This window comes from Malania oleifera, chromosome 13 (assembly GCF_029873635.1).
Source record: "Malania oleifera isolate guangnan ecotype guangnan chromosome 13, ASM2987363v1, whole genome shotgun sequence".
In the NCBI taxonomy this organism is placed as follows: domain Eukaryota; kingdom Viridiplantae; phylum Streptophyta; class Magnoliopsida; order Santalales; family Ximeniaceae; genus Malania; species Malania oleifera.
The window spans coordinates 43,371,199-43,515,377 of record NC_080429.1 but is presented as its reverse complement, the minus strand read 5'-3'; the positions used below and the strand labels follow the sequence as shown (position 1 = coordinate 43,515,377).

The window sequence follows — 144,179 nt, the reverse complement described above, 5'->3', positions numbered from 1 at the left end:
AATATCTTATATTCAAAAGGAAACTCATTTGGACAAGTTTTAATCTTCATTAGAATTAATATATTTCATATAATTTTGACCAAGAATGATTTGAGTCATTAAAACACTTTTTGACAAGGAAAAACAAAGTAATCGTCACTGCCGTAGTGCAGTCTTGAGTCCTAAACACCTTACGGTATTTTATGCATAACTTTTTCTAGAAAAGTCCAAAAGGGATGATCTTGGTGTCCCTGGAAAGCTAAGAAAAAAATACACAACTTTAATTTTGGTAACTTTTTCTAATTCAGGGACATCGTCGACGAAATTGAGATTTCGTTGACGAATTCTAGGCAGAAGCGCCCCAACGGGTGGAAAACGGCTAGTTTGCCAAATAAAGTATTTTTTTCTTCCCCCCAACGGCTAGTTAACGAATCCTAAGGTTCTTGGGCTATAAATACAAGCTTTTAGACTTGTATTAACATGGTTTTGAGCATTGTTGATCATATTTGTGAAAAATATCATTTTATCCAAAAGCTAAGCACTTTGCACTTTGCATTTTAGTTATTCTTCACAAGTGCTCAATCCTCTCTTGCTCACTTATCTTGTAAGATTCATTCCTTGAGAGAATAGAGTGAGGATTTGGTTGTGTTTCATATTGGCTCATTTAAGGAGCATTAAATTGTATTTCCAATCTCTTGTAAGGTTCTTTGTGAACCATTGTTGTAAGGTTCTTTGTGAAACGAAGCGAAGGCTCTTAGTGAGTGCGGTAGGGGTTTGTTCCCAAGTGTAGGGATTTGTTCTCGAGTTGTAAGGCTTCTCCGTCGGTGAAGGAGTATCTTTAGTGGATTTTGGAATCCTTGGCTTGGTGCTAAGGCGTGGACGTAGGCTTGGTGTCGAACCACGTAAAAATACCGATGTTGTTCTTTCTCTCCCTTACACTCTTTGTTTTATATCTTGTGCATGATTTATATTTATATTGTAATATAATTTCTTGTATCTTTCCAAGAGTTTTTATTTTGTAGAAAAATATGTATTCCGCAAAAAGAGTCTATTCACCCCCCCTCTAGACTATATACTCCGGGCTGGGACTCCCAACAGGTACTATTGAGCCATTCGTTTATTGCTTAAGTTTTTGACGTCAAACTTTGAGTTTATAAAACTCAACTTTCCTTATTTTGCTGGATTTCCTTTGACAACTAGTCTTTACTCTTGTATTTTCTAGCCTAAAGGTGATATTAAGTGGGGAGATATAAACTTAGATCTTGTAGCTTACTTAAGACATAAAGGTTAAGCCACCCTTAGAGACCGACTTTTTCTATGGACTCCTATTCAAGCTACATTCCTATTGGAAACATGAAGACAGGATAAGAATGTGATGATTGTCTTAGCTAGCCATGTAAAAAAAAATGAAAAATAAAGAAAAATCTGAGCAGGAGAAAAAAAAATAAAAAAATATACACCTGCTCTGAGAAAATATTAAAAGGTCAAGCTGAGGACAGACACTACGAGTCTGCACGTATAAAGGATCTTCTAACTAATGCATTTGCTGAATTCACGCAAGTCTAGGAATAAGTTCATCTAGGTTGGTTTTGATTAAATGTGGCAAGTGAGTGAGAAGATGCTAGGGTGAAGGACCTGACACCTCAATAAGGGCTGGATCCCTTTCCTATAAGACTAGTCCACTCTACACTTCTAACGTTACTTCTTTAAATATGTGGGACGTTTGATCATGACACTTTTCCTCATATATAAGAGTGAACCCATTTTCTTGAGTGTATTGTGAGGGAATAAATTAGTGAGACTGAGTCAAGATGACCGTTTTGTAGGTGCCTCCAAGCATTCTAAGGGAGACAAATCATATACTGTACACATGCCTTGTGAAGTGGCCTATTCATACTTGGATTTACATGCTAATATTAACTTTGAATTATAATCATGGGTTAATCCTCTGTGAGTAGCATCTTAAAATGGATGTGTTATGTTGAGTTTTGCATGATTAAAATGCTGCGGAGTGTGTGTATAATGGAGTTGTGTATGAAGGAATCTGTATGTAATTAAGTTATATCTTTGTATGTGAAATTGTATGATTGTGTTGCATGCGTTTCCATTTTTTTAAACTGGTGTTTGTGGGCATCACCCTGAAAACCATCACGAGATTAGAAGTCGTCCACTAGGATCAACCTAGGGGTTTAAAACCTTGTTGCATATAGTAAATGCAACCATGTTTCCCGAGAAAGAGGATGTAGGTAGGATTTGGTAGTTTTCTTAGATTTTGCTTTGCTCAAGGACAAGCAAAGTATAAGTTAGGGGTTATGATGAGCAAGGGATCACCCAACGAATAGACGAGTTCCAAGGAGGGAGGCAAGAACCATGCTTTCAGAGAAGTGGCTAAAATACATGATTTTCGACTGTTGACCTTATAAGTCATATCTTGTTTTAATCATGACAAATACTTTGGTATTTAATGTTTGCCAAGTTTGTGTGTAAGATCCATTGGTAGTATCATATAGTGCACACAACTTTGAAGAAAATGAAGACCCAACATATTTATTTGTTATAACTTATATTTCCTTCAATTTGGGTTTGTAACATTAATTTGCTATCGGTCTGTAATAATTAATGTATGTCATGCATGGTAGGGACTATAAGGTCAAGACCATAGATGGATCATAGGGATTCGATCGACCGATGCCGAATTTTTGGGAAAAATTTAAAAACTCAAAGACCTTGGTCTGACCATAGGTCCCAAATTATCTCATGAAAAGTCCCCTATAACTTAAAAATAAGAATTATGTGAGAAAGGGTGACTTTAAATAGAAATCTGGACTTGAATGCACAATTTTAGTGTGTTCGGTTGACCAAACCTGAACACACTAAGAACCTTCGGTCGACCGAACCTCCCCAGGGTAAAAAAGTTAACCACTTGGTCGACTGACGTCAAAATGAACGTCAATGCCCTTGTCGACTGAACTGACACGTAGAAAATCCCAACGCCCTAGTCGACCGAACCTTTAGTAAAAAATTGACCTGGTCGACTGAACACCCAAGTTAGGTCAACCGAACTCAATCCGGTCGACCGAACCTTGGAGGTTCTGAAATCACCTCAAGCTTGGTCGACCATCTTCTCAGTTCAAATTCATCCTGGTCAACCAAACTGAGTACCCCGGTCGACCGAACCTTAAAAATGGTCAACCGACCCTCTCGGGTTGCTCAGATTTTACCAAGATTAAATTGGGTTATTTTTAATTAAACTGACTTAATCTTTTACCAAAATACCTATCATGTCCCCCACGACTATAATTCTTCCCAACTCTATAAATACATCTTCATTTGCAAAATTAATATAAGATTAGGGATTTGATTAGCGAAAATTTCCTCTAAAATTTTCTATGCCCTATTTCTTCATACAAACCCTATACACTTACATATTACCATTCCTTTGAGAAATCAAGCTTTGTGAGTGTGTATGCATTGTTCTATTTTGCTAGGATACTCTCATTTTATTCATTGTTGTTCATTTTCATATTGAGATTAAAGCAAAGGTTTTTCCCCCAATTTTATTTAATAAATATTTGTTTGGGGAAAATCTTATAGCTAAGTGAGTCTTTGCATTGTTATTGTAAGATTCATTGGGCTTGCATTTTTGTGCGTGTAAAAATATTTTTTACAAGTTCATATTTGAATATCTCTTTGTGCTGTGATATTGAGAAAATAATTTTTTGAGATATCCTAAATTTCTTTTGGTACAAATATTTGAAATCCTAAAGAATGATTGAGATTTATCATTACATAGTTTCAAGGATTAGCTTGTTGACACACTCTTGTGCTTGATTTGAGATAATCATTATATTGAGTGTTGATTGCACACATATAGCACTGAGCTTAAAGTTCTTACATCATTGGTTTGCATTGATTATTGCTTGTGTGTATTGGTACATATCTACTTATGTAGAAGCATTTTATTTGTATGCCAAATTTGAGCTAATTGATTGTATTCCAAGCGTGGGCTTGAAGAGGAAGACTTGTCCTAGTAAAAGTCCCAGATTGGCTTCAATCCAGTTAAGAAATCTAGGTGCACCATCCTGGTAAGGTGTAATTGTAGGTTGAAATCAGCCCTGTTAATTGACTTGGTTATAAACGGTGCCGCTCCACCTGTTAAGTGAGCCATAGTGGGAACCCTCTTGCTCGTGAGCTCGAGGCGGGAACATAGGTAGTATTGGCTGAACCCCAATATCATATCGTGCATGTACTTTATGTTTCCGCAATTTATTTTCTACACTTTTATTTTCAGCACATGTATGTTGTATGTCTGATTCATTATATGTTGTACATGTGTTGATTGGGTTTACGATTATATAGACAAACCCTAGGTTGTGGTTATACTGCTGCTAGAATTTAGTTGAACCTAGGCATAAATTTTTAAATACCCAATTCACCCCCCCTCTTGGGAATACACCAATTCTAACATAGACCCTCATTTACCTTTGTTTCTCATTTAATTATGTATTTACCCAGAGTTATCATTGTTTAGAGTTATGCAAGGTTTGTTTGTCTTTTCAGAAAAAAAAAAAAAAAAAACAAGTTAAACCATGTAGTTAGGCATTACAAGAAGCCAATGAGGATTTGGAGGATTCAAAACTTGAATTCAAATGTTCAGCTAAGCTTCAGAAGCTTCAAATCATAAATAGACAAGAAGATGATGTTCAACCATATGGCGTGACCAACAAACCACAGGGGCAACTTAGTCTTCCACTACAAACTCCAAGGTTCAGACTGAGATCAGAATGCTGCAAGGTTCGACCAAGTGCACGACCAAGTGACACCCTGGAGCGATCACGTCGAGATACTAAGACAGAACAAAAATTCAAAAATACCGAGAGTCTCGATGAAGTGTTTGACCAAGAGACCTTTTGGGGCTACTATGTTGAGATACTGAGATTTCTTAAAGATCGAGATACTGAAAATCTCAACCATAAGCTCAACCATCAAGACCTTGGGGCACGACAAAGTCAAAGACATTGAATATTAGAATCTCTTACTTCCCACGAGTCTCGACTAAGGCGCACATAAGAATGTCAAAGGAGCGTTTTGGTCGACAACGACAATCTGTTATGCGAGATTTGCTGCAAACTTTCCTAATTTGTAAAACAAAGCTTGTAAACCCTAGAGCCTATAAGTATTCGCTACGAGCACAAGCTTTGGGTTCCTCTTTGGCCTCTTTTAGGTTAGTGACAGATCTAGGAAGTCATTGAGAGTCCAGTTAGAGTAGGAGTAGAGTAGTTTCAGTTCGTGTATGGAGTGTTTGATGGCCTATGACAACCAGTGGCGTTCATACAACAACCATGTATATTAGGATCTCCTTTTATACTTCTAGCATTAGTGATAGACGTTTGGAATGTTAAAGGGATGATTTTTTTACTCATTCTTCATTTACCACTTTCCATTTACTTGTTGTGTATTTGATGAAAGATTGCAGATAAGGATAAGTACTGCTACGTATCAGTTAGAGGGAAATTGTCAGCTACGAAACCACGGAGGCGTTTGTTATCGTTGAGACAGGGTATACTCTGGTTCCTGACCGTACTTCGGACGGTTGGTGCACTATTGCTACCCCATGCCCTCGATTGCCCCTCTTTCGCTTTGGCCCGTTTGGGTTAGTACTTCTATGGAAGTCTAGATGAGTGTAATTAGAAGCATGGCATCCAACATTTGATTCGGACCACAGTATTACTTTGTAGGAGTCGGGTAACTTAGAAATTTACTTGCTTTCCAGTAATTTAGATTTTTTTGCTTTCAATTACATGCTTTCCAGTAGTTGTTAGAGAATCACCATTGCAAAATACCATCTTTCACTTCTTTTTCATAACAAGGCTTTAGTAAACTAAATTGGAAGTGGTTTAATAACCGTGCTTTAAGTCTCCGTGGATTAATACCCATCTTACCCACTTTCTACTTATCTTGGGATAGTTAGGTTTTATAAATATTATTTTTTGTAGTTAAGGACCCAAGCCTTTGCGAGCTTACCAATTGGCAATCAAGCTTTAATAAAGATGAAAACTGAACATTTAATAAGGAAGGAGTTGAAAATTTTTTATGGTCATACTGGCCTAACTGGGCTTTTCAATCTTATTTTGATGATAACAATATGAAGGATGCTTTAACATGTTGTGTTGAGTGATTTGATTCAGGTAAAAGGACACTCACGGTTGATAAGCTGAAGTTCAATGTCAATCTAGTGGAAGCTCCTTAGAAAATTGAAGTCAATGAAGAACAAATGAAGAGGTTAAAGGCCAAACAATTCTTAAAGTCAAAAGTGAATCTCGAAAGGTTGAAGGAGGTTGAAGAACTTAGTGTTTTAGGAAAACCATGATTAGAAGGATTATTGTAAGTACTTCAAAGCCACATACTATCTAGATACATGTGAAGCTCTTATAAATTAAAACAAACTAAGAAACACTTTTTTGAAAGACCTTAAAATATGTCTTTGATTAAAAGGTCTCAAAGGAAGAAAGTTTTCAAAATAAAAAAGGAAAATACTGAGAGCCAGGTGACTGCCCTATATAGTCAGGTGACTACCACAATTTAAAAAAATAAATAATTTAGGAGGCAGTAGGGTTCCAGGCGACTGCCTGAGCACTGACAAGCGCCTGGGTGGTCAAGTCAGACGACTGCCAACCTTCTGGGTTTTCAAATTTGTTCTTTGGAAAAATTTTGAATTTCAAAATTAATTCAATAATTTAATTAAATGAGTAAATTGTTCCTTGGAAAAATTTTGAATTTCAAATTTAATTCAATAATTTAATTAAATGAGGAAATTGCTCTTTGGAAAAATTTTGAATTTCAAAATTAATTCAATAATTTAAGTAAATGAGGAAATTGTTCTTTGTAAAAATTTTGAATTTCAAAATTAATTCAATAATTTAATGCTACCTAATTAAATGAGGAAATTGTTAATTCAATAATTTAACGCTACCTAATTAAATGAGGAAATTGTTCTTTGGAAAAAATTTGAATTTCAAAATTAATTTAATAATTTAATGCTACCTAATTAAATGAGGAAATTGTTCTTTAGAAAAATCTATAAATACCTCCTTTGGGCAATGAAAAAAAAAAAATAGATAAGCAAGATAAGCCTAAGAGATCAAACAATCAATACGTTGAAATTCTTCCTGCGCTGAAATTCTCCTTAAGTTCCTTTGCTCACATCATTTTGCTAGAGAAAAACTCTACTTTTTTGGTGGATTGAAAAATCAAAAGCTTGGTTCCAAGATGCACTCAATTCTTTTTAAAGAACCATCGGTGACTTCTAAAACTTTAAAGTTTCTCATGTTCTATTTAGCTTTGGAGTTTTGAAATATAATTTAGAGCTCAATTTGTACAACCTGCTCTGAATTTTGAGAGTATTTTTTGTACGTAGATCTACTTCTATCTTCTTGTACTTTGAACGATTCAAAGGTTTGTTGGATCGTTGGACCAAGTATAGGTTGGTGCTTGGAGAGGTTTCTCTTCCTAAAAAAAAGGGTAAATTGTGTAAGATTTTTGTTCCACCCGGAAACAAGATATAGTAAATTCCTTGGGTGGTTGACTTAAGGTGAGGACATAGGCTACGTATAAGCCGAACCTCATAAAAGTGGTGGTGTCACTCTCTTATCCTTACTCTCTTTTAATTTCAGCAACAATATACCCTGCATAGATGTTTAATACTTTTAATTATAAAGCAAACACATATTAGAAATTAAGTAAACCCAAAAACTAATTTGTTCTTAGGCTTGCGGAAACTGAAAGGGAGTACGTTGGTTAATAGATTTTTACGGAAACCGAAAGGAAGTACGTCAATTGGTTAACATCCAAAAACTTATTAGTTGAAGGTTTAATTAATTTCTGATATTGAAAAAGTGTTTGAATGTTGTTGTAATATTCAAATTCAAAAGACAACAATAGGAGTTGTATATTCATATACAGGGACTCTAAAGATTCAAATTGATTTTTGTTCGGTGGTTGTTGTGTTTGAATAGTAAGTTAATTGATTGTATTAGTTGATTGTGGATTAATTAGAAAATAAGAATTTGTGTGGATTGCCTCATTAACAAAAATACAAGTAATCCTTAAGAGATTGTGAAAAGGGACAAGGGTTCTAAAAAAGAATCAAAGAAATTTTAAATAACCCAATCCACCCCCTCTCTTGGGACTACACCTTAGGTTTTAGTTGGTATCAGAGCTCGGTTATAGAAAAACCTAACAAGTAGCTATATAAAGATCCAAATGGCACAAATAGGAGTAGCTCCCTTTGGTGAGGGTCAATCCTCAATTAGGCCACCCATCTTTTGTGGATTAAATTACACCTTTTGGAAGCAACGAGTGAGAATCTACCTTCAAACAATGGACTTGAAGGCATGGAATGTTGTCACAAATGAAAATTTAATCCCTACTAAGCTTGTTAATGGAAAAGAAGTACCTAAAGAAGATAAAAAAACTAAATGATTCAGATTATAAAATGTTGCAAATTAACTCAAGTGCAATAAACGCCTTATACTGTGCACTTGATGCAAATGAATTTAATAGAGTAATGGCGTGTAAAATAGCCAAAGAGACTTGGCCAAAAATTGAAACTTGATTTCCTAAAAATCAAAGGACCCGGACTCCATTTTTCCTAAAACGCCTGGAATTCGATGAAAATGCATCGGAACTCGGTAGAGACACCAGGACTCAATAAAGATACCGGGGCTCGGTAAAAAACAAAACAAGACTTAGTAGAGATGTCAGGACTCGGTAAAGACGACGAGACTCAGTAAAAATACCGGGACTCAGTAAAAACGAAATGGGACTCAGTAAAAATCCCGGGACTCACTAAACACATACCGAGACTTAGTAAAAACATTGAGACTCAGTAAAGACATCGGGGCTCATTGAAAACATACGAAGACTCGGTCGGTTTCTCGAAAGGGTCCTCCAATTTCCAGGGCACAAGGTCAACTTTCATTGTGATGGATCTTCTTGGGGAGGTCTGGTTAAAATTGGGGTATCAACAGAAGTTATTGAAGAAACCATGGTGAAGAACATCAAAAGAGATGCTACTATTGCTGATGTAACACATTCCTCTAATTTGAGTTCAATTGTGTTTTTTCTTGAATGTTCATGGTTGCCATCATTCCCTTTCTTGAGTTCATCTGTAGTAAAGTGAAATTGGAATTCAATTTTGTTTTATTTTTATTAAAATTTTATTGAATTTGAATGCCAATTTGAGTTTAGATTTGTTTGATTTGCGCTAAATTTTTCCTTCAGTTTGAAGAATGCAAGCAATTTCTCATTTCAATTTGGGTAATTTATTTATGTTCTTGTATTGTTTATAATTTTTAATTTTTTTTATAAAAAATATACATATTTAGATTTTTATCAAACAAGTTAACACTTGTCAATGTTAAGGGGTTCGATCAAGTTCTAAATTGGTTCATAAAATTCAAAAGCTAATTTAGTGTTTAGAGCTATATGCTTAATTTTGTCAAACACTCCCTAAGTTAGGGATAATCTCTTAGTTCATTGAAGGCGATTTAAACACCAAAAAACATAACTAAACCCCTAATCGTAGCCCAAACTCTAATTTTGCCATTAACGGTCTAGGAGAGATTGGGGATTCTCAATTGGTTGCTCTCAAACCCTTTTTATCCACAATACATCAATTTGCCCATTTTTTGTTAAAAAAATAAACTCTCAAGAAAATTGGGTGTCAACACTATAAATGCCCATTCTAATGGTAAGACATTGTAAGATTGCAATGTGTGAGGTTTAACACTTACTTTTAATGAATTTCATCTTATGGATGGTGTACTTAATTGTAATGCAGATGGTTTCACCTATACGACCATGGAATGGGATCGTTGCTTTGTGATATTGGATAGGATTGCTGAAGTACTCATGAAATCCTATGAGAGAGAAAAATGCATGGCCTATTCACACCAAATTGCATTGAACAACTAGACTTAACGTTGATTGAATTTCAATTCATACCAAGAACCCTTCTCTTGGTTATAATTCAAAAATCCACTGAAAATTAATATTTTGGCTACCTCATTTAAAGGATAGTGCATGCTTGTTTAACTTACAAAAAGATTTTTTATGGTTCATAGAGACTTAATGTCTCACCAATACTTTCGTGGGTCACACTTTATCTTTCTAAGTCTGGTTCATAGCCCCAAAACTAATAAATACGATACATCACATTTTGATCGATTAATCTATACATTCTTAAGTCTTTTGAAATAATAAGGGATTGTTGTTATTTTGTGTGAAGGTATTTCAAAAGCCTTTTTGTTGTTCTTGGTAGTTTGTCCCACATAATTGGTTATTTAATAAGTTTTGAAGCTCCTTATATATATGGGAGCAGTTTGTGGGGTCTTGTGAACAAATGTACCTAGACTAGGGTCTTATGAACAAATGCACCTAGACTAGGGCTTGTGAATAAACATACCTAGACTCTCCTATGCAAACACTAGGTGTGGTGTTACCCATCCATTTCGAGGGAGCTTGGCACAAAAACATTTAACTAGGTGCATTGTATGTGTATATGGCACACAAGGGAACCCCAACATAGGCCCAATTCCAACTCAATTTTGTTATTTTTCCCATTAGCCTTTCTCTTCTCTTTTAAAATCCAATATTTTGGTCACTTAGTTTTCTTTCTTATCATCATTTATTGGTTGACTAAATTTTAATAATTGCCATTTTTTGTTTGTGGTCAGTCTCCAAGCTAGACAACCCCTTTATGATTTATTTTTATTGTTTGCAATCTTTTTTCACAATTGAGAATTCATTTGCTTTTTGCCTTTTGTGTTATCATTGTTTGTTTTTAGGAAAAATATTCTTCAACATTTCGCAAGCATATTTTCCTCTTTTTGCTACATTGTTGTGTTATCTTTTCTCGTGAATAGCTTATCATCATTTTTCGGGGGTTAGTTGAGCCACACGATTCTTGTCTCACGATTGGTGAGTGCATGCCATTGGAAAAGTTATTATATCTTGCTAGTGGACCCCAACAAGTCTTCTACACTGTATTGGAGGTGGGAAGTTTATTCTAAGGGTAGTAAAGTACCCATCTCAATCGATAAGTTTTCTTGGTCTATTTTCTATATCTTAATTTCAAATTTACTTTTTTATAACAAGAAATTGCTATGAAGTTAAACTCTTCAATATATTGTGCAATTGAATTATAAAGGACAGTATAGTAATGATTACCTTTTCTTAAGTTATCGATGCACCAAAAGATGCTTCTAGAAAACTTTTTTCCTTTATTTTTTTTTTTTTTTTGAAGATGTAAATATTGTAGATTTTTCTTGATTTTATATACTCTTTTATTTTCTTTATTTCTTATTCTTTATTGCTTTTGGCACTGACAAAATCAACTAGAAATTGGAACCTCTTCAAATTTTACTTACTATTTGATGAAAAATTTGGCTTCAGTAAGTGACATAGGAGTATTTATTGGATCTGAATGACCTCTAACTAAAGGTTATGCCTAAAAAATTTCAAAAAATTTAGTGAACTAATCAAACATTAGATCCTTTAGTGGCAACTTTCAATTTTCTTAAAATTTATTTGACTGCGGTAAATGAAAAATTCAAATATCTCTTTTCCAATTTTATTCTTATTAAAAATGAAAATAACAAAAACCCAATGCCCAAGTGGTTACAATTTTAAAATAAAATTTATTTTTGTCTAATTATATCACATTGTTCTTAATTATTAATTAAATATATGAAAAAAATATATTGTTTATCTTAATTTAAAAGCTTTGATTAATGTAATTACATGTTAGTTTTTGCTAAATTGTTATGCTCTTGACGTTTGAGAAGGACAGAATAGAAAAACAACACATTCATATATTAGATACTAAACATTTATGATTTAGTATTTAGATTAAATAACCTATTCATGTTAAATTCATATATGATTTACAAAATTAAACTTGAATTTTTTGTTCAATGCTTAGGACTTAATTTTGCCATATATCTTTTAATAAGGTTATTGTAATTTTTTGAAAAGAAATTGTTTAATATTGCTCAGTTGTTATTCAATGTATAAAAATAAAATAAATTGACTTTATCAAATGTTCCAAACTTTTAATTATGGAGGGGATTATTTGAATATTAATGATAGACAATGAAATGAGCTTCCATTTATTTTCAAAATTTACCTAAGTAATTAAATGTGAAACAAAATTTTGATAAAAAGTAGTAATTCTAAAGTGATTAAAAAATGCGTGTTTGATGGGGTTAATTTTGTGATCTATGCTCACTATGTATGCATATATGTGTGTAATATATATGTTTATGTATACATATTATATTTATTCTAAAATATTCAAGTAAAATATGTGAAATCTAATTTGTGCTTAAAATGTTGCATTTTAACTTGTCCATTGCATAGTGCAGACCTTTTGTTATTACCAAAAAAATTCATAAAAAGAGTAATAATGAGATTATTTATAACCCTATTAAGCAATCATATTATTTAACTTATAAATGACTTGATTGTTGGCTAATTAAACGAGCAACTTTTGAGCTTCACAAGTCAAAAATATGATCTAACATAAGCTTAACTTTTTTAGTTTTTGAGGTTTAAATTTAAACTCGGGTTTGATTAATTTATCCTAGTGAATGAGTACAAATGCATTGCTGTTGAATCATGTATTGAGTAGCTTGCTAATAAATGGACTCATTTGCAACTTTATTTGAGATTGTTATGCGAGAGTAGCTTGAGTGTGATTAGGGGTCAGGACCTCTGGTAGCTCCGTTGATAATATCGTAAAGATTTTATAACAATTTCGTTAATGTACTTATATTATCAAACCACATAAGTTGTCATGTTTTTTATTTTTCTTATGCCTTTTCTTTCAATTTATTACATGTGCGTGTCCTTCACCATATTTATAATATATTTTATCTAAACTCCGTGTGACAATCAATATTTATATTTATACTAAAAATTGAGTCTGGTAGATAATAGCTTGACACGTGTCCCTTTTTATGGTTTTTTATTTTTCCCTTGTTGATGTGTATCCCTTTTTTTAATGATTTTTTAAATAAAAATCTTTATGTAATTAAAGTTGAGGGTGGTGCATTCAGATTCTCATGACTTGCTACAAGTTATTCTTTTTGTTTTTTTAATGATTTCTCCTTTTTATATTTTTATAAAATTCCTAACGCATTCTGACTTGCGACGAGTCCCTTTTTTCAAAAAATGGTTTCACTTTTTTTTCATTTTTTTTTTTTAAATTTTGATGTAGATGTCATTCTTAGGCTTTTCAATAAAGCCCAACAAATCTTAGCAATACCATGTTTGGGTATGTACCTTTCATTCATTGTTTTCTTTTACTTTTATTTTTTTAGGGCAAAAGACACTAACCTCCTTGAGGTTTGATAAAAAGATAGAGACCTCCCCTATGGTTTCATAAATATCATAAATCTCTTTTGAGGTTTCTATTGACTTTTTGAATCCAATCCCTATTTTAATAATGACAAACCACAACATGTCACTTGTGTACCTAGTGCATGAACAGGTTGATGTATCTGTAAGCACAAGTGACGGATGTAAAATGGAAATCATTAATACACTTAAAGCTCACCCCAATCGACGTATTCCATGGAGTACTGAAGGAGCAGAAGACTTGAAGACTTTATTTATCTTTTGGGTTGTAATATTTATTTAGGTTTAATTGTGCATGCATGTCTCATGATTTGTATTGAAGCTCTCACAAAAATGGCCAAGACCTTATATTGACCTTAGGGGACCAACACATTCATCAAAAACCTTTCTCATAAAAATTAAAATCATACAAAGGTTTTGAAATATTTTTAGGGTCATAAAAAAGGTTAAACTTAAGAATCTCAATGACCTCGGTCGACCGACCCTTTCTAGTTAAAATTGCCCTAATCGACTGGCCTAGTGATTTATAAAGCCACGGCTGACCGACCATCTTTAGGCACGAAAGCCCCAGCCAAACGACTTTTATATTTGGCCTGTTTAAAAAGACTCGGTTGACCGACCATCTTCTCTTTTGAAACACCCAACCAACTAACTTTGGTACTTGGCGCAGATACTTTAAAGAGCAGCCGATCAACCTCAATGAACTAAATTGTCACAGTCGACCGACTTAATGAACCGGCAAATTGGCTCTTGAGGTGTAGCACCTCGAACCCAGTAGGGCCCGGAGTGCTAATATTTCATAAATAACCCTATAAAATTCTGAAACCAAAACATCAACATCCATAATTAATTTAAACATACAACCAACCGAAGCAAAATATACTTTTACAACCATACATACCAAAGTACTAATTCTCAACTAGTTATACTAAAATTTCCCAAAACATTATGCAACCCAGAATGTTCAAAAACACTAAGCATAACAAAATAGTATCCTACCAAGCCCACTCTCGGCTAAATCATCTAAGTCCTGTCCCAAAACATTATGCAACCCAGAATGATCAAAAAACACTAAGCATAACAAAATAGTATCCTACCAAGCCCACTCTCGGCTAAATCATCTAAGTCCCGCCCCGGAGCTCTTAGACTCAATTTCCTGTAGGTCCTAAAAAATTAATATATTTACTGGGGTGAGATACTTCTCAGTAAGGTAGAATAAATTATTATCAGTGTGTGGCTAGCATGAGTTTCAGTCAAATTAGACCCATTCTTTAATTTACTTTAGTTGACAAATGTAGCATTTGTATCATATAACTCACGCCTATACATTTGAAAATACACATTTCTTTCATAATATAAAACAGTTCAATAACTAACCACCATTACATAAATTCACATATATGCGTAAAAGAAACTCCCTTTTGCACATACAACATCATCATGTATAAACTCCCACGATCGGGTTGTGCGATCCGAAGACTGGACCTAGCCCTAACTGGCCCACCATCAAGCTAACTCAAACCTTATGTTTGCAAGTCCGATTTGTCTACCCAGCCTGGTCAAGACTCCAGGGGGGGTACACAACCCTTCCGTGGCCAAATCGACTTTTCATTACCAATACTTCTATCCAAAACAGTGTGGTTGCACTATCTACGGTAGCGTGCTCTCATCACATCTGATCGTTAGGGTTCTTAAACCATATAATGTAATTTAAGTAATTAAAACTATTATATAACTCATTTCGTAATTCAGTATAAAACTTGTCGTATCAAAACCCGACATACAATCGTCATAACAATCTCGGCATTCAGCCGTCGTTTCACAATTTTCACCACATTTCCAGTATTTCCATCAATTAGTACAAATCACATTTTAACTGTATATTACCAAAATACTCAGATTCAATTGTGTCATAAAATATAGATAAATCTCATGCCACACGATTTTTGACTAATAAATCATAATATACTGAACTACCTGGGAAAAATATGTTTTCGTTGAAAAACTAGGTCTGACCATCTTCATAATTTAATTTAACTCAAAATACCGATTTTATATGAAAAGAAGATGATCAACCCTATTCACTTTAGTTTTTCCCCAAATACTAATAATAATCAAAATCATAAATTTCATATGCCTGAATCATTCAGAAAATCCTATACAACGTATAGGAATCCATATACTCAATTTTAATCGGCTCAAATTCAATAAAAAAAAACTAACATAATTTATTCCCCTTACCTATTCCTGAAAAATCGTCTAAAAAGATTGGGAACGAACCCTAGCTTTCACAATCCTACCATAGGAAAACAAGCCATAAATCCGAGAAGAAAGCTACTACAAGCCAAAAGGGAGAGAGAGATAATCGGAGGTCGTGTCGAAGTCCCAGGAAGCCCTAGGAGAGAGAGAGAGACGCATAGGAGAGAGAGAGGGAGAGGGAGAGAGAGAGAGAGAGAGAGAGAGACGGAGCCCTGATTTTAAAGAGAGGGAGAATATTGAGATGAAATAAAAGAAAAACATAAGATTCTAACTTATAAGCCCCTGCCCTGTAGAAAATCGTCGACGATTTTCATGCGCTTTACAAAACCATCAACGGTTTGGCTAATAACTGCTTTCGGTAGTTTTTACCGTCGATGGTTTGGTGTCAAACCAAACCCCTTCCATTCTTTCCTTGCTTTTCCTTCTCTTTTATTTATTTTATTTTCTTTTTTTTTTTCTTGGTTCGAGTTCGTACATCCTCCCCTCTTATAAAAATTTCATCTTCGAAATTTGTTAACTCATACTTATCATCACTCTTGGAATTACCAATTCGATCACTCGACTCTAGGAAAAGCCGTAGCCACCCATATGGCAGCCTCGTCCCAAATTTATTAATTACCCTCACTTATGGCGGAAGAATACCATGGTTACAATAACGGTCCTTGGGAGATTACAAGTAGATCAACAAAATTCTCTCGATACCACTCAAAACACTAAACCCAAATCTATGGATTACAAACATTCAAGCTTAACTGGACTACCTGCACAAAACACAGCATATATACAATCAAATTCTTACGTGAACCAGCATACCTACTTACCTAGTGTTGGTTCTCGCTGAATAGCTACAGGTACTTCCAATGTATTTCCTCTTCCAACTCCCATGAAGCTTCTTCCATTGCGTGGTTATGCCAGAGCACCTTTACTATTGGAATCTTTACAGTACGAAGTTCTTGTTCCTTCCGATCTAAAATCTGAATTGGTATCTCCTCATAGGATAAGGTATCTTAGATTTCCAAGAATTCTTAGCTTAACACGTGCGAAGGGTTTGGGATGTACTTTCTCAACATCGATACATGAAAGACGTTGTGAATCCTAGACAAAGCTAGGGGTAATGCTATCTTATAAACAATCGGACCAACCTTCTCCAATATCTCGAATGGCTTGATGTACCTAGGGCTTAGCTTACCCTTCTTTCAAAACCTCATAACTCCCTTCATCAGAGCAATCCTCAGAAATATCCTATCTCCTATCCCAAACTCCAAGTCTCATCGGCAAATATCAGCATAACTTTTCTGCCGACTCTGATCTATTTTTATTCTATCCCTGACTAATTTGATCTTCTCGAGAGTCTGCTGAATAAGCTCCGATCCCAAAATCTGCCGCTCACCAACCTCATCCCAATACAGCGGAGATCGGCACCTTCGATCATACAAAGCTTCATATGGTGTCATTCTTATACTAGTTTGATAGCTGTTATTATAGGCGAACTCCACAAGTAGAAAAAATTGAATCCAACTACCGCCGAAATCTCACACGCACGCTCGCAACATATCCTCTAATATCTTAATCGTTCTCTTTGATTGTCCATCAGTTTATGGGTGAAATGTGGTAGTAAAATTCAATTGAGATCCTAAGGCCTTCTGTAAACTCCTCCAAAACTGGAAGGTGAATAGTGTATCTCGATCAGATACAATGAATACCAGGATGCCATGAAGTCGGACTATCTCCTACACATATAGCTCTACCAGCCTATTTATGAAGTAAGTGACTTTAGTAGGAACAAAGTATGCAGTCTTAGTCAGACGATACACTATTACTCATATAGCATTTTGTCCATGTAACACTGAAGGAAACCCCATTACAAAGTCCATAGAGATATGCTCCCACTTCCACTCAGGAATACAAAGTGGTTGCAATGGTCCCGCTAGCCTCTAATGCCCTGCTTTCACTTGTTGGCATGTCAAACACTGTTCCATGAACCGGGCAATTTCTCTCTTCATATTGTTCCACCAGAAGAATTCTTGCAGATCCCTATACATCTTTGTGCTCCCAAGATGTATTGTGTAGAGAGAGCGATAAACCTCCTCCAGAATTATCATTTTAATCTTTGCATCCTTAGGTACACACAGTCGTGTGTAAAACCTCAAAACTCCATCATCTGAGATATTGAAACCTGCTTCTAAACTACTCTGTACTTTCTCCACGATTTTCATCAACTTTGCATCTTTCATCTGAGTGGCTTTAATTCTTTCCTACAGTGTTGGTTGAACAATTAGACTAGCAATGAACCCTTGATGGCTACCTTCCACAAATTCCACGTCAAACCTTTCTAGATCCATCCCGATATGTTGTTGAGATACTACTGCTGAGACTGACACCACGAACATACACTAGGCCTGATGAACCCCTTATCCAACAACTCCTGTAATTACTCCTTTAATTCTTTCAACTCTACTAGAGCCATTTTGTACGGAGCCTTAGAGATTGACGTTGTTCCCAGAGACAGATCAATTGCAAACTCCACCTCACGCTTGGGAGGTAATCTTGGCAAATCCTCCGTAAATACGTCAGGAAACTCCTTTACTATTGGAATATCCTCCAGCTTAATTTCCCCCTCCGATGTTTCCTTTACCCAAGTTAGGTACCCCTGACACCCATTCAAGAGTAACCTTTTAGTCTGTGTGGCTAACAGTAATGATGGTGAGGCACGCACACGCGATCCCATAAATCTAAACTCTTGCTCCCCTGGAGGTCTAAACAACACCTCTTTCTTGTAGTAGTCAATACTGGCATAACCAAAAGCTAGCCAGTCCATTCCCAGAATCACCTCAAATCCGTGCATGTCATGAACTACAAGATTAGCAGGCAACTTCTTCCCCTGAATACTGATCGAAAAATTTTTAAGTATCCTCTTACACATTACTACGGTCCCTGTTAGTGTAGCCACTCATAAATCAACACCTAGTGGCTAAGCACCTATCTCGCACAATTTAACGAACTCCCGAGCCATGAATGAATGTGTCGCCCCTGAATCAAACAACACAGTAGCTTTATGTGACAAAAATAAAATAGTACCTATCACCACGATGCTAGTGTCCTCTGCATCTCTCGGCGTAAGCGAATACACCCGCGCCTGGGCAATGTTCCTCTGGTGACCACCTCGGTGAGCCTGATCATGTCCCCGAAACTGGTTAGGTGTGGGCGCATCACCAAGCAGCACCCGACAGTATCGTGCCATGTGGCTGGGTCTGCCACAACGGAAACAGCTAGCTACTCTACCTCAACATTCACCCCAATGCCTCTAATGACACCTAGGGCAACGAGGGCGAAATGGATTCCCCTAATGGGCTCGGTGTCCCAGCTCCTGTCGCTGGCCCGCAAAATTACCAGGCCTCCTCCATGTACTCCAACTAGTGCTAATCTGAAACCCATAAGGCAGGAGTCTCTTCCTCGGGTTCGCTACCCCCTCGCAGTCTTGTATACTGGCCTCCACTACCATGGCTTTGTCCACCAACTCAAAGAAACTCTAGGCCTGTAACACCACCATATGCGCACATATTCCCTGCCCCAAACCTCTCTCAAACCTCCGGGCCTTCTTCGGCTCATCTGGGATCATGTACGGGGTGAAGCGAGATAGCACCACAAACATGGTCACGTACTGCTATATGGTCAAGTGCCCCTATGTCAGATTTAAGAACTCCTCAGCCTTAGTTTCCCTAGTGGAAGCAGGGAAATACCTGTCAAAGAAGATCTCCTTTAATCGGCACCTAGTAGTAACAGCAGGTCCAAGCCTCTGATCCTCCACCAGCTTCACTGCTCTCCACCACTGCTTAGCATCTCCAATTAACTTGAAAGTAGTGTACGCACCCTTTGTTCATCGGGGCAACATAGAACAACCAGAAGTTCCTCAATTTCCTAGACCTAATCCTCAGCCGCGATCAGGTCCACTTCTCCTGCAAATGTCGGCAGATGCATACAGGTGAACTTCTTGATTGTGTAGCACCAATCTACTTGTGGGTGATTCTGTCCTCTGTGGTCCCGCCGAATTTCCTTCCTAACTTGTCGAGCTAAACCTCGCAACACCATTAAGGTATCTACATCCTCCTCGTTGGAAATATCCACATTATTATTGCCTCCGGTGTCCACGCCCTTATCCCTGGGATCCATCCTAAAAACAAGACAAAAATATAGTTTCTTATAATCCTATTGCTAGAGCACGATCAAAACAACTACTTAGCTAAAACGGTAAAATTCCCCCACACACTTCAAACCATTTGACTTTCAGACTCCCAATCCAAGGTTCGGCCTCGCTACTCTGAAACAAAACGATTTTTCTGAGACCATCGCCTCAGGAAAACCACAAAATACCGTCAAGGGAATTCTGCCTCTAGGCTACCAGACAAAACCCCAACCTCTCAAGTACTCTAATTCACCATCCACTCTATACCTTACCTACTTTACTGTACCCAAGTCACCACTTCCCACTCTTATCACCACTCATTCCTATACTCTGGTAGTATAAACCCTCTAGAGTCTGCAGAACCTAACAACCTAGGCTCTGATACCATAACTGTAACGCCTCGAACCCAATGGGGCTCGGAGCGCTAATATTTCATAAATAACCCTATAAAACTCTGATACCACAGTATCAACATCCATAATTAATTAAACATACAACCAACCGAAGCAAAATATACTTTTATAACCATACATACCAGAGTACTAATTCTCAACTAGTCATACTAAAATTTCCCAAAATATTATTGTTGACTTTTTGAGTCTGGTCCCTATTTTGATTATGACAAACAACAAGCATCTCATTTGTGCATTGAGAGTGAACAGGTTTATATTTCGGGAAGCACAAGTAACAAATACCTAATGGAAGTCGTAAGAGTGCCTAAACGAGCAGACCCCGGCGTATTCCATGGTATATTCGAGGAGCAAAAACGTGAAGACTTGTTTAATTTTTTTGGTTGTAATAGTAATTAGGAATTAATTGTGCATGCATTACATATGATTTAATTGAAGCTCAAATATGACCTTATATTGACCATAGGACCTCCAAGTAACATGAAAAACCTTTTTCATAGAATTTCTAACTTATACAAATGTTTTTAAATGGTTTTGATGTTAAAAGAAGGAAAAAACTAATTTTTACAAAGGGGTCAGTTGATCGACTAGCCGACTGAACAGTATAAATTATTATTTTTCTCAATCCATAACTTCTTATCTTAAGTGTTCAACATCAAAGTTATGGAATTTTTTCTTAACTTTTTCTTGATACTAACAACGTCTAATTTGGAGTCATACAAAAAACGTTATGGCCAAAACACTGAAAGGTGTACGTAGCAGAAAAATTCCCTTTATGTTTCTTCCATCTCATTGATGGGCATTTTTCTCAATTCATAACTTCTTATCTTAAAAAGTGTTCAACATAAAATTGTAGAATTTATCTTAGCTTTCTGCTGATACTAAGAATGTCAAATTTGGAGTTTTATAGTAAAAGTTATGTTTAAAAAACTGAAGGGTGTTCGCACAGAAAGCGTCTCAACAGGCAAAAACAGCTAGTTTTTCAAAATATTATATTATATCTTCCCCAATACCCATAAAATGGCTAGTTTTGGTTTTAACATATAAATATCAACCCCAAGCACTTGTAAAAGGTGGAAAAAACCTCTTGGCAGTATACTTGCTTATTATTTGTTTCTCCCTCATTTTTTATACCCCTTTGTGCTTTAAATTTCATATTTCTCCTACTATTTCATTTTGAAAATTCTTCTTGGGAGAAAATCTTGTGGATTATTGAAGAAAGCTTAGAGCACATATCAACTTATATATTTTTTCTTCAAAGGCTTCTTTTTTCTTGAGATAATTTTGTTTTGGAGAAAAATATTTTGGGGGTTTTGTTTTAAAAAGACTTGAGCATATATATAAATATATATATATATATATATATATATATATATATTCAAGTTTATATATATATATATATATATTGCTTGATAGCCTTTGTATAATTTTCAAAGTTTAAATTTCTCCCATACTCCTTTTATTTGAAAATTTATTTTTTAGGCGAAAACCTTTTAAGGGTTTATTGGAGGGCTTAAGCTATTATTCACTTTCATAATATATAACTTGAAAGCCTCCATATTATTTTGAAAATCAAAGTTCATATTTCTCCTACTTTTCTTAAATATCTTTTTGAAGAAAAATATTATTGGGCCTTTATTTGAAAAGGGTCAAGCTCATATCATCATTCATATATATATAACTTGAAAGCCTTATTTTTGAAGGTCAATCATTTGGGAAAGAAATATCTTCTTTCTCCTATTCTTTTATTTGAAAAATATTTTTTTGGAGAAATTCTTTGGGGTATTCAAGTAAGCTTTGAGCATGTACTAATTGATATACATTTCGCTTGATAAGCTTCTTGAGAAAAGGATAGAGCACATATTATGTAATAACCCGAACTCAAAAAAATAAAAGAAAATAAATAAAAGGTAAAATGGGGGAAAATAAAAGAAAGGGTAAAAGAAATTTAAAAAGGGTATCAAGCAGGGACTCGTCGACAAATTTGTTCTCCTCGTCGACGAATATCCTTTTGGGTTTCATCGACAAGTACACGTGTCTCGTCAATGAGGAATTACCGAGAGCAGGGAAAATTCAGGTTTTAAACGACTCGTCGATGAACATTTTGACCTCGTTGACAAATGTTCTTCTTGGCTTCGTCAACAAACCCACGTGTCTTGTCGACGAAGGCCTAGTTATAAATAGGCCTTGGATCTTCTTTTCCTCGAATTTCTCTCTCCTCCCTCATTTTCTCTCTCTGGGTTTCATTTTCCCTACTGATTTTCTTCGAATCTAGCCCAGATTTAGCCCAATTCAACGATCGGAAATTACCACGAGATTCTTGGGAATATTCTTTGCAATATAGGCAAAGCAGATTTTTAGTTTTGCGTACTTGGGTACCACTCCAAATTCAGGGTAAGTAAGGTATTTTAATATTAAATTAAGTATTGGGAGTGTGCGAACCTAGGAGATGATAAATGTTAAATATCCTAGGGTTAAACTAATTAAGTTAGGATTTTTGGAATACAGGGTCTCGTTTCCTATTCGATTTTAGGCAGAATCCCGAGGAGCAGGTGAGGGAAAATGTTATAGCAGCTTTTTATTAATTTTAAATCGGCTAAATTAAAGTATGCAAATTTATATATTTATGTGAAATTTTATGAATGGTTTAGGCATTTGAAAAATAATGACTTTGATTATGTTTTATATTTGGGAAAAACCGTGTGGTTTGAAAATAACTTTCATAATTAAGTGGTTGCAGGTATTGTGGGATTATGATTTATTGTTTGGTTGTGGTTACTGTTTGGGCTGCAAATTCTGCTTGGTTGAAAATATCGATCGGTTGTTAATACTGTCTGATTGTGTATACTATGATAAATGCATTGATGTGCTTGAATGATTGGTTTTGTTATTGATATGTACTGTGGTTCATGTAAATTGTGATATAGCGTTGGCAGTGGTATGAGGAGGTCGTTATATCGTACGTGATATAAATCATCATATAACGTTGGCAGTGGTATGAGGAGGTCGTTATATGGGCATTTATATTAAGGGGGTAAAAAATTGGCAGTGGAATGAGGAGTTTGTTTTACCGATTTACTATAAAAGGAATTTGTTGACCTTATAGGTCACGCCCGGTTTGATAATGACAAATACTCCTGTATTTATTAAATATCTAGTTCATGTGCAGGTTCATATTAGCATATCATCAAATGGCACGCGAAAGCTCAAAGCTTAAAGACAATCTCATGCTCTTAATTGTAATAGTTTTTAGTGAAATTTGTCTGTAATAATAATTAGAGTATTCGGTTTGTAATAAGCACACACATCACATGCATGATTTATTTTGTAAGCTCAAACCAAATGTAATCAAAAATGACCTCAGAAAGACCTTAGGGTATTCCCTTCGGTCGACCGAAGTCAACCGACATTGGACTTTTTCGATGTCTTCAAATTGGACCCCAAGTGCCCCTAGGAACTCACACTTTCACATATATTTGTTAGGCACTTGAATAGGGCTTGTTTGCTTCAATACGGGACCAAAATGCACACACGATGCACTTTCTGTCGACCAGCCAAGCCAGTTCATTTTGGCCTGGTCGACCGAGACACCCTGGGTCAAAGTTTGACCATCCGGTCGACCAACAAAGGTAGTTCAAAAGGCTCTGATCAACCGAAACTCCCTTGGGTCAAAGTTTGACCACCCGGTCAACCAGCAAAAGCAGTTCAAAAGGCCCTGGTCGACCGAAACTCCCTAGGGTCAAAAGTTTGACCAACTGGTCGACCAAAACTAGTAGTTCAAAAAGCCCCGGTCGACCGAAACCCTCCTGGGTCAACAGTTGACCATCTGGTCGACCGAGAACATTTGTTCTCCAACTACCTGGTCGACCGAAGGGTCCTCAGGAGAATTCCTAGTGGTTTGGTCAACCGAACCAGGCAGTTCAAAATGCCCTAGTCGACCAAAACTCGAAAAATTAGGAAATCGCCCTCTCCTGGTCGACCAAGACCTCAGTTCAATATTCCCCTGGTCAACTGGACCATTTGAAACTTGGTCGACCGAAACATTTCTGGTCAACTGGACCTCTCGGATTGCACCTAATTTTTTATCGTAGTTAAAATCTTAAAACGGGGTTAAAATGTTTTAAACGTCATTAAACTTTTCTAACAATCCCTAATAGGTCCCCAACGGTCAAAAACTTTGGTATGTCTATATATACTCTTTCATTTGGTGGATTAAGCATTGATTAGCAAAAAGATTAAGAAAATCTCTCTCAAGCAAAAATACTTTCTTTTGATTCTCATTTGCTCATACTCTTCCAAACACACTCTAGCTTACATTCAATACTCGTAAAATCATTTGTAAGTATTCTTGAGTGCTTAGATAGGAAGGTTTACTCTCTCTTGGTTGTGAGATTGATATATTTTTATTGAGAGCTGAACCAAAAGGATTCTTAGGGTACTTAGCCAATAAGTTCATCCTAAGAAGACTTTACTAGGTCTTCTGAGATTGCATATTTGTTGCAATATCTTAAGAAGCCCATTTTTGCTTTTGGTTGCAAACTATTTTCAAAATCATTTACAAATATCTATTGCTCTTTATTTTGAAAACCATTTGAGGAGATATTTGTGTTTGAGGTGAAACATCTTTGTTGCAATATTTATTCACTCAAATATTTTTGCTAAAAACAAAGATCCTATATATTTTGCAATCCAAGCATATACACACTTCCATGATTGAGATATTCTATTGATTGATATTCTTAAGGCTTGTTTGATATTCTGTGTGAACACATTTGATTGAAATACCTTGAGATACATAGATTGCTTGTTTGACACTCTCACGTACTTACTACACTGATAGAAAACATAGTTGAGAGTTGAAATATTTAGACCACACAGAGCTTACATTTTAAATTATCTGTGGTGTTTGTGTTTGTGCGCATTTATGGTACAAATCTGCTTTACGTGAAAGCACCCATATATTGTACCGTTTGATTGTATATCTGAGAGATTCCAAGCGTGGCCTGAGGGGGCGGTAATCCAGCCCGGTAAGGATTGGTAAAGGTTGAGGTCAACCCTATGGTAATTTGACCTGGTTTGTATAGGTGCCGCTCCACCCGTTTAAGTGAGCAAGTTATTGTGATAATCCTTGTGCTGGTTAGCTAAGGCGGGGACGTAAGTAGTTGGCCGAACCTCGATAACATATCTGCATGTCATCCTTTCTTTACTGCTTTCTGGTACTTGTGTGATTGTTTAAACTGCTTTATTTAAGTTCTGTTATATTTACATTATTTGCACTAGATTGACCATAGGCTTGTGAACATACTACTGTTACGAGGAATACCTAGGAGATAAATTTTAAAAATACCAATTCACCCCTCCTCTTGGGATCACGGTAAAGCTAACCGAATTGTGTGTGTGTGAATTAGTAACATGTGTGGCTGAGAAACTTGTAAAGTAATCTATGTGGTTGATAGTCCTGTGTGGACGGTATTCTTGTGTGGTTGATAGTCCTGTGTGAACGGTATACCTATGTGGTTGATAGTCCTATGTGGACTGCATTTCTTGTGTGGTTATGGACCCTATGTGGGCGTGAGTGAAGAATGTTTGTACCCTGTGTGGATGGGTTGTGATGATTGTGTATACGTGAATCTTTGTGAAATGATGGCATTGGAAGCGTGTAACTATAATTATGTAAGTATTTATGGTAAAGTAGAATTCCCCACCCGAGGGCTTGTTAAGAAATGCGAGTGCATTGGTAATTTTCTATTGGTACCAAAGTAGAGGGAAGCTACTTGTATGGGTGGGGAAGCTTCCTTATTCTCAGAGACTTTACCTGGATATATAACCCGAGGACTTACTGAGTAAAGTGAGTGCCCTGGTATTAGGACTAGAGTAAAGGGAAGTTACTTGTATGGGTGGGAAATCTTCCCTATTCTCGAAAATTATCAATAAAAATAATTATGAATGTGTGTATGATATCAGACGTCGATGTTGTTATTAATAATGTGGTTTCTCAGCTTCTGTGATATTAAAAAATAGATGAATATTTTTGTATGTATTAAAGTCTCTGCCACACACTGTTTATACCTTTTTCTTCCTTACTAACAGGTGTCTCACCCCAGCGATGTATTAATCTTTTCAGGTCGTTCAGGTGATCGAGCTTAGAAAGCTCCGGGGCGGGGTTTAGTTTTTTGAGTGCTTAAAGGACTAGATATATGTTATGTGTTATGTTTAATTTCTTTCCAAGACATATAATATGGAGAATTTGGTTACATTACTTTTTAGGTTTGTATATATGTTTATAGTACTATGGTATTCTATTTGAGGTTGTTTAATTAGTTTTGCTGGGTGAATGGTATCAGAGACGTGCGATTGGTCTCATAACACCCTAGGCCCCACTTGGCGGGTTCGAGGCGTTACATGTTCAATTTAATATATTTTGTTGGCCTTACAAGGCTTAAAATCTTGTTTTGATGATAACAAATCAGAGGAACTTAACATATTTGGTTAAGTGATGATATTTTAGGAACTCTAAAGTGACAAAGTTCAAAAAGTTCAAAAATAAATATCAATCACTAAGTGTTTAAAGTCATACTATATTTACAAAGTGATCAAGTGGAAGCTCAAGGAGAGTCAAGATAGTCAAAGCAAATATAGCTCAAAAATAATCAAATTTAGGGAAAAAGAAAGGAGATTCATGAAAACTTCAAAGACCAAAAGAGTTTTTAAATTTTTAGGAAGTTTCATGTAAGTACTTCAACTCTAAATATCATTTTGAATAAGATGAAGCTCTTTAGGGGTTATCATGGACTTAGAGACTTTGTTTTAAAACCCAGAAAAATATTTTTACAAGTAATCAATGCAATAGAGCAAAGTGTTTTTGAAAACTGAACTAAAAATCATAAATTATAACTGTCCAAGCGACTGAAGTATAAGTTCAGGAGCCTGAAGAATTTCCTTAAGTGATTGAAGATTAAGTACAGGCGCCTGAAGATTTTTCTGAAAGAATTCTGAAGAGGCAGTGTAGCCTCAGGCGACTGAAGTTGACCTCAGGCGCCTGACCCTGTTTTCAACAAAAAAAATAAAACAATGGGATGAAGCCTCAGGAGACTAAACCTGTAGTTCAAGCGACTGAACTTTGGCAACGACCATATTTTTTAAAATGTTTTGATTTCAAATTCAAATTACTTGCGCCCACATCTTTCTAAAAACTTGGGGGACACTCCAAGTAATCTTGGGTAGCAAGAATTTGACTCTTACTAGGCCCATAAATACATGGTTTATGAAATCAAATAATACCAAGAATTCAAAATCATCTCTCAAAGCTCTATTGCTCTCAAAGCTAACTTGCTTACTGAATTGCTACAAATTTATCGAGATATTTTGAGATTCTGACTTCTTCTCTGAGCAAAACTTCTGCGTTTTTTAATCTTATCAAGAGAAGAATACGGGTGATATAATTCTTGAGCTTCATACTTCATTCATTTGATATTTTGATTGAAGTATATTAGTGCTTGAAATTGTACTAACCAGCTCTATCTGAGAGCAATCTTTGTACACACATATTTGTTCTTCTTCTTGTAGATTTTGACGGTTCAAGGTTGTTTGGATCGTTGGACCAAGCGTGGGGTTTCCCTTGGAGAGGGGGTTCTACCCTTAAAGAGGCTTGTAACGGTTTGTTATGCTCGAAAAGGAATGATATAGTGGAAACCTTAGGTGGTATTGGCCTAAGGCGAGGACATAGGCTGGGGATAAGCCGAACCTCAAAAATATCAATCTCACTCTTAACCCTTCTCTTTATTTTCTGCATATAAAAATTGTGTGGAGTATATTCAAAGTGCAGGAAGTCAAAACCGAGATTGAGAAGACTTTTGACTTAAGAAAGTACGTTGATCTTTGCGCAAACCTTAAAGGGAGTACATTGATCATTTGTGGAAATCTTAATTAAAAGACAGCAAACAAATTTCATTCTTAATAGGGCTTGAATCAAATTCACTGGGCTACAAACAAACTCCACCTTGAGTTCTTGCTAAAGCTGAAAATTTCAAAAGTGCTATGTCTCATATCTAATTGAGAATATTGTGGTTGATTGGTTTAATGTTTGTTTGATTACTATGACTGAATAATTGGATTGTGTTGATATCTAAGTTGTGATTGAATTAACTAAGTATTAAAAGTTAGATAAATCATGTGTGATTGCTAAATTAATAAAAGGTTGTGGATTTGTAAAAAGAACTAAAAGAAAATTTTGATTACCCAATTCACCCCCCCCCCCTCTTGAGAATACACCTTCCTTTTTCATATTTTGCTTGGAAGTCTTCTAGTTTTTGAAAGTGTTTAAAAAGGTGATTTTAAAAAGAAATCATTTTCCATACCCTCACGTTTTATTGAAAAATATTTTTGAGAGAAAAATCATAACTCTATTGAGCTTCATTTTTAAAATCATTTGAGAGTGCATATTAGAGCTTTCATTGTGTACATCTCTGCTTATCTAAGAAACATTCTCTTTGTATGCAAATTTTTATTATTGTTGCATTCCCGGCGTGTGGTTGAAAGAAGATTGCACTGGCCTATAACGTGCACCGGATTAGTTCAGACCCGGTTAGGAGAACTAGGAGTATCGTCCTATAAGGTGTAGTTATAGGTTGTGGCTTAGCCCCAAAATTTGAGCAGGGGTTTACCTCGCCCCGTAAGGAGAGGTTGTAACGGTGTCGCTCCACCCGGTAAGTGAGCAAAGGTAGTGGAATCCTCTAAACTGGTTTGGCTTGAGGCGGGGACGTAGGCAGGATTGGTCGAACCTCAATAACAAATTTTCGCTCCCTCTCTCTCTCTCTCTCTTTCTCACTGTCACTCTATCTCATTTAAATTCCGCACTTTAATTTCCACATGTGTATGAATGTTTATTTATTGTCATTCTTATTTTTCATACACGCTTTAATTCTTAAATGAGATTTAATATGGTGAATCAGTGAAGTTTAAATTAGTAAAATATTTTTAAATCTCAATTCACCCCCCTATTGGGATCACACCATATCTCTCAATTAGTATAAGAACCCGGTTGCAATAAGCTTAACCATTTTGGCATAAAGATTGCAAGGGCTCATTTTTTGTGTATCCCTGTTTTGAGGATTATTCCTTTGCATATCCTACACTATTTTTATTATGTAGATTTTACTATTTGGATATTGAAAATGAGTTTTTATTTTTTATATTAATTGATGGGAGGATTTGGAAAGTGATTGATAAAGAATTTTATATCTCAAGGAAAATGTTTTTGAAATGCAAAGTTTCCCATACTTGAAAATGATTTGAATGAGTGTGACATGAATTCAATGCATATCATTTTGAGTGTTATGCATTTCATATTGTGCCTTAGTTTCTATACTATTGAAAAGAATTATATCTTGTAGTAGTACTAAGAAATTTTTGGGAATAATAAGAGGACCGAGAGAGAGGAGATCGTCATTTCCAAGGATTTTAAGTTTAAACGACTAAGAAGGAGTAAAATGTAAAGGTATACCTATCATCCTTCTACTTTATAGGATGTTCATGAAATGATTCATATGATGTATATAATGTTAAATCTTTTTATATGAATTATATTATGATTACATGTTATCTTATGAGTCATCAAGAGAAACTTTATTAATGCTCGTAAGATGTTTGAATTTATTTTAAAAAGGGATTATAATGCTTTAAATGCTTAAATAGTGTTTTGTGCCCAAAATTTTAAATTTTAGTATACACTATTGTTATACTAAGACTATTAGAAAAGCAAGCCAATATGAAAATTAAAGTAATATTTCCAATCCTATGTCTTAATACATATATGTTATTATGATTGGTCATAAAAATATTGGCTATAACATGCTTAGGTAAAATCCACTCCCAATGGACATGCATTTTTATGTCTTAAAGTGTTATATATATGCTTAAAGTTTAAATATTTTAAATATTGCATATTTTTGTCCATCACATAATAATTGAGCTTTAGGGAATTTATCATCGTACTACATGCCATTTGACCCTAAACTCATTATGAAGCTTAAATATTTAAACATTTTCAAATGCAATGTGAAGCTCACCCCCTTAGTTGAAAATATTAGATAAAATCTAAGAATAAAATGCCAAATAATATTTATTGAAAATATAATTTCTTTGGAAATTGAGTTGAATGTAAAAGAGGCTAAATTTGTCAAGCCCAAGAACTCAAAGCTAATGTTATGTTATTGAAAATCTAGAGCCTTGGCTAAACTTTTGAAGTGATGAATGAAAATTGAGAGTATAAAAATTTAATGCTTGGACTGCATAATTGAGGGGGAGCATCAAATTTAAAAATTCATCCAATATGCAATTAATTGTCATGTGCTTATTTTAAATACTTTATCATTTCTTTATATTGGATGTTTTGTATGAACTGAATGTCAATATCCATCTTCATTAAATGTTTATATTATCTAATAGATGGATGATTTTTTATATGATTTCTTATTTGAGCTCCACTGAACTCTAAATATCCATCATTTGCTTAAAGTTTAATTATATTTGATGGATGATTTATTTGTGCATGATTTGTTATTTGAGCTTAATGCTACTATCCATTACTTGTTAGATGTTATATCATTTTATGGATAGTTTATGTTGATTGGCTACACTGAAATGCATGCTTGTCCTGAATGTCATTTGCATGATGCAGATTTTGTGAAATGCATGCTAGTAGTTGACTAGGCCTCTGCATGTTGAAATCAAATAATTATCTTCAGTCATACATGTTGGCTAGTTAACCAAAATCATGAATCCATAAGACTTATTTAAAAAAAAAATTCTAAATTCTTATATAAGTCTTATGTAGTATTAGTGACCATGCATGTCCAACCTAGTATTTTAAATCTTAAGGGGTCACTTAGAATGTTGTATGCTAATTGAACTTCAATAATAATTTTAAAATGCATGCAAATTATTTGAATAAGCTAGTACATGTTGAAGCATATATGCTATATGCTAAATTGAAAGACATGTACACTTTTCATGAAATTTTCCTAAGGTGCTCTAAATTATGCACATTCTATGTTCCTATGATAGTCTAAGTTCATGGACACCATTTGGTCAAATATTTGGATTATGTTCTTCACTCAAAACCTAAATGGTTAAACATCATAATTTTAATTAAACATATCATGTTTTGATGATAGTCCATAAACTTGAAGAAAATGCATGACATTGCAGTAGCTTTCATTTCACACACTCATTGAGTTTTTGAGTTGTATTATTTTCATAATGAACTCCAGCTGCATAGTTGTTGCATTTTTTTTTAGTATAGCCATGATGGGCTATCGTGTGTTAAAATTAAAATGCAATATGTCATGTTTGTGTGTTGAATGCTTATATTTGCTGCATGCTGAAAAAAAAAAAATTAGGGCGAATATATGAAAAATGAGCTTAAATGAACAACATCCTTGAAATGAACTTACATTCATGTGTGCATGCAAATATATAGGGGAGCTGAGCCCCATCATTAAAGAAAATAAAATAGAGCTTGAAAATTAAGGTGTAGTCCCAAGAGGGGGTGAATTGGGTTTTTAAAAGTTTCTTTTAAGTTTTTTTTTACAAGTTCACAACCTTTAGTAAATTCAGCAAACACACAAGAGTTGTTTAATTTTAATTCTTAATTTGATCAACCCAAAATTCAATATCAACACAATTCAATGACAATCAACCAACTAAACAATCAATTAATCAACCAATCAAAATATCAATGTAGAAGCTGCAGCCCTTTGCAATATTCAGCGTTTTGCAAAAGCTCAAAGTAGAGTTTGAATGAAAGCCCTGTATTGATTTTGATTAAAGACTTGTTTAAAATTTTTTTTGCTTCCTTTTAACTAAGGTTTCCGCAAACAATTAATCAACGTACTCCCTTTAAAGTTTCCGCAAAAGATTAATCAACGTACTCCCCTAAATTAAAAGTTTTCTCAATCTCAGCTTTTATCTTCCTGCACTTAAATACACACCACACAATTTATATATGGAGAAATTTAAAGAGAAAGGGTAGAGAGTGAGACCATGATTTTTACAAGGTTTGGCTTATACCCAGCCTACGTTCTCGCCTTAGGCAATACCACCTAACTAATCATCCTTTTACATTACTCAAATTCATTTGCTAACTACCATTATATAAACTTAACATACATATCATCATATAAATCATTCAGTCATTTTCCATTAAGTTAAATCATCATTATCTTAAATATAATTTCATACTTGTTTCTCTTATGGCATCCTCCTCTGCTTGAAGTGTATACAGTCGGGATGGAGCACCTCTTCCAAGTGGTACCTGTTGTTTTCCCTGATCCTGGTTCTGAACAGATACCATAGGCAATGGTTCTCGGCAATCCTTCTTGATATGCCCTGGCTTACTGCATCTATAGCAATTCGAAGTGTCAAACTAGCATTCACCCCTATGCCTCTTATTACACTTCGAGCATACAGAGCCCATTGTTTCTTTCCCTTTCTTTGTTGATCCTTGACTGGCCTCAAACTGAAAACTAGACGGTGCAAGTCTCTTCTTCTGCTCTGAAGACTCAGTGCTGCTCTGTATACTCTTCTCCAATACCGAGACCTTATCAACTAGTTTTGAAAAACTCTGAACCTGAAACCCGACCACCAGCTTGTAGATTCTATGCCTCAAGCCTTTCTCAAATTTCCTGGCCTTCCTTACTTCATTTGAGATCAGAAATGGAGCGAAACATGACAGTTCCACAAATCTAGATGCATACTCCGCAACCATCATATCCCCCTGGGTCAGATTAGTGAACTCCTAAATCTTTTCCTCTCTGATAGATGAAGGAAAATACCTGTCAAAGAACAACTGCTTGAATCTCTCCCAGATAAGAGCTATCTTTGCGACCTTCTGATCCTCTAGCAGCTTCACAGAAAGCCACCAATGCTTAGCCTCTCCTGTCATTTTGAAAGCGGCATAATAGACCTTCTGCTCATCCGTGCAGTCGAGTACAGCCATAATCTCCTCTATCTCCTGTACCCAATTTTCTGCAACCACTGGATCAGGTCCTCCTGTAAAAGCTAGAGGGTACATCCTCATAAACTCTTTAATGCTGCAGCCCTGTCCTACAAGTGGTCAGTTCTGTTCTTTAGGTTCCTTCTTCATCTCTGCTTTAACTTGACGGACTATACCCCACAGCACCTTAAAGGTATCAATGTCCTCTTTACTGGAAGTATCTGAATCTTCTCTTCCTTCAGCCTCTATGTCCTCATCTCTAGGATCCATCCTGAAAAATAAGATAGAAAAAAGATAAGAATTTCATATCATAACTCCAAACATAATCATTAAATTAAATCCAATAAAAATCCAAAATCTCCATATAAGGATCAATCTCACGACTAGGAAACATCACCGTCAATGGATTTACCGTGGTTTTCTGAGGCCATCGACTAAATCAAAAAATCACAGAAGTCCGCCAAGGGATTTCTGCCTCCAAGCTATAAGACAAAATCCTATACTTCCCTACACCATACCTACTTCTCAACACCTAACCTACCCATCTCTTATTTTCCATCCTAACTCATTCCTATATTCTGGTATAAATCATTTCCTAAGTTCTCATAACCCTAAAATCATTGCTCTGATACCATGTAACGCCCTGAACCCTTAAATCCAGGTCTGGTGCGCTATACCTAATAATCCATAATCCATAATATACGTAGTGAAAAACACAAACATAATCTCCATAAAACATAATACTATAATACCAGAGTTTCCTAGTTCTAACCAAAACCATCATTTCCATCCATCACCTGTATTTCCATAAATACACACATCTCCAGAACATACTAGTATTTTCACAATCATTCCTTTCTCTACAGACTTAAAATATAAAGACATAAAACATAAATATTTACATTACCAAAGTATTATCAATATATACCCTTTCTCTTTTATGATCCTCAAAAAGGCTAAAACCCTCGAGCTCCCTAAGCCCGACCTCGAGGATGTCCTGAAAAAGAAATATTCATATTTGGGTGAGACACATCTTAGTAAGGGAAGAAATATACATATTAAAACAGTGTGTGGCTAACACAAGATATATAGATATTATTTTAAATACATTTTCAAATCATTAACATAACACTGAAATCATTTTCTCAGCCTACTAATCACATACAAAGATTTATCCCACAAGATTATCCAAGGATAAGGAGGATTACCCGCCCATACAAGTAGCACACCTCTACTCTGATACTTAGGTAACCCTAAGGTCACTACTAAAGCATACCAGGGCACTCACCTTACTCAATAAGCCCTCAAGTGTTAGATTGATCTCGTACTCACACCGTTCAATAATGGTTTACTAGAAGAGGCCCTGAGGATAGGGAAATCTATCTGCCTATACAAGTAGGTTACCTCTGCCCTAGTACGTTATGCAACTACTACCACATCTAAAGTTACTAGCGCACTCGCCTTTCTCAGCAAGCCCTTGGGCGAAGAGTACACCCCGCCCAATCATAATATGTTCTACATACATAGATACTTCTAATATCATAATACATTACTGTTTTTTTCTGTCATTATTCAATCATACACATCTGTTCATGTTCATAGCTTAAACATTGCATTTCATTTCACTTTATGTAAACTTCAACATTACATCGTTCACATTTGTCATTTCATTCCTTTGTCATTTCATTACATTTTCTTTTCTTTCATTTGTAATACAGCTGGTCTTTAGCCATCATCAGTTAATCTACACAGAAGTGTACTAGAATCTACTAACATGACTCTTTTCAACTGTCTTACATTTACATGGTTGCATTTAACATACACAAGTAACATAGTCCATATCATATTTTATTTTCAATGTTTTACTTACTTAGCCTGCAACTCATATATTTATCATATAGTTGCACAGAATTTACATTTACTCATGCCACACAATTTAGCAGTAAAATTTATACCTAATCCTGTAAAATAGGTCAACCCACATTTAACATTTATATGCTGAAAATACATTTCATTTTTTATATAATTCCTCAGAAATTACTTTTCACTTTCATTCATTTACTTTCACATATACATAGCTATATAAGCAGTCCTAGGCTCAGAAAACATAATTTTACATGGTTGGCATTTTATAATTCATACCAAAACATACATATAATGTAACATAATTTATTACCGTTAATTTCATAAAATCTGATTTAATATATAATTTCCCCTTACTTGACTTCCAAACTACGCTAGTAGGATCCCCGAACTTATATCCACAGCGTTCAATAGGACCCTGAACCAAAAATCCAATTTTAATTAAAATAAATTCCAACTAATTCAAATCTTAAGAAAAACACTTATTTACTATTTCCTATGCTCCAAATAACATTATTCATTGAGAAAATACCAAAATAATTCACTTACCCTGATTTTGGGATGTTTCTCAAACCCCTCAAACCAATGATCAGCTCCTACAGCCTTGCAGAGAACGATCCTACGAACCTCGTGGTGGTTCGAGATCGTCAAATCGGGTGAAATCCAACCTGAAATTGAAGAGAGAAGGCTAGTGGAGCCATTTTAGAGAGAGAGAGAGAAAAAAAAAAAGAGAGAGAGAGAGAGAGAGAGAGAGAGAGAGAGAGAGAGAGAAATGAAGGTTCGCAAATTCTCGCTGAAAATGAAAGAAAACTCTATTTATGAGCAGGGCTTCGTCGACAAGACAAGTGGGTTCGTCGACAAGGCACTGTGGAGACTTCGTCGACGACAAGATACCTTCGTTGATGAAATTTAGAGCTTCAAAATTACTCTCTCGAGATTCCTTCATCGACAAGGAACTGGAGTTCGTCAACAATATCTAGAAGGACACTCGTCGACAAAGATAGGATATTTGTCGACAAGGCCTGCTATTCCTTCTAAAATCCTTCCTTTTTCCCTTATCACCCATTAATCCATTGATTTATTATATTTCCTAATTATTTTAAATTTTTCGGGTCATTACAAATATACTTCAAATAAAATATCAAATAGACAATATGAAGCTCAAGAATGAATATCACCGAAGGTTCTTTCTTAGAAATGAGAAACGCGGTAACAAATCAAGAACCGTAGGCTTTTAATCAGCAGAATATCAGTAGTATTCTTCAGCAAGAGTTTTAGCAAGAGAGGGCTTTAGAAGAATTTGCAATATCAATGCTCGAATGCTAATTGTATTGCTTGGTGTGTAAAAATCCTTGGGTTTAGGGAGTATTTATAGAGTTTTAGAAAGTAATTCCTTATTTCCCACGTCTCTTGGAGTGTTTCCCAAGTTTTTATAACATTTAGAATTCAAAAACTTATTCTTGGAAATTTCCCGTTACTGTTTAGAATTTGAAATTTCCACAGGTTAGTCAATTGGGCCTATTTTGTTTAGGGTCAATCAACTGGGTCAGTCGACTGAGTCCATTCTGTCAGAGCAGAAATTTAGAATTAAAAATTTCAGTCGACTAGGTTTGTTGGGTCGGGCGACTGAGCTGTCAAATTTTCACAATTTTCAATTCTTCAATACTTTGAACCTTTAATTTTTGAAAAACTCAAATGTGACTTTAAAAATCATTTTTCAAGGTTTTCAAAAATTGGTCTCTAAGTCTATAATGTCCCCTAAAGAGCTTCATATATCCATATTAATATTGAATGAAGTACTTACATAAGAATTCTTAAACTTAAATGCTATCAGCACCAAGTCTTCATGCTTTTCCATTTCTTTGAGTCCATCTTAACTTAATGTCTTAATATGTTTCAAGCTTCATTAGTGTTGTCTACGAGTCAATATTCATTGAGCTTTCATCTCTCTTTAACTCCAAGTTTCAATATCCGGTAAGCTTTCATTTGATTGTCTTTGGAGTATAAGCTTTCAATGATCCTTGTGAACACTTGACATTTTATTCTCATACTTGAGTCCTTAAATATCATCACTTAACCAAATATATTAAGTTTCTCTAATTTGTTATCATCAAAACAAGATTTTAAGCCTTGTAAGGCGAACAGAGTTTTATTATAGTTTATGCATCATTGTTTTTGTTTTTGAGTTCTAAGTTTTTATGAAATCCATGAATATCATATCTTGTTTTCTATGGAATTATATTATGATATGGATTGTTCTAGGATGTATGAACACTAATATTGCAGGTTTTAATTTCAATTACTTGATGCATGTGAATTCTATAGGGATTTTACTCGTTGATTAAAATTTCTTGATTTATAATCAGTCAATTTTTTTTAATGACTTAAATATGTTGTCTATATTGTTGTAATGAATTTTTCCCAATTAAAATCAATATAAGCACTCCAAAGTGTCTAGGCATGTATTCAAATTGAAAGGGGGAGCGTTCAAACTTAAAATTATATCCTTGCACTCACCATATTTTTTCTTAGATCTATATTGTATGCACTGTGGCTTATGTGCATTAAAGTTTAATGATTTTTTTGAAAATCTTAAGTGATAATATGCTGTTTTGCCACAATTTCTTTATTTTTTTTCTGGTTATGTTGTGAAATATTCTATACTTGAATGTATACCAAAAAAACATTGCTTGCATGATCATTAAAATTTTTTTAGCAAGTTTGGTCCCTAGTACTTATTAGTAATGTCAAAAAAAGGGGGGGGGGGGATTTTTTGACAAAATATGAACCTATATAGGATAAATCTTTATTTATTACATGTGTGCTTAAATGCAAATTCATGACATGTACTACATAGTTTTTAAAATTCACTTTTGTCATGAAAAATTTTTTTCTAAGGGTTTTGGCTTTTAAATGAATTTCTTATTTAAGAGGAAATTTTATTAGCCTTTTTGTTGATGACAAAAGGGGGATATGTGAGCAAAATATATTTTCCCCTTATCCTTTTGTTATTTACAAAATGGAAAATGATACATTTGTTTAATTGAATATTTATTTAAAGAACGCTTCAAACATTAACTGTACATTGACTTGCATTAAAATGCTCAACTTGAAAATTCATAAGTCTTCATGTTTGAATATGAATTTTATTGAATATTTTTTGAATTATGCATATTGTGAGGAGGAGTCTTGTCATGCAAACCCAATTTCGCTACTTTGTTTGTCATCAAAAAGAGGGAGATTGTTGACTTTTTGAGTCTGATCCTTGTTTTGATTATGACAAACAACAAGCATATCTTTTGTCCATTGAGTGTAAATAGGTTTACATCTCGGGAAGCACAAGTAATGGATGCCTAGTGGAAGCCGTAAGAGCGCCAAAACGAGCAAACCTCGGCGTATTCCATGGTGCATTCGAGGAGCAAAAGCGTGAAGACTTGTTTAATTTTTGTGCTGTAATAGTAATTAGGGATTAATTATGTATGCATTACATAGGATTTAATTGAAACTCAAGTATGACCTTAGATTGACCATAGGACCTCCAAGTAAGATGAAAAACATTTTTCATAAAATTCCTAACTTATGCAAATGTTTTAAAATGGTTTTGAAGTTAAAAGAAAGCAAAAACAAATTTTTACAAAAAAGGTCAGTTGACCGGCCAGCCGACTAGATAGTATAAATAAGCATTTTTATCAATCCATAACTTCTTATCTTAATAAGTGTTCAACATTAGAGTTATGATATTTTCTCTTAGCTTTCTCTTGATACTAATAACGTTCAATTTGGAGTCATATATAAAATGTTATGGCCAAAACATTGAAAGGTGTACGTAGTAGAAAAATTCCCTTCATGTTTCTTCTGTCTCATTGATGGGCATTTTTCTCAATTCATAACTTCTTATCTTAAAAAGTGTTCAACATAAAATTCATGGGATTTTCTCTTTGATTTATGTTGATACTAAGAACGTCCAATTCAGAATTCTATAGTAAAAGTTATGTCTAAAAAACTGAACAGTGTTCATGTAGAAAGTGCCCCAACAAGCAAAAACGGCTAATTTTTATAATACTATATCTTCCCCCAACAGCCATATAACGGTTAGTTTTGGTTTTAACCTATAAATATCAACCCCAAGCACCTGTAAAAGGTGGAAAAAACCCCTTGAGAGTATACTTGCTTATTATTTGTTTCTCCCTCATTTTTTATACCCCTTTGTGCTTTAAATTTCATATTTCTCCTACTATTTCATTTTGAAAATTCTTCTTGAGAAAAAATCTTGTGGGTTATTTAAGAAATCTTGGAGCACATATCAACTCATATATTCTTGCTTTAAAGGCTTCTGTTGGCCTTACAAGGTTTAAAATCTTGTTATCTTGTTTTGATGCTAACAAACAAGTAAAATTTAATGTATTTGTGTGAGTAATAATATTTCAGGGCTCATATATGAGAAAGTAAGGTCAAAGTGCTCACAAGGATCAAATGAAACTTAAATGAGTCAAAGCATGGATTTAAAGATGATATATTAAACCTTGAAGAATATAAGGACATGAATGAGTTGTTGAAAGCCAAGGAATATTAAAGTCAAAAGAGCCAAAGGAAGGCAAAATGAGAAAGCTCAAAGAATATGGAAGCTTGAAGAAAAGATGGACTCAATCCAAGGACAAAGCATGAAGACTCAAGAACCTAGAATGTTAATATATTAGAAGTCTCATGTAAGTGCTTTAATGTTTAAAATATCGTTTGAAATATTTTGAAACTCTTAGTTAACTTCTTGGACCTAGATACCTTTTAAAATACTTGGAAAATATTTTTATAAGGTCAAAAATTATTTTAAAAATATTAGAATCATTTTTGGAATGAAAAGCACTAAAAAGAGTTTTTCCAAATGCTGTCAGTTTTTATACAGCTGCATTGAGGTGAATTTTTTTCTATCTAAAACTCATTGTTTTAAAAAGTGTTCAACATGAACGTTTTATGATTTTCTCTTATCTTTCTTTTGACACCAAGAAAACCTAATTTGGATTCATACATAAAAATTTATGGCCAAAACACTAAAGCGAGATCACAGCTGTCAGACATCTAAACACTATTCATGGGAGGGATTTCAGCTGTCTGAACAGCACACAGAACCACTTCAGACATCTGAACTCGAACCTCAGATGTCTGAAGATTTTCTGGGACAAAAATACAGCAGGCAGTAGCTGTTCAGACATCTGAACTCGTGACTTTAGACATCTGAACTTGACACCTCAGACTTTTGAACCCTACTTCAAACATCTGACCCTATGTTTAGTTCATAGGGGTTTCAGGAACTTCAGATGACTGAACTCGAATCTTCAGACATCTGAACACTGTTCAACGAAAAAAAAATTTAAATTCTAATATTTTAAAATATAGCCGTTTGAGCTCCAAACTTTCTAAAAACTTGGGAAACTCTCTAAGGAAACTTTTGCAACATAGAAACAAGTTTGAAAGCCTATAAATACATGGTTTTGCAAATCAAAATACAACCAAGAATTGAAAAATCTGTTTTGAGAAGCTAAAAGCACTCTTGTTCTTCCAAATTTCTCTTGCTCACTCATTGCAAATCTCTTTTGCTGAGATATTCTGAAGTGCTAATCCTTCCTCCTCTAAATTCCTGTTACTAATCCTCATCTAAGAAGGATATTGGTGAATTCTACACTTGAGCTTCATTCTATTTCATATTGATATTTTATATTGAAGTATATAGTGTTAAAATTGTACTAACTTGCTCTTTGATAGAGTATACTTGTACGTAGATTATATCTTGTTTTCTTGTAATTCTTTGGCGTTCCAAGGATTGTTTGGATCGTTGGCTAAGCAAGGGGATATTCTTAGAGAGGCGGGCTCTTGCTTAAAGGAGTGACATCATTTGGAGAGGCGGGCTTTAGCCTAGTGAAGGAGTGTATGAGCGTGGGGTATCGCTTGTAAAGGTTTTGTTCCACCCGTCAACGGAAAAGGTTTAGTGAATCCTTTGGTGGTTTGCCAAGGGTGAGGACGTAGGCTGGGTATAAGCCGAACCTTGTAAAAATCCCCGTCTCACTCTCTTTTTCCCTATTCTTTATTTTCAGTTCATATACAACTACGTGGATGTTTTAAATATCTAAATTATACATACTACGTATATTTGGAAATCAAACAAACTTAAGGTTTAATTTTGATTTGGATTGCGGAAACCGAAAGGGAGTATGTTGGTTACACCATATCTTGCGGAAACCATACGGGATTACATTACTTGATTAACATTCCAAAGATAAATTTACCAAGAGTTTATTTGAGTTCTAAATATTTGGAAAGAGTAATTGGATTCATCTATGCAGGGCTTTACATTAGCAAGCATAAATTTTCATTCACTACAGGGCTTAGTTCAAATTTGGCAAATATCAACAAACAACCATTTTGAGTTTTTATATTACATAAGTGCTATGTATTGGCTTGGTTGTTTGCTTTCTAATTATAGTTTATTGGTTTGGTTGAATGATTTGATGTTTGTATGGTTAAAGATTAAATAAAGAAACTAAGTTCTTGAGTGCTTAACAAATTAAACAAATAAGTCACAAATTGGTTAAAAGAAATATAATAAGTTTAAGAATTCTAAAAAGGAATTAAAAAAAATTTTTAAAAGCCAATTCACACTCTTGGGAAACTATTCATAATTTCAGCTTCTTTTTTCTTGAGATAATTTTGTTTTAAAAGGCTTAAGCATATATTATCTTTCATATATATATAACCTTTTAAGGGTTTATTGGAGGGCTTAAGCTTATATTCACTTTCATAATATATAGCTTGAAAGTCTCCTTATTATTTTGAAAATCAAAGTTCATATTTCTCCTACTCTTATTGAATATCTTTTCGAAGAAAAATATTATTGGGGCTTTATTTGAAAAGGCTCAAGCTTATATCATCATTCATATATATATATATATATATATAGCTTGAAAGCCTTATTTTTGAAGGTCAATCATTTAGGAAAGAAATCCCTTCTTTCTCCTATTCTTTTATTTGAAAAATATTTTTTTGGAGAAATTCTTTGGGGTATTCAAGTAAGCTTTGAGCATGTATTAATTGATAAACATTTCGCTTAATAACCTTCTTGAGAAAAGGGTAGAGCACATAGTCAATTCAATATATTTTACTTGGAAGTCTTTTAATTTTTGAAAGTGGTTAAAAAGGTCATTTTAAAAAGAAATCATTTTCCATACTCTCATGTTTTATTGAAAAATATTTTTGAGAGAATTTTGAAGGTCAATCATTTGGGAAAGAAATTCCTTGTTTCTCCTATTCTTTTATTTGAAAAATATTTTTTTAGAGAAATTCTTTGGGCTATTCAAGTAAGCTTTGAACATGTATTAATTGATAAACATTTCGCTTGATAACCTTCTTGAGAAAAGGTTAGAGCATATATTCAATTCAATATATTTTGCTTGGAAGTCTTTTAGTTTTTGAAAGTGTTTAAAAAGGTCATTTTAAAAAGATATCATTTTCCATACTCTCACGCTTTATTGAAAAATATTTTTGAGAGAAAAATCATAACTCTATTGAGCTTCATTTTTAAAATCATTTGAGAGTGCATATTAGAGCTTTCATTGTGTACAAAGGCTTATCTGAGAAGCATTCTCTTTGTACGCAAATTTTTATTATTGTTGTATTCTCGGTGTGTTGTCAGAAGAGGATTGCACTGGCCTACAACGTGCACCAAATTGGTTCAGACCCGGTTAGGAGAACTAGGAGCATCATCCTATAAAGTGTAGTTGTAGGTTGTGGCTCAACCCCAAAATTTAAGCTGAGGTTTACCTCGCCCCGTAAGGAGAGGTTGTAATGGTGTCGCTCCACCCAGTAAGTGAGCAAAGGTAGTGGAATCCTCTAAGTTGGTTTGGCTTGATGCAGGGACATAGGCAGGATTGGCCGAACCTCGATAACAAATCTTCTCTCTCTCTCTCTCTCGCTCTCTCTCTATCTCATTTAAATTTCACACTTTAATTTTTGCATGTATATGAATGTTTATTTATTGTCATTCTTATTTTTCATACACACTTTAATTCCTAAATGAGATTTAATGTGATGAGTCGGTGAAGTTTAAATTAGCAAAATATTTTTAAATCCCAATTCACCCCCCCCCCCCACTTGGGATCATACCATATCTCTCAATTATACAACCCAGAATGTTCAAAAACACTAAGCATAAGAAAATAGTATCCTACCAAGCCCACTCTCGGCTAAATCATCCAGGTCCCGCCCGGAGCTCCTAGACTTGATTTCTTGGTAGGTCCTGAAAAATTGATATATTTACTAGGGTGAGACACTTCTCAGTAAGGTAGAATAAATTATTATCAGTGTGTGGTCAGCATGAGTTTCAGTGAAATATGACTCATTCTTTAATTTACTTTACCTGATAAATGTAGCATTTGTATCATATAACTCACACCTATACAGTTAATAATACACATTTCTGTCATAATATAAAACAGTTCGATAACTAACCACCTTTACATAAATTCACATAAATGCTTAGAAGAAACCCCCTTTTGGACATACAACATCATCATGTATAAACTCCCATGATCGGGTTGTGCGGTCCGAAGATTGGACCTAGCCCTGGCTAGCCCACCATCAAGCTAAGTCAAACCTTATGTCTGCAAGTCCGATTTGCCTACCCAGCCTGGTCTAGACTCCAAGGGGGTACACAACCCTTCCGTGGCCAAATTGACTTTTCATTACAAACACTTCTATCCAAAACAGAGTGGTTGCACTATCTCACATACTAGTTATGGTATCGTGCTCTCATCACATCTGGTCCTCAGGGTTCTTAAACCATATAATGCAATTTAAGTAGTAAAAACTATTATATAACTCATTTCGTAATTTAGTATAAAACCTGTCGTATCAAAACCCTACATACAACCGTCATATCAATCTCGGCATTCAGTCGTCATTTCACAATTTTCACCACATTTCCAGTATTTCCATCAATTAGCACAAATCACATTTTCACTATATATTACCATAAAATACTTAGATTCAATTGTGCTATAAAATATAGATAAATCTCATTCCACACAATTTTTGACTGATAAATCATAATATATCGAACTACCTGAGAAAAATACATTTTCGTTGAAAAACTAGTTCTGACCATCTTCATAATTTAATTTAACTCAAAATACCGGTTTTATATGAAAAGAAGATGATCTACCCTATTCACTTTAGTTTTTCCCCAAATACAAATAATAATCAAAACCATAAATTTCATATGTCTGAATAATTCAAAAAATCCTATACAACGTACAGGAATCCATATACTCAATTTTAATCAGTTCAAATTCAATAAAAAGCTGACATAATTTATTTATCTTTCCTGTTCTTGAAAAATCGCCTAAAATGATCGCGAATGAACCCTACCTTTCACGATCCTACCACGAGAAAACAAGCCAGCAATCCAAGAAGAAAGCTACCGCAAGCCAAAAGGGAGAGAGACACAATTGGAGGTCGTGCCAGAGTCCCAGGAAGTCGTAGGAGAAAGAGAAGGGAGAGAGAGAGAGAGAGAGAGAGAGAGAGAGAGAGAGAGAGAGAGAGAGAGAGGATTGAGGTGGAATGAAAGAAATACATAAGATTCTAACTTATAAGCCCTTGCCCCACAGAAAACCATCGAGGATTTTTCTACGCTTTACAAAACCGTTGATTCTCTTTTATTTATTTTCTTCTTTTTTCTTTGTTCGGGTTCCTACATGAGGCTAGCCAACCAAACCTACAAAGTTTGGGAAATTGCCTATGGCCAGCTGACCGGTGCCTTCCACGGTCAACCGACCCTCTTTGAAAATTTGAATTTTAATTAAGACCAGCCGACCGGCATCTTCTCCAGTTAACCAAACCGCTCGAGTTTGGGCATTTTTCTAGCACTAAATAGGTTAATTTTTAATTAAACATTTGTAATAATTTCCACTATGTCCCTTAACGGTCAAAATTTTGGGAAGTCTATATATAGCACATTCATAATTTTAATTAGTAACTTTGATTACTTTGAAAATTCTCTCAAATATTTTGGGCATATTTTTTAAATCAAAGTTCCCCTGCATTCATTTTATTGCAAAATCTCTTTGGGCCAAATTTTATGCTTTTTCCTACTCCTTTATTTTGAAAATCATTTTTGGAGAAAATGTTTTGGGGTTTTATTTAAAGAGGCTTGAGCTTATATTTCATTCATAAATTTATTGCTTGAAGGCCTTTTATTCTTATTATTTCAAAGATTAAATTTCCCATACTCTTTCATTTGAAAAAAAAAATTAGGATAATTTTTTAGGGGTTTATTGGAGAGCTCAAGTTTATATTCACTTTCTTAATATATAGCTTGAAAGTCTCCTTATATTTTTGGAAATCAAAGTTCATATTTCTCCCACTCTTCTTGAATATCATTTTAAGAAAAATATTTTTGAGGCTTTATTTGAAAAGACTCAAACTTATATCATCATTCATATATATAGCTTGAAAGCCTTATTTTTGAAGGTCAATCATTTGGAAAAGAAATCCCCAGTTTCTCCCATATTCTTTTATTTGAAAAATATTTTTTGGAAAAATTCTTTGGGGTATTCAAGTAAGCTTTGAACATGTATTAATATATATACATTTTGCTTGATAAGCTTCTTGAGAAAAGGCCAAAGCACATATTCATTTATAATTTTTGCTCGGGAGCCTTTTGTTATTTGTATTTCAAAAGGTCATCTTTTAGAAAACAAAAATCATTTTCCATACTCTCACCATTTTCCTTGAAAAATATTTTTAAGATAAAATAATATACTCTACTGAGCTTCATTTTATAAATCATATGAGAGTGCATGTAGTTCTTCAATGTGTACAAATCTGCTTATTTTGAAAAGCATTTTCTATTGTACAAAAAATTGTTTTATGTACCAATTTGGCTCAACCTGGTAAATTGAGCTGGGGAGACTCTGCCCCGTAAGGAGGAACCAATTTGGCTCAACCTGGTAATTTGAGCTGGGGAGACTCTGCCCCATAAGGAGGAACCAATTTGACTCAGCCTGATAAATTGAGTTGGGGAGACTCTGCCCTGTAAGGAGGAACCAGTTTAGTTCAGTCTAGTAAATTGAGTTGGGGAGACTCTGCCCCGTAAGGAGAACTAGTTTGGCTCATCCTGGTGATTTGAGTTAGGGAGACTCTACACTATAAGGAGGAACCTATTTGTCTTAGCCTGGTAAATTGAGTTGGGGAGACTCTGCCCCATAAGGAGAATCGGTTTGGCTTCGATTGTTAGTGAGTCAGGGAGACTCCGCTCCGTTAGGAGAAGTGTAAATGGCATCGCTCCGCTCGATTAAGTGAGCATATAGTGAATCCTCAGGTCGTTGGCCCAACGTGAGGATGAAGGTAGGATTGGTCAAACCTCGTTAACAAATCTTGTCTCTCTCTCTCTCTCTCTCTCTCTCTCTCTCTCTCTCTCTCTCTCTCTATCTCATTTAATTTTGCACTTTAATTTCTGCACGTGTATGCTTGTTTATGTATTCTTATAATCATTTAACATACACATATTCAATTTAAATGAGATATGCTCCACACATGTATGTTTGTATTCATTACTTAAATCATTTAACATATACACCTTTATTTTAAATGGGATATAACATGGTGAATCGGTTATTTTAACTAGCCAAAAAGTTTTTAAAACGCAATTCACCCTCTCTTGGGAATACACCATATCTGTCAATTGGTATCAGAGTAAGGTTGCAATAAGCTTAACCACATTTGCATAAAGATTGCAATGACTCTTCGGTGTATCCCTATTTTAAAAGGGTCATTTGCAAATCCTCCACTCTTTTTATTGTGCAGATTTTACCGTTTGAAAATTGAAAAATGATGTTTTTTTTGTAAAATCAATTGATTGGTGGATTTGGAAAGTTTTTTTTCCAAAATAAATTTTATCCCAATGAAAATGATTTTAAAATGCAAAGTTTCCCAAAATTGAAAATAAAATGAGTTAGCATGTCATGGTTTTAATGCATATATTTTTGTGTGCCATGCATTTTATATTGGGCCTTAGTTACAAGTGTTTTAAATAGTTTGACTTGTAATAGTACAAAGGGAATTTGGAAACATTAAGAAGTATAAAGAATCAGAGAGAGAGGAGAACGCCACTCCGAGCTTAAACGATTAAGAAGAAGTAAAAAATAATAATTCAAATTGATAGGGGGACATCTAAAATTAAAATGTCTATCATATTATGCTCATAAACTTTTGAGGCTTAGATATATTTTAAATATAGTGTGGCATGTGTTTAGATGAAATGATCTTTGTGAAAATCTTAAGTTGATATATATTACTTTGCCACATGTTGTTTATGTTTTCCGTATATTCTTGCATGTGATTGTTAAATCTTTAGGATCATCATGGTTGTGATTTTCTGGTTATTTTTTTATATGTGTTTTATTGACAAACCAAAAAAATTTGTTGCTTGCTTGCATGATATTTAAATTGTTTTTGGCAAGCAACCCCCCCCCCCTCCCGGTATTTTAAGCAAACATCATAAGGGGGATACATATTTATATATATACATATATACTTATTGTAATACTTTATGGCAAGAACTAATTTCAAAACTAAATTTTTTCTCTCTTGCCTTATTATTATTATTATTATTATTATTATTATTATTATTATTATTATTATTATTATTATTATTATTATTATTATATACATATATGGTTTTAAAGTCACATAGCTAGTTCAGTAACTACAAAAAAAATGCATGCGAACTAGTTAGACTATTTTTATACTCAAACCTTCTTTTTGGTATCATATGTCATGTCCTTTTAACTCAAATCTTCCATGGGTCTTATGATATGCTTCAATTGCAATGGTTTGTGTATGCTTATGGTCTAATTCTGTTTTTTATGTCATTTAAATCATTTAAATGACCAGTTGAATTGTTTGTGTGCTAAATTGCTGAAGTTATCTTTGTCATTCATTTTGCATTATATGGCTATTCTATCTCTTGAATGACTGAAAGTTATACTTCTATTTATGTTTTGAGAATACTGAATTATTTGAGTAGTTGTGGATAAACTGTTAGGATTTATAAACTCAAACAGGTTGTTATTTATACATGATTTGTTTTGGAAAGTCTCATTTTCAAAGGGCACTCTGCCGAAATTTTTCAAAAACTTTCTAAAACTTATATTGTGTAAATATTGTCTTTACCCATTGCCTGGAGTTTATAATTCTTATGGCCCTTTTTGCTATTGCCAAAAGAGGAAGATGGAGAGGCAAAAATAATTGGGTTAAAACTTGATGGTCTCTTTAATGCATATTAATAGGGGGAGCCTACTTAGGCTATAACCATATTTTTGATTGATGTATTTGTCATCATCAAAAAGAGGGAGAATGTTGACCTTATAGGTCACGCCCGATTTTGATAATGACAAATACCTGTTATATTTAATGAGTGTTTGAGGTTATGTGCGGGAACTCAAAGTGACAGATCATAATGCACAAAGAGAAAGTGAAGTTGAAGACCAAATCTCTATTTGTATTGTATTTCACTTTTATTCAAAAAGGTCTGTAATAGTAATCAGGTTCTATGGTTTGTAATAAGCACACACACACACATCACCTGCATGATCTGATGAGTAAGCTCATAAGTAAAAAGGACCTAGAAAGATCTTAGGGAACACCCTTCGGTCGACTGACACTGGATTTTTTTGGTGCACTCAAAAAGACCTAGAAAGGACCCTAGGACACTCACTATTGCACATGTATGTATTAGACCTTTGAATAGGGTGCTTGTTTAATGAAATAGGACTGAAATGCACAAAATATGCACCTTCGGTCGACCGACCTTTCAAGTATATTTTCAGCCCGATCGACCGAACTTGGTCCGAGTCAACCGGTTGACCTCAACCCGATCAACCGAACTCCTATAGTTCAATTGACCCCGATCGACCGAACCTCCATGAAGTCAACTTTATTGACCTCCTAGTCGACCGAGTGATTTTTTTATTGCACCAACCTGGTTGACCGAGTTCTCACATGTGGGAACCAAACGGTCTGGTCGACCGACCAGTCTAGTTCATTTTCACCCTGGTCAACCAAACCTCGAAAACATTGAAAAATCGCCTCAGGCATTTCATTTTTGGCCTGTGTTAACTCTACGAGTCCAATCTTGTTTTGATAATGACAAATCACTTGGTATTTGATCTGTGCATTGAGTTTGTGTACATGACCTATATTAACCATACACGGAAAGATAACAAGTTATGGATGCATTCAAGTAAAGCCTACAAATCATGGAAAGCATCTTGGAACTTAAAGAGTATAAGAAAGAGTATGAGAATCAAGGTACAAGCGGAAAAGTTCAAAAAACTCTTAGGAATGGGTATTTAGAGCTTATGTATTTACATTGGCATATGATTTATTTTGAAGCTCATTATAACTTTGAATAGTTTTAAGACTCATGCATTTCATGCACATCATTAGGAAACTTTCATGGACCTTGAAATGCTTTCAAAATCATGAAAAATATGTTTTATGAAAGACCCAAGAAAAGAAGCCAAGCAGATTTTTAGTTAGAAATGAAAATTTGAGAGAATGGTGAGCTTGGTCGCCTGAACTCAAACCTCAGTAGCTTGAAGAATTTCTTCGGTTGCCTGAAGATTAAGTTTAATCGCCTGAAGAATTAAATGGAGAAGACAGAACTTGGCCGAGGCTCTTCGGTCGCCTAACCTTGGAACCTCAGGCGCCTGAAGTCGAGTTCGGTTGCCTGAACTCGCGGGAAAGCCTAAAAATCAGCTCTTTGTTAAAAAGACACGCGAAGTATATTATTGATCCAATGGCTGAGATTAATTTTAAGGGTAATATAATATATATTATGAATATCTAAACCCTAGAACATAAGCTAAGGGACACAACAAGAAATACATACTTCTCATTGCAAGATTTGAACCCTTGAGCCGGTTTTCTGCACTTCAATCTTCTTCCATATTTGTTTGGGAAAATATCTACTGAAATTAAAAGAGCATTCATTCATCCAACTAAACTTTGATCCAGTATTAAGGTTTGATCTGTCAAGTTATCATTTTTTTTCAAGAATCTCTCATCCCTTTACTTGTTCATCGTTACAAAGAAGTTTTGATCTTGAGTGTGTATTCACATATAAAAACTGAATTTCGGGAAGATCATGTTTTGAGAAAATCTTGTTAGCTTGGTTGATTGATTTGAGCTTCAAGAAGTAGATAAACACATATTCATATATATAGTTCATTGGGCTTCTTATTGAAAAACCTATTTTGATTAAATACGAATTTGTGTGTTGACACATAGCATACATCAAACGATTGTATCGTTTTTTCATACATTCTTGAGCTTCAAGTTTTATCATATGTTAATGTACTAGGAAATTGAATTGTACTCACAAGCTTTTGTTTAGAAGTATTGTTTTGAGTGTTATTTTTAGATTTCATTGTAAACACGGTTTGGGTTGTGAACCGGGTGTGAGGAGGAAGTTGTACCTCTTGTGAGTAGCGGATAAGGAGGGAGCTGTACCTCTTGTAAGCAGCGGTTTGTAAGGGAAGCTCCGTCCCACTTTAAGGAGCAAGGTTATTAGTGAATCCTTGAGTGGTTGCTCAAGGCGAGGATGTAGGCCAAGTCCGCTGAACCTCGTAAAATCGTGTTTGTCATCTCTCTCCCTTTTACTCTTTATTTTTCGCATTATATTTAAATTGAGGATATTGCATGCATAGATAGGATTGCCACACTTACACAAAATTGAGCAACTAGAAGCATTTGGTGAACTTACAAGAAGTGTGTGAAAGAAAAACTAAGTGGTTTAAATTTTTTTTAATATCCAATTCACCCCCCCCTCTCTTGGGATTACACCTTAATCAACAGTCTGGTCGACCAAACCCCAAGAACTTGGGTCGATCGAACTTGACCTGGTCAACCGGGGCTCTCAGGTTGGACCTATTTTTACCGTGGTTAACTCACCAAAAATGTTGTTAAAATAATTAAATAATGTTAAATATTTTCTAATTATTCCAACCATGTCCTTAATGGTTATAATTCAAGGGAAGTTTATTTATACCCCTTCATTTGGAATAATTAGTAAGCAGAATAGAAAATCATATTAGCAAATTTTCTCTCAATTTCAAAAACTCCATACACTCATACTTACCCTTTTCTCATTGCCAAAAATCCTTTGTAAGTTGGATTTGAGTGTTTGATTGCTCTATATAGGTTTGCTCCCCATTGTGCTATGCTTGATTAATCCGATTTTTCTTGAGAGAAAAACCTCAAGTATTCTTAGGGGACTTTGTTAATAAGTCTCTCCTAAGAAGACTTCATTTGATCTTCTGAGATTGTATATTCATTGCAACATCTTGAGAAGCTCATATATTATTTTGATTGCAAAATCTTTTCAAAAATATTTTCAAATATCTATTGTGTTTTTATATTGAAAAATATTTGAAGAGATATTTGTTTATGAGGTGAAAATATTTGCTACAATATTCTTTGACTCATATCATATGTTGAACACAAAGATTGAAACTCTTTTTGCAAACCAAATTTATATGTTGCTTGAGCTTTATATGATTGAGAAAACTTGCTGGTTGAAATAGATGAAGTTTTGACTGAAATCTTTGTTTGACCATTTAGATTGAATATCTTGTGATACAAAGGTTACACTGGTTTGCATTCTCACACACTGATTACATCTATTGCATAAATATTTGAGAGTTGAGATATTAAACCACATTGAGCTTACTTATTACATCATTTGGTGGTGTATGTGATTGCACGTAACTGGGTACACATCTGCTTTACATGAAAGCATAATCATTGTACCATTTTCATTGAGAAATGTATTTCACGCATGGCCTGAGAGGGCGGTAATCCAACCCGGAAGGATTGTGTAGGTTAAGGTCAACCCTGCTAATTGACCTGGTTGTAGGTTGAGGTCAACCCTGTGTTAATTGACCTAGTTGTAAAGGTTGAGGTCAGCCCTGTGCTAATTGACCTGATTGTTTAGGTGCCGCTCCACCCATTAAGTGAGCCTATAGTGGTAATCCTTGTGCTTGTTAGCTAAGGCAGGGACATAAGCAATTTGGTTGAACCTCGATAACATATTGCGTGTATTATTTAATTTTCCGCACTTTTCTTTTACTGCATGTGTATGTTAATTTAGTGATTGCATAGATTGACCCTAGACTTGTGTAATACTGTTGATTAAACCAATTAACCTTAGTGATAATTTTTAAATACCAATTCACCCTCCCCTCCTCTTGAGATTACATCAAAGCTAACAGAGTGTTAAATTGAAATGCAATATGTTGTGCTTGAGCACAAAATATTTACATTTGTTGCATACTGAAATCATTTGGAGGATACATGAATGCTATATATGATTGCGCTTTAAAAGAACATCATCCTTGTTTGAAAAATACATTCAAGTTTGCATGCAAATATATAGGGGAGCTTAAACCACATCCTTAAGAAAATGATTAAAATCACCAGCCCTATAGACTCATATGCATCATTTTTTTTGTTTTTGAGTCCTGAAGTTTTTCTTGGTACCTTCAACATCATATCCAGTCCTTCTGTTGACTTTGGTGGCATCCCAAGAGGGGGGTGAATTGAGTTTCAAAAAACTTTTTGACTACTTTGACCATTTCGCCGATTCACCACAAATCATATCCCATTCATAATACGAACATGTATGTAAAATAATTAAACTATGAGTGTGGGCATACACTTTTGCAGTAAATCTCATTTAATTTAATGTGAACATTCAAATAGTTATAACTATAAATGAACAGGCATACACATATTGTAATAACCCGGGGAAAAAATTTAAAAAAAAAATTAATTAATAAATTAAAATTATTAATCAATTAATTAGTTAAATATTATTAAATTAATGTATTAAATAAACAAGGAAAAAGAAATAGTATGAAAAAAAATTAAAAATAATTATTAATTAATTAATTGAATATTATTGAATTAAATAAATAAATAAATAAAAAGGAATAGTAAAAAAATGAAATAAAGATATATAAATATATATATAAGGTTATTGTATAATATAAGTTAAAGTAAATATATAATATAATATTAAAATAATATATATTAAATGTAATAATGATGGATTGGATTTCAATTTGATATCCAATCCATCATCTTCATCCTCAGCCGTCTCCTGCGCCTCTCTCAAACTCCTTTTCTCTCTCTGTCACTCCTTCGTCCTCCTTCTCTCTCTCCTCAATTTCATCAGCCTAATGAGCGCCAATTGGAAAATAGAAGATACCATTAGATTACTAACTCCGCCACCGACATTTCTATTGAAGTGGATTTGTCGTGGGAGTGGCGTAGGCACCATTCTTAGGGTAAGACATTTTTTCCCTAATTTCTTAATTTCTCGTTAAATTTGCCATTACGATGAACATGTACCACCACGGGGTCCTAGTTGTGATCGTCGTCATTTTTACATGAGTAAATTTTCAATTGGAATTTTCTAGGCCCTACTCCAAAGCGAGAGTGAAAATTAAGAAATTTGAAAATTTGGTTATATTTGACGGTATAACTATTCATTTGGTATTTAAGGACCTAGGAAATATTAAAATAGTATTTTATTTAAGGTTAATTTAATGAAATTAAGATTCTTTATTCAGGGTCCAGGTGAGTGCCGCAGGTATTTTTTGGGGTTCGTGTTGGCATAGTTCAAAAAATTAGGTAAGGGGAAAAATATATATTAAACCATAATTATTATGAATTTAATGGAAAATTAATTGTGTTATATATACGTGTATATGTCTCGGTATGGGTTTATAATGTCAATCATTTAAATTATATTTTTCATAGGGTTGTTTATTAGATACGTACATACGAAAATGAACTGATGAAAGTGGAAAATATTTTCAGGATAGTTATATAAGAAATGAAAGGTATTTTCAGTATATAAATATTAAATATTGGTTGACTTATTTTACAGGCAATGTATGAATTTTATTTATAAATTGTGTGGCATGAGTAAATGTAAGTTCTGTACAAATATATGTTAAATGTATGGGATGCAGGTTAAGTAAGTAATACATTGAGAATGAAATATGATATGAATTATGCTGCTTGTGTGTGTGTTAACGCAACCATGTAAACAGATGAAATATGCTGGGTAAAACAGCTGAAAGATATTGGGTAAATGTATGACCGCTAAAAAATGCTTGGTAAAATAGCTGAAAGATGCTAGGTAAAACAACTGAAAGATGCTGGGTATGTAATGAAATGAAATGAAAATGAAAATGAATGAAATGAAAATGAAGTGTGAAATGTGAACAATGTAAAATGGGAAAAAGTCACTTAAAGTGAAATGAAATGCAATGTTTAAGCTATGAACATGAACAAATGTATATGAATGAGTAATGACAGAAAGGAATAAAGTATTATGTTATAAGAAGTATTTATGTATGTAGAACATGTTACGATTAGGCAAGGCAAACCCTTCGCCTGAGGGCTTGCTGAGAAGGGCGAGTGCATTACTAGTTTTAGATGTGGCAGTAGCTACATAACGTACTAGGACATAGGGAAACTACTTGTATGGGCGGGTGGATTTCCCTATTCTTAGGAGCATTCACTGATAAACTTTTGTATGAACTGTGTGAGTACGAGATTAATTTCTCACTTGAGGGCTTACTGAGTAAAGTGAGTGCCCTGATATGCTTTAACTGTGACCTTTGGGTTGCCTAAGTACCAGAGCAGAGGGGTGCTACTTGTATGGGCGGGTAATCACCCCTATCTTCGAGTAATCTCGTGGGTTAAATCTTTTGCATGTGTTCGGTTAGGATTAGATAATGATTTTAGAAATTATGTTAACGATTTTCAAATGTTAAATATTATGTTGTTATATAAACTCATGTTAGCTACATACTATTTTAATATATTGTTTCTTCCCTTACTAAGATGTGTCTCACCCGAATATGATTATTTTTTTTTCAAGACATCCTCAAGGTCGAGCTTAGGGAGCTCGAGGGTATTTAGCATTTTTTGAGGAATATAAAGAGAAAGGGTATATTTTTTTATAATAGTTTGGGGATGTAAATATTTTATGTTTTATGTCTTTACGTTTTAAAGTCTGTTGAGAAATGATGGATTGTGAGAATACTGAAATGTTTTGGGAGTTATGTAGATTTATGGAATGCAGGTGATAGATGATTTATTATGGATTATAGTTAGAATTGGTAAACTCTAGTATTATTGATTATGGTTTTTATATTATATGGAGATTATGTTTGTGTTTTCCGCTGCGTATATCATGGATTATGGATTATCAGGGATTTTATCAGGTATAACGCGCCGGACCTGGGTCTAAGGGTTCGGGGTGCTACACATATGGAAATTAAAGTGCAAAAAACAAATGAGATAAAGGAGAGAGAGACACACACGATATTTGTTATCGAGGTTCGGCCAAACCAGCCTACGTCCTCGCCTTGGCCATACCCTCCAAGGATTCCACTAAACCTACTCACTTAAACAAGCGGAGCAGAAACCATTTACATCCTCTCCTTATGTGGTGATGAAAACACCGGCTCAATTACAAGACTAATCCCAACTTGTCTCCCTTACGGGGTGGAGACTCCACAGTTCAATTTTCGGGATGAACCGAGTGAGTCTCACTTACGGGGATGAGACTCCCTAATTCAATTAACGGGTTAAACCACATCGGTACAGTAAAAAACATTTTTGTACATATTACAATGCTTTTGAATACAAGTAAATATGTACACATTAAAGTTCAAATACATACACTATAATATGATGTGAAATATATCCTCAATAGAGTAAGGGTGTTTTTCAAAATAATATTTAAACCCTTGAAAATAATTTGTATGATGAACACTCAAAGGTTTTGACCCTAACAAAAATATTCTCCCTTAAATGTTTTTCAAGAAATCATATGGAGAGAACTAAGATTTACTCTCAAAAATGATTTTAAAACAATGAAAGAAATAATGAGAGTAAAATACTTTTAATGAAGTAAATGCCCTAAATAAAAACTCTCTTTCAAAAATGATTTTTCAAGTGAATGAATGGATGAAAGAGATTTTGAGAGAGTATGAAAAATTTTCCCCAATGAAAGATTTTTGCAATGGCAAAATAGTTTGGGGGAACTTTGATAAAAATTAGCCCAAAAGATTAGAGATAAAAATTTGGCTAATCAAAGTTGCTAATTTTGGCTAATGAAGGGGTATATATAGACTTCTTGAAAATATGACCATTTAGGGACACACTTGGTATTTTTAAAATTATTTAATGAAAAAATTAAGCTTAATTAGCGCTGGAAAATAACGCAACCTGAGAGGTTCGGTCGACCGAAGCAAAGGGTTCGTCGATCAAGCCAAGGCAATTTACCGAACCTTCGTAGGTTCGGTCGACCGTGGTTTAGGTTCGGTTAACCGCTCTTTGAATTTTGGTCGACCAAGCTCATTTTGAACTATAGGTTTGGTTGGGCAGGAAGGTGTAAAAAGGTACTTTTGAAGTTCGATCGACTAAAGAAGTTCAGTTCAAAAATGGGTCAGTCGACCGAGCCAAGTCAAATATTTGACTTCTACCTATTCGGTCGACCGAAGTGTGGACTTTTGAGTCTGATCCCTGTTTTGATGTTGACAAAGCGTCTGTATCTCATGTGTACATTTAGTGTGTGAATAGGTCTATATTTTAACTTGCACATGAGGTAAAAGGAAAATGGAAGCTAGAAAGACCTCAAGATCATACATCTTGGTGTATTCCATAAGGCTTGAAGAGCAAGACAGAAGAAGAGGACATCTTCTTTCAATTGTGTTGCATTTTGTTTTAATTTGGTCTGTAATAATTGCATGGCATGCATGATGTGGATGTAAGCTCAAAATGACCATAGACTGGCCCTAGGGACCAACACTTTACATAGAAACTCATTTCTTAAATAACTAACTAGTTAGGGTTAAAGATTAGGGTTGAACAAAGTTTACAAAAACTCGATCGACCGATGCTAGGTTTTTGGGCTTAATTAAAAGCCTCGGTCGACCAAATTGACCAGAAGTCAACATTTTGACTTCACTCGGTCGACCGTTCTGAAATAAACATATCTTCCACAGTCGACCGAATTAGCATGTGTCTAACCCCCAACAACTTAGTCGACCAAACCATCAGTTCAAAATTGGCTTGGTGAATTGAAATCGAAGGGTTCAAAATCGCCTTGAGACGGTCGACCATATCTCCAGTTCAAAATGGCCACGATTGACCAAACTCAGTAATATGGTTAACCAAACCTTGAATATGGTCGACCGAACCTCTCAAGTTGAGGGAATTTTTACCATGATAAACTGAGGTTAATTTTAATTAACCTTCATTAAATATTTTCCAAAATTCCTCGTATGTCCCCAATGGTAATATTTTTGAGAATATCTATATATATCCATTCATTTGGAGAGATTACCAAGGAATTAGCAATATAATTAGCGAAAATTCTCTCTGATTTTTCTTGAGCCCATATTGTTTATACTTTATGTTTCCAAGCCAAATTTTTAATACTCTCTCATTTTATTCTTGCTAAATCTTTTTCAAAATAGAGAGTTATATTTTTCTTGTGCTCCTTTCTTGCAAACTAATTGCAAGTTAAAGTGAGTTTGATTCTCACTTGTGTGAGCTTACATATATTCATCTTGAAGCTTTTTACTCTAATTGTCTTGCATTGTTTGATATTTTTCTTAGAGAGTAAAGCTAGGGTTTTTCTTAATATATTTGACTGATAAATATTATTTGAGAAGAACTCTTGTTAGCTTCTGAGTCTTGGCATCTTCATTGCCAGATTTGAAAGCTTGCTTGCACTATTTGATAAATTATTTTTGAGCAAGCTTGATCCCTAAATATCAGTTGTGCTTACTATTTTAAAAATATTATTGTTGAGATTCTTACCTTGAGATTCAAAGTTCCTTTTATATATACTGATTATAATCTTTCTAAATCAAAGGTAATCACTCTCACGTATACACACGTTCATATACATCTTTGGAGAGTTCAAATCTTGTTTAATCAAATCTCACTTGAGCACATATTCTTATTATCTATGAGTGCATATTTGGATCATAATATTGTACAAATCTTCTTGTGTTAGAAGTACCTTTCATTGTATGCAAAATTATATTGATCTGTTATATTCCAAGCATGGCCCGAGGGGGTGTTGATCTAATCCGTAAGGATCAGATTGTAAAGGTTGAGGTCAGCCCTAATAATTTGACCTGGTATTATAAATGGTGTCGCTCCACCCGATAAGCAAGCATTAGTGGAATCCTCGGGTTTGTGAGCTGAGGCGGGGACGTAGGTAGTATTGGCCGAACCCCGAGAACATATTGTGTGTGCACTATTTTATATTTTCGCAATTTATTTTCTTGCACATATATGTTATATTTGATATATTGTGTTTACTGCGCTTAATTTAATTTCTATATATTCTATATATCTGTTGAATTGGTATATGCTTAGACAGACCCTAGGTTGTGTATATATTGTTGTTGGTTAGTCAAACCTAGGAATAAAATTTTAAATTTATAATTCACCCTCTCTTGGGAATACACCAATTCCAACATAAAGCGTCTATAACGCAAATCGGTCGGTCGATCGAGACTTAGTCAAACGTTGACTTTCTGGCCCACGGTCTGTTCGGTCGACTAGGCTTTTAAATTAAGCCTAAAAATCTAGTGTCAGTCAATCGACTTTGTTTTTGCCCCGATTTTGACCCTAACTAATTTGAACTTTTTTGTATGATATAGTTGTTAAGAAAAAAGTTTTCTGTGAAGTGTGTTGGTCCCTAGGGTCTATCTACAGGCGTTCTGAGCATTCATCCATATCATGCAGATGCATGCATTATTACAGACCAAATAATAAAAAATTAAATGCAATACAAATTAAAATAAATGTCTTCGTCTTTTGCTCTTTCTTCATGGGATACGCTAAGTTGTGTGTAGGCTTTAAGTCCCGTCTTGGTTTCCATTTTCCAGTATCTTATGTTCATACTGAAATGAAAACCTATTCACATACTAAATGCACACATAAGATACTGGTGCTTTGTCAGCATCAAAATAGGGATCATACTCAAAAAGTCAACACCTTTAATGAACAATACTTTGATATGAATTGTTCTTGGCATGTACGAACACTTTTCAATACCTAATTTCAATCTTCTAGTGCATGTGTATCCTATAGGATTGATTATACCGGTTGCTTGTTGAAAATTGCTCAATTCCTATCCAATATAATTGCTTAAATGATTTAAAACTATTGCTTATATTGTTTTATTTTATATCAGTAAAAGTTAATCTAAGTTAGCTTTTAAATCAAAATAGGAGATTTTGTAGAATTCCATTTCTTTTGTTCTCCCCACTAATGGCTTAGGTCAGAAGGTTACTGTGGCTCGTATATATTAGTATAATGAATTTCTTTTTGCGCACTGTAAATCTTAATCTTATAACATCTAAGCATGCATTCAAATCGTAAGTGGGAGCATTTGAAATTAAATTTCTATCTTGTTATGCTCACCAATATTTTTGGCTTAGATTTGTTCTTGGTATGCATAAACACCTTACACGACTTAAATGTTAGCATCCTAATGCATGTATTTTTTGTCACTTTTTAACCAATATATGTGTTTTTGAAAGTGTAAAATGATTGTTTATATTGGTTGATACATTTCAGCAACTAAGCTAGTATTCAAATCGATAGGGGGAGCTTTTAAATTTAAAAATTCTTTTTTTGCTCACCCACATTTCTACTTAGATTAAAAATTTAATGTGGCATGTACTTAAGCATGATAATTTTATTGAAAATCTTAATTTTCATTATATTTTTTAGCCACAACCATTTGTTTTGTCATATGATCTTTGTTTACAATTCGTTGATATTTTTTTAGGTCTATATGCTTGATTTTTTTTTCTGGTCATTTGTTGAAATGTTTTGTGCTTAAATGTCTACCAAAAAAAAAATAAAGCTTGCATGAATCTTTACGTTAAAGTTTCTTTTTCAGCAAGCTTAATCCCTAATGCTTATTGATGATTTTAATAAGAGGATTTTTTTTTCTCTTTAATTATTTTCTTGGCAAGAACTGAACTTATATAGAATATATCTTATATCTTGCCTGTGTGTTTAACGATACTCATGACATGCACTATTTGTTATCTAAAATTCTTTTGTGTCATGGAATTTTTTTAGGGCTTTAGAACTTAAATGGTCTTCTTATCAAATAAGTTATTTTTAGCTCTTTTACAGATGACAAAAGGGGGAGATGTTTTTAAGTAAAATTCTTTTCCTTCATATTTGATATCTCCATGTCTTTTTGTTTTTTAACAAAGTGGAAAATGATAAATATGCTTAATTGAATATCTCTTAAGAAATATTCAAACATAAATTGTATATTTGAACCAAACTAAGCTTAAATGTTAAACTTGAAAAATTTATGAAGTCTTCATGTTTATGATTGGACTACATTGAATATCATTTTTAATTTATGCATATTGTGAGGGGAAGCCTTGTCATGCAAACCCAATTTTGCTCTTGTATTTGTCATCATCAAAAAAGGGGATATTGTTAAATTTTTTAGTTTGGACCCTATTTTAATAATGACAAACCACAACATCTCACTTGTGTACCTAGTGCATGAACAGGTTGATGTATTTGTAAGCACATGTGACAGATGCAGAATGGAAGCCATTAATACACTTAAAGCTCATACCAATCGGTGTATTCCATGGAGTATTGAAGGAGCACAAGACTTGAAGACAATATTTATATTTGGGGTTGTAATATTTATTTAGGTTTAATTGTGCATGCATGTCTCATGATTTGTATGAAGCTCTCACAAAAATGACCAAAACCTTAGATTGAACATAGGGGACCAACACTTTCATAAAAAACCTTTTTCCTAAAAATTAAAATCATACAAAGGTTTTGAAATATCTTTAGGGTCATAAAAAGGGCTAAACTTAAGAATCTCAATGACCTCGGTTGATCGATCCTTTCCAGTTAAATTTGCTCAAGTTGACTGTCCTAGTGATTTATAGAGCCACGACTGACCAACCATCTTTAGGCATAAAAGCCCCAGCTGATTGACCTTTATATTTGGCATGTTTAGAAAGCCTCGGTCGACCGACCATCTTCTCTCTTGAAACGCCCAGCCAACCGACGTTAGTACTTGGTCCAGATTCTTTAAAGACCATTTGACCGACCTCAGTGAACTAAATTGCCCCAATTGACCAACTTAATGAACCGACAAACTGGCTCTTAAGGCTAGCCGACCGAACCTACGAAGGTTGGGAAATCGTCTATGGCCAGCCGACAAATATCTTCCACAGTCGAGCGACCCTCTTTGAAAATATGAATTTTAACTAAGGCTAGCCGACCAGCGCCTTCACCAGTCAATTGAACCTCTCGGGTTTGGGCATTTTTTTTAGCGCTAAACGAGTTTAATTTTTAATTAAATAATTTTAATAATTCCCACCATGTCCCTTAACGGTCAAAATTTTGGGAAGTCTATATATAGCCCATTCATAAGTTTAATTAGTAACTTTGATTACTTTAAAAATCCTCTCAAATATTTTGGGCATATTTTTTAAATCAAAGTTCCCCCACATTCATTTTATTGCAAAATCTCTTTGGTGCAAAATTTATACTTTCTCCTACTCCTTTATTTTGAAAATCATTTTGGGAGAGGGTTTTATTTAAAGAGGCTTGAGCTTATATTTCATTCATAAATATATTGCTTGAAGATATTTTATTCTTATGCTTTCAAAAATTAAATTTCCCATACTTTTTCATTTGAAAATTATTTTTGGGAAAATTTATTAGAGAGCTCAACCTTATATTCACTTTCATAATATATAGCTTAAAAGTCTCCTTATTATTTTTGGAAATCAAAGTTCATATTTCTCTCACTCTTCTTAAATATTTTTTTAAGAAAAATATTTTTGGGGCTTTATTTGAAAAGGTTCAAGCTTATATCATCATACATATATATACAACTTGAAGTGTAAAAATAATAATAATAATTTAATTAATTAATAATAATTATTAATTAAATCATATAATATAATTTATTAATATAATATGCTTATATATATATATATGTTAGGATATATAATATAACAATAAAATAATATGTTTATATATATATATATATATATATGTGTGTGTGTGTGTGTGTGTGTAAATAAGGAATCTGGATGCTAGAAGCATCTAGATTGAAAATTGAAGGTGGGATTTCAAATGGGAGACTCTCTGGTCGTGAAGCACTTCTCACTCTCTCTCCTCAAACTCTCTCTTTCTCTCTCTCTCTCCTCCGCCCATCTCTCTCTCTCTCTCTCTCTCTCTTGATTTGTCCTTCATTCGTAAGCAAAATCGGAAAATGAACACCACTACGGGGTCCTAGCGATAATCCTTAACAAGTTAATCGGAGTAGAATTGTCATTTAGGGATCCTAGGCACAACTCCAAGACTAAGGTAAGAGGAATAGATTATGTCAGTTATTTTCAGAAAAATTAATTAATTAAATTGTAGTATTTGATTATCAAATTGTAGTATTTGATTAATTAGATTTTTGGGAATATTTTGGAATTAAGTTAAATAGGTGAATAAAATATGTTTTTCCAGGTAGATCATTATATTATGAAATATTTATTCAAATTGTGTCGCATGAGTATGATTATTTTTATTTCCTAAATTAGCATGTTAGATTATTTTCTGAATAAACAAAATAGGTACGATTTGGCGATGATTTTTAGGAAATGTAGTAAAAATTATGGAATTATGATACAATTATTTATATATGGCTATGTGCCGATTCTAAATGGTTGTGTGTCGATGATGAATGGTCGTGTGCCGATGATAAATGACTGTGTGCTGATTATGATATAATGGTTTTATGAAAATTGTGAAATGACAGATTTTATACAAATTTATGAAAAATGTGATAAAGTTACAACTTGAATATATGAAATATACTATATGTTATCAAAACCCCGATGAACCAGACATGATTCAGATTGAGAGCACGATATCATTGCTAGTATGATGTGTCAATGCAACCACACTACTTAGATAGGGTGTTGGAATGGAATGGTCAATTTGGCTTGAGTAAAGTTCCTCCTGAAGGGGTATTCCAGGAGACCCCTTCTAAAGGATTTTTCGGGATGGGGTAGGCAAATCGTACTGACAGACAAGACTATACTTGACTTAGCACTAGTCAGTAGGCCTGATGCTAAGTCCTGCCTTCGGGCCGCACAATCTGGTTATATGGGGTGATTACATGACGAGATGTATGCAAGTCTCGGGGGAAAGTCTTGTGTATGTATATATATCACAGATGACCTTCAGATACAAAGTAGTTTATTACGATAAGTATGCTATGATGAAAGTATGTATTTTCTAGATATATATAGATACGAGTACAGATTTACATGATTTATCAGTTATAGTTTATTATTTAAAGGATATATATATATATATATATTTATTTGTGCTACACTAGAACTCATGTTGTCACACACTAATAATAATCTATTCTGTCTTACTGAGAGGTGTCTCACCCCATCATTATGTATCATTTTTCAGATGCCCTGTGTAGTATGACAGTAATTAGAGTAGCGCAATGGAATTGTGGGTGGGACTAGATAGCGAGGTTTAGATTAATTGTTAATCTTGTTATTCTCGTTTATCTTGAAATTCCTAAGAATGTATTAAATTGATATTTGAGATATTGTTGATATTTTATTTATGTTTTTGATAAGTTCAGAACTTCATTGTGATAATGGGATGGATTTATTAGTATATTGGGATATTTTAGTTACTCTGGTAATTGTTATGGAGATCTTCTGCTATGTATTTATGTGGTATCATAGATTTATTTAGAATAACACTCCGGACCCTATTTTCGGGTTCGGGGGTGTCATAAGGAAATTTCTAGTTTCTCTCATATTCTTTTATTTGAAAAATATTTTGTAATGACCCAAAGAATAAATGTATTTAACTAAAAGGAGGAGAAAATAGAATTTAAAAGGGGGGGGGGGAACAAGAAGCATTCATCGACGACGTTGTATATAGAGCTTGTCGACAGGGTACATCTCCTCGACGAGAAAATACCTAGAGGATATTTGGGCGACTCTGAATTTCGTCGACGAGTGGGAGAGTTCGTCAACGAATTGCCTCTTGACCTCGTCGATTAGGTGACGTGGCTCGTTGACAAAGCTCATAGTATAAATAGCCCAAACTTCGAATTTTTATGCAGAAAATCAGAAAAATCCTCTCTCTCAATCTCTCTCTCTCTCTCTCTCTCTCTCTCTCTCTCTCTCTCTCCTCTCTACGGTTTCTCTCTACTCTCTCTTCGATTTCGGCTCCAACATTTGCCGAATCGACGATCTGAGGCTACCACGACGCTCCTAGGGAAGTTCTCTCCAAATCTTCCAGAGCAGATCGTTGGTGGGACTGAATTGAAATTCATCCCTAGTTTAAGGTAAGACCATTTATTTAAAATTTGGTCTTCCCATAGTTATAGGAAATGTTATTCACAAAGAAATACTGAAGTTTGGTTCTGGGGGTTGTCGTTTTTAGGGTGTTGATTGAGGAACCCTATGGGTGTAAGACCAAGATATTATAGGGGCTTTTTCAGTAATCAGGTAAGGGAATAAACTAAAGTAGTTATTTTCTATGCAAATTATTATTATTTATCAGCAAATTAATTTTCAGGAAGGCATGTATTATATTTGTATATTATTAAGAAAATGCATATTTGGGAAAATTACTGCTATTATGTTGAAATGTATATATATTATAAAATATCTAGAAAATATGATTTTAGAATGGAATGTATGGTTTTATTCAACATTGTGTGGCATGAATATTATTTTACATGGAAAGTATTACGTTATGTTAGTTTTACGAATAATGTATGTTTTCAAAAATTATGAAATAATGTAGTACATTATGGTTTTAAAATACATGATATATGAATTATTTATTCAGAATTATATGTATGAAATGTTCGGTGCAAGGCCATGATTGATAGTCGGCGCAAGGTCGTGTACTATGTGTGATTTCGGCGCAAGACTGTATTTATGAATGTTCGGCACAAGGCCGCAGTTATGAAAGTAATCGGCGCAAGGTTGTATGTATGTATGTTATTACAGAAAATGCTATGAATCTATTTTTGTTAGACAAGTATATTATCATGTATTATATGTTATCAAAACTCGGATGATAGTTCAGTTTAGTTACAGGAGCACGGTATCGTTGCTATACAGATCAGATTATTATATTCAGACTTGTGCTACCGCCCCACAAGGGGGTGGGAGATGGATAATCGATGCGACTTTCAGTATAGAGTTGTAGACGTCCATTTGGCAATTCGGACCTGGGTGTGGCGAGCCCATCGTACTTACAAACATTTTTGACTTGGCAGCGGTCGGCCAGCCATTGTTGGGTCCTGCCTTCAGGATGCACAACCCGTCATAGGGGGTAATACATGACACTAGCTAGATATACATTCTGGGTAGATTTTCAGTATTACTAGTTATACCAGACATTTTATGAACAGTATGATTTATTAGAAATTATGAAAGTATAAGCTTATCTCAGTTATGTTAAAATGAATGTTTTCTGGTATATGTATTATAGCATTAAATATTCATGTTTCCACACAACTGTATTTAGTTTGTTTTCCCTTACTAAGAAGTGTCTCACCCCTGCACATTAAATAATTTTCAGGAAATCCAGAAAGACCGGCGGATCGAGGCTGCCGTTGAGATAGTGTGGTATTATCCTGCTAGGTGGGTAAGTTTTGATCTAGGAATAGAAGATTTATGTTGTAGGTTCCTAGATATGAAATATTTTTGTATTTTTGGGAATCTATATATAAACACAGTGTTTTGGGAATGTAGTTGACTCTGGTATTATGAAATATTTTTGTATTTTTGGGAATATATATAAACACAGTATTTTGGGAATGTAGTTGACTCTGGTATTATGTAATTTATGGTTTGATGTATGTGATTTACATTTACTGTTGCTTAGGTTTCCGTTGTAAATGTCTGGGATGTCCCCGTTGCCCATGGGTTCAGGTTAACTTTATCATTGATTATGTTTATTATATGTTAAGATAAGCAAGTTGTTACATATTTTTTGGAGAAATTCTTTAGGGTAAGCGTTGAGCATGTATTCATTGATATACATTTTGCTTGATAAGCTTCTTGAGAAAAGGCAAGAGCATATATTCATTTATAATTTTTTCTTGGAAGCCTTTTGGTGTTTGAATTTCAAAAGGTCATCTTTTATAAAAGAAAAATCATTTTCCATACTCTCACCATTTTACTTGAAAAATATTTGAGAGAGAAAACCATATACTCTACCGAGCTTCATTTTATAAACCATATGAGAGTGCATATAGTTCTTCAATGTGTACAAATCTACTTATTTTGAGAAGCATTTTCTATTGTACAAAAAAATTGTTTTATGTACCAGTTTAGCTCAGTCTGGTAAATTGAGTTAGGGAGATTCCGCCTCGTAAGGAAGAACCAGTTTGGCTCAGTCTGGTAAATTGAGATGGGGAGACTCCACCCTGTAAGAAGGAACTAGTTTGGCTCAACCTGGTAAATTGAGCTAAGGAGACTCCGCTGTCATGACCCAAAATTTCTATTATATTTTTTTTTTCATTATCATATAAAGCTCTTATACCAATAATAATAGCCAGACAGTAAACCCGAATCTAGGATGGGGTATCGAGGATATACCTGTCCATAAGTACATACTATCATTGCAACGGAAAACATAATGTATCTAACTCTCATATACAATACCAAAGTGCTATAACCTCGATACATATACATATACATTCCAAAAAATACATAAAATACTCTAGGGATTATACAAAACATATTCCCAACTCTAAAACACTTACCCTGAATACTAGGGTACTAAGATCCTCTTTACCTTGGAGCTCGCTCCGCTCATCTGTCTTGATTTCCTGAAATGTTTGAATACTGGGGTGAGACACCTCTCAGTAAGATGGGATAGATTATTATCAGTGTGTGGCATCATGAATTCTAGTGTGCTATAAACATATATTGTATATAGTCATCTGTACTGAAATAGCTGTAACTGATAAATCAAGTAAATTTGTACTCATACTGCTATAAATCTGGTAAAATCACATTTTTTAACATAAGCATATTGTATCATAAAAACTTTCTATATATATGTAAATCATCCTCTGTATATGTATAATACTGAAAGTTTTCCCCAAATGGAAGGCTAAGTCATGAATTAACCCAACAAGATTCAGGTTGTGCGGCCCAAAAGCTAGACTTAACTCTGATTGGCCTACCAGGTTAAGTCAAACTATGTTTGTATCTGTAGCTGTAACTGCAACTATAACTATATGTTTGATTGCCTACCTAGCTGGTCCAGACTCTAGGGGGTAACTCTACTTTTATATGGCTAATCGGCGTCCATCCACCTATGCCATATCTAATAGTGTGGCTGCATTGGATGTCTAATCTGTATAGCAATGGTACTGTGCTTTGTATCTGAACAATCCATCAGGGTTTTGCTATCATATAGTACACTTCATATAGTATAATTGTAACATAAACTTTTCCTCCTAAAATTTGTCATTTGCATGTTTCTATATAAAATCTATCTTATCATGATTTCTGAATAAACTGTCATATTAATATTGTTCACGACATCTAGGTTGGCTATATTGTCACGACACTGGGCCGACAATATTATCATGGCATCTAGGTCGGCTATATTGTCACGACACTAAGCCGGCTATATCTAAATTATCATAATGTACTGTACAATGTCATAATTTCTGTAATGTTTATAACTTTTCTAAAAAAAAAAATCATTATCAACTGCACTTTCTATATGATCATAAAATAATTTGACTTGCTGATATATATACTGTAAAAATATTTATACTCATGCCACACAATTTGAGTGTTATTCTATAACATACTAACTATCTGGGAAAAACATATTTTGTTGAAAAATAATATTTAATCAACCTCTAGGGCTTACTCGATTAAAACATCTGATTTCCCAGAATGAGACATTAATTCATAAATATCAATCTCATATGTCAGAATCTCCAGAATTTCATATACATAATTTATGTAATCAAATACTCCTTTCTAACCGGTAATTTTCTAAAAATTTTCTGACATAATCTATTCCCTTACCTGTTTCTTGAAGAAATGTCTACAGGGATCCTATAACAGTGCCTGCAGCGTTCACACAAAACCTTGTATTCATAAACCCTAGTTTAATCAACTCAACCCTAGAACAATAACCATATTCACATTTCCTAAGCCCACACACTCCCAATAACTAATTAAATTTTAAAAATAATTAACTGATATAATTTCATTATCCTTACCCTAGCCTTGGAGTGGTGCCTAGGAAGCTCAAACTTAAAATTCGCTCTGATTAACTTGCTAAGGATCGAAGTTGGGATCTCGTGGTAGTGTCTGATCGTCGATTCGGCTGAAGATTGGGAAGAAATTGAAGAGAGAGAGAGTGAGGGCATGAGGAGAGAGAAAGAAAATGTGCTCATAGGTTGGGGGCTCCTGAATGTGAAATTCCAATTTGTTTTTTATGCTTACTAAAGAAGCATCCCTAATGCTTTAGTACATATATACCCATCATATTATTTATTTAATTAATTCAATCAATTCAATTTTTTTAATACTATTCATTTAATTTGTTTAATTAATTAATTTAATATAATAACAATTTTTTTAAAGGATCATTCCCCTAATCTTGTATAACTATTTTTAAGGTCATTACATCCGCCTCGTAAGGAGAACTAGTTTTACTCGGTTTGGTGAATTGAGTTAGGGAAACTCCACCTTATAAGGAGTAATGAGTTTAGCTCAGCCTAGTAAATTGAGTTAGGGAGACTCTGCCACATAAGGAGAATCGGTTTGGCTTTGCTCATAAGTGAGTCAGGGAGACTTTGCCTCGTAAGGAGAAGTGTAAACGACATCGCTCTTCCTTTTTAAGTGAGCATATAATGAATCCTTGAGTGATTGGTCCAAGGTGGGGATGTAGGCAAGATTGACTGAACCTCGTTGACAAATCTTGTGTGTGTGTGTGTGTCTCTCTCTCTCTCCCTCTCTCGCTCTCTCTATCTCATTTAATTTACGCACGTGTATGCTTGTTTATTTATTGTTATAATTATTTTGCATACATATATTCAATTTAAATGAGATATACTCTACACATGTGTGTTTGTATTCATTACTTAATTCATTTAACATACACACCTTTATTTTAAATGGGATATGATGTGGTGAATCGGCAATCTTAATTAGCCAAAAAGTTTTTAAAATCCAATTCACCCTCCTCTTGGAAATACACCATAAATGTTAGTTTCAAAAAATGCCACAGACATCCCTTAAGGTTTTTTGAAAAGACACAAATCTCAGAGGAGGATCTGGGTTTTTTGAAACCTTAGGGGAGACTCCTGAAATTTTTGAAGTTTCAAAAAAGGTTATTGTCTTTTTTACCAAATATTAGGAAAGGTAAGTGCCTTTTACCTTGTTTTTTAATATTAAAAAGTCCGACATATATGTTGACTCTTTCACATTTTGTTCATACAATAATACTACCATTTGTATTATGAAGAAAGTTATGAATCAAACTCATTTTATTTGATTAAATGTCTCTTTCATTTCATGCATCTTCCTTCCTCTCGAATAGCACATGTAGAAAACTAGTGTAAATATTAGACATAAGTGACACAATATTTAGGATGGTTGACCGAACGAGAGATAAATTATTCCTTTTATATAGTTCGTCTAAAAAAGAGAAAAAGAATGTAGGAAAAATACATAATTACACTGCTATTACTTATATTATTATCATTATTGAATTTTGGTAGCCAATGTACCCTCCAAAGCCTTTTTCTCCCTAATTTAGAGGATTTAAAGCCAAAAATAATTCAAAATCATGTGGTCATGGCTGAGTAGCTTCCTTAATAAATTAAATAAATAAAGCACAAATATCAGTAAACTCTTGGTCAAGGACCACAAGGATACTAGTGCAGCATTTGGATAATGTAGGTATAGGAAGGGTTCAAAAATCAAATCCTACTCCTAAGAGATTTTTGACTAAAAAACATAACACAGGATTATTAGTAATAAAGCCCTAAATAAAACCATTGATTGCGGGATGGGTTATGACCAAATTAAAATATAATTTCCTAAAGTTTTCTTTGTCAAATTTTTAGAATAACTTTTACATATGGTCAACAAATAATAAATCTATCATGCAATAAAAGGAGAAAAGGCACCACCTTCTCTTACATTTTGGTCTGAACAACAAACTTAAAATTTTAAAAATTCTTTGAGTTTTTCCCAAAATTTGAGAAAAATATACGAATCTTTATTGAGTTTTTAAAAATCTCACGAACTTTCTTGACATTTGATTTTTTTTAGACATTTATACCTCCTATATCTATATATTTTTGTCAAATCTTGAGGTAAGTTCATAAAATTTTTGAAAGCTAAAAGAAAATTCTAAAACCTAAAAGGAGGTATGCTATTTTGCCAAATTTTAAGGAAAGTGGGTATCTTTTATCCTTATAATAAAATGATGTGATACCGTGACAATGCTAAAAGTTTTTTATAGCTTTTATAAATCATAGTTTGAAGGAATAGTAACAAGGATGTCATGTCATTATGATCTAAACGGTTTAGAATGAGGTAGACAACATTCCACGTAAGAAATTTCTCGACAATCAAAGAGATAAGTGGAGAAATCTGTTAAAACTAATAAAAACTCTTTGTCGCTCTCTCTTTAATAAAACATATTAACTAACAAATTTCTTTTTTGTCACTCTCTCTTTAATAAAACGTATTTCATTGTAAGCATTCATTTAATTTAATAACAACACGTCAATTTGATTTAACCACGTGTTTGATCACCTGAGAACAAAATCAGATAAAACGAAAACAAGAAGTGCAAAATCCAAAAAAAATTAGACTCCTACATCTTATTACTTACATTCTTATCAATATTTTTTTACCATACGCTAAATACTCGAAAGATATTAAAATTTTTTAACTCACACGTCTAGTGCCTTATATTTTCTTTTTTATCTTTGTTTTCACTACATGTCAAATATAACTCTCAAATTTTAGACAAACTTTAACTATATAAAGTATGCCGATATTATTTGAGTATTTGGCGAATATTCTTTAAATATTACTTTTAAAGTAGGAATGACCTTCTAGATCCAAATAGTTCAATTAATAAGTATTTCGGATTTTTTTAATGCAATCATTTATGATAACCATCATTATCATATGCCATTATTCATTTTCATTAAACCTATAAATCACAAATTAAAATGAATTATTTTTTGGATCAACTTTGAAAAAAAATATTATTAAAATAATAACAAGTAATAATTAATTGGATGAAATCAGAGGCCTAACCTACAATTTATTTGTAGGTATGTATTGTATATACGCGCTGAGTTGTCTCTCCTCGCTCATTTGTTTATACGGAAACCTCACCCAATTTCTTTCCCTTCCCTGCGGGTAGGTGTGTCTGAGACACCCACTGCACTCTTCTCTTCGATTTCGCCGCCGATCAACCGTCGCTGTCACCGCCGCCAACGCCGCTGCACCACCGCAGCCACTCGCGCAGTCGCCGCGACGCTTCTTTTCCTCTCCCTCTGGACCCTCTCTGGAATTTAACTTTGTCTTTTCTCTCTTCTCGAATCCATCTGGTTTTCCTCTTTTTATCGAAGTGAGTCTCTCTCTCTCTCTCTCTCTCTCTCTCTCTCTCTCTCTATATATATATATATATATATATATCTACTGTGTTATGCGTTCGAGCCACAAAATCAACTGATGGGGCCCAAGAAGCGAAACCTCGCTCAACGCTCCAGACCGTCGCCGGCGGGTTCTCCGGTGGCAATCCTGTCCGGGGGAGATGGGCTGAGTTCCTCCGAGCCGGATAGGTCCCCGACTGTTGATTCTTCTAATCAGACTAAGATCGAAGCTCCGATTGAATCGGACACTTCGTCTTACTTGGCAATCAAGCTTGAATGCGAGCGAGCCTTGACCACGCTTCGCCGCGGGAACCACACTAAAGCCCTAAGACTTTTGAAGGAGTCGAGTGTTCGCCATGAGGGCTCACCGCACGGTGCCTTGATTCACCGAGTACAAGGCACTGTTTGTGTGAAAGTGGCCTCGATTATAGATGATCCTAATGTGAAGCAACGGCATCTGAGGAACGCGATTGAGTCTGCCAGAAAAGCGGTCTCTTTGAGTCCTGATTCGGTCGAGTTTGCCCATTTCTATGCAAATTTGCTCTATGAGGCGGCTAATGACGGGAAGGAGTATGAAGAAGTGGTGCAAGAGTGTGAGCGAGCGCTGTCAATAGAGAATCCGATTGATCCTGCGAAGGAGAGCCTGCAAGAAGAGAGTCAGCAGAAGATTCCAACTGCCGATGCGCGGATTGGGCATGTGCAGCAGGAGCTGCGCGCACTTATTCAGAAATCAAGCATTGCTTCAATTTCAACGTGGATGAAGAACCTTGGAAATGGGGAGGAGAAGTTCAGGTTGATTCCCATAAGGCGGCCGCTGGAGGACCCAATGGAGGCGAGGTTGGCTCAGGCTAGAAGGCCAAATGAGATTAAGAAGGCAATGAAGACGCCTGAAGAGCGAAGGAAGGAGATTGAGGTTCGGGTGGCTGCTGCAAGACTTTTGCAGCAGAAGTCTGATTCACCTCAATCACAAAATGAAGAGAACAGGTCTGGGGAGTTGTCTTTGTCTGGAAACCAGAGAGTTGGAGAGCGGAGGAAGTCTGTAAATTTGAGGAAAAGTGCATCTTCTGCGGAAAGGAGGGATTGGGTTCATTCTTATTGGAAGTCCATCAATATTGATACGAAGAAGGAGTTGCTTAAAGTCAGGATTTGTGATCTCAAGGCCCATTTCAGTTCATTGAAGGACAGTTTGGTTAACGATGTTTTATTGGAAGCCTTGTCTTATGTTGAAGCTAACAAGTCGTGGAAGTTTTGGTTGTGCTGCCATTGTGGTGAGAAATTTGTTGAATCTGAATCTCACATGCAGCATGTTGTGCAGGAGCATATGGGAAACCTCTTGCCTAAAATGCAGTCGGTTTTACCACAGCATGTTGACAATGAGTGGATTGAAATGCTTCTAAGTTGTTCTTGGAAACCACTGGATGTTTCTGCTGCTGTAAAAATGCAGGAAAATAAGTCAAAATGCCAAGATCCCGATATTGTTGATGAATTTGATATGGAAAACCATTCAGAATGTAAGGATTCATTCAAAGATGCACGTGATTCTTCATTTGTAAAGGGAAATGCTGGGAATCTTTGCAATGGCAACACCCAAGAGGGTAAAGACCATGATAACATGCGCAGTATTGAGTGGAGAGAAGGTGATTGGAACCAGGGGTCAAAAGCGAATTTCACTGCTCACAGCTGGCCATTGTGTGATGACGCCGAGTGTGCAAAGCTCCTGGAAAGAATCCGTGCATTATTTGAGGTTCTTATTAAACATAAATATCTTGCTGCAAGCCATCTTAACAAAGTGATACAGTTCTCGATAGATGAGCTACAGGGTCTTGCTTGTGGCTCACAGCTCCTGAACTGTGGTGTGGACCAAACACCTTTGTGCATATGCTTTCTGGGAGCTTCGCAGCTTAGGAAAATCCTTAAATTCTTGCATGAGCTGTCTGTCACCTGTGGTTTGGGTAGACAGTCTGAGCAAAATAGTAGTTCCATGGACGACACGAACAATGACACTCAAGGTTCTGAGATTAAAGAGAAGATTGTTCTCAATGGAGATGCATTATGTCTCCTTTTGGATGAACGTTTGCTGCCGAGCAAACCTCTGAACACATATCACAGTGCCATCACAGATGATGTGGGTGCAGCAACTACTGCTATTATTAGCCATGAAAATGGGTTTCTACCGGAAACCGATCCTTTATTGTCCTGGATTTTCACTGGCCCTAGTAGTGCTGAACAATTGGCATCTTGGAACCATGCAAGAGAAGAGAAAGCACAACAAGGCATGGAAATTCTTCAGATGCTTGAGAAAGAGTTTTATCACCTCCAGAACTTGTGTGAGAGAAAATGTGAGCACATAAGTTATGAGGAAGCATTGCAGGTAGTTGAGGATATCTGTCTTGAAGAAGGGAAGAAGAGGGAGAACATCATGGAATTTGGCCACCAGAGCTATGAATCTATCCTAAGGAAGCGGCAAGAAGAGCTTGAGACCGAAGCTGATGTTGTCGTAATTGGCAATAGATTTGAATTAGATGCTGTGAGGAATATTTTAAGAGAAGCTGAAACTCTGAATGGTAATCAGTTTGGATATGATGAAACTAATTCTCGCGTGACTTCTCATCTGTGTGACCTGGAATCCAGAGAAGATGATGATTGTAGAACAAAAGACTATCCGCATCAAGTGGATGCATGCATTGAAGTTGCGATCCAGAGACAGAAAGAACAATTGTCTATAGAGGTTGGTTGTTCTGTGATAGATGCAATATTTTAATGGGCTCTTGCACTTTTATCTCACTTGTTCATTTGTGCAGCTCAGCAAAATTGATGCCAGAATCATGCGGAATGTTTCTGGCATGCAACAGCTGGAGCTTAATCTTGATCCTGTTTCTGCCCATGATTATCGGTCGATATTGTTGCATTTAGTGAAGTCGTTCTTGCGGGTTTGTGTACTCTTTTGAACTTGTTTGTGTCTGTTTCATGTTTCTTGCATCTTGTGGGCCTTGATTTATGTATTTGAGGTGGTAATATCTCTTTTCCAGGTACACTTAGAGGATCTTGCAGAGAAATATGCCACAGAAAAATCTGATGCCGCAAGAGAAGCCTTTTTAGCAGAACTTGCACTTGATTCTAAGAAGGGAACTAGTGGAGGAAGTGATAATTCAAGACATGTACAGGATAAGGCAAAGGAAAAGAAAAAGAATAAGGAGTTCAGGAAGAACAAGGACCCAAAGGTTCTTTTCAATGGTCTTTTTATTTCTATTACCAACTTACTTTGTAGAAATTACATTATGCTGCATTATTTTTCTTTCTTCATTTTCCCCTTTCTACTTTGCAGACTGCTGGTGGTAATGAGCAGCATGTGCTTAATCACAAGACTGCTGAATGCATGTATGCTTCCTGGTTTCTTTTGCTAGGCACTCTTGATATGCACTCTCTCTTGAACATCCCGTTATTTAATTCTGAAAGGAAATATTGGATATACTTTTTATTTTTTTAAAAAAAAATTATGTTCATTTAATGTGTCTCTTTCTACAGTTCCTTTCCGGATCATTCAGATCCTGAGGTGGTCATTTCTGTCGGCAGTGATGACCTCAAACAACAAGAAGAGGAATATAGGCGTAAAATTGAGCTTGAAGCAGAAGAAAGAAAGTTAGAAGAGACTTTGGAGTATCAAAGACGGATTGAGCATGAAGCCAAACAGAAGCATCTTGCTGAGCTGCATAAGAAAACTAATAGACCATTTCCTGAGAAGGTGTCAGGGGTCTTGCCCAATGCCTATCAGAAGCCTGGTGTTGATGATCAAGATATGCAGGAACAGCGTTTGAGGCTTGCTAAGCATGTAACTATCCCTTTGCTAATGCTTTCTAGTGAGTTGGAATGATATAAAACTTGGTGCTTTGTCTCATGAAGTTTCATTTTCTATGGATAATTGCATTTTTGAATCAAGTCGCTCTGGAGAATAGTCAGAAATTTCATGTTGTTTAATTTGGAAGTTGATAAAGTTTAGCATTCTTAGCCATGAAAATACTTATGGACTCGCGCTTTTCAGGATCTGTCAGATCAGAATCATGGGTTTCCAAACAATTCAGAAGGCATGCCTCTGAACTCTTCAGATGAAGCTGCAATGTCAGCTGATACTTGTTCTGATTCTGGCACCCAAAGGAATAGAAGTACCCAAAATCAGTCTCTTGCCAAAGTTAAACAAGGTTAGCAATTGTATAGTGGTCGTTCTGAATCTGGCTAAATGTGATATAAATTTAAAATTTTTGTAAGCTGTTACCATTATTTTTTTCATTCTGCAGGCTTCGTGAATGGCGGAATTCTAGAGGATGCTGTTTTGCCTCCTGACCAGAGGGCAGGGAGAAAAGGTAGACGGCATAAGAATTCAGCCAAAATTGTTGATGGGAAGTATCAACCTGCATCATCTGGAAAGGAAAATTTTGAAGTTGGGATTTCAAATATTGATGTTGGTCCAAAAGAACAAGTTAAGGGCAGTCTCCGTAGTGATGGAAGTAAGTTTACTAGGTTTTACGTTTTGTTTTGTTTTATATTTATATTTATATTTATATTTTATTTTATTCATTATAAATGTGGCTTGTCAAAAGTGAACATTTTTGACATTTTGTTTTGTTTTATTTATTTTTATTTATTGATTATAACTGCAGCTTGTCAAAAGTGAACATTTTTGACGAGGGCACTGGTTGCATATTTACTGGATATGGAAGAACTCGAGCTTCTTGAAGCCATAGGCACGGTATTGCACATTGTAAACATATCTTGATAGTGAGAGGCATGCCATTTAAACTGAGAGAGGGGTGTTATCATCTGAAGCGCAAGTTGCATATTACTAACAATAAAATAACTTGATTTTCTTGAAGCCCACTATAAATTATACACCACCACAACAATAAGAGGGAAATTACTTTTTTGGCTGTGTGGGTCTTAGTCAGTGCAATAAAAAATTTATGGTACACAATATAAATAATAATTTATCAATAGAGATAGTATATCAAGCAGTGGTCCTATGGTTGTGTTGTGGGGATTATGAGCAGCAGTCCTGTTGAAATTATCAGAGAAAATTCTAAAATCCCAATTAAATTCAAACAGAAGGCAAAAATGAGAGGGAGTTAGAGAGTGGAATTAGTTGGATTGGAGAGAGAGGATGATATTTGCGGTGGCAGTGGGTGAGTCTTGAGTGGTGATCTCTGCAGTTTAGGCTGCAAGATCAGGGAGATTTGGTGGTGGTTGTTAAGAGGACTGGAGAGTTTGGAGCCTAAGTGCCAACACCAATTGATTGAAGATAAAGGGAATATAAGATTTTAACCTTGCCCCGTTATTTTTTGTATGTCGGGGTGAAGGGGGGGGGGGGGTTGGGGGAGGGAGCAGTTGGGATATTAGGTTTAGGAGTTGATTTTTCTAATTGCTTCTTTTCTTATTCTATTTTATTAGAGATTAAAGGGTGAGGTCAGTAGATCTACCTTGCTACATAATCCTTCACCCGTATCTTTTGGATGAATTGTATCTATAGTATGTTTTTCATTCCCCTTTTAATTTGTGACTTTGAGTGGTTAGGTTTCCTACATTGAATGGGGTTCTAGGATCACTTCTAATATGCAGTATTTTGACAGGTTTATTAGGAATTGTATTTTTGAGGGATCTCTGTTAGGAGAATGCCGTATTTTCTTGGAGTTGGAGGGGAGCGATAGGTGTCTAGTTGCTCAATAGGTTTATGTTTTGTTGAGATTGGGAGGATGGATTTTCTAATATTTCTCAACATTGGTTATCTATAGTGGTGTTTGATCATTTCTCTCTTTTGTTATAGTCTTGTAAGATAAAAGTGGAGTCCAATCCCATTTCATTTTGAGAGTGGGAAGGGTATTTAAGATGGTTTTTCCACTTCAGGTAGACCAATTATCATTCTAGTAAAGAGGGGAGCTTGAGGCAGTAGGATTGGGAGATATAGACCTATTTGGTGTGCATTTTAGCCTAAGTTGCTGGATGTAGGTTTGAACATAAGTATCGGCTTGCCAAGATGCCACGGTCCAACATCGAATGTGTACTAGGGAGATCTTGGGCTTATAAGGATGGTTTGAACTCCAACTATGTGAGACGCCTTTTATAGGACAAACCTGTGAGGCCATTTGGCCAAAAAGGATGATACCTAACCGAAATTGGACCCAAGACCATTACATTTGGTATCAAAGCCATCTTGGGGGTACTATCATGTGAGTGGATCCACTCTAGGGTACTATCGTGTGAGTAGATTCTATATAGAGGTGTAAGCCACTCTAACAAGTATGTTAGAGATCGGATGGGATAGCTTGTCATGGTCTCACATCGGATGTGTACTAGGGAGATCACTCTAATGAGGACATCAGAAATCGAACAGGAGAGCTTGTCCTCACAGTCCCACATCAGATATGTACTAGGAAGATCTTGAACTTATAAGGATGGTTTGGACTCCAACTATGTGAGACACATTTTATAGGACAAACTCGTGAGGCTTGTGGGCCAAAGCGGACAATACCTCAACGGAATTAGGCCCAAGACCGTTACACAAGACATTGAAGAGGGACTTCGAGAGACCACTCTAGTTAGCCAATAGATGGAAGCGATAGTGGCGCACAAAGAAAATCTTGAAATTGAGATTCTAAAAGTCGAGGACATGGGGTAGAAGGCAATGATAGAAGTGGTGGTTAAGGAATCCCAAAAGGAGAAAAGCAGTTTAGTATTAGAAGGGCTTCCCTGGTTCAAAGATGTGAAAGCTACCTAGATCAAAATGGTAAGGATTTATTAATAATTAAATATTGTGAGGATATTCCTAGTTTACGCAAAAGGCGGAACCGCGGAAGGGTTTTCATGTCTCTGACCCCACCTAGTGGGATTCATCTCTTGTGGCTTGGTTGTTGTGTTGCTATTGTTGTGAGATCCATAGCTGTTAGAATCTTACAGTTAGTGATTTGATTCATACGATTCGTATCAATTCCATGCCAAATCGTTTCGAATTTTACTAGGGAATCTGAAATCAACTGAAGCATTGCCAAATCTATCGATTCACCTTGTGAATCTAACCATTGATTCAAACTCTAGACTTAACATATCCTGACAGACCCAACTGGTTTAAAAATCTCAAAAGGAACATTTATTTTATTTTATTTTGTTATTTTTTTTATAGCTTTCATTATGTCAGTTTTGTGCTGAGAAAGTTGAGAAAATAGAACCTTAGGTCTTATGTTGCCTTCACAAGACCATTCTTCACTCTTGGAGGAGTTTAGTGTTCTGCTGTTAATAAGGGGCAGAACACTTGTTAGCTAAGGTGGTGACTCATGTTTTGTTGTGTTCTTACGATTCAAAAGAATGCTTTTTTTAGTAGTTTTTTCAGCTATTATCTTTTCTTAAGATAATTATTATTTTTATTTTTAATTTGAGAAAGAATATGAAAGAAATATGATTTTTTTAACTGTTGATAAACCCCAAAAGTTCATTTTTTTAAAATTATTTTTTCTTGATTCTTTCCCTTAAACAACATAAATTTCATTTTTTATTAACATTTCTTGACTTATTTCCCTTACTTTTCATTTGTTTAGGGAAGCAAGCACATGAAATACGATTTTTTTTATGGTAAAAAATGTAAGGGCAAACGACACTAAACTCCCCTAAGGTTTGACAAAAGGACATTGACCTCCCTTGAGGTTTCAAAAATTCCAGAGACCTCCCCTAAGGTTTAAATAATTCCAAGGACCCTTGAGGCTTGCCAAAAGGATAAAAACCTCCCCTAAAAAAACTTGTCTTTTTGCAAAATATAAGTTTTTGCAAAAAAGACAAGTTTTTTGAGGGGATATTTTTGTCTTTGTAGCAAACCTCAGGGGAGGTTTCTGACATTTTTGAAACCTCATAGGAGATCTATGACATTTTTGAAACCTCAGGGGAGGTCTTTGTATTTTTGGCAAACCTCAAGGAAGGTTAGTGTCTTTTGCTCAAAATTTAAATGTATTTTACTATTTTTTCTGTAGTTCATGCATCAATATATGCATGTCATTTAGAATTGATTTTGGAGATCTAGTATCCAATCTTACAATTCGGTTTGATACTCGATTCTCAGTTCCCAAAATTGGAATTTCGATTCGTGATTCGAATCTCGATTTGACAACTATGGTGAGAACCCTCTAATATAAAAGATCTTGATGATGACAAAGAGATAAAGACATATATTTTAAATGAGTTAGTGATTTCCAATTCGAGTATAAGAGAATATTACTTCTACCATGTCAACATGACATAGTGTTTTGACATCTTTTTTATCTTATCTTGAAAATTCTCCTACACGTTAATGTTAGTTCTTTGGTGAGTATACTTTATGGCCTTATAGGCGTACTCCTTGCCATTTTAAAAGGTTTTTATTTTGCTTGTAAAAAAATAGAAATTGATGCAATATTTGTCAATGCAATGCAAATTTAAAAGAGACAGAAAGGAGAGACCAAAGGTCTACAATTTTAATAATAGTGTGTGTATATATAGTGTCTCATTCGTCCTTTTTCAAGCACATTAAGCGGGCTCAGAAGCCTTTGTTGGTGGTGGTGGTGGTACTGTTGATTGATGTTCTTGGAAAGCTCCATCTATTTATCTAATTATTGACTCCTAGAGGTCTCCTTCCCCCGCCAATGATTTGCTAGGCTTGTTGATTCTGTACCCTCCCTTTGTTTCAGTACTCGCTTTGCTACCAATAGCATACAAGGGGCTCTAGCCTCTAGCTTAGAATAAAATGAAGTCTCAATGCAGAAGTAGTTAATTCAAGTGATGAAGCACAGGTTCAAACCAGACTCTCAAGTTCTTCAATCAGTAACATGCACACAAACACACTAAGATGGGCAGAAAGGGTAGACCTTCGGTCTCTCCCTTTTGTCTCTTTTAAATTTTCTTCAAACACCAAACACCTTTCAATGTCCTCTTTAAGTGTTCTCAACAAACCCTTGGGGGGTGGGGGTAGTTAAAGAAATCTATTTTTAAGTAAAGGGAAATTTATTGAAAAGGCATCAAGGGGATGCCAGCCTGTGGAACAGCAAGTCAAGCACCCTGAAGGGTGTCACAAAAATCAAAGATTACGTTATAGTCATTAACAGCAGTCCCACTATGGCAGCTATTGGCTGCAGCAAACCAGTGTTCTTTGTTGATTTGGAGTGTCGAGGTTGAGTTTTTAAACACACCTATTCTTCTATTAACTATCGAAAATTTCTCATTGACATTTTTACCTACTTAAAATTACTTGCAAGTGCTAAAACTCAATAATGTCCATTTATTTTTTTCAGGTATTTTTTGTGAAATTTTAATTTTAAATTTTAATATGCTTTCCTTATTTAATAGTAGCATTTATTACCATTTTTCTTATTGATTTGGTTACCATTGTATTCAAACTTTCTATACCAATTAGAAATCGGATTTATTTAATTTGATAGTATTATCTCTATGTATTTTTTTGATAAACAAAGAATTGTATTAAAGGAATAAAGGAGTACAAACAAAGAAAAACCAGGGAGATCAGGATATCCTCCTATGACCAAAGGAGAAGAGATAAACAAAAGAAAGTAAAGACAAGAAAAAAAAAGAAAAGTTGGCCAACAAATCCTTCTGCAAGAAAAATGACAAAAGAAACCATTTGCCAAGCACCATGGGGACACAAGTGAGACCACTATGCTTGAAAGCATGTTGCCAGAAGTGGCAATATTTTTATAGATTCTAGCATTATTTTCAGACCAAATGCACCAAATAATTGCCAGTACAATATCACCACAAAACTTACCTCTCTTTCCTCTTACCAAAACCCTTAATGCATTATAGTACAAAAGCTCTCCAAAATGGTAGAACACACCGAATTTTCACAAAAATCCCAACAAAGTTATTCCAAAGAACCTAAGAGAGGGGACTATGTAAAAACAAGTGAGAGCAGTTTTCACCAAAAAAGCCAATTTTTTACTAGGTTTGCTGATGGTGTTAGGCCTGTTGCTAGTAGGTTTGATAGGTTTTTGTCCACCATACTGTGGGAGGAATGGAGGATGCATTCCCCATTTAAAACCAAGAGGTGTGTTCTCAAGTAGTCTCATATAGTTGTCCTTTAGTTCTTGAGTCTTAACCCTTTTAAGCGGTGGCCAACTCTATGTAGGTTTGAGGTTAACACACAATGACTTATGGAGGTTGGCAAAGAATGGTGGGGAGAGTGCAATGTGGAAGGTTGGGAGGGGTTTTGTTTTATGAGAAGGTTGAAATTTTTGAAGGGAAAAGTTAAAACCTCCAACGTGGAACATTTTTGGTGGAGGTTAAGGAAAAGAGGCATTTTTTAGGAACTAGCTGTGTTACAAAAGGGGTCTCTCTCCTAGAAGAAGGTGTTGGTAGAAGGATTTAGTTGACTAATGAGTTTGAACTTCTTCTGAGTGAAGATAGGAGTTGAAGGCAGAAGTCTAGGATAAATTGGGTTAAGGATGGGGATCATTCCGCAGAATGTTTCATAGGGTGATGAATGGCGAGAGAAAAAAGAATTTTATAAAAGAACTAGGAGGTGATATGGGTTTGGCCATTAGGAATCTTGACCGCATTGTGGGTGGTTACAAACGTCTATATGGACTTATTTTAAAGGAAAATTAGGGGAAGAGCTATGATGGAGGAGTAATTGGTGCCCATTTCAATTGACAAAGTAGAGTGGCTTGAGAGGCCTTTTGAGGATGATATGACTAGGGTTCTGTGTTTGAGATGGATAGAGATATAGCTCCAGAGCCAAATTGCAAATTCATATAGGACTAAATTAAGTGATAGTTCGAATCGGATAAGCTATGGCAGTTGGCAAATAATTTGTCACTCCTAGGAATAATTTTTTCCCAATTTGGTAGATAAATTATTTTGTAACATAATAATTGAAGTTGTGTTCGAATTTATAATTGGCTAAATTGTAAAACATTTACTAAATAAAAAACAAAACTATTCTTAAAACTAAAATCCTAAATGTGAAAAATCCATCTAAGTTTAAGTAGAAAACGTAACTATTCGTAAATTGTAATATTCAAAAATTGACAAAAACTCAATATTCAAAATGCAGTTTTCCATATAAATTTAAATATAAAAAGCATAGATATTTTAAAAACTATTTTTTAAACAAATTGACCAATGGGTGTTCCTTAATAACTTTAAACATGAAAGTCTCTCTAATCAATTGTGGTGTTTCATTTTGTTGCATCATAGTGTCCACCATAAATTTGACAAAGGGGATTGGTTCAGATAATCCGTGGCGGATTAGGCAGCAGGGGTAAGGCTGTTTACACTGAGTTTGTGATGACTCTCTACTTACCCTCGCAAAATGGGGAGCTTTGTGGCCTGGGGATGCCCTTTAAGGATTTTTGGATTGTCGGGATTTTTAGAGGATGAACTTTTTAGAGTCTTTCATGAGTTCTTTGACAATGGGTGGTAGATAGGAGCCTCAACTCTGTGTTTATTACATTGGTGCTTAAAAAGGACTGTGCTGCTAGAGTTAAAAGACTTTAGACCTATTTGTTTGGTTACATGTGTTTATAAGATTTTAATTAAAGTCTTATCTAAGTGAGTAGCATCAGTCTTGGTGGATATTATCTCCTATAATTGGAGTGCTTTTATGGGTGATAGGTTTTAGATGCTGTGTTGGTATCAAATGAGGTGCTTGAGGACATTGTTAGTTAGAAGAAGGAAGAGGGGCTTCTTGTTGAATTGGATTTTGAAAAAGTCTATGATTGGATTGATTGGGGTTTATTGGATTAAATTATGGATAGGAAAGGTTTTGGAGGAAGATGGAGGAAGTGGATTCATGGGCGTTTCTCCTTTGTGGTTTTCTCTATCTTAGTGAATGAGGAGGCTAAGTCTTGGCTATCCCCCTTCCTTTCTACTTGTGGTTGATGCTCTTAGTGGGATGATTGATGGAGGGGTTGAAAGAGGCTTGGCCAGAGGGATTAAGGTGAGTCATAAGGGTCTCATTTTTCACCGTCATTTTGATGATGATTCAATGCCCTTTCTTTCGGAGGACAGGACCTGACCATTTTATAGGTTTTTGAGGAGGTGTTGGGGCTAATGTCAATTTTTCTAAGAGTGGTATTGTGGTTATAGCCTTATAGACGTTGATATGAGTCTTTGCTTTGTTAGCAGGCTGCGGTGTTCTAAGTTGGTCCATTAGATACACAGGTGTCCCTTTAGTGGCGATTCTCATCCATTGTCTCTTTTATATCCCCTTATATTATTGATCCCTTTTTAGAATCCCAGTGAGAGTTTCTTGAAGTTTAAAGAAATTAATGAGGGATTTTTTTTGCTGGGATGCTCGTTAACAGGATAGAGATCATTTAGTTGGGTTGGACATTGTGAATAGGTCTAAAAGGGCCCAGGTTTGGGACTAAGTAATTTGGTGTTTAAAAATAATCTTTTGTGGGAATTTGTTATGGCGGTTTCCTTTAGAATCTCAAAAGGGCCCATTTGTTTAAGGTTTTGGACACAGTTTTCTGAATACGCAGGATACTCATTTTCAGAAATGTACCTGGAAAAAGAAAAAAAAACATGTTTTCACAATTTTAAGGCGTTTCCTGTTTTTTGGATAAATTCTCTGAATACAATATAAATTATAAACATATGGGGTATGGGTTATGACCCACTTTTCCACAACAACAACAACAACAACAACAACAACAACAACAATAATAATAATAATTTTTTAACATATTGCCATTTGGATCAAGCTTAACCAAACATAGTTCCTCTGTTTTCATTTCTAGAAACAATTTCAAAAATGGCCAACCAAATGCAGTTTTTGAGTACTAAAAAATACATGATACAATGGCCTGTTTTCATTTTTTAAAACATTAACACACAAACTCATTTTTGGATCCTTAACTAAACAAGCCCCAACACTCTTCTGCATGAGGTAGTTTGTAATAAATTTGGACTTTCACAAAATTAGTTGGATGCTAATGCAGCAGTTCATATTCTTAATGAGTCCTTGGAAATTTGTATGTGAGGTCTATCGTTTGTTATAAAGTTGGTAGTGGGGAAATAATCTGCTTTTGGAATGATCATTGGATTGGGGATGTATCTTTGGCTTCCTTTGTTTCTTTGGTTATCTTATCTACTCTTTCATGGGTCACCTATTTCTGTCTTCTGAGGGATTTACATTTTCAGAGGAACCACGATGAGAGAGAGACTAATGCACTTGCATCTTTGACTATTGTGCTTGATTCTTTTGATGTCCATTTGGGGAGTGGTAAAATTGTTTGGAATTTGGATTCTTCTGCAGATTTCTTATGCAAATTTTTATTTTCTCATTTTACCCATGACCATATTGTTACTCCTTTTGCCCTTTGTTTCCTTAATTTGAAAGGCTCAAATTCCTTAAATGATCAAGGCTTTTTCTTGGACTTTGATCCTTCAAAAAATTAATACAAATCATTTGTTTCAGAAAGCGAAGACCAACAAGGTCCTGTCTTCCAATCTAACAAACGTTTTAAAGAAGAAGGGTTTCAAGTTTAATGGGGATAATCAGTATTCTTCATCTGATTCTACAACGTCTTAATAATGCAAATATATAATTTTCATTAAGGCAAAAATATATATGTTTGCAGTTGGTGTATTATTTTCCAATCTTATGATAGTTGTAAAAAGATACGAACAATATTTTGCTTAGTTTAAGCTGTCCTTAGCACTAACTTGCATTAATTTCATAAAAACGTGTGGATGAATACAATCAGAAGTGTTTTTTTTTTTTTTTAAATTTTTAATTATGTTTTATTTTATGTAGTGAGCCTTGATCCAGTGATAAGGCTGTTATATCTGGACCTACAGCCTCTTTAAATGTGCAGCAAGCTTGCATACCCATTCCGTCACGAGCTGAGCTTGTTCAGGGCATTATACTTGCCTGTGACCGCTTGTATCGTGCGTTTGGGATGGGTTTCCATCATGTATATACTAGTGTAAGTTTATTTTCTAGTAGTAGTTTCTCCTTATGCCAAATAAGGCAGTATGACTCCTCAGTCACTTTGATGTTTCCTAGTGCCAGAGTGAGAATTGCATAGAAAGCTCTTTAGGGGAGGGTGAGTGTTCATCAACTTGTAAAACTCACTAGATATTAACGTGTTTAGCTTACTTGCCTCCCTCGCTAGACACACAATGTTAACGAAGGTGTTAATGAATTGCGTTGCTTCAATGTTTACTGCTTACTTGCCATTGCTTTCATAATTGCTTATTGCCTCCGCTGATATTTGATTGAATGATAATGAAAGTGTTTCATGGATGAATTGAGGTAAGCGATAGGCTGACTAGTTAAGCAAGAGTGCTTTAGCTAGCGCCACACGACCCTTTCACAAAAGTGTGAAATAGTCGGTCCGTGACACGTGTATTAGAGCTCAGTTAGTTGCTTCGTGAATTCACTTCCCCTTCGTTGTGGGATTGGGAAAGCTTTGGTAAATGACCATGACACCAACTAATGCTTAGAGAATCAGTGTGCTGGAAGCATAGACTAAGACAACAGCCAACAATAACAGCCAACAATGTGGCTACAGAGATGACCCAACTGAGGGGACTTGTTGATGAAATGATGAAATCACAAAAGCATCAAGCAAGTTTGATAGGTGAAATATCAGAGGACTTTAAACATATTGTGGAAACTTTGCAATCTCGGATAGCTGATCTGGATGCAAAGATGAATCTGATGGTTCTTGCTATGGGACACTCTTAACACTTAGGGGTTTAGCAAGACTAAGGTACCAGAACTCAGGACGTATGGGGGTGCCCGTGATGCCAAGGAGTTGGAGAAATTCTTGTTTGATATGGAGAAGTACTTTCGCGCTATGAGGACGGACTCAGAACAGGTGAAAGTGGATTATGCGACCATGTACTTGGTTGGTGACGCCAAACTATGGTGGCGTACTAAGTTCAATGAAATTGAAAATGGACGTTGTGTAGTGAATTGTTGGGTAGACTTGAAGAGAGAGCTCAAGGCCCAATTCTTTCTTGAGAATGTTGAGTATAATGCTAGGAAAAAGCTAAGAGACCTCAACATACTGAGTCAAGCAGGGAATATGTGAAACAATTTTCTGCTTTGATGTTGGATATCAGGGACATGTTGAAGAAGGAAAAGCTGTTCTATTTTCTTGAGGGGTTAAAACCGTGGGCAAGAACATACTACCGTTTCGTCCAAAGAGTTTGGCGTAGGGGGAACTAGCGGAAAGTCCTTCAAGAAGGGCAAACCCAAAAGTAGGGGAGCTGAATATAAGGCCTCAACTTTGAAAGAAGCTTCATTGTCTCGAGGGTTCAACACACCCACTGGGAAGAGTAAAATTTTGTGTTATGTGTGTCGAGGCCCTAACAGAGCAACACTTAATGCCTTACAAACTTCCATTGCAGAGCAAGTAGCGGAAAGTGATGGGGAAGAGGAGCATACCCCGAGGATGGGTGCAATGCAGTTGGTGAATGCATTGGAAGAGCAAGCGAAAGCACCGAAAGTTGCACAAGCAAAAGGACTGATGTTTGTGGACTTGAGGATCAATGGGAAGAGTACCTGCGCTATGGTGGATACCGAAACTACTCATAATTTTGTTTCATAGGCAGAAGCAAGGAGACTCAACTTATTCTTGGAGAAGGATGCAGGACGCATGAAAGTAGTTAATTTTGTAGCCCAGCCTACTCTGGGAGTAGCCAAGCAAGTGATTGTGAAGCTTGGGTAGTGGGCAAGTCATGTGAATTTCACAACGGTGCCATTGGATGACTTTCAAGTCATTTTGGGAATGGAATTCCTGAGGGGGACGAAGGCAGTGCTAATGCCATCTACTGGTTCCCTATGTCTGATGGGAGATCACCCTTGCATGATGCAAGTCATTGTGACGAAAGGAGACGATGGGAAGTTCCTTTCAGCCATGCAACTCAAGAAGGGGTTGAGAAAGGGAGTAGACATATCTAGCCACGGTGGTGGTAGATGAAGAAGTAGGCCAAGAGCTAGTGCCTACGACCATCCAAGCTGTGTTGGATGGGTATAAGGAGGTGATGTCGGACAAAATGCCTCATAACTTGCCTCCATGACAGGGTGTGGAGTATGAGATCAAGTTGTTGCTAGGAGTGAAACCACCTATTAAGGGGCCATATCGGATGGTGCCCCCAGAGCTAGCAGAGCTGAGGAAACAATTTGATGAGTTATTAGAAGCAGGATATGTTCGCCCTTTCAAAGCACTGTTCGGAGCATCAGTGTTGTTTCAGAGGAAACATGATGGGAGCATGTGGATGTGTGTAGACTACCGCACGCTTAACAAGGTGGCAATGCGCAACAAGTATCCTATTTTGTTGATTGCTGATTTGTTGGATCAGTTGAGTCATGCCAAGTACTTCACTAAACTTGAATTGAGGTCAGACTGCTATCAAGTGAGAATTGCTACTGGGGGTGAGTCGAAGACTACTTGTGTAACGCGGTATGGGGCGTATGAATTCTTGGTAATGCCATTCGGGTTGACGAATGCGCCTGTAACATTTTGTACCTTGATGAACCAGGTATTTCGTGAGTACCTCGACAAGTTTGTCATGGTGTACCTGGATGATATTGTTGTCTATAGTTCCACTCTGGAGGAACATGAAGAGCATCTACAGAAGGTGTTCGATAGGCAGAGGGGGGAACATTCTGTATGTGAAGAAAGAGAAGTGCTCTTTTGCTCAGTGGAGCATCAAATTCCTTGGTCATGCCACATGTGATTGAGCAAGGTCATATTAGGATGGATATGGAAAAGTTAGGGTGATTCAAGAATGGAAGATCCTAATGACAGTGAAGGAGCTGTGTTCCTTTCTTGGCCTTGCCAACTATTACAGGAAGTTTGTAGAGGGGTGTTCACGGAGAAAGGCTCCTATGACAGAATTACTGAAGAAGGGTCATGAGTGGAACTGGACTGAGAAGTGCCAAGGAGCCTTTGATGACTTAGAGGATGCCATGATGAGAGATCCGGTACTTGCTCTTTTGGATGTCATGAAACCCTTCGAGGTGCAAACAGATGCATCAAACTTCGCCCTTGGATGAGTCTTGTTATAGGAGGGACATCCTGTTGCGTAAGAGAGCCGTAAGCTTAGTGAAGCAGAGCGGAAGTACACAGCTCAAGAGAAGGACATGCTAGCAGTGATACATTGTCTCTGTGTGTGGAGGCATTACTTACTTAGGTCAAGGTTTGTGGTGAAAACAAATAACTCAGGTGTTAGCCATTTCTTCACACAACCGAAGTTGACACCCAAGTAGGGCCGATGGTAGGAATTCTTGGTAGAATTTGATTTTTCCTTTGAGCACAAGGTGGGGCGCTTGGACCAAGTTGCAGATGCACTAAGTAGGAAGGCTGAGCTGGCGGCCTTGCAGATGCTATAGCACATTTGACTGTGAGTACTTGTTACCATGATGTTGCGGGAGCGCATCAAAGAGAATTTAGCCAAAGATCTAGTTGCGCAAAACCTAATGAAGCAGACTGACGAGGGGAAAGCACGTCAGTTTTGGATGGAAGACGGATTGCCGATGACCAAATGGTAGCCGACTCTTTGTGCCATGAGTTGGTGATTTGAGGAAGACATTGTTGAGAGAGTGTCATGATACCATGTGGGCCAAACATCCAGGATGGCAGCGCACTTTGGCTTTACTGAAGCAGAGGTATTATGGGCTGCATATGTGTGATGATGTGGTTGATTATACTCGAACTTGTCTCACTTGCCAACAAGACAAGGTGGAGTGGAGGACAATTGCAAGGTTGCTGGAGCCCTAACCAGTACCCATCAAAACCGTGAGAAAATGTCTTATTCGATTTCATCACCAACCTGCCCAGAGTGGGAGATGCAGGGTCTATACTTGTGGATATAAACAGGTTTTCGAAATGTGGTAACGTTTATACCCGCACCAAAGAACTGTTCGGTAGAGGAGACGACACAATTATTCTTTAAGAATATTGTGAAATATTAGGGTGTTCCCCAAGACATTGTTAGTGATCGAGACTCGAGATTCATCGGCAACTTCTGGACAGAAGTTTTCAGAATCCTCAGTTCACAACTTGAAATCTCTTTGAGTTACCATCCACAGACAGACAGAGAGATTCAATGTGCTACAAGAAGAGTACTTGTGCCATTTTGTCAACGCCATCTAGAAGAATTGGTTGCAACTGCTTGATGTGACTCAGTTATGTTTCAATGCCCAAAGGAGCTCAACAACCAACAAGAGCCCGTTTGAGCTTGTTACAGGCCAACAACCACTGTTACCTCACACAATGGATGAGCTGTATAGAGGAAAGAGTCCTAGGCCGTACATCTTCACTAGAGAATGGAGACAGGATGCACAGATTGCCGGAGCCTACTTGGAGAATGCTTCTAAGCGGATGAAGAAGTGGGCATATTGGGGGAGAAAACCGCAACACTTCAACGTAGGTGACTTGGTGCTTGTTAAGCTCAATCCTGAGCAGATCAGGTCACTACGAGGACAAGATAGGAGACTACTTCGCAAAATGAAGGACTAGTCCCCATCTCGGCCAAAGTAGGGAAAGCCTCTTACATAATAAACCCTATGACTTGTTGGATGAAATTGCATCTTGTGTTTCGCCAGCTGCCTCAAGTCGTTCAACACCGACACTGAAGATCCGAGCAGAAGTCAACCAACCAGAGCAGAATTGAAGACAGTGCAACCTGACAGATGTGAAGTTGAAGATATCTTTGCAGATAGAGAGTTCATATCCTCAAGGAAGAAGTGGCGGGAGTTCTTAGTGAAGTGGAAAGGCCTGGGTGATGAAGAAATCAGCTGGATTTTTGCGAAAGATATGCAACCGTTCGTGGACAAAGTAGAAGTGTACCTAGCATCAAAGTCTATGAGGATGTCGACCGCATAAGTGGGGGAGTGTCATGAGCCGAGCTTGTTCAGGGCATTATGCTTGCCTGTGACCGCTTGTCTCGTGCGTTTGGGAGGGGTTGCCATCATGTAAATACTAGTGTAGGTTTATTTTCTAGTAGTAGCTTCTCCCTATGCCAAATAAGGTAGTATGAATTCTCGGTCACTTTGATGTTTCCTGGTGCTAGAGTGAGAATTGCATAGAAAGCTCTTTAGGGGAGGGTGAGTGTTCATCAACTTGTAAAACTCACTAGATATTGTCAATGTGTTTAGTCTACTTACCTCCCTCGCTAGACACACAATGTTAACAGAGGTGTTATTAATGAATTGCGTTGCTTCAATGTTTACTTCTTACTTGCCACTGCTTGCATAATTGCTTATTGCTTCTGTTGATATTTGATTGAATGATAATAAAAGAGTTCGTGGATGAATTGTGGTAAATGATAGGTTAGCTATAGTTAAGCAAGAGTGTTTTAGCTAGCGCCGCACGACCCTTTCACAAAGGTGTGAACTATTTGGCCTGTGACACCCTTCCCAGACCTCAATATGGTGTGGCAGTGTGCTAGATGTTACATTTTGATATTTTATTTTACATTTGTAATCTTCCAATCAATGTAATATATTACTTTATGAAAATAGAATATTTGATGTTTAGATTGTGTAGAGTTTAATTTCCATGAAGGGCTCTTATGTTGTTGTGCGTAGCACAGTATTAAAATATTGGATCTAAGAAGTTTACTTGCGAAAAAATTACTGATGGGAGGTTCATTTGGTGATATCATCATTATCACATGGAGTAGTTATTTTAGGGGGCCTTTTATTTGATTATTTTGTAACTTTTTGGATGAGGTATATAATTAAATAGTTTTGATAGGTCTGTATTTTTGGAGTAAGAAGTCAGTATCATCTTGGTTTGCATTGCTTGAAAGTTAGTTAAGAGGATACTAGAAAGCATAATCCCTATTGCGTAGAATTGTGTTTTTTGGATTAGTCTTGATCTATTCTAAACATACTCTACTATATTTGTGCAATTTTGTAGTGTTTTTTTAATTTTTAATTTAGTAAAGGGAATGCCACTAATATGGTCATTTGCTACTTTGTTGAGAATTAGTTAATCCTTTTTTGGAAGAGAATGGGACGAAGACCTTGAGACAATTACGGGCTGAGGAGGATGATGAGGAAAGGTTCCAAGCAGACCTTAAAAAAGCAGTGCGCCAAAGCCTGGGTAATTCTCTTCAAACATTCATGCAAATGGTTTTCATGTTATGTTGCTGTCAATCTATTTTTATTTTATTTTGCAGTTTTGCCAAATGATTTTTAGCTTGATACTTTTTTTGACAAGAAAGGGCCTATCGGTCCCATGGTTGTTGAAAGTGCGCCTCAGGCACCCCTAGGTAAAAAGGATCACCTTGCATCAGGGCTTGTGCCTGGGATGGCCCCAGGTGAGGTGACCTGCGGTGCATTTGTGCGAGTGCAAAAAAGATGCACCTAATGTATATTCAAGCTCCTCATAGAATCAGAAAGTTATATATTCATTTCCAGTAGAATCAGCAGCTTGTTTATGACCTGTTTAAATATTGAGAAAATTAATTTGTCCTAACATGATTTAAATTATAGTTCCATGAAAATTATTTCCAAAAAAAAAAAAAGAAAATTCTTGAAGTCTTGGTAAATTTTTGGATTTCATCAGGCTATCTTCTAATTTCATCCAAAACTTCTCTAAATACTTCAAAATCAAGCAAAGTAATTTTATTTCAGGCCAAGAAAACACAAAGTTAAAAATGGAGAAGGTAATTCCAGAGGAACACTGTATTGATCACTTGCATAGACTTAATTGATTGTGTCTTGCTAGAGCTTAGAGTAGTAGAGTTCACATGTACTTCTTTTTTTTTTTTTTTTTTTTTCCTGAATATATATATATGTATATAAAATATATATTTATATAATCTATATTCTATATAGAAAATTTACTTTGTAAGCACTTGTTCGTATTTTTATAAATACGAATCCTCATTTTCCAGTGTGCACATGGGCATTGCGCCTATGCCCAAGGGACCTTTGCACTTTACTGTGTCTGCACCTTTAACAAGTATGGTCCTCTTTTATTTGAGCAAGCTTCATGGGAGAGGATGTTGACTGTAGAAAACCTGCAGAAATGGGGGATTGTGGTGGAAATAGCTATTCTCTTTGCAAAAGGTTGAGTTAGTGCATCATATTCTCATTAGCTGCTGCCGGACCAGAGATCTATGCAGAACTGCTGTGTATGTTAAGAATTATGTGGGTTACATCAGGTTCTGTCTTCAAAATATTGTGGGCATCTGGCATTAAGATAGGAAGAGATTGAAAGAGGGTTGTAGAGTTGATCCTCCTTCCTCGTACCATCCTTTGGGTGTGGTATTAAGAGAAAGAAATTGTTGAGCTTTTAAGGATCCAGAAACTTCTATAAATACCATCCAATCATGAGTTAATCTAGGGGAGAGTAGTGGGAGAAACTAGGGGAGGTAAAGGTATGCTGTATCAAAAAGCTTCTTGAGGATATGATAATTAAATTGGTGAGTACTTTAGGGAAAGAGTTGAAAGTGGTAGTTTCCCCTAACTTACAAGTGAAGAAAAGAGGGTGCAAAAAGAATTGAATTAATTAGTTTTGTGAGTTATGGAGGAGGTTGGGGAAGAGATAGGGGTTGGGGGGAGTGGTTACATTATGAGGATCCCTAGTTGGAATATAAAGGATTTCGAGGATGCTAGGAATAGGGGACTTATAAGGGAAATTTGGATAGGAGTTTTTGTAGATATTGTTTTTTCTTCAAGGACCCCAAACTTTATGTGATAGATGGGGGAGTGGTTTGAAATTGTTTTATTTTATTTTTATTGGGGTGGGGGAGGAGGGAGGAATTAGGGGTGTACAAAATTTACCGAAAAATCGAAAATCGGACTGAAACCGAACCAAAACACATTTCGGTTCAGTTTGCGGTTTCGGTTTTGGTTTTGAGATATAAAAAATTTTGGTTTTGGTTTCGGTTTCAGTTTTGGACCAAAACCGAACTGAAAAAACCGAAGACCGAATTAATAAAAAATAATTGTATAATTTTATATTATAGATGCTGCCTGTTGGTGTTGGATCGCTAGTCGTCGGCGAGAAACCACCTTCGAATCCACCTCTGATCGGTCTGGATGGCGGAGATTTCTGGGACGAAGTCCATGGCTCCATGTGGCGCTCGCGCTCCTCTTCTTGGAGCTTGAGAGAGATGCCTCGGACAGAACCCTTCTGGATCCGTTTCATGAGGTGGGTGGAGAAGCCGGCGATCTTGTTTCGGAGGCGCTTGGAGGGGATAATGGCCACTTCTTGGATGATCTTCTTGTTGGTGAAACGGATCCAGAACTTGGTGTGGAAATCTAGGGTCATGCGACTATGCGAGAGTAGTACTTCTCGATCACCTGCCAAGAAGATTTCTTCACCGTCTTGGTGTGCAGTGCACATGCCCCATCTCTGTTTGTGTGCGTGTGTGTGTTTGCGAGAGAGAGAGAGAGAGGCCACCGGCGAACTGCAAAGAGGGAAGTGGTTCCTAGGCGCATGCAGGAACCACATGCTAGCCATCCCACATCGGTTGGAAATGGGAAGTGAACTAGTATCCCCACCTTATATATTTTATATGGATCCTCCTTTCAACATGGCTCATGGTTTGGGCTTTGCAATTAAAGTCTTGGCCCAGGAGTTATATAATGCCATAATGGGCTGTGGCTGTTGATGCAGCCCAGGCCCAAGTATTAGTATTGTTTTGATAGTTCAAAATTCGGTAAAACCGAAAATAACCGAACCGAACCGAACCGCAAAGTTCACGGTTTGGTTTGTTCATAAACCGACGGTATACGGTTTGGTTTCGGTTCAGTCATTTTGAAAACTGAGGAGTTCGGTTCGGTTGGCGGTTTTGGCAAAAACCAAACCGAACCGAACCGTGTACACCCCTAGGAGGAATAGGTGTAAGGAGTGGGAGGCTCTTCCCTCTCAAGGGCGGCTGGAGAACCCTTACCTTGTTGGATACTCGTTCAGCTGTTAAAGTTGATGGTTTTGCTAGTTTTCCCCCACCCCACCTTCTTTGTCTTCATCTTCTTCTTCTTCTTCTTCTGGTTCTTGTTGGAAGTGAAAGGTAGGGTTCATTGGTGGTTTTTATCGGTTTATGGTCCTACCGGGCTTGCTCTTAGGTCTTATTTCTGGATGAGTTATTTGTTGGCATAGCTTTTGCTGTTCCAGGTGTGCTGTAGGGGGAGAGTTTCATGTGGTGAGATTTCCTAGAGAAAAAGGTAGAGGTAGGATTATTTTGACTGTGAAGCATTTTGATTGGTTTATTGGGGATTGTGGGTTGAAAGATCTTCCATTGGGTAATGCTTTATTTTCCTAGTCAGAGGGAGGGATGGGGAGGGTGGGTGTTGGGGGAGCAGTAGCTAGTCGTTTAGATAAGTGTCTCTTTTCCTATTGAATGGGAGGATGAGTTTCCTAACCTCTCTCAAGGGGTCTTGACTAGGCCAGTGTTGGATTATTTCCCTATTTTGCTAGAAGCTAGCAAGGCCAACTTGTTCAGATTTGACAATATGTGGCTAGGTCATAAAGTCCTTTTCGTTGCTCAGGAATGTTTAGTGAGAATCTTAAGAAGGGTTGGGAAGGCTTTATGAAACTCTGTCTAAAAAAGGAGCTGAAAAATTGAAACATTGAAGCTTTTGGGGATACTAGGTTAAGAAAAAATAGGTTTTTGGATGACCTTGATTTGTTGGGTTGGAAAGACGAAGATGGTCTTTTGGAGTGTGATAGGACTAAGAGGGTGTAGCTGAAAAATGAGTTAAGGAGGTCATCTCTAAGGAAATGAGGAGTTTGGAGCAAAATAAGAAATTTAAATGGGTTAGTGAGACTGTAATTCAATATTTTTTTTTAGGTTGGCTAATGGCAAGAGGAGAAAGAATATGATTACAGGATTGGAGTTTTGTGTGGTTGGAGGTGAGGTAGGGGTTGAGGGTGAGGATGCTACTGAAATATTTTTGGGAAGTGAGGCGGTTACAGATTTTTTTTGCTAATTTGTTTACTGAGGAGGATGTTTGTAGGCCTAAATGTGAGAGGTTGGAGTGGGGTCCTGTTTCTAGATATTAGGTTCAGTGGATGGAACGGCTGTTTGAGGTAAGTGAGGTCAATACAGTTGTGTTTAGGATGGAGAGGGTCTGAGAGACGAGGCTCTGTGTCTGAATGGGTTTAGAATGGCTTTCTTTTAGGATAGCTGGGATGTGGTTAAGGAGGATTTAATGAAGATTTTTCAATTACATCTATTTTAATAGTATTTTGGGCAAGAATATATATATATCTATATATATATATATATATATATTGATAGCAAAAGAAAATTTTATTCGTAGGAAGAGAATTTGCACAAGGGAGAATGAGACATTTCCCCAAAAAAACTGGAATTAACCATTAAAACCAGTGAATTTTTTTTAAAAAAAAAAAATCCCAAAAAATAATAAATCAGCAATCCAAAATGTTCCTCCAATCTCTATGTAACTTGTGGAAGCTAATTCCTCTGAAAAAACCCAAACTAGCACACCACAGTGAGGCCAAATGCTGGAAACCCGCACCCTGTTCAATTTCTTCCCATTGAATATCCTTGCATTATGCTCCAACCATAACTCCCATAAAACTGGGAATATTCCAAACTTCCATAGGGCCTTGCCCTTTCTCCTACCAAAGCCTTTGAAAGAAATAGCTAACAGTCCACCAACCGAAGAAGGGCAAACCCACTCTCTCCATAAATACCAAAAAAAACCTTATTCCAAATCCTCCAAGAATATTCAAAGTGTAAAAGAAGATGAGAATACTGTCTCTGAATTTTTGTAACAGAGTACACATACATCGGGAGAGAGACTTCAAAGGTCTCCAAATTTGCAGCAAGTTATGAGTATTAATTTTATTGGGCACAACCAACCAAGTGAACGCCTTAATTTTTGGAGGAGCCTTAGTGTTCTAGATGAAATGAGTGAGTGGGAAAGCAGAATTGGTGTGAGTCAAGAATTCAAAAAAAGATTTACAAGAAAACACACCTGACTGATCCAAAGACGAGGATCGAATATCCCTTCCTGATGAAAGATTACTCCCATTCAATAAAGATAACAAAGAAGACAGCTCTACCATCTCCTATCATTAGGAGGTCTTCTAAAATGGAGATTCTAGGAAGCCAATGGGCTACTCAAATCCCCAACAAAGAAAGATATAGCTCTATTTTGCTCGGAGCTTAACCGAACAAGGGAATGAATTGGATAAGGATGCATTACCCAGCCAAGGGTCTTTCCGAAAATAGATGTGAGAGCCCCTCCCCACTTCAAGTTTAATGTGAGGGATGAAAGAAGGATAAAGAGATATGGACCTCCACTGGTTATCCAAAGAACATCTTAAACTAGCATTGGTATCCCACCCTTTCTCATCCAACCCTAACGCACTTCTTATTACCCTATGCCAAAGGGATAATTCTTGGGAAATGCCCTAGCCATTTAGTTTAGCTAAAAGAGTGGTATTTCTAGACACTAACTTCTCTAGACCCAACCCTCCCTCCTTTTTTTACCTTCAAACCTCACCCCAGCTAACTAAGTGGTCCTTGTGACCCCCTCACCAGACCACATAAAGTCTCTCATGATTCTCTCGAGCTTGCTAGCATCCCTATTGGAATCCTAAATACAGACTTGAAATATAACATAATGCTAGAAAGACAAGCCTGGATCAAGGTTATACTAACCCCTAAAGAGAAGAGTGCCCCCTTCCAAGCATCTAACCTCTCAATCACCCTTTCCACTACCCGATTCCAAAAATCCACTGCTCTAAGGTACCCTCCAAGGGGATATTTTGGGAAAGAATAGTAACTTTACTTTCATCACTTTGGTCCCTAAGAAAAATAGGTCTATTAAAGTTGCAGATTTTTGGCCTATTAGTCTAGTGACTAGTGTGCGTAAGATCATTCGTAGTTGCAAAGGTTCTTGTGCATAGGCTGAGTTTTGTGATAGGAGACACTATTTTTGAGGTGCAAAGTGCTTTTGTGGGGAATAGGCAGATTGTGGATGCTATTTTAATTTAGTAGCAAATGAGGTTTTTGAGGATGTTTGTCGAAGGAAAGAGAAGGGCTTTGTGTTCAAAGCAGGCTTAAAAAATGCTAATGAGTAATAAGTTGGAATTTTCTTGATAAAATATTTTTAGGGTTTTGGTGAAAGATGGTCAGCTGGCTTTGGGGTTTTTTTTTTTTGGGAGGGGGGGGGGTTTGGTTCTCCTTTTTTGTTTGTTCTTGCAGTAAATGTTTAGAGCAGATTGGTTTGTGGGGCCGTAGATAGAGCATTTGTGACAGGGACTGGAGTGGGGAACGAGGGGCTAGTGCCGTCTCATCTTCAGTTTATGGATGATATTAGTTTTTCCTAAAAGATCATAGAGAGGTCATTCGTAAACATGATTACTATTTTGCAACTGTTGAAAGGGTTTCGGGTTTAAAAATACATCTGGAATTTGTGGTGTAGCTTTCCTTAATTTGAGTGGATCTAGATATTTGGAATTGCCTCTTTAGTTGTGTTAAATTGACTTATTTAGGAGTGTTGGGGTGGTAATCCCTTAGGTTGCTTTGGTTTTGGAATCCTGTGGTGGAGCCAGTGTCAAAGCAGGATGCTGGAATTGTGTGTATTTTTTCAAGGTGGCATATCACCCTCATTTAGACTTGTTTTTAGTATTTCTGTCTTCTTATCTATTTTTAGGATTCCGGTGGGGCTTGCTAGAAATGCTGAGAGAGTCATGACTGGGTTGGGGGGGATAAAAAAGATCACTTGGTTAGTTGGAGATTGTTGGTGGGTCTAAAATTGGGGGGAAGGGTGGGGGGTGGATCTTGGTAAGTTGGTAAGAATATTTCTTTAATGGGTATTGGCTTTGGATTTTTCCCTCGGGAGCATTCTCCTTGGCACAAATTATTAAACGTGAACTTGGCTTGCATGGTAATTGGTTGGGATGCTAATTTGGGCCTGAAACGTTCTCTTGAGTCTTTGGAAGTATATTCGCAGATACGCCCTCTTTTTATTCCTTATTGTGGGTAATAGGTACCGCATTTAGTTTTGGGAACACATTTGGGTGGGTGCTTCTCACTTCGCACTTTTTCTCATTTGTATAGCCTGCCCCATAGTTGTTAAAATTGGTGCTTAATGGCCATGACGAATCCCTGGCTTCTGAGACTGTTACAAGGTAATATCTCAGAAGCGCTTTGATTCACAACCAGCTGTTATGGATTGTTTGGGGCCTTTATGAGCCATTATAGTGGCAAACTGGCTGAGAATGAAGCTCAGACATTCAATTTAAAATTGGTTTATTTTAGTTAGAAATTTTTTATTAAAAAAATCATGTGTGGGTTTACTTATTAATTTATTTTTACATTTAATATGCATTTTTTAAATAATGAGCATTCAAATAAATCTAAATTTTTTTTCTCATATTAAATTACATGTATTTGTATTCTAGGTTCTTCCTTTTTTTTTTTCTTTTTGTGTTTTTCTTGCACCTAATTTGGAGACAAAAATAATTTCTATTGCTACGTGTTTTTGTTCTTGTTTAACATAGGAACATTCTATATTTTATTTTTGGATAACAAAATCCCATCAAAGACTGAAAAGTACAAAAGATGCAACAATTATAATAACAGGCCTTTAGTTCTTCTACATGGGGTCAGCAGTATGAATCCTTTTTCGCCAATTCACGCAGTTGATCATATGCTTCTCCATCTGCTTTCTTTGAGTCAATAAAAAGCATATGCAAGTCGCTCTTCTTTTCTTTGAATTTCTCCATTAATCTTCTTAGTAGGTAAACCGATTTTATTGTTGATCTCCCAAGCATAAAAGAGTACAAAAGATGGCATTCTATGTTTTATATTTCTATATATTTATGATTTCTTAGTTTAAGCTTCACTTATATAATCAATAAACTAGTTAAAAGTAGCAAATGCATGCAAGGTCTTAAATTTCGATTTCAACTAAAATTTCAAAACTCCAAAAGTACGGAAATTTCGATGGAAATGTCGATTTCAATATTAATTTTGATTTCTATTTGAAAGAATGATGGAAATTAGTAGTAAAGCACGGATTCTTTTTATGAAACTTTAGAAATGATTCATAGGCATAATAATGTAAGCTTTAAGACTAATATATTACAAATTAAATATATCTATGTTGTGTATGAGGTAGAATAGTTGTAATATCATGTGTATTAAACATATTCGTAATACAAAATGTGGATTAAACATATTAGTTTAATATAAATGAAATTCATAAATCAATTAAATATTATTTATTTATACAAATAAAGATAATTTAGACATGAATGTTTTAATAAAATGTTTTTGTAAGTTTAAATTTTCATGTAATTTCAAAATCCCTTGTAATAATATTTTGTTTCAATAAAAAAAAATGTAAGATAAATTTAAGAGAGGAATTTCACTTTGCGTGTAAACCTCACATTTGAATTCTAAAGAAATTTTCTTTTATAGTAAAAATTTTGACAAGTTTTGCTAATTTTGAGATTTTGATTAATTTCGGATGATTCGTTGAAATTTAGTTGGAAATTATGCAAGATGGTAATCAACTGCCATTTCGATTTCAAGGGTGGAGGAAAGTGGAAATTTTGACAGAAATTTCGATAATTTCGTGGAAATTTAAGAGCATGAATGCATGCAGCTCCTTGCCAATGGCAACTAAAGCAACCAAGAAGACATCCAATACTTGTATTATATGCTATATTAAAATTGGTTATTATTTACTAAAAAACTTTAAAGTATTAGTATATAGGATTCTAGGATCAAAACATGTGAATCTATATGGTTTTAACAAGTTTGCTAATGCGAAAAATGAGTTCATGGACATGGTGTTTGTTACCCATCACGTCACATTTGTGATGGCCACAACAGTTGCACCTCAACAGCCTACTGTTATCTGGACTAATTACCATTATTTAAAACCAATGTTTTCAAAAGCAAAGGCGCAAGGCAAGGCATTTTAACTCTTAAGAGGTGAGGCATAAGCCTTAAGGAATGTGGGCATAAGTCTTTGGAGATTTTTATTTTTAGGCAAAAACATGTAAATGACTTGCGTATATTTCAAAATAAAGAAAAATTAAGAAAATCAGAAATATAATGTAAAAAAAAATCAATATAATTTGCAAACTTCTTGTTGGCCATTAAAAAAATGCTAACTTGGATTCATTACATAAAATATGACAAGAGATAAGCTGTAACATTATAGAGTTCAAATTATTTTGAAGATCTAAGATACAACTCAATTATTTTTGGAAAGGTTGAGGTTCAAGAGTTTTAGAAATCAACTCATATTATGACATTCCTTTTATATAAACATGGAGTTAAAATTTTCTAGCCAAATCTAACTTGAGCACACACCCAAAATGCATCAGCCTAAACTAAAAAGGTGCAAAAGGCATGCCTTTTTTACGAATGCATAAGCCTAACTGTTTGGTGCATTAGCCTTTTTGGGTTTTGTTACTCTATATTAAGCCTCAAGGCGTTTAGGCATGTGTTGCCTTGAGGCAGCCTCAAGGGAAGCCTCACTTGAACATCTTAAAATATAGTTTAAAACTATAACTTGTCATCATTGCATACTCAACTTGTTCCTTCTTTATTTCAAATGGAGATGAAAATGCTTGCCTTTTTTACAAATGTGTAAACCTAGGTGTGCATTAGCCTTTTTGGGCTTTGGTACTTTTGATTGAGCCTCAAGATGTTTTTGGCATGTGTTGCCCTAAGGCAGCATTAAGGTGAGCCTTTTAAACTTCCTTTTGAATGGGGATGAATTATCTTGGGATATTCCCTTTTATAGGTCTCTAAATGATAGGGAGGTTTTGGAGCTCACCCCCCTATTATGTTCACTGTAGGGTATTCTGGCAATTCTTTTTTGAGCATTTGACCCATAAAAGTGTCCTTCCCAATTCATTTTATTATTTGGAATGCCCAAGTTCCCTCTAAAATTAAGGATTTTATTTGGTTAGTTGTTCTTAATAGAGTTTACACTTTACAATCTGTTCCAAAGTAGGAGGCTTTTAAGGCTTCATATCCGAATGTGTGTCAACAGTATAGAATCTTACACCTGTTCGAATTTGTCTCTCACTTGCTCCTTGATTGGTCATTTTTATGGAGGGCGTGGAAGAACATATTTGGTTTCTTTTGAAGTGAGTTAGGTGTGTCTGGAATTTGTAAAAGATGGCTATCTCATTTTCAGGTTTTGGGAGTCGAGATTGTAGCGCCTCGAACCTGGTGGGGCCCGGAGTGCTATTATTTCATAAATAAACCCTATAATAATCTCTGATACCCAAACTGTAGTGTTGGCGACCCGAACTTGAAAGGGGGTCTCGGGTGTCCCTGTCCTTACACTCAATATAAAACATACAACGGAAGACAATTAACCTCAAACACTTTACCAGAGTTCTAAACCATTCCAGTTACTCATATGCGCCCCCATGTTTTATATATATATATATATATATATTACATCTCGAATTAAACAAACATAATAAACTAGTGTCTCGCTTGCACTTACAATAACTACAAAAAATCTAATCCCAGCCCCATGGCACGCTAGGCTCGATTCCCTGTAGGACCTGAACTATGAGATGGATATTGGGGTGAGACATTTCTCAGTAAGACGAATTAGATTATCATCAGTGTGTGGCCAACATGAGTTTTAGTGTGAACATAATACATTCTTATATTTAATTGTAAGTGAAATGGCATTTGAAAACTGTACTCACCTCTATATAATTGAAAATGCATACATTTTCCTTGATAACATATTTCGGCTCAATATAGCTCATTTTTCATAAATTACATATATGAATAGGGAACCTTCCTTATTGGGCCATCATATAACATCATGAATAACCCCCATGATCGGGTTGTGCGATTCGAAGACTGGACTTAACCATGACTGGCCTACCACCAAGCTAAGTCAACATATTCGTCTGTAAGTCCAATTTGCCTTACTTAGCAAATCATTTTTCATAAATTACATATATGAATAGAGAACTTTCCTTATTGGGCCATCATATAACATCATGAATAACTCCCATGATCGGGTTGTGCGATTCGAAGACTAGACTTAGCCATGACTAGCCTACCACCAGGCTAAGTTAACATATTCGTCTGTAAGTCCGATTTGCTTACCCAGCCTGGTCCGGACTCCAGGGGGTACACAACCCTTCTCTGGCTAAATCGACTATCCAATCACCAACACTCTCAGAATAGTGTGGCTGCACTGACATATCTTACTAGTTACGGTACCGAGCTTCCACAAGATCTAGTCCCGCAGGGTTCATAAACCATATATATAATTTACATAGTAAAAACAGTAACGTGATCTCATTTTCACAATTCGGTTTAAACCGTCATATTCATAAATCCGTATAAAACATGTCTTACCATAATTTGGTATAAAACTTTCATATCAGATCTCGGTATAAAATTGTTATATCATAACTCGGTATAAAACTGTCATATCATAACTTGGTATAAAACCGTCATATCATAACTCGGTATAAAATCATCATTTTATAACTCGGTATAAAACCATCATTTCATAAATCGGTATAAAACCGTCATATCATATCTCGGTATAAAACCGTCATTTCATAACTTGGTATAAAACTATCATTTCATAACTCGGTATAAAACCGTCATTTCATAAATCCACATTATTCTTAACATTTCCTGAGATCAGTATAAAACCATATCTTTCACTGTATAATACCATAAAAACCATTAGGTTTAATTATGCAATAATAATAAACATTTTCATGCCACACGATTTGAGTGATATATCATAATATAATAAATTGTCGGAGGAAAATATATTTTGCTGAAAATAAAGGTATGATCATCTCTAGAGTTTAGTTTAACTCAATACTCATGTTTTTCAGGAAAAGGAGACGATCACCCCACTCACTTTAGTTTTCTCCAAATACGTAATAGTGCCAAAACCCTCATTTTCATACGCCTGATTCAATCAGAAAATCATACATAATATTCTTGTATCCGTATACTTCAGTTTAATCCGTTCACATTTCAAAAATAACTAACATAATCTAATCCCTTTACTTGCTCCTGAAAATCTTCCTACAACCTTCGGAGGAAACCCTAGCTTCCTAAACTTGGCCGAGGAGCGAGGAACAATAAGACGGGAGGAGAGAGAGAGGACCGGAGTGCACGTGTGGAGTACCTTTGGGCTAGAGAGAGGGAGAGAGACTCGGTTTAGGGTGAGAGAGAGCAAAACCCTAGGAGAGGGAGTTAAAATGAAATAAAATATAAGAGTTCCTACTTATAGGCTCTTGGCCGCAGGAAACCGTCAACGGTTTTCCTGAGATATTTGAAACTGTCGACGGTTTGGTCTTACCAAACTGTTGCCCTGCTAAAACCGTCGATGGTTTTGCTGAGGTTCCTCAAACCGTCGACGGTTTGGTCCTGTTCCAAACTGTTTTCCTTCTTTTTTTTTTCTTTTCTTTTTCCTTTTCTTTTCTGGGTTCGGGTTCCTTCATCCTCCCTTGTAAAAATTTTGTCATCGAAATTGCAACTATCACTTATACCAACGTCTGAAAATCACTGAAATGTTTACCCGACTCTAGAAAGAGCCTGCAGCCACCCACATTGCGGCTTCGTCCCAAGTTTATTAATTACCCTCACTTATGGGGGATGAATACCGTGGTTGCATATATGCTTCTGGGAGATTACATGTAGCACAACTGTAGCAAATCAAAACTCTCTCCTAAAACCACTCTTAACCTAAAACCAAAAACAGACAGATTAAAACCAAACAACTTAACCAAATAACCTACTATAACAAGTTCATACTCAAAACCACCAAATACTTACTTGAACAGTCTCACTTACCTACCTAGCGTTGGGCCTCGTTGAATAAGTGTGGATACCTCTGACGTATTTCCTTCTTCAATTCCCATGAAGCTTCCTCAATTGCGTGATTACGCCAAAGTAATTTCACCAACGGAATTTTCTTGGTTTGTAATTCTTGTTCCTTACGGTCTAGAATCTGAACTGGCACTTCATCATATGATAATGTGTCTCTGACTTCTAAAGACGCATAGCTTATCACGTGCGAAGGATCTGGAACACACTTTTTCAACATAAACACGTGAAACATGTCATGGATCCTAGACAATGCCGGAGGTAACGCTATCCTGTAAGCAACCGGACCAACCCTCTCCAGTATCTCGAATGACCTGATATACCTAGGGCTTGGCTTACCCTTCTTTCCAAATCTCATAACTCCCTTCATCGGAGCAATCCTCAGAAATATTTTATCCCCTACCTCAAACTCTAGCTCTCGTTGGCGTATATCAACGTAATTCTTCTGTGACTTTGAGATATTTTAATTTTTTTTCGGATGAGTCTGATTTTATTAGGAGTTTGCTGTATAATTTTTGGCCCAAAATTCGCCTTTCACCAACCTCATCCCAATACAATGGAGATCAGCACCTTCGATCATATAATGTTTTATACGGTGTCATCTCAATATTGGCCCGATAGCTATTGTTGTAAGCAAACTCAACCAGTGGCAAATACTGAATCCAACTACCTCCAAAATCCAGCACGCAAGCCCGCAACATATCCTCTAATATCTGAATTGTTCTCTCTGATTGTCCATCAGTCTGCGGGTGAAACGCTATGCTAAAGGTCAGTTGAGATCGCAAAGCTTTCTGCAAACTCTTCCAAAGCTGGGAGGTGAATCGTGGGTCTCGGTCTGAAATGATGGACGCAGGTACGCTGTGTAGTCTAACTATCTCCTGAACATACAACATTGCTAGTCTATTCATGGAGTAGTTAACTTTAATCGGAACAAAATGGGCAGTTTTTGTCAGTCAGTCAACAACTACCCAGATGACATTTTGCCCATGAAGTGCCGGTGGTAACCCTGTGACGAATTCCATGGAAATGTGCTCCCACTTTCACTCAGGAATGTGAAGTGGTTGCAATGGTCCTGCTGGTCTCTGATGCTCAGTTTTCACTTTCTGACATGTCAGGTACTGCTCCACGAATCGGGCAATTTCCCTCTTCGTGTTGTTCCACCATAAAGATTCTCGTAGACCCTATACATCTTAGTGCTTTTTGGATGTACTATATAAAGAGAGCAATGTGCCTCATCCAGAATGGTTCTTTTAATCTTCGGATCATTGGGTACACATAACTTGGTGTAAAACCTCAAAACCCCATTGTCTGTGATGTTAAAATCCGCCCTTAGTCCACTTTGTACTTTATCCACAATCTTCACCAACTCCGCATCTTCCATTTGAGCAGTGTTAATCCTCACTAGTAAGGTCGGTTGGATTACTAGACTAGCAATGAACGCCTGGTGATTTCCGTATACTATTTCCACACCTTTCCAGATCCATCTTGATTTGATGTTGAGTTATAACTGCTGAGACTGATGCCTCCACTAACTTCCGACTTAACGCATCAGCTACCACATTAGCTTTTCCTAGATGGTAGTTAATGGTACAGTCATAACCCTTTATTAGTTCAAGCCATCTCCTCTGTCTCATATTCAATTCCTTCTGCGTGAAGTACTTGAGGCTTTTATGGTCCGTAAAGATCTCACATCTTTCACCATATAGTAGTGTCTCCAGATTTTCAATGCATACACTACTGCCGCCAATTCCATATGTTACGTGGCATAGTTCTTCTCGTATTCCTTGAGTTGACGAGAAGCATATGCGATGACCTTCCCTTGTTGCATTCCCTAGCCTTTTCGGAGACGCATCACTGTAAATCACGAAACTACCATCTCCTGATGGAATGGTCAGAACGCAGTGACTAGTCGTTTCAACTCTTGGAAACTCTGCTCACAATCGTCAGTCCACTCATACTACACATTTTTTTCTTGTCAACCGTGTCATAGGACCTGATAGTTTAGAAAACCCTTCCATGAACCGACGATAATACCCTTCCAAATCTAAGAAACTCTGGACCTCGTGAACATTCTTTGGTCTTGGCCAATCCACCACCGCCTCTATCGTACTTGGGTCCACTAAAATACCGCTCCTGGATATTACATGTCCTAGAAATGCAACTTGTTCCAACCACAATTCGCATTTCTTGAATTTAGCATAAAGTTTCCTTTCTCTAAGCACCTAAGGTATTAGCCTCAAATGAGTCTCATGCTCCTCGGGACTCCTCGAATAAACCAAAATGTCATCAATGAACACCATCACAAACTGATCCAGATACTTATGGAAGATCCTGTTCATCAGGTCCATGAATGGAGTAGGAGCATTAGTTAGTCCGAATGGCATAATCAAGAACTCATAGAGGCCATATCTGGTTTGAAAAGTAGTCTTTGGAACATCCTCTGATTTGACTTTCACCTGATGATACCCGGATTGGAGATCGATCTTAGAGAAGACCTGTGTTCCTTGAAGTTGGTCAAACAGATCATCAATACAGGGTAGCGAGTACTTGTTCTTGGTCGTTACTTTATTTATTTCCCGGTAGTCGATACACATCCTTATCGACCCGTCTTTCTTTTTCACGAACAACGCTGGTGTTCCTCAGGGTGACACACTAGGTTTGATAAATCCCTTGTCCAGTAATTCCTGTAACTGCTCCTTCAATTCTGTTGGAGCCATTCTGTACGAAGCCTTAGAGATTGGGGCCTTTCCTGGAAGTAAGTCAATAGCGAACTCTGCTTCACGATCGGGAGGCAACCCAGGTAAGTCCTTCGGAAAGACATCTGAGAACTCCCTTACTACTGGAATATCCTCCAGCTCTAGTTCTTTCATTGGTGCTTCTTTCACACATGCTAGGTACCCCTGTCATCCCTTCTAGAGTAGCATCTTTCCCTGAATAGCTGACAGAATCCGTGGTGGGGAGCGCACGCACGACTTGATAAACTTATACTCCTGTCCCCCAAGAGGTCTGAACACTACCTCTTTCCTGTGACACTGTATACTAGCATAATTGGAGGTTAGCCAGTCCATTCCCAAATGACATTGAATCCATGCGTGTAGAACACTATTAAGCTAGCAGGTAACAGTCTTCCCTGAATACCCACTGGATAATCTCTAATCAATTTTCTACATACCACTACTATTCCTGTTGGTGTGACTACAGATAATTCGGTGTCTAATGGCTGAGTTTCTACCCCACACAATTTGATATACCCTAGAGATATGAAAGAGTGCGTTGCTCCCGAATCAAATAACACAACAGTTTTATTTGAAAACATAAAGATATTACCTGCTACCACGTCTCCCACGTTTTCTGCATCTCTTGGAGTAAGAGAATAAACTCGTGCCTGGGTAGTGTTCCTTTGGTAATTGCCTTGGGGTGCCTGATTCCCTCCTCGGTATTGATTGGGTGGGGGTGCATTGTATGATGGCCCACGATAGTCTTGTGCAACATGGTCGGGTGTACCGCACCGGTGACAAGTATTTGATCCACTCCGACATTCCCCCAGATGCCTTTTATTACATTTAGGACAAGTAGGGTATGCTGAGTTACCCTGAAATGCCCGATTTCCAATCTCCTGTCTATGACCTCCATTGTTACCATGCCTCCTCCAAGGACCCTGACTCGTACCTACGCGAAAACCAGGAGGCATGAGCCTCTTCCTCTAATTCAGAATTCCTGTACTTCTCTGTAGACTCGTCTCCACTACTGTGGCTTTATCTACTAGCTCCGAGAAATTCTGCACTTGAAATGCGACCACCTGCTCGTAGATCCCCTGTCTCAGGCCCTTCTCGAACCTACGCACCTTCTTGGACTCATCTGAAACCGTATATGAGGCGAAGTGAGACAGTTCGACGAACTTGGCTGCATATTGCGGAACGGTCAAGTGCCCCTGGGTTAGGTTTGTAAACTCCTCTGCCTTAGCATCTCTAGTGGAGGCGGGGAAGTATCAATCAAAGAAAATCTCTTTGAAACAGTTCTATGTCAGAGCTACAGGTGCTAGCCTATGTTCCTCAAGTAGTTTCACAGCTGTCCACCAACGCTTGGCCAATCCCGTCATTTTAAATGTGGCGTAAACGACCTTCTACTCATCAATGCAGCGCAGTACTGCCAATATCTTCTCGATTTCTTGAACCCAATTTTCTGCAATGATTGGGTCAGCTCCTTCCGCAAAGGTTGGAGGATTCATGCGGGTAAACTGCTCGATGGTGCAACCCAGGTCAGTGGTGGGACAGTTTTGCCCCCTAGAATTTTGCATGATCTCTGCCATGACTTGCTGGGCTAAGCCACGTAGCACTGATGTAGAATCAATGTCGTCCTCGTGGGAAGCTCCCTCATTGCTACTTCCTCTGGCGTTCACATTGTTATTCCTTGGGATCCATCCTGAAGATAGGACATAAATGAATTTAGAATTCCAATATCTTAACATGACTGGTACAATTATTTAACTAAAAGCCACTTTAAGTTCAAGTTCTCAATTTAAGGTTCAATCTTACTGTTCAGACACAAAACCATCGACGGATTTCTAAGATACCGAGAGCCTAATTTGATGAAACCGTCGACGGTTTGTAGATGCCACAGAAAACCATCGACGGTTTGGCCCCATAAAGCCTCACTAATCCCTTTCATGTAGTCATTTCAAGGAACATGCCTCAAATCACCATAGAAATTACGACATATCCAACCAACTTAATGTTCCAATTCTAATTTTTCAAGTTCCAGTTTCTCTACTTAGAAAACAAAAACCGTCGATGGATTTACTGTGGCTTTTCTGAAACCGTCGTTCTAGGAAAATCACCGAAGACCGTCAAGGGATTTCTGCCTCTAGGCTGCGAGACAAAACTCAAAATAACCTACCAGTATCCTAATATACCCATTCCTATCCTCATCCTAACTCAAACTTATACTTTGGTAAGATCATCTGTCAAAGTCTACAGGACCTATCAACTTGGACTCTGATGCCACAACTGTAGCGCCTTGAACCCGGTGGGGCCTGGAGTGCTATTATTCCATAAATAAACCTTATAATAATCTTTGATACCCGAATTGTAGTGTTAGCGATTTGAGCCCTAAAGGGGGTCACGGGTGTCCCTATCCATACACTCAATATAAAACATGCAGCGGAAGACAATTAACCTCAAACACTTTACCATAGTTCTAAACCATCCTAGTTACTCATATGTGTCCCCATGTTATATCTATATATTACATCTCGAATTAAACAAACATAATAAACTAGTGTCTCGCTTGCACTTACAACAACTACAAAAAATCTAATCCCAGCCCCGTGGCATGCTAGGCTTGATTCCCTGTAGGACCTAGAATATGAGATGGATATTGGGGTGAGACACTTTTCAGTAAGACGGATTAGATTATCATCAGTGTGTGGCTAACATGAGTGTTAGTGTGAACATAATTCATTCATATATTTAACTGTAAGTGAAATGACATTTGAAAACTGTACTCACATCTATATAATTGAAAATACATACATTTTCCTTGATAACATACTTTCGACTCAATATATCTCATTTTTCATAAATTACATATATGAATAGAGAACCTTCCTTATTGGGCCATCATATAACATCATGAATAACTTCCATGATCGGGTTGTGCGGTTTGAATATTGGACTTAGCCATGGCTGGCCTACCACCAGGCTAAGTCAACGTATTCGTTTATAAGTCCGATTTGCCTACCCAGCCTGGTCCGGACTCTAGGGGGGTACACAACCCTTTTCTGGCCAAATCGACTATCCAATTACCAACACTCTTAGAATAGTGTTGCTGCACTGGCATATATTACTAGTTACGGTATCGAGCTTCCACAAGATCTAGTCCCTCAGGGTTGATAAACCATATATATAATTTACATAGTAAAAACAATAACGTGATCTCATTTTCACAATTCGGTATAAACCGTCATATTCATAAATCCGTATAAAACTTGTCATATCATAACTCGGTATAAAACTGTCATATCAGATCTCGGTATAAAGCCGTCGTTTCATAACTTGGTATAGAACCGTCATTTCATAAATTAGTATAAAATCGTCATATTATATCTCGGTATGAAACCGTCATTTCATAACTCGGCATAAAACCGTCATTTCATAACTCGGTATAAAATTGTCATTTCATAAATTCACATTATTCTTAACAATTCCTGAGATCAGTATAAAACCATATCTTTCACTGTATAATACCATAAAAACCATCTTGTTTAATTATGCAATAATAATAAACATTCTCATGTCACCCGATTTGAGTGATATATCATAATATAATAAATTGCTCGGGAAAAATATATTTTTCTGAAAATAAAGGTATGATCATCTCTAGAGTTTAGTTTAACTCAATACATATGTTTTTCAAGAAAAGGAGATGATCACCCCACTCACTTTAGTTTTCCCCAAATACGTAATAGTATCAAAACCCTCATTTTCATATGCTTGATTCAATCAGAAAATCATACATAGTATTTTGTATCCGTATGCTTCAGTTTAATCGGTTCACATTTCAAAAATAACTGACATAATCTAATCCTCTTATCTGCTCCTGAAAATCTTCCTACAACCTTCAGAGGAAACCCTAGCTTCCTAAACCTGGCTGAGGAGCGAGCACCAACAAGCCAGGAGGAGAGAGAGAGGACCGGATAGCACGTGTGGAGTGCCTTTGGGCTAGAGAGAGGGAGAGAGACTCGCTTTAGGGAAAGGGTGAGAGATGGCAAAACCCTAGGAGAGGGAGTTAAAATGAAATAAAATATAAGAGTTTCTACTTATAGGCCCTTGGCTCGTAGGAAACCGTTGACGGTTTTCCTGAGATTTCTGAAGCCGTCGACGGTTTGGTCTTACCAAACCGTTGTCCAGCTGAAACCTTTGACGGTTTTTCTGAGGTTCCTAAAACCGTCGACGGTTTGATCTTGTCCTAGACCGTTTTTCTTCTTTTCTTTTTCTTTTTCTTTTCAGGGTTCGGGTTCCTATAGAGATGGTTCGCCTTTGTTGAGATGCTGGCTTTTTGCTGTTTTGTGGGGCCATTTGGTGGGAGCAGAATGCACATATAATCACTGGAAAGCAGATGTTTTTTGTCTATTCTTTGGTATAGGATCTAGTATTTGGCGTCATTGTGGACTATTGCAGTTGATTGTTTTTGAGGGTTGCCTTCCAGACTTGAAGCATGATTTGCGGGGCAGTGTTGTTTCGTGTATATATATTCTTTTGTTCTTATATTTGCTAAGGAGGATTTTTTTGTGCTCTTTTTCGCACTTTATTTTCTCTTAAAAAAAATCTCTACTTTTTCTAAAAAAAAATGGGGTTAAGATTTACTATAGTGGCTTGGAAGATATCAAATTTTCAATGTGCTGCATTTATTTACAAATAAAAAAGAAATAAAATTGTGGTGCTGTGGATGCTACTAATTTTTTGTCCAACCAATGGTCAAGTCTTTTTTGCATGGGAATGTAATTCATCAAGATTACAAAATCATTCTAGAAATAAGAGTGGGGGCAGTTAAGGTTGGCGAATATGTTTATGCATGTGGCAGATATTTTGGAGAAAGTGTTGTCCAAATTCTCAGGGAAGTTTGTCTGGTTTCCACTAGAAGTTGGAAGCACTAAAGGAGATTAAAAGTTGGTAAAGGGAAGAAAAAAAGTTCTGTTAATGGCACTTTGGAGTTTTGGAAAAAGGAGGTCAAATATTCTACTTTTGAGTTTGGTTCATAGATGGTGCAATTTTATTTTTTATTTTATTTTTTTATTTTTTTAATATAAGTGAAAGTAACCCTGTGCTTTGTGTTTTCATCACATGGTCAACTTTAAAATGCAAGCTTTAGTTCTTTCAGCATTATAGACAAAGGATGTGACCATTTGTCTTTGATTTTTTGAGATTGGTGCACTTTATTCATTACGAGTAGCTTGGCAGAATTTAATATTGAGCGACAATCAAATCTACTTGTAAAGGAAAAGTTTTGTGACTTGGGATCAATGTTTAAAAAGGCAAAGACGTGAGGCGAGGGGTTTTAACCCTTAAGAGGCGAGGCGTAAGCCATAAGGCGTTTGGGCGTAAGTCTTTTGAGAATTTGTTTTTAAGATAAAAATATGTAAATAAATTATATATTTTAAAAATAGGGATAAATTAAGAAAATTATATATACTTTGCAAGCTACTTGTTAGCTATATAAAAATTGCTAACTTGAATACATGAAATAAATCATGACAAAAGATAGCTATACTATAATGAAGTTCAAACTATTTTTATGATTTAAGATAAATCTCTCAGTTGTTTTGGAAAGGTTGAGGTCCAAGAGTTTTAGAAATCAACTCATATTATGATATTCCTTTTATGGAAACATGTAGTTAAAATTTTTTACTAGTTCCAACTTGAGAATCACACACCCCAAAATGTGTAAGCCTCAACCAAAAAGGCGCAAAAGGCATGTCTTTTATAAAAAATGTGTAAGCCTTAGCATGTAATGCATTAGCCTTTTTGGAATTTGGTATTTTAGATTGAGTGTCAAGGCATTTTAGGCATGCCTTGGCTTGAGGCGAGCCTCGATTGAGCCTTTTAAAACACTGGTTGGGATTGTGTTCAAATAGTAAGGGGTATTCCATTTTCATCTCCAGTGGTTCGAATGGGGAGAGTTGGTTAATCAGTGGTGAGTTGGAAAAAGACTAGCGGACCTCAAAATATCATCATCTATCCTTCTTCAGGTAATATTGTTTGTCGAAGCTGTGAAGTTTTGATGACTGGGAAGCCAGCAATCCATCAGGGTGATGGCACTGCAGTAATTATGGAGGTGTGTGGTAATGGTTTGTGTTGGAGTGGCAGGGGTGCTTGTTCAGAGGGGTTTGGAGCAGCTAGGGTTTGTTAGATGGTGGTTGATGCCATGTGCGGATCTACATTGATCTGATTGTTGGCTATAGTCCTCACTCAATTTACAAGAAACCACTTATAATATATATCTAGTAGGCTTAGAGTGACTAGATTTTTGGGGATTACGCCCACTTAACATGGTGTTCAAGTCAAAATAAATAAGATTTGGGGGGCTAATTCAATTTTTTAAAATTTTATTTATATGGCGGTTAATGCAAATACACATGATTAGATTCTTAGATTTCTATTAATATTTTGTGAAAATTTCAGAAAATATTTTAGTACGTTGAGTTATTTTTCTGTCCTAATTGGATGTGAAACCTAAATTTTTATTATTGTTTACTTATTGAACTATTGTTGGGAGAATGATTCGCTAGTCATTTATATTAAGAGAGATTTTCAATAATATTTCAAATAAGTTGATTATGGAGCACTTCCAAAACATGAAAATCCGTTGAGTACAATCGTAAGGTGTATCTTTTTCAAAATAAATACAGTGAAAAGTAAGCCTTTTTTTTTTCTTTAGTACTCCATTAATTGCTGCCTAAATTATTAATATAATATTTTATGATTATAGATAAATAATTTTAAAACTTAAATTTTATGTATAAAATGAAAAAAATAAAAATAAAATGTATTATACATGAGTTTCAGCCCTCACTGACTCTAAGTCCTGGATTTGCCACTGGACTGGATGCACACGAGTCCAAGTGGAATAGTGTGAGCTTGGAATGGACTGGCTGGGTATTGTTAATATTACATCACATCTGGGTCATCTTTTGGGTAGCAGGGGGGCAGATCCACTTTAGTCTGAAGGCTAGCTCACTGTTTCTGTGAGTTGATAGGCTGCTGTTCAAATCAAGCTTTATTTTGTGTCACTGAGCCTAACTGAAGTGCTGCCTTAAATTGAGTGATGCTCAATTGGGTGCCTGCTGGGTTTATTTAGTGTTGTGGGCAATTTAGGACAAAGAGGGAAATATTAGCCGCCCAGCCCAGAAACAATATCTGAAGGTAGGAGGGTTTTGTATTTTGCTAATAAGATTGCTTCGCAGCTGGAGTAGAAGATAATTGTTACATCTTCATCTCATGCAGTGGGCAACTCTCCAAAGTGATTTATCAAAACTTAGATAGTGGGTCTCTGATTTGATAAAAACAGATTGGGAACAGATAATTCTGTTAGTTCGGTTGCCATATCTATCACAAGTAGGAGAGGGTTGCATTCCTGATGTTGAGCTGTCCAGAATTCAGCCCAGAATTCAATTATTCTTTGGCGTATGGTGGTCTTGAGAGTTTAGTTAAAGGACCAGGGAAGCCAGATTCATAACCAGGCAGTGCACGTGCAAGATGCTTGCTGCTCAGGGCAATAATGCTGGTGCAGTGGAAGTGATAGTGCAGGGATCAGGGGTATCTAAAGTTGGGCATAGTAGTGGAAAAATAGGCCTATAGGTGCTGAAAGTGTGCTGATAAGGCTGGGATTAGTAACACTTGTACTAGTAAATGGTGATGCAGAGGGTTATTGAAATGATTTTTATTTTTTATTTTTATGGGAAACAAGTTAATTGTGATGTGATGACAGCCAAATCTTTCAAAAGATTTCTGCTGGTAGTTTGTATTTTGGAAACAATGAGAGTGATCTGAAGGTTGAATCAGGTTAATGATTAGTTTTCTTAGGTTAAAAAAGTGTGATGTTGATAATGATTATACCTGTGATGGCAGATTACTATCGGATGGGTTTTGTGAAAAACACACAGGGACATGTTTCAGATTTCTCTGATTTAGAGATGATTTTTCTTGTCTCTGACTTTGGAAGGTGGTCCTATGTGGTAAGTTATTGATCAGAATTGGGTGGTATTATGCTTACCCCTGTATCCTTTGTGATCGAGATCAATGGAAAGGAAGCTCAAAAAGTGATGGATAAGATGGATTTGTGGTTGTCTTATCCCAGTGGGACAAGTTGCACGACTGGATGGTGGTAAGGATAAGGTAAATAAAGATCAGCGCCTGGCAGAGCTAGCAAAATTGAAGTGTTCAATTTATTATGATTGAAAATGATTAAAAAAGGATTTTGTAGTTCAGGTTGTGTTAGGTTATTTTCTTTATTTTTCTTTTTTAATTTTGATTCTATCATTTCTTCTGTAAAGTTCAGTTATTTTTCTTTATCTTTCTTCATACATTTCTTTTGTAATAAAAAATATGCATAAATTAGCTGGCTCGTTTCCTAATACCTACTCCAGTTGATCTTATTGGTTTAGTGCTGAAAAATGCAGCCTGGTCTGGCCTGGCCTGGCATTCATGCTGTTCAGTTGAGTTTTGAGTTAGATTTGTGCAAGTTGGAATTGTATTTGCCTCAGGTGCATTTATTATCTTGATTTCTTGCTGTTTCAGATACATTCCAAACACATCAGAAATTTCCCCCAGTATCAAGTTTGAAGATGCCGCAAAAGATGTTTCCAGAAGCAGATTATTTTGGTGCTTCACAAAATGAAGTCATGATGAAAAGTGCTAATGAGTCAGATATCTATGGTACTGGGCTAAAGAATGAAGTTGGCGAATACAATTGTTTTCTGAATGTAATCATACAGGTTTGTTTCATATCATGAATTATTTTGAATTTCACGTGCACTTATTTTTTTATTTATTTTTTTGGTATTGGTGAACCTTGGTATGTGATCTGAGTGTGATGATGTTAAAGTTGGAATTCTACCTTAAATTGCTGGAAGATTTGGGGGATTGGATCAGAAGATTGTATAGTAGGGTCATAAAATCAACCAACTAGAAAAATATCTTTTAAATATAAAAGGGTGTTGATTTATCATTTTAAGAATTTGATGCGATTTCCATTAATTAGCCAAAACCTAAAGTGGAAGTAGGGATGAGGATTAGGAAAAATAAAATTATTCTTTATGTTGTTATTCAATTGCTCACATATTTTTATGGATAAAAAAAAAAATATTACGTGGCAGATAAGGATTTATATATGCTGGATTTAAGGCTTTGTTTTCATTGTTAATGTAGAAGCCATATTGAACAAACACTGTTTTGTACTTTTGACTAATTAAGAAAAGAAAATAGACTTCAAAGAGAAATAGAGAAAGAAGGATTAAAATTTGTGGGAGTTGGGGAGAGGAAAAAGGGCTTTAGGATTGAAAAGAACTAGAGGAAGGCATGTAAATAGATTAGATTTCAAGTTCTGATTCATGAGGATATTAAATTGCCTAATCAGTGAGGATAAGGACGTGCATTCAAAATGGAGACTAACAAAGTCGGCTCAGTCAAAGCAAGGCCATGAGGGTTTTTCTATGTTATAGTAAAAGCTCAAGCCTCAGTTTAATGGATTATTATTATTATTAGTTTCTTGGATTATTTGCTTGAAGCCTTTTCTTTGTTCAATTGTGTTGTGTCCGGCTAAATGAAAGTAAATAAGACTAAATTGAAAATAAAGAACTCATTAAAGTAGAGTGAAAATCCTATGACATACATGGGATCATAGGGTTGCAAAAATCATACAATCCTAGGGTTAGGATCCCAATCCCAGAGGTCAACTACTAAGATTTTTGTTGGGTGTTGGATTGTTTTGTGGCTTGTCTATTGGATTGATAGTTTTAAGATCCTGAATGGGTTTTAATGTTATTTGAGCGTAAGGGGTTCGATTCACAGAAATAGCCTGGTAAGAATACATACATCAGACCAGCTGCCCCCTATGCCGTCTGCCACTCACAAAAGAAGAATCAACAAGAGCCTCAAGCTCTGGACTTGGGCTCCCTGTATGCAGTTTCCTCCAAGGTTTCTATTTGGGCGAAAATGTCAAAGCTTTAAAAGTATGGGACATTTGATGTCTGTCAATTTCAATTTTGATTTAAAATAATGATGGAAATTAATAGTAAAGTATGGATTTTTTTAAAAAAAATTTTTTTAATGGACTTTAGAAACTTTACTAGCCATAATAATGCAAGATTAGGAACTAAAATATTGTAAATAAATACATCAATGACAAGTATGTGATGCAAAAGGTGCAATATTTATGTCACAATAATTAAATTAAACATTTCTAGTTAATATAGATAAAATTCAAAAATGAGTTAAGTATAAGTTATTATGAAAATGGAACTATTTTTGACATAAAAGGTTGAATAAAATGCCGTAGCTATATCTAAGCTCAATTTTGCATAAAATTTGAAGTGTGAAAGTTATTTTCCTTCTTGTAATTGTCTTTATTTCAAAACAATAAAAGATCTATAAAGAGAAGTATAATTTATGGATTTACTCACAATTTTCAATTTTAAGGAAAGTTTATTCCATGATAAAATTTCCACATATTTTCCGAAATTTCAAGATTTCAATAAATTTTCGGATGATTGCTACAACTTTTGATGGAAAATGATTGCCACTTACATTTCGAGGGTGATGGAAACCAGAACTATTTTTAACAATTTCATAAAAGTTAGGATCATGCCCCCCCTCCCCCTGCACAGTTTTGAACACCCCCCACATACAGCTGAGTATTCTACAAATTTTACAATTCAGTAATGTCCCCACAAAAAAATTTTGTTATTACCATGCACCGCCTGCACCGCCTTTGAGGCCATGAGAGATTGGGTTTAACTCCACTCATGTCTCCTACTCCAGATAAGTAGAGAATTTTCTGTTTCATTGCCCGCCCTTTTTTCCTCTTGCCTGAGATGTCTTCTTTTTTCTTGTGAAACCTCAGTCCCTGTGGCATTTAAGACAGTTCCGCAATGAGTTCATGAGGAGATCAACATCAGAGCATGTTCATGTAGGAGAGCCTTGTGTTGTATGTGCATTATATGATATCTTCACTGCCCTGAGCATGGCATCTACAGCTACGAGAAGAGAAGCAGTTGCTCCCACTTCTCTGAGGATTGCTCTTAGCAACCTGTATCCAGATAGTAATTTCTTCCAGGAGGTAAAAGTTTCACAATCTTGGCACCCCTTGCTTTTGCAGATTGTTTTTCAGTTTGTATTTTGAAGTCATAGACAATTATGGGGCCTCTTTAATATGTAAAACTCTGACAAATACAGTGGCAATTGACAGGCTCAGATGAATGATGCTTCTGAAGTGTTGGGCGTAATATTTGACTGCCTTCATCGGTCATTTACTTCTGGTTTAACCGGTTCTGATACAGAATCAGTAGAGAGCAATTGCACCGGGACTTGGGACTGCACTAACAATGCTTGTATGGCACATTCTCTTTTCGGAATGGACATTTTTGAAAGAATGAATTGCTATAACTGTGGCTTGGAATCCAGGCATCTAAAGTATACTTCGTTTTTTCATAATATTAATGCCAGTGCCCTGCGAACAATGAAGGTATGCCTGACAATAGGGAAGTTATTGCCTGATTGCTTATTATCATGGAAGCTTCTTAGTTTATTTGTGTTGGGGAATCGATCTAATTCATTTCTTCCTCATAACATAGAGTACTACTTTTGCTTATTCAGGACATGTGTGCAGAGAGCTCCTTTGACGAGCTTTTAAATCTTGTAGAAATGAATCATCAGATAGCTTGCGATCCAGAGGCCGGTGGCTGTGGGAAGTTTAACTACATACATCATATTCTTTCAAATCCCCCACATGTTTTCACAATAGGTGACTGCTGAATTTTTTTCGGAAAATTAGAGTGTGCCAAAACTGCTAGTTAGTTCCAATATCTTTTAATAACTCGGGATTATGTTATGGATTTGCATCTTATAGTTCTGGGATGGCAGAACACATGTGAGAGTGCTGATGACATAACGGCAACTTTGGCGGCCCTTTCTACTGAGATAGACATCAGCGTGCTTTATCGTGGTCTGGATCCAAAAACCACACACTGCTTGGTGTCAGTGGTAAGTGTAGTTGGGTAACCTTTGAATGTGGGCTTTTAATGTGGATATGGGCATGAGGCCTATTTCATTTCTATCATTAAGAGAAAGTAGTTTTGTCCATATTCCTAAGGCGAAGAGCTTTCCATCTGGTGTTCAAAAGATAGGCTGAAAGGGTAGAGCCAATACAAATGTAATACTTGTGAATTTTGCTAAGCACGTCATCTTTCTTCCACTGCTGAAAAGAGAAAAAAGAAAAATGATTAAAAGGTCCAAATGATACCTGTTAACAATGTTTTGTCACACATGCTCGCTAAAAAATGTTCTCTGTTCTTCATGTTTTGTATCTCTGATGCTCAATGATTGATTTTGTAATGACAGGCCACTGATTCTCTACATTGTTCCTGTTTCTGTTCTGGAATTTTTAGGTCTGCTACTATGGACAGCATTATCATTGCTTTGCATATAGTCATGATCATGAACGATGGGTTATGTATGATGACAAAACTGTCAAGGTATGGCTTAGTTATTATTTATTATGTGTGTGTGTGTGTATTTGGGGGGTGGGGGTTGGTAAATTCACTGATTCTTGTACCTCATTTCCATTTTTGTGCTTTCATTTTAGTGTTCTAATCTATAATTTCATCTAGGTCATTGGAGGCTGGAATGATGTTCTGATTATGTGTGAAAGGGGGCATTTGCAGCCTCAGGTTCTTTTCTTTGAAGCTGTAAACTAATTTACATGTGGGATTTGTTGCATTCGATGCTTTGAAGGGCTTCAATTTTAAAATGGCTCGACACTTGGTCATTGTCGGAATCGACATCATGCTGCTAGGGCGCTTGCAATTGTCACAGTGAATTTTGTCATATTTGTTTTAAAAGAAAACAGTTTCAACATAGAACAGTGCGTTCATCAGGAATTTTGTCACATAATCTGAAGATTTTGTTAAAGCATCAGGCCCCATCAGGGATGTATATCGTATTAAAAGAGGTTTTGATCAAAGTGAGGAAATCAGATGATTGAAAAGCTCAAAGTCTAGGCTTTGGTTTTCGGTGCTAAACAGTTCAACATAATTTGGGTTCATGTCTGCAAATTTTTGTTCATTTCTCGGATATTTCCAATAAGGTGGTTTATTCGAAGCAAAGAGCATTGACCACCACATTGCCCTGCCAGGACTTAAAAGCAGCAGAGCAAATCTTGCTGGATTCTTCACATCAATGGTTGCCGGTGGTTGCTGGGAGTAAACAACAGTTGTACACAGGGGAATACCAGTCATTAGTTTCAAAAACTTGGTAAATTTTTGTTTTATTGCCCTTATGTTTTATTTATATATATTTTTGTTTGATTTAAAGTTCTGTATAGATCTGTAGCGGGTTTAGTCCTCATAATGCACCTGATGAAATACTAGAGAATGAAATATTTGAGATCTGTGTTCAACTTGTGGGATATTAGAGCTTATTTGAGATATCTTCATCTTGTGAAATATTAGTAAAAATACCATTTTAATGACGCTTTTATCAAACTGGCTGCTAGAGTTGTACCCATGCAGTTGTTAACCACCCAATTCTATTGTCTTTTATTTTTTGTCAGCTAACTTCTATGAGATTGAATGTACATGAATTCATTATATCAAACTGGATTATTGACGGATTTCTAAAGCCCAGCCCTCAATGCAAAATCTGCTGTTGCTTGTTTTATCGGATGTACTATTGGATATTGTTATATTTGCTGTGTGGTTGGTGGTGTTGCAGCTTCGTCAAGAGCAAAAACATTCTATCATGAGAATATTTATATATATTTTTATCTCACGAATGGGATAATCTGAATAATATGAATTTTATTTTATTTTATTTTATTTGTAAGAAATGGGCATTTCATTTCATAATGATGTAGATGGGTGGACAATATAGAAAATGCAGGACGCTTTCAATTTTGATGCACACAAGGTATGTTTGATACTCTCAAGAGTATATAAATACTAAATCAAAGAGATCCTAAGCTATTAAATACAAATAACTATTCAAGTAATACAACTGAAGAATCCCAAATCGTCGCATATTATATTAGCAAATCATCAACTATTAGGATTCTCGATAATTCAACAATAGGTGTAATCGGTGATGGTTTGGTGAAATCGTTGATGGTTTAATCATGACAACCATTTTGTCTTAATCTGGAGCAATCGTCGAATGGTATATTGAAATCCTTGGTGGTTTGTTGGAAAATTAAGCAATTTCCTTAATACGTCCTTGCAAGATAGGCGTGTCATTAGTTAGGCTAATCTTGGAGCACAGAGTGAAATTTGTGACGGGATAAAGTTTTAGTTAAGAGGTCTGCAAGTTGATCGTGAGTACTAACATGAGAGACTTGTAGCAAGCCTTTGGTAGTCAGATCACGAATGAAATGAAGATCAATAGCAATATACTTCATCTGTGAATGCATAACAGGATTAAGATTCAATTGGGTAGCACAAATATTATTACAAAACATATGTGGAGGCTTAGTAATCGGAATGCCGAGTTCTTGAAACAACGAGTGAATCTAAACAAGCTCAGAGGTGATTGAAGCAAGAGCTCGATATTCCGCCTCAGTGGAGGAACGAGCCACAACATGTTGCTTGTGTGTGCTCCATGAAATGGGACAATCACCTAGAAAAATAAGATAGGCAGAGGTGGAGGATGTGGTATCCTTATCATTGGCCCGATTAGCATAAAAAAAATCCTTAAAGAGTGAGATTTCCAGTGCACTTGAGGAGAATGCCATGACGAAGAGTGTCTTTCAAGTATCGCAAAACACGTTTGGTAGCGATCCAATGGAGCTGAGATGGTTTATGCATGAATTGAGCTAGTCTATTAATCAAGAAGGCAATGTTGGGTCGAGTTAGAGAGATATTGGAGAGCTCCTATAACTTGGCGGTATTTAGTCAAATCAGCAATGGAAGAGCCATCGTGAAGCTGAAGAAGATCTTTTGTGGCAAGTGGAGTCATCACTGTCTTAGCACCAACATTTTAGTGCGAAAAAGAAGATCCTGAATATACTTTTGTTGGGAGAAGAACAATCCATAGGTAACTAAAATCACCTCAACACCAAGAAAATAATGCAGGGGATCAAGATCCTTTAGAGAAAACAAATGACCGAGCTATTGAACAACCTTGGAAATAGCAGTAAAGTTTCTTTCAGTGATTAAGAGATCATCCACATATACCAAAAAATAAAGAGTAACATCAGCACAATCAAATTTAGATTGTTGAAAATCGAGTTGAAGAAGACAAATACTCAGTTCTTGATACCAAGGTGATCCACCACCTTATTTCATATAACATTTTGCCTAAGAGTGGATCTAGAGTGTATGTTTCCTATTTGGACTGCTTTATTATGTGATGCTTAATTATGGGTAAGAAGGTTGATCTGCCCGGTCTGATATTTAAGTGAATGTTTGCTAAGGCCACTAGGCACCGGATCATCATGCCTTACGGGGGAATCCTCAACCGAGTCTTTGAAAAATTAGGCCAAACCCGTGGAGCGTCATTGCTTATTAAACGCAAAACCACAGACATTTTCTCCTCCACCACAGTAAAGCAGATGGGTTATGAATTGGTGGGCAGTATTTGGGTTGCAAAGGCTCGATTACATAGGAGGATAGGAGATCAGCATCTAGCCCAACAAGACCAACCCTAGTAGCCTACGCAGCCTTCTAATGCTGAAATCATGGCCGTCATTGAAAGACTTTCCAAGTCTTTTAATGAGTTCAAGGAATCTACTAACTCTCGGTTCATCTCGATCCAGAACGATTTCAAAGAATTTGCAGCTTCCATTGACTCCCGGTACATCAAAATTCAAAGTGATTTTATTGAGTTGACAGATATCGTGAAATCCAACTTCACCATTATTAATGACCGCTTCAATGACCTGGAAGGCATCGATAATATGAAAGGGAAAAATCCAATGTATATAAGCGGTAATGAAGTAGGTTCCTCTAATGGAGACCATGATGGTGGTGAGGACTAGGTTGCATATCTAAGGGGGAGCAACTCTTTGTATAATTTTCAATTGATAAACATTTTTATATTTTGGGTCTGTAATTATAAACACTCATTTGCTTATCTTGTTTTATGTTTTAATGTTTTGTGAGCACAGTGCTGAAAATTACTATCCATATCCTTCTTAATGTTCAAATTCATTTGATGGATGATTATTAATCTTGATTATAGCATGAATTGTTATTGGGCTATACTGAATTGTGTTGATACAATCTAAATGGTTGATGGAGAATGCATGCTGGTAGTTGATTAGGAGATTTGCATGTTGATTGTGTTGAATACCATCTGGATGGTTGATATAGAATGCATGTTAGTAGTTGACTAGGTTGTTGTATGCTAATTGAATTAAATGTCATATGCATGGTTGATGCAAACTTTGTGAAGTGCATGTTGTAGAAACATCTAGGTATTTGTTGCATGTTGACTCCAAAATGCTAAATGCTTGACATAAATTGAAAACATGTACACATACCAACACATAGCACTAGATAAGCTTTCTGGAACAGAAATGAACATCTTTAAAAGTCTTATGTACAATCATTGAATTACTTGAATTTTTCCTAGAATGTTCTAAATCATATACACATTCTCTGATCTTAGGAAAATCTAGTTCATGCATACCATTTGATCTAAACCATATATTCTGAACTTTATTTACGACCTAAATGGTTAATCATCTTGATTTAAAATTCAAAATCACATGCTTTGATTAAAGTCCATAAACTATGAGTAAGTGCATGATAGAGGGGGGAGTTTTATTTCACACTTACTAATTGAGTCATTTGAGTGGTGTCATCTTCATGTTGAACCCCAACTGCATAGTTATTGCATGATAATTTGAGTATAACCTTGTTGGTTATTGTATGCTAGTAGAAATGCAATATGCAGTGTGACTGTGTGCTGAATGTCTACGATATGTTGCATGCTGAAATTTTTAGGAAGGATGATTGTATGATGAAAGATTTGATAAAAAAACTTCATCTATGACTGAAAATAAATTTATGTGTGCATGAGAACAAACAGAAGAGCATGAGCTCTATTACAAGAGAACAGGCCTTAATGTAACTATCTTATGGATTCAAATGAATCATATCATTATTGTTTTTGTTTTAAGTTTTGAGACTCTTCTGAAAACCATGAACATCATATCCTGCTTTTATGGATCTATGAATAGATATGGATTGTTCTTAGGATTTATGACTCAATAAAATCTCTGATGTATGTGTGTTCTATAGAAATGATTATATTGGTCCAATGATAAAAATTGCTTGATCAATATCTAGTATAAGTGCTTGAAATGAATCAAAATGGTTGCTTATATTGGTTGGTACACTTCATGAAATTGACTCTTCATTAGTATAAGTAACTTATTGCATCTAAGTTAGCATTCAAATCAAAAGGGGGAGCTTTTGAAATTAAAATTCTATCTTTTTATGCTCATCCATCTTTTGGCATAGATTTTTTTTATTTATTTTTTTTAGAGATTACTGTGACATGTATTGTTAAGCATAATGATTTTTCTTGCTCACAGTAATCTTAGGTGGAACTATGATGCTTTTGCATGATTGTTCTAGGCTTAGCCATATGCTCTTACATTAAACCTTTTGATGTGTTTATGATCTATATGGTTGCTCATTCTGGTTGAAGTATTAAATTAATTTGATCTATGTTTAGATGCTTATTAGAAAAATAAATCTTGCTTGAACTTTATGATAAAATCCTCACAATTGGTATAAAATCCTTTTTAAAAAGCAAGTATTGTTCCAAGCACCTTTTGATGATATCAAAAAGGGAAATTTATTTACAAAATAAAATTTTTATGGCAAGAAACAAACTTAAAGCACAAACATAATCTATTCTATCTTGCTGCAAGTTGTAGGCTTAAAGGCATTCATGACATGTGATATGAGCAACATTATAGAAACTTAGACTTTTGTCATGAAATTCAACAATTTTAAGGGCTTTGTTGTTTAAATGACATTCTTGAAAAAAGGGAGATGTTTAGCCTTTTTGCTGATGACAAAAGGGGGAGAAGTTTTTGGAGCAAAATTCTTCTAATTCATAACTTTTCATTACTTGTATATCCTCCTGCCGTTTGTTGTTCAAAATTGGAAATGATTTTAAGCAAGAATTTATTGTGACAATGGCTCTTAACTCTATTTTAAAAACTCACAGTAATGCTAAAATGCATACATGATACTTGTTATAAAATTGTAATCACTTATGTATCATGTGACTTTGTTTTTATCTAGAATATTCTTTCAATACAAAATGCAAATTGAACCAAACTAAACTCAAATTTTTTCAACTTAATAATTCAGAAGTCTTCAATTTGAATATGCTTGAATTATAGTCTATTCTGTTGAAATTATGCATATTGTAAGGGGGAGCTTTGTCAGGCTAACCTTATTTTGTTCCTGTGTTTGTCATCATCGAAAAGGAGGAGATTGTCGACATTTTGAGTCTTATCCCATTTTGATAATGACAAATCACAGCATCTCATTTGTGTGTTAAACATGATTAAGTTTCAAAAAGCACAAATGGAAGCCATGATTAATCAAACACATCAATTGGAACAATTCCATGGATATCTGAAGAGTAAAAGCTTGAAGACTTATATTTTTCAATTGTAATGGTTATAAGTTTCAATTGTGCATGCATATCAATTAATTTAAATTGAAGCTCTACACTGACCATAGATTGACCTTAGGGACACAATCTTTCATGGAAAACCTTTTTCTTTAAAATGTTAAACTTACACAAAAGGTTTTAAATGATTTTAAAATCAAAACATTAGCCAAAACTCAATTTTATTAAGGGGTCAATCGACCGGATCATAAGCCCGATCGACTAGAATTCAAGTGAAGATGATTTGGCAGACTGGATCATGCACTCGACAATTTGAACCGCGCTAAAAGGGAAATCGCCTTTTGGGCCGGTCGACTGGACCTTGGGTCAGTCGATCGAAACTCTAGGGTTCAGGTTATTTTGAGCTTCAAGCAGTCATATTTTTTGAAATGAATTATTATTATTTGGGTTTTGCCTATAAATACCAAGTCATTTCACCTGGAGAAGGTTAGCAAATCATTTTGAAAGTTTATTTGATTATTCTTTGATTCTTAAACATATTTTATACTCATTTTGAAGATCAAATTCATATTTCTCCTACTTTCATTTCGAAAATTCTTTTGGAGAAAATCTTTTGAGCTATTTTTTAAAGCTCTCAGTATAATTATACACTCATATTTATTACATTAAATCATTCTTACTCTTGATATTTCAAAGGTCAATTTTGAGAAAATCGTTTCCACAAAACTCTACCGAGTTTCATATTTTAAATCATTTGAGAGTGCATTTAGAAATACTTTTGATTGTACAAATCAGCTCTTGAAGGAGTAGTCATTGTATGCAAAATTATTTTCAAATCATTTGTATTTGCGGTTCGAGTTGTGAACCATGCCAAGTGAGGGTATATCACTTGGAGATGTGTCTCCACCTATAAGGAGGGATTCGAATGAGGATATATTGCTTGGAGAGGCGTCTCCACCTACAAGGAGGGCTTATGGTGTGTATCGTACCAAGCGAGGGGATATCACTTGGAGAGGTTTCTTCGCCTATAAGGACGGATTGTAGTGGCGGCTCCGTCTTGGTTTAAAGAAGCAAGATAGTGGAAATCTTCGGGTGGTTTGCTTGAGGTAAGGACGTAGGCGTGTATAGTTGAACCTTGTAAATCTCGGTGTCATTCTCTCTAACCCTACACTTTTTATATTTCCACACGTGTATGTTTGTTTATATATTGTTGTAATTGATTTACATACACACTTTAAATTTAATCTCGATATTAATTGTGAATCGGTAAAATAATTTTCAAAAGTTTGTAAAAAATCCAATTCACCCCCCCCCCTCTTGGGATTACACCAATCCTCACAGATAGGTTTTACCTTCATTTGCATGCACTAAGCCAAAAATACTGTCAGACCCTGCCTTAACATTTGGAATGTATTGATTACTTGGTATAGTTAAAAATGACAAAAATAAGGCAAAAAAGAAAGAAACAAGAAGTAAGAGCCAGATGGATGTGAATAGAACTCACCAATCTCTGTTTTAGCCATTCATTTAGAGTGGCCATCCACAATGAAATCATGCATGGATGACACGTGAGTAGTGCATGCCATCCATAATATTATTGAATAATAATAACAAAATAGTGACGATAAATAATAATAAAAAAAATAATAATAATAATAACACAACAATGATACAATAATAATAGTACATAATATTAAGCATAAAAATAATTAAATAGTTACTTAAAATTAAAGATACTAGTTTAAAAAAAAAAAAACTACTTTAGTGAAATAAAAAGGAAAAAAATAATAAAATAAAAAAAGGCGTAGGTTAATTGACCGATCGAAGTGAATTAGTCAACCGATTCAATTTAAATCATGCATGGACGAGACATGAGCAGTGCATGTGGCACTATTCATTTTTTCTTTGTTGCTCTTAGAACCCTAGCTACATGCAGCTTCTAGGTAAAATAGAGCTACTGAAATGTGTAGTGGCAATCGTGGTAGCCTTTGGCTATACTAGCTCCCACCAACTTCGTATTCCTTTCCTCGACCTCTATCAACACCGACGAAGTCGTACAAGCTCCAACCATCTAGGTTTCAACCAATCCTCAATCTTGCTCTTTCTTTCTTCTTCTCTCTTTCCCTTCTCTTTCTAGTTCAAACTCAACTAGATTCCCATGAATTTAGATAATTAAAATCGCATTAAGAAACTAATTTCATTTGAAAAGGTCCAATCTTTATGTCAAAAACCCAAAAATTGAGCTCTAATTTCTATTTATTCAAATCTAATGTCCAAGTTCAACCATCTTTCAAACATTACTTCAATAAATCAAATGATAAACCATGGTTTAATCATTAAAAATTAGAACTTGACAATACTAAATATCTTAGCATGGGAATAATTCATAAAATATCTTCCAAAGAGAAGGAAAGAGCATGCAATAAATATTAAACCCTCATGCTTGAAGATCATAAAAACAAAACCTAACCTTAACTTATGCTCAAAGAAACACAAAAACATCCTAACTTATGCTTGAATCCAACAACCATTAATCACTTACATGATTTTTCTATAATATTTACAAATTTTAACAAAGTCATGAATTAAAAAAACATTAATATACTCTATAAATCAAGTATCTAGCTTGCCCAGATGACTCCACACTAGAATTAAGGTAAACCCAAAATATCAATCTCTCACAAAAGGCCAAATTTCATTCCAATAACCAAAGTAAAAGCCGACCTAGTAGCAATAGAGAGCTTCAATGGACTCTTATGAAGAAGAAGAAGAAGAACCTTTTCTTAGGCCCTAAGAATACAAGAATGCACTGAAAGGTAAGAGAAACTCTCTCTCTCTCTCTCTCTCTCTCTCTCTCTCTCACACACACACACACACACACACACATACACACACACACACACACACACACACACACACACACAATGTAACCTCCTCCAACTTTGCACATTCGTTGTATTTCTTCTCTAAACATAGGTCCTCTCTCACCTTTGTCTAAGTGCCCCTTCCCTTCTCGCCAGCATCCTTATTTACAGAACAAGGCGCTAGGGTTTAGCAAAGAACCAACAATTTCCAAGAGTGCCCTTGGTGGCAAGGAAAGTTGCTTTCTTGCCCTCTAGGGTGCTTGGAAACTCAATTAAGACTAATCTATAATATTTGTAGGGGTCTTATATTCTCCTTACCTTATATGAATTTGAAAAATGAGGACAAAATCATCCTTAGGGATTTTATAGTCGCTCTACCTTAGATTTATTTAGAAAACATGGAATAAATCATTCGTATAGGGGTTTTGCATTTGCTCTACCTTAGATAGATCCGGAAAACAAAAGTTGGCTCATCTGTAGGGATCTTGCATCCACCGTTAGATGGATTTGAGGAATCAAAATTGGATAATCGTAAGGTCTAATCTCTGCCCTACCTTAGATGTAAAAATAGCTAAAGGTGAATGTTCATAAAACTCACATATTGCAAATTAGAAAATATAACCAAAAAAATTATAAATAAATACACATTGTCAAAACAAACCCTAATGATATTGTGAGAACGCATTGTTCACTTTTAATAACTCACGTGAAAGAAAATACTGAGGAGGAGGCCTAGTCCTAAGAGGGTTGCTCTAGGAAAAAAAAAAAAAAAACTAAGGAAGAAACTATATATTGTAAGAATGCATTTTTCACTTTACAAGGCTAGAAGTACATAAGTATAAAGGGTTAAACGGGTCCACCTAATAGAATGACTAATTACGAAAGGCTAAATATGCCCATATGAAATAACAATTAGGTATGAAAGGTCAAGTAGACTCACCTGACATAATTGTCAAGTATGAAAGGCTAAATGGTCCACTTGGTTGAATGACTATAAAAAAGTAAAAAAGGTCAAATAGGCCTACTTCATAGAAAATACAAAGGCCAAATAGGCACATATAATAGAATAACCAAGTATAAAGGTTACTGTTACAATACCACTTTACCCAAAATCTTATGTTGTTAGGTTATGGGGGCCAACAATGTATAATTCAAGTTTTAACATTCCTCCACACTTGCAACCTGATAGGGATGTAAAGATACCAATGTGATAAATTACACCAATTACAAGGAATACAATAAATTTTTTAAACACCACATAAATAAACTTAGGTAAGAAGATTAGAACCCAGGACCTTCTAGTAACCAATTTTGATACCAAGTTAGAATACCACTTTACCTAAAAGTTTAAGTTGTTAAGTCCAACAATGTATATTAAGGTTTAATCATTTAATAAGCCCACATGACAGAATGATCAAATTCAAAAGATTCGATGGACCCATTTGAAAGAATGACCAAGGACAAAAGGTCGAATAGGCCCACATGATAAAATGGCTAGGTACAACAAGCCAAATAGGCCCACTTGATAGAATGGCCAAGAAAAAAAAAAATACAAAAGTTCCAATTTGTCCAACAACTAAATAAGCTCACTTAGTAGAATGATTGAGTGCAAAAGTACAAAAGACCAAATAAACTTATTGGGTAGAATAACCAAGTACAAAAAGGCCAAGTAGGCTCATTTGATAGAATAACCTAGTACAAAAAGGCCAATTAGGCCCACTTGGCAAAATGGTCAAGTATAAAAGGCAAAATAGTAAAAAATGATAAGTTAAATAAGCTCACCTAATAGAATGACCTCGTATAAAAGGTCAAGTAGACCCATTTAGTAAAATGACCAAATAGAAAAGTACGAAAGTTCAGGCCTCCTTAGTAATAACCAAGTAAAAAAAGGCTAAATAGGCCTACTTAGCAAAATAACTAGATACAAAAGGCAAAATACGCCCACCTGGCAAAATGGTTGATTGCAAAAGTCAAATACGCCCACTAAGTTGAATGACCAATAAAATTACAAAAAGGGCCAAATCAACTCAAATGATAGGATTACCAGGTATAAAATGCTAAATATGCCCACTTGGTATAATAGCTACGTGCAAAATTTCAAATAAGTTCACTTAGTATAATAGTCAAGTAGTAAAGTATAACAAGCCAAATAGTCCTACTTGGTAGAATGACTAAATACAATATGCCAAATAGGCTCACATGACAAAATAGCCAAATAAAAAAATCTAAATTGGTCCTCTTAAAAGAATGGTCAAATTCAAAAAAGACAAATAGGCATATTTGGAAAAACAATCTAAGTACGGAACTCCAAAAATAACCTTAGCAAACAACCTTGGAAAATGGGTCACCTCTTGAGGTGGTAACGAAAGAGGAAGCCACCTTATTTGCAAGACAAGGGGCGTAACCTTAGGAAATGGCTAAAGAGAGAAGGTCACCTCAATCGCTAAGAAATGAGGGGTTAATGTCCTATTGGGTAGGAAATACCCATGAAACAGAAGATCACTTAGTCGCAAGACCAAAGGTAGTAAGCCGTAAAGACAAAAAAAGTCACCTTAGTTGCCAAAATAGGATGGGGAAACCTAAGTAAATACCCACAAAATACAAGGCTACCTAGGTTGGGGGAGACCTGAGAAGATAACCTTAGATAATGCAAAGAAGAAAGAGGAGCACCTTGATTCTAGGGTCAAATAAGGAAAAAAAAAATGGTGGGGGGAGGTAGAAGCATCTTGGCTCTAAGGCCCATGGAGTCACAATCATAATCATAACAATACTAAGGAAAAAATTTTTTGGGGGGGGGGGGGGGTGGGGAGGTAGAAGCATCTTTTCTCTAAGGCCCATAGAGGCCTAACAACAACAACAACAACAACAATAATAATAATAATAATAATAATAATAATAATAATAATAATAAAAGGCATCTCTGGGCCACAAGGTTCCTCGCTTTGCGAAGGTAGGGAGAGAGTCATCACAGTGTCACAAACTTACCCTTAATTTTATATAGAGAGATTGTTTCCTCAAACTCGAACCCGTGATCAATCAATCACAAATATACAATCTTACTGTTGATCCAATGGCCGCTTTCTCAAGAAGGCCCACTAAAGGAATGAGAAAAAAGGGATTTAATAATAATCATAATCATAATCATAATCATAATCATAATAATAAAAGGCATCTCTGGGCCACAAGGTTCCTCGCTTTGCAAAGGTAGGGAGAGAGTCATCACAGTATCACAAACTTACCCTTAATTTTATATAGAGAGATTGTTACCTCAAACTTGAACCCATGACCAATCAATCACAAATGTACAACCTTATTGTTGATCCAATGGCTGCCTTCTCAAGAAGGCCCACTAAAGGAACGAGAAAAAAGGGATTTAAGAGCACCTCGACTCCAAAGCCTAATACCAATGATTTTAAAAAAAAGAAAGTGGGGGACCTCAAATCTTTGGACCAAGGAACACCTTGACTCTAAGGCTCATGGACATTGAACAAAAACAAAAACAACAACAACAACAACAACGAAAGAGTGAAGTATCGCACCTCTACAACCTAGCAAAATCCATTTACAACAAAATTTGAAAAAAAAAAAAATAAAGCCAAGGAATAAGGGCATTTGAATCTGCCCCCCCCCCCCCCCTCCCCTAATAATGCCATATAACACCCTAATGGGGCTTATAAACTTGTGAGTCATTTAATTCCTAGGAATTAGATCTATATAAAAGATCATTAGAAGAAGATAAGGCACTCTATAAGACACTATAACTACAATTACCTTTACTGCATCATAACTCTGACTTGAATGGTGGAGAAGGTCTTTAGATTCTGAACTCTTTTATTTCCGTCATAACTTTTTACTTGAATGTCGTAGAAGGTACTGGATTTCAAACTCTTTTATTTCCCTTAGTTGCAAGTGATCATCAACCGTCATGCACAAAGACCAATACAAAGGTACTAAGATCATGAATTGGAAAGGATATACCGTCTAGAGATTATGGGTTCTTCTCTTATTATGGCGTAGAAAAGAAAACCTCTAGAGGTTATGGTCTTAGTTTTTGCCCAACTGCAACATCTATCTTGAGAGATATTACTCTCCTCTTTTCTTTTTAGAACAACCTTTAGCAGAAGAACTTGCAATAGTTTCTTCGTTCACGAACAAAGGATTTGACAATGCAAAACTGAATTTAAATCACATTGCGGTCCGAACATGCTTCTGTATAGAAGTTACTTTTGCCTCCATGAACCTTGATCTATATTTACACATGAAAAAAAGAAACTAACTTTTTTATTCATAAACTAGAAATGCTTGATTTGAACAGGTAAATGACCAATTACATAAAAACTATAAAATGCTCAAGACCCTACTTCTAAAAATATAAATAAATGAATGAATCTCAAAATTGTGAATATACTATGTTAAGTCAATGGGAGGATATAAAAATAATGAAAAAAAAACATCAATTCTTTCACTGAATTAAACCACTCTGCTATTCTTCTCCTACTTTAACTTGCTCTAGACTCTATCATCAGTTGACACTGGTTAGGCTGAAGCATGCAGCAGCACTCTTCAATTCATTCTCGGCCACGTGCTCTATCGACTGCGCTTTCAGTGACGATTCCGAGCTGCAGGCAAAACATCGACTCACCCATTTAGCAAATCAACACAAACTAAAGCCTTTTTAGGTACGTAAACTAAAATTCAACTCCCAAAAGAAACTAGGCATATTATGAATCAAATTCATAGTAATGGGATTAAGTGCTTACCTTGAGTCGTAGGCATCTTTTGAATCAACATAGGACTGCCTGTCATCAATAGTATCAAAAATTGGATGCGCCTCATCATACATCTGAGCAGGTTCCTGCTGGATGGGCGGAGGCTCCAAAGATATCGACTGCAACTGAGACTGGAGCGCTATGGGACTGTTAATAATATTATTGTTGTTAGCATTGTTGGGGTAGGGAGTTTGAACTTGAACGCACAGAGAATTAGCTAAATTGTCCTTAGAATCAATGTAGGCTGCTGCAGGGTCAATGGGCAGAGCATTGTAAGACTGGAAATGAGGCGGTGGCGCTACCATCCCGAGTTGCAGCTGGGCTGCGGAATCCTCGTGGTGGTGCTGGCGATAGATGGCGAGGTGGGATCGGACGGCATGGAGCTCCTCCTCGAACTGCTGGATTTGGAAGTAAAGTTGGCGGATGACCCAGCAGCAGCCGTGGACCGGGTACATTTCGCGCGTGTTGGCTTGGAAGATGATGGAATCCATGGCATGGGCCTTCTGGTCGGGGTCGAGGGGATCGAGGATTTTAAGCATTTTCTTGACACCGAAAAGCCTGTGGGCGTTTTGGAATATTTTGGGGTTGTCAGCAGGGAAGAAGGGGGCAAGAGGGCACTCTGAGGTACACTTTCTTCTTTGGTATTTGCATGCTGCACAGGCCTGGCTCGTGCCCCCCTTTAGGGTCATTTCTATTTTTCACACTGAGTTAAGTTTAAACTTTTGAATTTTGATTGATTGAATGAATCCCAGTTGAAGAGGAAGAAGGATAGATGGAGAGAAAAAAGAGAAGAGCATGGCTGTGAAAAGGTCTTATGGGGTGTGCGGATTTGATGGAGGGGGGAAGAGACTGAGTGAAAAAGAGAATGGCATAGAGCGAATATGGTGGGAAATCCTCTTTGAATTGATTGACAGTTGGAGAGGAGTCCTTAACGTTTGGGCCACCTGTGGCCACACTGCTGACGTCCATTCTGCATACTTGGCGCAGTGACAGCGTGCCAACGCAGCAGCTCAAATCTGATTGGGCATTTGCTGTTCACCCAATCCTGGTTCTCACCCAACAGGGAGATTATCAGCAGCCCCAAAAAAGATGGGTTTCAGTTCGATTTGATCCCCCCCATTTTTTTTTTATTCATTTTTTCTAATTGATTTTGCAGTTCGGTTAGTTTATTTAATCTTTTGCCTGGGATGGATTTTTTGCTTTTGAATTTTTTTTAATCATCCATACCCAGTGGAATGCAACAATTCAACAATGATTTAAAAAAATATATATATATTGGAATCGTTACATGATTGTTAGTAGTACGATTATGATGACCAGTTATTCCTTTCAACACTGTGAGGTAAATCCTACCACGTTATCTATGGTGAGATGGCTATATATAGACAATATGGGTTTAGTGGAATTGGCAGGGGAAGACAGAAGAAGGAATAGAACAGTTCTCGCAGAATAATAAGAATGTCCAACTCCGATAGCAACCAAGAAGACTCCCAAGGTATGATTCAGGTGGTAGTGTGGGTTGCGAGAGTGCATCTCATGAGGTCAGGTGTTCAAATCCTCCAAAATTCGTTTTTGTCCCTGAATTCTTAAAATTTACCTCCATTTAGAGTTGTGGGATCGGCTTCAAGGGACGCGAGATTAATCACGTTGACCGTAAAACGGACACGTGAAAACCCAGTACGTAATAAAACAAAAAAAAAAAAAAAAGACCAAAAGGAGAGAAAAAAAAAAAGAAAAAAGGATGCATATACAACAACGAGCTTAAGCTCATCTCATGAAATTGTTTTGTGAAGCTGCAGTCTACCGATGTGTGAGGATTCATGCATTATTTGTTCCTTGTTCAGTGCCACAAAAATTTTTCTAGGGCAAAATAGAGGCACAATGGGTAGGGAATGGGGATAGCATCCATAAGACTTCCCATTAATCGCTATAGTTAATTAAAGGAACCTTAAATGGCTTTCATTTATTCTTTTAATTCAATCATCCTTCTTAAAATTTTCTTCTTTCACAAGTTATTTTGTATTCAAATATTTCGAAATCATGGGCGTATAAGTAACTTAATAAATTAAATCTTATTTGAAATGTTTTAAAAAATATTATAACTTCCATGATATGATCTTCTCAGATATATATCTTAATATTGTCATTTACCAAATAACTTCAAAAAGCCTCCCTAATCTTTGAATAACTAAAATCTTTTCAATGTTCAAATTCAAAACTTAGAGCAGTTTTCAATCATATTTCCATAAAAAAAATTTTAACATACTAATTATATATCTTTTAATTTCAATATTTACAAACCATGAATAAGTAATTAATTTGACAAAATAATTTTAATTGTAGATTTCTTAAATTTATTCATAACTCCATATAATCTTCTAAAAAAATAACTTCTATTATTATCTCTTCGAAAATAAATTCTGTTTGTGATGCACTCAATGTCCTAATCCCTTTACGCACAACTAGTTTCAAGTCTAGATAAAGGAGGAGAGTTATATTAGGTTAGGTTAAGTAATAACCAATGTGAAACTTGTTATATGATATGAATCCTTACAGATTATTTGTTAGGGTGTCTACTACGATTGCATTACACTTATACCACCTAGGTGTAATGAAAAGTGAGTTAGGACGTCTCCTGAAGTGATTTCGTGTCGATGCGTGAGCACATTGTCAAATATGTGAGGGTTCCCACATAATTCTGGACGCGAGCAGATAAAGAAATTGGTTTAAAAGATTAGGATTAGATTAGTAACTTGGAATGTAGGAACACGTATGAGTAAAAGTAAGGAATAGTTGACACAATTAAAGTTAATGTAATATGCCTTCAAGAAGCTAAGTGGTTAGGGGAGAAAGTTAGAGAATTTGAAAAATTAGGACTTAAACTTGGGTACCCTAGAAAAAAAAAATAAATAAACATAAGAATTTGGTAGGAATCATTGTCAATAAAAAGTTAAAAGATAGTGTTGTAAATGTCAAAAGAGTAAGAGATAGAATCAAAATCAAGATGATCTTAGGCCAAAAGACATTATGCTCCTCAAATAAGCTTAGTGAAAACCTTAACCTCCCATGTTTGGAGAGATCTTGGATTTGGATAAGGTGTAATATAAAATTGTATTGAAATTTTTCCAAATCCACCAATACAAATCCAAGGTTTGAATCCATGCTCCCAAATAAAGCATAAAAGAAAATTTGGGAAAGAAATGAAGAATACAAGGGATATTAATTAAGGACTAAAAAACAAAATTTATAGTAGCTAATTTGAATTGACACATTGGAAAGGATAATAAAAATTATAACATGATACATGGAGGATATGGATATGGAGAAAAACACTAAATAACCTTCAAGAGTGGACAAAAAAAACTCAAACAATTTTTTCTTCTTAACTAGGAAGGTAGATCGTGTATCATATAAAGATTATAAAGTCGTCCATGGTTAAAGTTTAACTACATAACATAAAATTTTAGTGTTATATATATGTACTGAAAAATGGAAGAGAAAGAATAATAATATAAATCAGTGCAAGAGAACTAAATGATGGAACATAAATGGAGAAAATATAATAAAATTCAAGATAAAATTATCAAAGTTGGTATTTGAACAATAGAGGATGATGAAGTCACAAATACTATTTGAAGTAGGATAACTAGCTCCACTAAAAAGATAGAAAAAGAGATTTTTAGTGAATTAAAAGAAAGATTATTGGATAGCAAAAAATTTTGGTGGTGGAATCAAGATATCAAAAAGTCGTAAAAACAAAAAGAATTTGATATAAAACATGACAAAATGTAGAAATATGAAAAGCTTTGAAAAATATAAAAAGACCCAAAAAAGATGCTAAAAAGGTCGTTAGTAATGTTGAACATAGATCATTTAATATGTTAGATTAGATACAAAAAAAAAAAAAATGGAAATAAACATATTTAAACTTGTTAGAGTTAGAGAAAAAATGAGCAAGGACTTAAGTAATATAAAATGTATAAAAAGTGAGGATGATATTGTCTTGGTTAAGGAAGAAGATATAAAAGAAAAATGGAGAAGTTGCCTTATCAAGTTATTTAATGAAAACTAAGTAGAATGCTTAAACTAAGAAATGATAAATAAAGAAAATACTAAAAGTATGAGATTCATTCATAAAATTAGAGTTAATGAAGTTAATTTTGCATTAAAAAATATGAAAAAAGAAAAAAACAAAACAAAAAAAAAACTATCGAATCAAATAACATCCCAAATGAAGTTTGGAAATGCCCAAGCGATAACAAAATTGTATGATAAATAATTTATTTGACAAAATTATAAAAATTTTAAAAAATATATCAAACAAATGGACGAAAAACACTTTAACACCGATATACAAAAATAAAGAAGATATTCAAAATTGTAAGAACTATCATGAAATTAAACTAATGAATTATACAAAGGAACTATGGGAAAGGATAGTTGAATAAAGAATAAGGTTAGAAATGAGGATCTCATTTTATACCTATGAGATCTATTACAAAAGTGTTGTATCTTTTAAGAAGATTTATAAAAGAAATTTAGGAAAAAGAATAGGGACTTGCATACGATTTTTATTAACTTAGAAAAAACTTATGATAATGTTCCCACGAAAGTTATATGGTAAGTTTTAGAAAAAACGGCCATTTGTAGTAGGTATGCTGATGTCATGAAAGATATGTATGATGGGGTAATTGTTGATACCTAATTTTGTCTGGGTATATCAATTCACCAAAAATACTATACAAGCCCTGATGTCTTTACCTCTCTCAATTTATTTTTTTCTATATCGAGGATCTTCTAATCATTTTTAACCAATTTTGATCATTTTGGGTGATATAGGTCCAAAATGGTTAGAAGCAATCTACTGAAGTCTCAAGTTTTGCGTATGAAAATCGAGATAAGAATTAAGTTTCTACATTTTTATCACATTTTAATTTTTTTGACCAATTTTGACTATCTCAGGAGATTTAGAGTGATCTGAAATGGTTAGGAGTTGTTTAGTGATGTCTTGAGTTTCTACATGAAAATTGAGATTGTTAGCCTGAGTGGCTGCATGATCCTAATTGTCGTATTTTGATGATAATAACTCATTAGTGGTTCTATGTTTAACTAATCTTTACATACTAAGTTGTGGTAGGTATAAGTAGCGAAACCACATAGATACGAGTTTTAGTGCAAAGATCAAGTGAACATTCTCATAAGCAAAGATCGAGTGGACATTCAAGAAGGAAAGATCAAAGTGGAAATCACTCGAAAGGACTCAAGCACAACCATCAAAGCAAATATAATGTCATATATATAATAGGGAGTGTTTGAGGTAGTGTTTAGTATAACTTTTACAGGTATTATTCAAGCAAATTTATTTAGCAAGGGTTGAGCAATTTCATGAGCATACTAGTACATAGAGCACATAGGATATCACTAAATCATAAGCTTCATACTTAAAAGCTTTTCAAAGACAAAATCGTGATTTATATGAAAAATCCTATACTTAATTGTGTTTTAATATGGCACGAGTTTCTAACAATATTAGTTTGATAAATTTTCATAGACTTGGTTTCAGTTGAATTAAAACCTTATTTATGCACCTTAAAATCAAGATATTGAAGAAACAGGGCAACCGTCAACGGCTTGGCTAGCTACCTCGACGGTTTTAGGTAGAGAGCTAATTGGATTTTTGCCTAAGGAAGCTATCGACTGTTTGGAGAAAAGCGTCGATGGTTTGCATTGGGTTCTGAACCGCAACAAACATAAAATGGCTAGTTTCCAAAGTATTTAATTGTTTTAAATGTCCAACGGTCATATAACGGCTAGTTTGTCCATTTGCCTATAAATACAAGTCCAAAGACTTGTTTAACAATTGATTTAGTGAACAACATCTTTAAAATATCATTCAAAAACACTTTATATTTAGTTCATCATCTCAAGTGCTCAAAATCTCTGTTACTCTCTAATCTTGTGTTGATTCATTGCTTGAGATATTTGTGTGGGGTTTATGTTGTATTAAATATCCGCTCATTCAAGGAGTTTTGTTTGTATTTGATTTTCTTCTTGTAAGGGTTCTTTGTGAACAAAGGGTTAAAGGGATTGGTTCCCCTTTTGGGCTCTTTGTGAGCAATAAGAATTAGTTCTCGTGTGAAGGTTCTTGATAAATTAGATTGCAAGGGTTCTTGGGGTGAACCTTGCTGAAAGGCTTTGGGTGAGCGAAAGTGATTTGTTCACACATGTAAAGGCTTCTCTGCTAGTGAAAGAGGTTTATAGCGGATTTTAGAATCCTTGAGTGTGTCTCAAGGTGTGGATGTAGGCTAGGGGTTGAACCACATTAATATCATTTGTCAAGCTTTTCTTCCCTACATTTTTATTTATGTATTGTGCATGATTTATATTTTATATATTGTGATATAATTGCTTGTAACTTGCCAAGTCTTATTATTTTGTAGAGAAAAGCGAAAATATGCAAAAGAGCCTATTCACCCCCTTCTAGACTCAACTCTAGGGCTAACAGAGACTAGAATAAAATCTTTATATTTTTTTCCTGTACTTTTATTTATCTTTGACTAATTTTGACCGTCCCGGGTAATCCAGAGCAATTTTAAATCGTTTATGGTGTTTTGTGACGTCACAAGTTTTGCACACTAAAATCAAAATCAGAATCAAGTCTCCGTAATTTTGTTGTATTTTTATTCATTTTTGACTAAATTTGACCAAGTGATCTGGAGCTATTTGAAATAGTTAAGAAGTTCTAGTGATGTCTCACATTTTGTGCACAAAAATTAAAATTATAATTGGATCTTTGTGTTTTTATTGCATTTCTAATCATTTTTAACCAATTTTGATCATCCTAGGTGATTTTGTGTGATCCAAAATGGTTAGGAGGTGTCTGGTAACATCTCAAGTTTTGAGCATGAAAATCGATACTAGAATAGGGTCTCTATGCTTTTACTGTATTTCTATTTGCTTTTGATTAATTTGACCATCTTGAGGGATCTGGAGCGGCCAAAATGGTTAAGGGGTGTCTCGTGATCTTTTGAGTTTTTCGCATAAAAATTAAGACCACAACCGAGTCTTTATGTTTTTACTACATTTCCATTTGTTTTTAACTAATAATTTTGATTGTCTTGGGTAATAGGGAGTGATCCAAAATGGTTAGGAGTTGTTCGATGATGTTTCAAGTTTTGTACATAAAATTTGTTGCAGATGTGGCTCATATTTAGAGCAGATCACATGTACCAGAGAGAGTTACATGAAGCAAGGGACAATGGCATGAGAAAAGGTTTTAGGCAATATGCAGGAAGACCTATGCTTAACACAAAACCATTGATGATTTGGTCAAATTGTCGATGGTTTTTGTCGGTGCAAATTACGTATTTTGAAATCGGAGGCTTGTAAATTGTGCTTATTTGGAGGATTTTCCTCCAAAGGGATAACTGTAGATGTAGTTTAGGTTTACTAGAACTCCTCTGTAGGCATTAGATGGTTATATAAGCATCATTATGTAACCTTAGATAAGATTAAGCTTCAAGTAAGCTTCGGAGATTGTAGCTTTGACATTGATAATAGTGAAACCAAGATTGCTGCTCCCATGGATGTAGGCTATTTCCGAACTATGTAAATCTTGTGCGTTATAGTTTTGTTTTTTATTCTTATTATTATTGTTTGATTTTTTCTTGAGTATATTTTATCATTGGGTGATTGCATTAGGGGTTGTTGATTATTTTGTGTTTGATTGTGTGCTTCCGCTACACGTGTTCAAGTTGAACGAACGTCAACAAGTGGTATTAGAGCTATTGGTTCTACAATGGCTAGGGTCTCTTCGATTAATTTCAATGTGAACAAGTTCAATGGAAATTGTACCAACGAAGGGTGAAGGACATGCTAGCTCAGCAAGGGATGGTGAAGGTGTAACGCCCCAGACCCGCCACGTGGGGCTCAGAGTGTTAAGGGATCGACACACATCCCCAATACCAATAACGCAGCGGAAAATAATAATAAAATAACCTCGTCAAAATATACCAGAGTTCTATATTTAAACATCAACAGACTCATAACATATGGTCATGTACTTTAGGTTACAAATATGGACAAAATATAAAGAAACATAAAACTAAATAGGTCTGTTCCAATTCCACTCACAAAACTACCCCGCCTTGGAGCTACCTAAGCTCGATCACCTGGATAACCTGAAAAAAAAATTTAACATATGTTGGGGTGAGACACCTCTCAGTAAGGAAGAAATAGTTTATAATTGTGTGTGGCTGAAGTGTTTATAATACATCAATATATCCATCTAAAGTGTTCACATAGTTCACAAGAAGCTAGATAACATGCCCATAATCGCACAGGATCAACGTCCTTATCATCCAATCACCTACTCATAACCAATCAGTATTTTAATGTTAGTTTCCGAGAATAGGGAAATCTACCCGCCCATACAAGTAGGTTCCCTTTGCCCTAGTGCTAACACTAGGATACTCACCTTTCTTTGTATGCCCTCGGGTTATGTATTCAGGTAAAAACACGGAGAATGGGGAAGATCACCCGCCCATACAAGTGGCTTTCCTCTACCCTGGTATCCATAAATAACTACTAGAGTACTCGCCTTCCTCAACAAGCTCTCGGGTGGAATAATCTACTTTACCCAAAATACTTAATTAATTAATAGTTGTGCACAGTCAACACAATCGCTTTCCCACAGAATTTCACACATACACCCATATCATAATCAATCCACACAAGATCAAATCACACAGCATCAACGTCCACACAGGACTAATCAAATCACACAGCATCAATGTCCACACAGGACTGGTCCACACGGGACTAATCAAATCACACAGCATTAACGTCCACAAAGGACTAATCAAATCACATAGGCCACAAAATAGTACTCCGTTCGTAGTAAATAGGTAAACAACCTCCTCATACCACTGCCAACGTTATGACAGTTATACCAGGTACGATATAACGACCTCCTCATACCACTGCCAACATTATATCGCCATTTACATGAACCACACCACAGATCAATCACAAACCTGAACAATCAACCATGTCCATGCAAATACCACAGTATACTCAACCATCCAGTATTCTCAACCATACAATGTTCACAATCCAATCAGTGTATTCAACCAGACAAGATTTCAGTCAAATAACATTCACAATCTCAACAATTTCCTCATTCCACATAAATCACAATCGTTTAATTAGCAAAATGGTATCAACCACACAATTTTCCCAATTTAATACTGATATAAGTAAAACAATATTTTCAATATCAGTTTGGTTCAGAAAAATTATACCTGTATATGTAGGATTTTTACCCAAAATTAGTCATTTTCATAATTACTAAAAACTATCATAAAATATTTCCCCTTACCTAATTCTTGAAAAGCTCCTAAAATAACCAGTACTGCACCCGCAGGGTTCCCCGTTCAACGCCTTGAAAACCACATCTCCCAGAACTAAACTTCAGTATTTCTTCGCATATAATATTTCCTACAACTAGGGTAAAGCCAAATTTTACATAAAAAATATTACCTTAAAACTGAGATGAATTCCTAACTAGTCCCACTGACGATCCACTCAAGCAGATTTGTAGAGAACTCTTCTAGGAGTATCGTGGTGGCCTCAGATTGTCGAATCGGCGGAAATCCGGCCCTAAATTGAAGAGAGAATGGAGGATGGCCGAATTTCTAGAGAGAGAAGGTGAACATGCAAGAATTTTGCACTAAAATGAAAGAAAAGGTCTCTTTTATACCCAAGGATTCGTCGATGAGACACATCGATTCATCGACGAGACAACCAACTCGTCGAAAAATTTCAGTCTATAAAAACCCCTCTCGATAATTCCTCGTCGACGAGACATGTAACCTCGTCAATGAGCTAAGTAGAACATTTGTCTACGAGACCAATCCATTCGTCGACGAATGCTTGCTGCCACACCCTTTTTCCAACTTATTCCTCCTCCCCTTTTATCTTCTTATAATTTTAAATTATTTAAAATTTCCCAGGTTGTTACATTCTCCCCCTCTTAAAAGAATTTTCGTTCCTGAAATTCGTTAGTCACGCATTTACACACCATTGAGCTAATTAATCACACTCACAAATCCCAAGCAACTCTAACACGTGTAGCATCAAATCATGCAAAGTTAAACAAAATTAACATACATACTAATGTAAACATATTACACATAAGCATATTACCTGGGCCCTTAGTCTTTCCCTCCTCAAGTGTACCCAACATGTAGACACGTGCCGGGCCTCCACCACCGCGATTTTGGTTTGGGACTGGTGCATTACTTGGAGGTTCTCGACATTCCTGAGCAATGTGACCCTGTTTTCCGCACCTGTAGCATATAACACTCCTGCCTCGGC

General features: G+C 35.8%; 2 protein-coding genes across 2 annotated transcripts; one reads left to right on the top strand and one right to left on the bottom strand.

The window, feature by feature from the left end:
- Positions 1–71,667: 71,667 nt before the first annotated feature.
- Positions 71,668–121,062, top strand: LOC131146434 (uncharacterized). The gene is made up of 15 exons (XM_058096044.1): positions 71,668–74,700; positions 74,774–74,902; positions 75,002–75,193; positions 75,298–75,350; positions 75,498–75,801; positions 76,012–76,168; positions 76,265–76,474; positions 91,952–92,065; positions 116,102–116,298; positions 118,425–118,640; positions 118,770–119,045; positions 119,177–119,324; positions 119,430–119,563; positions 119,968–120,054; positions 120,190–121,062. The coding sequence occupies exons 1-15, from the start codon at positions 72,052–72,054 to the stop codon at positions 120,274–120,276; spliced, it is 4,953 nt and encodes a 1,650-aa protein (XP_057952027.1). The 5' UTR covers positions 71,668–72,051; the 3' UTR covers positions 120,277–121,062.
- Positions 121,063–133,555: 12,493 nt separating this feature from the next.
- On the bottom strand, positions 133,556–138,707 carry LOC131146531 (LOB domain-containing protein 27). The gene is made up of 3 exons (XM_058096167.1): positions 138,686–138,707; positions 133,794–134,493; positions 133,556–133,652 (listed from the first exon to the last, which is right to left on the bottom strand). Exons 2-3 carry the CDS (start codon positions 134,489–134,491, stop codon positions 133,556–133,558), a joined length of 795 nt encoding a protein of 264 aa, XP_057952150.1. The 5' UTR covers positions 134,492–134,493; positions 138,686–138,707.
- Positions 138,708–144,179: the final 5,472 nt, after the last annotated feature.

Coding starts and splice junctions, on each gene's coding strand:
- LOC131146434 (XM_058096044.1), top strand. CDS start 72,052: ATGGGGCCCAAGAAGCGAAACCTCGCTCAACGCTCCAGACCGTCGCCG. Junction 74,701..74,773: donor AAGAACAATTGTCTATAGAG/GTTGGTTGTTCT, acceptor TCATTTGTGCAG/CTCAGCAAAATTGATGCCAG. Junction 119,325..119,429: donor CCCACATGTTTTCACAATAG/GTGACTGCTGAA, acceptor TGCATCTTATAG/TTCTGGGATGGCAGAACACA.
- LOC131146531 (XM_058096167.1), bottom strand. CDS start 134,491: ATGACCCTAAAGGGGGGCACGAGCCAGGCCTGTGCAGCATGCAAATAC. Junction 133,653..133,793: donor AAAGATGCCTACGACTCAAG/GTAAGCACTTAA, acceptor TTTTGCCTGCAG/CTCGGAATCGTCACTGAAAG.